Genomic DNA, 144,179 nt, shown 5'->3' with positions numbered 1-144,179 from the left:
GCCATCACCTGCAAATAAGAGGCACACAGAAGAAAGCACTAGTGGACCACATTAAAGGAAGCTCCATCAGCTACAAGGAGATCTCGATTTTTAAGGATTTCACCTCACCCTCAGCTACTGTCACCAACATCGCTGTCTCCCAACAACTCTGCGACAACCTATCCAACTTCTTCCACAGCAAAATCGTAAACATATAACATAACATGTGTATTTGTAAAGCGCACGTTCACCCGTAGGTATCTTGGCACTGAAAAACAGATGTTTCTTGTTACCCAGCTCAATGGTGCTCATCTTATCAACCTCAGGTGGATGAAAGGCTGAGTGGACCCGCCAGGATTTGAACCTGTGACCATGAGGTCGAACACAGGCCCCTGCATACCAACCCAACCCCAGAGGACTCATTGCTAACCTACCCACAACCAACCAAGACGGCCATCTGACCGAAAGGACATCACTCACCAGAAACAACACAGAGGCAATCATGTGGACAGTCCACTCAGTGTCCCCAGCGGACCCACGCCTGCATCCCATCTACAACCTGAGAACATCATCTTTCAGCACAACCCTAACCAACATCATCATCAACACCTCCATCATATCTGCCACTTTCCTGAATAAATGGAAACTTGCAGAAATCAACGGCCTCCTCAAGAAGCCCAAAGCCAACCTGGCTTAACTGAGCAATGTCTGACCCATCTTCTTGCTTCCCTATCCAGCCAAAGTGATTGAGAGGGCCATCAAAAAGCATTTCACAACCCACCTCGAACTTCACCATCTTTTACACAACACTGAATCGGGATTCAGAAAGAGCCACAGCACCAAAAAAGCACTCATTGAGGCCAGTGATGACATTTGAATCATCCTGGGCCGAGGAGAAACAGAAACCATAATACTGCTAGACCTCTCTGCGGCCTTCAACACTGTCTCCCATAACACCCTCATCAGAAGATTCCACGAGATAGTCATAGAGGGATCCGCTCTCAAATAGATCTGTTCCTTCCTCATGGGAAGAACCCAAATGCACAGGCGGCCACTCTTCACATCAGAGACCAAGAAAGTTAAAATAAGGAGTACCACAGGGATCGACTTTCCGTCCCACCCTCCTCAACATATACATGAGACCGCTTGGCAACATCATCCGATCACAAGACATCAGGCCATCTCCTACGCCAATGACACCCAACTCATTCTCTCCCTGATGGACCAAACAACCACTGCCAGAACCAACTTCACCAACTGCATGACCACAGTGGCAGAGTGGATACGAACCAACTGCCTGAAGCTGAACTCCGACAACATGGAAGTACCGGTCTTCGGCAACAAGACCTCCCCATGGGACTCTAACTGGTGACAGTCGGAGCTAGGACAAACACCCACAGACCATGCAAGAAATCTAGGGATCGTCCTAGATGACAAGCTCAACATGATGTCTCATCTGAATGCAGTGTGCACTAGGGGTGGGCGGAAGTCGCGTAATGGACTCGCTAGGAATGCGCATGCGCAGGCTTCCGCACATGCGCAGTTTCAAAGAAGAAGGCGCGATAGACAGGGAGAGATGTCCCCGCGGTAAGGTAAGTGGTTTAAAGTTTATTTCAGGCTTTAATATTTTTAATATTGCGGGCGAGAGGTGGGCGGGCGGAAGGCGGGTGGCGGGCCGGCAGCAAACTTCCGTTCCGCCCCCGAGTGTGCGGAAATTTGCCCAGTTTTTCCGCCTTCTTTGCGGAAGGCGGAAAGGCAAATTTCCGCACATTCCGTGGGCGGAACGGAAATGTCCGCCCACCCCTAGTGTGCACCTCCTGCTTCCACATTTTAAGCATGTTGCAAAAAATCTTCAAATGGTTGCCTCGGAACCCCAGATGGACCATCATGCAAGAACTCATCGCCAACAGGCTGGACTACGGCTACACTCTCTACTCCTAAATCTCCAAACAACACCTAAACAGACTACAGACCATCCGGAATTTGAATTTTTAAGAACTTATTAAGCGCTCGTATACAATACAGTTTCATGGCGCTAGAGGAGCTACCTGGGCGGAAGAAAGGGGGAGGCCTTATAGGCCGAAAGCCTGTTGGAATAAGAGGGTCTTGAGAGCTCGGCGGAACTCCATATAGGAGGGAGAGGTTCTAATATGGAGAGGGAGGGAGTTCCATAAAGTAGGCGCAAGGACCGAGAATTTCTGGCCTCCTGATCTTGATTTCTTGAAGCGAGGGGTGAGTAGTAACGATTTTGTGGAAGAGCGAAGGTCTCTGGACGGGGAGTAGTTGGTGACGGCGGAGTTAATAAATGCATGGGCTGTGCCCATTCGAGCCTGAAAGGTGAGGCATCCAAGTTTGAATAGGGCCCTTTGTTTAATAGGGAGCCAGTGAAGGGAGAGGAGAAGGGGTGATGAGTGGTGGAATTTGGGCAGACCATGGACCAGGCGAGCAGCCTGGTTCTGTACTAGCTGAAGGCGTTGGAGAGCGTAGGCGGGAGCACCGTTATAGATGATGTTCCCATAATCAATTTTGGACAGAACCATGGCCATAACAATTAATTTGAGTGCAGAAAAAGAGAAAAACTGTGAAACTTTCCTAATAGTGCGGAGGGTAAAAAAACAGGAAGATACTACCGAGCTAATGTGAGAGTGCAAGGTCAACTGATGGTTAAGAATAATACCCAGGGTTTTAACGGATTGGGAGGGGGTGGGAGGAAGACCAAGGGAAGGGGGCCAGAAAGAGGGTGACCATGGGTTGCCGCTGCCTCCGGTCAGAATCAGCTCAGTTTTATCCGGGTTGAGTTTCAGGTGGTTCGCATTCATCCAATCCCGGATAAAAAGCATGACCGACCGGAAGGCAGTGACACCAGAAGAGGGAGAGGCAAAATTAAAAATAAATTTCCGCACATTCCGTGGGCGGAACGGAAATGTCCGCCCACCCCTAGTGTGCACCTCCTGCTTCCACATCTTAAGCATGTCGCAAAAAAATCTTCAAATGGTTGCCTCAGAACCCAAGATGGACCATCATGCAAGAACTCATCGCCAGCAGGCTGGACTATGGCTACACTCTGTACGCACTTATCTCCAAACAACACCTAAACAGACTACAGACCATCCGGAAGTCCTCTGCCAGACTCATACTTGACCTCTCACGCTGCAACCACATCACACCTCAGGAAGCTTTACTGGCTCCCCATTCACAAGCACAGTCAATTCAAACATCTCATGCATGCATACAAAGGCCTACACAACACAGGGCCAGAATACTTGAACAGCCGCATACACTTTCATCAATCCACCAGAGACATATGCTCTGCCTCACTCTCATTCGCAGACGTTCCCCACATCTGCAAAAACAAAACTGGCGGTCACTCATTCTCCTACATCACACCCGAGACATGGAAAGACCTCCCTTAAAACATCAGAGCCTCCTCTCAGATTTGAGTTCAGCAAGAAGCAGAAGACAGCGCTCTTCACATAAAAACCTTGGGGACCAAAAACCTACACACCTGCCCAAGCGCCTGGATACCCTCTCAGGTGATTGGCGCGGTATACAAATCAAGATAACATAACATAATGTAACAAGAAACCCAAGGAAACCTATATGGGAGCAAATAGCAAATTGAGTGGCATGCAAGGGTAGGTTGTAATTTACAGCGACAAGTGAAAAGCCAGTGTAAACACGAGACGTTGCCAGGCACTAACCAAAGGGAATTGCACTCTTTAATACTGTCACTACCCCTGGTTTTCTGGAGATGACACAACAAAGCATAAGCACTTGACTACAGTGATAGCGATGCGAGGAGTCACCAGCTCCTCAAGAAGTTAGTGCTAGTGGAGTATACTCGAGCTCAGGAGTCAAAAAACACACAGCAGTGCAATGACTTAGGGGCCGATTCACAGAACTAATTTAAGACAAAATCCTAAACTTACTACTTTTGGTATTTACAGAACTTAGGATTTTGTCTTAAGTTTGCGTTAAGAAAGACTTAAGACAGACTTAGGTTAGGATTTTGTCTTAAGTCTGTCTTAAGACAGACTTAAGACAGACTTAAGTTAGGATTTTGTCTTAAGTTTGTCTTAAGACAGACTTAAGTCAGAAAGTCTGTCTTAAGACAGATTTAAGACAGACTTAAGTTAGGATGTTGTCTTAAGTCTGTCTTAAGACAAACTTAAGACAAAATCCTAACTTCTGTGAATACCAAAAGTAGTAAGTTTAGGATTTTGTCTTTAGTTAGTTCTGTGAATCAGGCCCTTATTGTCCAACCAAGTGCTTTCATTTCAGGAAGAGAAGTAATGCACACTAAAACTAATTCATACGCAACACAGGCAAGATGCAATTTAATGTCATTGGTGCTGAGACTGGGTAACATCTAGCCTCTACTCCCCCTTGCCTCCCCTTCTGTTTGAGGCAGTTCCACCAGTGGTCAAAGTATTAGTGTGATTGTGCTGGGGTGCTGTTCACCCCCTCTAGGTCCCTGGTTGACTTTTTTTGGGTTACCCTTGTTGTTCACAAAATAAGTTCACCCCCTCTATGGCAAAATGTGCTCAGTTTTTCAAAGTTCACATGTACAGGTCTCACCAGCTGAGGCTTAGTTGCTCAGTCAGTGGGGGATTCAGTGCAATTAAGGAACTGCCAGTCTTTGTCTCCTTGTATCTTCTGGGAGAGTGAGTGAACTGGAAGCAACAGCAGCCCCCAGTGACTGGAGGTACCTCCATGCAAGCACCTTCCCTGTGGGAACCCAATCAACAAGAGTAACTTTGGCGAGGTTGCTCTTTGCGTCTCCGATGGCTGTAGCTGACGACTTCGCAGACAGGAATGGCGGTCCCCGCAGAAGTCTGGATCACACACGTAACAGGAGGGTAGGTGATACTCGCAGCCCTGCTCATCAAAATCTGTTGTTGGATTCATAGTTCATTTTGAAGATTGTGATGTATTCTATTCTGTTTGTCTATGTTCTCCTATTCTTGGTTTAACCTTGTTTAAAAAATCCTAGAACTGTAATATCTCCCTTCAGAGAGGCAAGAGTAGAAGGAGATATAGTTGTATCGTCAACTTTCGGACGAGAACGCCCATTGGCTGTGCCATGACAGTGTCAATGTCCTGGACGGTATGAAGTGATAGATAGTCAAAAACCTGCAGAAGAACAAAGGTCATCTTGTGTGTCTTGGATTGGCACTCTTCCTGGAACTTATCTATCCAGATCCGTCCAGACTGGTATAGTACAAGTGAATACTTCCTTGGTGGCTAGAAGTTCTCTATCGTACATTGCGTTATTCTTTTCTGTAATGTTGAGAGCTCTGAAATAGAACACCACTGAATGTGAGGCTTCAAGTTTGGGGTGATATGGCCCAAATGGTAAAGGCAAAAGCACCCCTCGTTACGATTAAAGGTAAAGTGAAATCAGGTTGACAAAGGATTGAGGCCAAAGGAAACATGCCCATTAGAATCCTGAAGGCAGTTTCTTGATCTAACTCCAACTGGAGACTTCATTTTCTTGTGTATTTTGTGAAGAAAACTTGTGTAGATGAAAAGGCATGAATAAAGTATTAGTAAAAGGGGGCAAAACCAAGGAACCTCTCAACGTTCTTGATTGTAGAAGGGTGTCAGTGACAACAGAGACATTACTGGGATCTCAAATTATTCCTTGTGGCAAAATCTTGAACCCTTAAAAGATGACAGAGCATACTTCACATACACATTTCTCAGCCCAAGTGTCTTCTGAGACAATAGAACTAAGAACTGAGAGGAAGGGGATCAGGGAGAGAGAAACATTGGACTGCATTTATGAAATGGAATGACTTGGGGACCCAATAGCATTGGGGTATCAATCCTGAGAGAGACACACACCACTGCAAGGAGGGATGAACACACCGGCAAGTATAACAAATGTAATTCAATTAGTAATTACAGCAGGGTCTCAGTAAAACCTCCATGAATCACTCATAACTCACCTGCCTCCCAGTAGTTGTATGGTCAGACCAGTCCAAGGAAGTCCAGAACCCATCCAGGAAAAGCAGGAAAAAGAACAAGCGAGTATTGACCATTAAAGAAACCAGAGGGAACCCAAAAATAAAAAGTGAGCAGAGTGCAAAGCCTAGAAGTGAACTTCAATGAAAAGCCAGCGCTAAGATGGAATGTTGCCTAGGACTGACCTAAGACTACTGCACTCTTGTTATACTTGAGATTCAAAAGTGAAAGTTATGCTGTTCCTCAGTGACGAAGTGTATGATTTGGTATAAGTGTCAGGGAGGCCAGAATCAACTCAGCCCCAGTGGGGGTTTGAGAGTTAGGAATCCATGTATTGGATTTTAATGCCCTCACACACCCTTTCAGGTGTCATGCTTCATCATCTGGGCTTGCTCCTCGTTGGGTCGGCGGTGCAATACCCAACGGGCTCCCTATAGTAGGGGCACTTTATCGGAGATCTTTTTCCAATAGCCCTATGGTGAAGTGGGGGTGAGGGGCCAGTACTGTGTAGATGTGAAATTTTCCGGAAGTGATTTAAAATAGGGTTCAGAGTACTGAGAAAGACTAACTTTATTCTGGGTTTCTCCTACCCTAAGTAAAACCAAGCAACAAGGCTCTCACCCAAGTGTAATGTCTTGGGTTGGAGTGTCCTTATTGGTGAGTGAAACTCTTGGTATACTGTTACTGCCCTTGACAACTCGGGCCAACAAATTGAAGATATAAGATCAGGTAATAGGGTGCAAGTGTGCTCGTTGTCTACGGCCTTCCAGACACCAAGCCCCAGTATGCTACATTGGCCAAGAACGATTGCTACTTGTGAAATCTTCTCACCCCTTGTTCTGTCTGACGTTATCACTTGGTAGCATGTGAAACCCTTGCGCGAGTTTGATGTCACTGCGGGAGCCATTTACAGTTTACTAGGGGAATAACACACTTCTGGAATTTTTTTCATGAAGATGGCCACTTGAAGTATACCATAGCAGTAAAAGAAGGCCTTGTATGCTAGAAACCATCTCAGATGCAATCCAACAACAGTCTCAGAAGTTGTCTCTAGTCATACATTTAGTCCAAGCATTAGTGGAGCTTTACCATGAAAGCAATTCCACTAAACCTAGCTTTTTGGCCGATGCCCGGTGGAGCTACTTGATAGGTAAAGAGGAGATGGGCTGTGGACTACCCCTTCGGCCATCACCTACCCAGCCGGACTTTGGGCAGACCTTACTTTGTCTCTCCGTCGTATTCTCCCTCCTACTCCTTTACTCCACCCACTTTCTCCTTTACGATTCATTTATCCCTCCTCTTTGCTCTGTAATTGTTTTCCCATCGAGACCTAGCTATTTGGCTGATGCCCGGTGGAGCTACCTGATAGCTAGAGAGGTCATGGGCTGTGGACTTCCCCCCTCAGCCGTTACCTACCCAGCCGGACTTTGGGCAGACTCTCCTTCGTCTCTCCATCTTATTCTCACTCCTACCCCTTTACCCCACCCCCTTACCCTTCTAAGCTCTTTAAATATTTTTCTAGTAACTGATGTAACTTGTTAACATATAATTTTGTGGAACCTTATTTAAAGCGCTCTGATACCTCCGGGTCTAGCCAGCGTTATATAAAACTCAAATAAATAAATACAAATAAATAAACTGTATGGTGATGCCCTACATCCCTCTCTCCAAGGTTCATAAAGGGGCTTGTGCTTGCTTGAGCAAAGAGTAGGCTTTCATATTATTTTGTTTCAAATTCTGTTTATTAATTTTTATGATTGAACAGAAATGCATCACATAAGCAACAAGTGCCATAAAAAAGGGGCCAAGACTTACAGATATCACATGTGAGTTACAGCTTGGTCACGAGTTCTGTGGCAGGGAAACATTTTGATAATGACATTTGCGATGTGTTGCAGCTTGCATTGGTCATGTTGCTATCATTTCACCCTCCAGGGTGAGGAACTTATAAAGGAAACTTACAATATCTAACATAAAATATTCAACAAAACTTTGATGGAAAGTTGCAAAGAATAGTAGGGTGGACATGAGGGTTGATCATCTAGGGCCAGATGTAGGTAGCCCTTTACCGGTCGGAAACGGCCGAAAATACCGACTTTCGGCCGTTTCCGACCGGTAAAGGGCTATGGAGATGTAGGGGCTAAAAAAAGTACATTTTCGGTAATTTTACCGAATCGGTAAAATTACAGAATCGGTAAATTTACCGATTCTGTACATTTTACCGATTTGGTAAATTTACCATTTGGTAAAAATACCGAAAATGTATTTTGTGATGTAGGTAGCACTTCTAACAGTGCTACAGGGCCTTTCGAATTCGGTATTTACCATGCAATACAATTGCATGGTAAATTATGAATTCTTGTGTACATGCACATCTGTGCATGTACACCTGTGCCATGTGGCACACAGACATGCCCTAAGGGCATGTCTGTGTGCCACATGGCGCAAAAGCCAGTTACAGGGGTGCAACAGGGTGTCAAAGTGACACCCTGTCCCCCTTAGCAATTCGGTATTTTTATCGATTCGGTAAATACCGAATCGGTATTTGCTATTGAATCCTATGGGCTTCAAGGCCCATAGGATTCAATAGCAAATACCGATTCGGTATTTACCGAATCGGTAAATACCGAATCTTACCGATTCGGTAAAAATTACCGAATTTTTACCTACATCTCATTTACAGATTCATAAATACCGAATCGGTAAAATTCGGTATTTATGAATCGGTAAATGAGATTTACCTACATCTGGCCCCTAGGTCCCTGATGAGGGAACATCTAAGCAACCTTCAATCAGCTATAAGTCTGTGGCCTTATATATGGAACAGGTTAAGGGCCCTTAGCCTTGAGGAGCATGCCGTCAGCAGAAGCCCTTCCGATAGATAACTCACCAGCGGGGACCATATGTAGTCGAAACCTTTCCTGGTATCATCTAATATGTCTGCCATGCGTTTGAGTGCTAGCGCCTTCCATAACCTCGTATGCCATGGAGTCAGCGATGGTGCTTCTTGTTTTTTCCATGCGGCAGCCACTGCCAATTTAGCTGCACCTAAGCAGAGCCACATAACTGATTGATCACTCTGCGTCTGGCGTTTCAGAGTTGGGTCTCCTGCCCCCAGAAAAGTATGTTCCAGGGTTTGAGGAATTGGGTAGCCTAATATGAGCTTAATTTGGGACAGGATCTCCTTCCAAAAGGGTTGAATGAAACGGCAATTCCACCAAATATGCCGGAAGTCGCCTAGTAAGCCACAACCCCGCCTACATCTATCTGGGTATTGGGGAAGATCCTGTGTAGTTTCTGGGGGTATAAGTACCAATCGTACATCATTTTATAATGTTCCTCCCATACATCGAGCGGTTGAATTTGGTTATGTCGTTATACAGCGCTCTCCTTAGTATTGCCAAAGTTCATGCAAATCTTTTCTCTTATTACAACCATTTTTAATCCATCACGTCGAAGAAATGAAGTCCAACAATTTTCCGCAATTAAGTTGCTCAAGAATTGCCCATCCGGGCCTATTGACTGGCATTAAAGGCTACATTCCATAGCCTTTAAGTTGGGCATGATTTTGATGTTGATTAGGACGGTATACAAATGTGGTGGGGGAGGTGTAACAAGTAGCTGTGATTTTTTCTGCTTATCATCTGTTTCTTATAACAAAATGCATGGGTCTGATGATCATTTTAAAATTATTTTTAGATACCCCTGAGGAAGGTTTATACTAAAACCGAAATGCATTGGGTGACATCAAATTGTAAAGAATGGAATGGAGTTTATTTACATGCCAGTGAATAGGGCCGGATGGGCAATTCTTGAGCAATCTAAATGCGGAAAATTGTTGGACTTCATTTCTTCGACGTGATGGATTAAAAATGGTTGTAATAAGAGAATAAAATTTGGATGAACTTTGTCAATACTAAGGAGTACGAGTGATTATATATCTCAAATGTGCACATAGCTGTGCAACTCTTCTGTGGCACGGGACACGCGTGCCACAATGCAGTGCTGTTATATTAAACTTTTGCGCAAAGGAACGGAGCGCAGAAAGAGTGCATACACGGTAAACTGGATTAAAACGGAAGAACACTTAATCAAGGCAAACTAGAGGGTGTGCTTCAGACTTTTTCAGATTGGTTATACAGACGCTCCCATTGTTTGTCCCCTAGCGGGGTACCCACCTGTGCATCATAATATTTTGATCACAACCCACTCTGACTTCATAGTGGAGATGGAGGTATCTCTAGGAGCAGTATAAAAAGATAGGGCCCGATTCACAGAACTAACTTAAGACAAAATCCTAAACTTACTACTTTTGGTATTCACAGAAGTTAGGATTTTGTCTTAAGACAGACTTAAGACAGACTTAAGTTAGGATTCTGTCTTAAGTCTGTCTTAAGTCTGTCTTAAGTCTATCTTAAGACAAAATCCTAACTTCTGTGAATACCAAAAGTAGTAAATTTAGGAATTTGTCTTAAGTTAGTTCTGTGAATCGGGCCCATAGAGAGTAACCCTTATAACAAGGAAACTGGGTAATTGACAACAATTAAACAGAGTTATTCCCTTTGTGAAATGATTCTTAACCTATGGTATCTCGCAAAATATTCACTCCAAATCACTCCATGCTCACTTAATCCAAGACTGCTGGAACAAAGTCACATACAAATGCTAGATGTATCACCCAAGTTCAGAAAGTAGAACTACAAAAGCACTATATTGTAATAATCATTAATAATTAACCTTGACAATGTTGTTCACGATTCGATTCTGTTTTATTAAAACCATTTATCAGTCATCTCCTATAGTGTTAAAAACAACGCGTTCTTGATTCATATCATATAGACAAATTACATGGTATTACAAACATATATTATCTGAATCAATATCATTTTAAAAAATTCATTGAACAATAAAACCTCTAGGTTTGTTTACCAAAACATTTTTTTTATAAACATTTGATGCAAAACCCAGAAATGTGTCTAGGGAGATGCATCACTTTGTAAACCCCTGCGCCATATTATACCTGCGCCAGGTATAATGTATGCAGGGGGGGCGTTCCGACGCAAGTAAGCCTCGTAGAAGTGACGCAGTGAAATCTAAGAGATTTCACTGCGTCACTTCTAGGACGCAAATGCGTCAACATCTTACGCCTGCCTCATGACAGGCGTAAGACTGACGCAGGCACATTTGAAATGGGACTTGCCCATGTGAATTGACCCATTGCTGGAGTTGCGTCACTTTCGTAACACACTCCAGCAATGCGTCATTTTTGCGCCTACAGATAGGTCAGAAATACTGACATATCTGTAACTCCTTGCGACATGATGCGTCATACGGTCAATATGATGCATCCAGCATGTCACAAGGAGGGGGCAATGAAAAGTGACGCATCGCTGTTTTCACGCACCGATGTGTCACTTTTCATAACTGAGCAAGGAGGGGGCAATGAAGAGTGACGCATCGCTGTTTTCACGCACCGATACGTCACTTTTCATAAATGAGGCCGTGAGTTTTGCTATGTGCTTGGCGCTAAAAGCTTGGATGATACGGGCAGATGGATGGAGTGATGCTTTCTTTATTCATGTGATTGGTGTCTCATCGTCGCTAGTATCTAGAGATATTTGCACTTTTTTTTTATAAAGCGCAAACTCAACCCAAAGGTACTGGTGTGCTTTGCTGTAGCACCAGTTACACTACACAAGGATTCTTTCATTTTTTTGTAGGCACGGGGATATTGTTATTTGCCTACAATTATAGTATGTTGAGCTGATGCCGAGACTGGAACCTGGTTCCCCAACTCCAAAGTCATCGGCTCTGGCAGTTACGGCGGGTTTTGCTGCTAGTTCCAGTTTGACTGCAGAACCAAGGTATTAATTGCGTTTATGGGAAGGCTCGCAATCACAAGTCATATTGCAAGTCTTAGCGAATTTTCCTGTCTTTATAATCTAACTTTGCCTTCAGTCTCATTTCTCTCCATGCCACTGGAGTCAAGCTATCCTGGCTGATGAGGGCTGAAAGCCCGAAACTGGTCCTGGGGTGATTGTTTCCAGTCCAGGGAGGACCTGGCCTGGCAGTTCGGGCTGGACTGTTCCCATTGGGTGCAGGGTCAAGACTGATTTGCATATAGCAGGGTCTCAACTGGAATGGCATGGTGAGCAAAAAAACGAAGGATTTAGGCCCAGATCTCTGTACTGGGGTGAATGTATGACCTTGTTCTGCATTCTGTCCATCAATAGTTCTTTTTGCATTTGTCACCCCGAGTGGGCTGGGTATGCTCAGACGTGAGTCCCATGCTCTCCACACCACTGGAGTCAAGCTATCCTGGCTGATGAGGGCTGAAAACCTGAAACCGGTCCTTGGATGCTTGTTTCCGGTCCAGGGAAGGCATAGCTTGGCAGTTCAGGCTGGACTGTTCCCATTGGGCTCAGGGTCAAGACTGATTTGCATATGGCTGGGTCCAAACTGGAAAGGCATGGTGAGCAAAAAAACGATGGATTTAGGCCCAGATCTCTGTACTGGGGTGAATGTATGACATTGTTCTGCATTCTGTCCATCAATTGTTCTTTTTTCATTTCTCTATAGGGTCACAGTACTGCTCAGTGGATTGAAATATTCTTGCAATTTACCAGCCGCAGCCGCGGTGGGGTGGGTGGAGGGGAGGATTTTGACAGATGACGACGAGGGAAAATGAATTATTTACCTGCACGGGCCGCTCCTGTAATCTACAGCAGGCTGTACATTACTCCAGATATTTTATTTCTTTAATATAATCATGAGCAGGGTGAGACATTACTTCCCACTAGGTAATGTAAGAGTAGGATATAGCATCCCAGCTGTACATAGTCAGGTTAGTGTAAGGACCAGGAGTTTGGTTGTAGCCCATATTTTCTGTAGTTCTGCCTGAGACTGACAAACAAAGAGTGCGGCTAATTAACCCTGGGCATTTCTCGCAAGAAATGCGCATGCGCGGGCGCCCGCACATGCGCATTTGGTTTGGAAGAAGTCGGCGCAAAGAAGAAGATGGAGCCCAGGTGTGGTATATAAATAAATAATACCGGATCTAGGTTTTACTGGACATAGCAATAACAGATAGCTCAATAAATAAGAGTCAAGATTCGAGGTAGTAGGAGTTTGCAGGTTTAATACAGCATAAAGGACGGGAACAGGACAACCTGCACGGGAACAGGATGGCAGCGCTGCCGGGGGCAGGATCAGAATCGGCGTAACATTTAATAACAGTGCACAAATATATATACTAAAACAGTTACATTACAATGAATTACAGTAGGCGGAGCAGTGGGTGTGGTCAATAGCAGTCGCGAAAGATAAGGGTGAAAATGGGTGTAACAGGGGCGTATACATAGACATGTGATGTAAACGTAACAGAATATGTCATAAATGGGGCGGAAACATGGAGGGGGCTACCTAAGGAGCCGGGACCTCTAACCTAATGGTGCGCGCAAACTGACAATGACGTGTTACTAGGAGAAGCTGGGGGCTATGAACTCTGTGCTAGGAGCAGAGACTGAAGTCTGGAGAGTCAGGGCGACATGTACCTAAACAGTATCTAGTATCTGATGTTTAGAGAACAAGTTGATAGAATCCAAAAGTTATCGGGGTAAAGGCTAACAGACTCTAAGACTGGAGCATGCATTATTCTACATGTAGTGCGTGATGAAGAATATTAAATGACCATTAAATGCAGTATTTCTCTTACATGGAGACGTAAAGGCTAGACAATGACGGAAACTATTGATGCGATTCAGTAGCTTAGGAATGCAGAGAAGGAGGGCTGGACTGATAACTAGAATCATAACATACTCTTGGCAGACTCAGAGGCAGAGCCAGGCTGAGCCGGGCACTGCGAGGCAGGAAGTAAGTGAAGGGTCGAGGATACAGGTGGGGGCTGTATCGCTCCTCAGCGAGGACTCAGAAGACAGGAGCTGAATCTGGTGTCCGGGCCCTTTTGAGGCCTAGAAACGGGGACTTTACAATAAAATAACGTGCACACTGAGAAACGTGGCAACGTAACTTTACATAGGCCTGATACTCGTAGCTTTCACGAGAACTGGAAACTGGCATACTAGTGATGGACACAACTGTAATTGCGTCTTTAATCAAACATGGGGAATACATATGCATATTTAATCATGCACACATAACATAAGATGGAGGACACGTAGGGACACAGAACATGGCAAAATTTACTTTTCCACATTCCCTCCTTGTCACTACGTTTCCATCAGGAAACATCAATATTCATGATACCATCTATCATTTCATACAGTATCATTTGCTCGTCTCGAATTTTCTTGGAACTGGATTTAGGACGGGACTTGGGACTAGGAACACAAGATGTAGCACAAATGCCGCAAATCGCAGGGCCACATTGTAAACAGAGGCAGCAACTGAATATGATCGCTACTGCAATACCCAGAAATGACAATACTTTCCATCCCCAGGCGGAAATTATATTCCAGAACCAACCGGACCATGTCCAGGTGCCTGGATCTTGGTGTAACATATGGGCAATTTTATGGAGTCTGGTAATAGCTGAATAAACAGACGGTGCGTTATTAGGAATGAAAATGCAGCAACTAGATCCGATGACTCTACATGCCCCGCCCCTATCGGCCAGTATGACGTCAAGGACGAGACGATTCTGGAGCACGACAATTCTCATAAAGGATTGCTCTTCGGTTAAGTTACCTAGAGCAGAAGTAGTCTCAATCACTATGGCCTACATGTACGGAACCATTATTTCGGACACATAATTCACCTTTGACTGGTAGTACTGACATAGCAGGTAAGTCTGGAGTAGAATCAGACTGAACATTCAGGACCATAAAATTCGAAGAATAATTACCCAAATTATAAACTTCATTTTCTAGATCTAACCCTGTTCTGTGGGGAAGACCTTGCTTGTCTGGGAAACATGTACTGTTCAGGAAAGACATATCTGTTGAGGATGACGTTAACGTGGACCATGCTCCACACGAACCATTATGTGAAAATGGATAAGGAAAGAGTGGCAGAACTCCCTTCAGTGTCTGGAAAGGGGGGAGTCGACCACACACCCAACAATTTGTGGCATTGCTGGTCTGGTGTGAATAATGTAACATGCGGATAAAGGAGTTATTACGCATAGCAAGACGATATGAGAGTTCATGAGGAGGCAGATCACTAAACGTGTGCTCTACTGTAACATTAGCAGACTTATTTACATGAGAAACTGGAAAATACAAATAAAATGCATAACTGGTGCAGGAAATCATAATGCTGAAATATAGCAGAAAACATAAAATAATAGTGCAACTTCTAGAGTTCTCACTAACTCTCTCTCTGTGGGGGTCTATTATATACATGTCAGAAACCGGTCTAACCGTTTCACCTAGGGGAGGACTTAGACAATCAAACTGGCTGACTTATTTTACTAGACCTTAGTTTAAGCTTATACTCCTGTTGCGGAGTTTTCTCTAACAGGGAAGGGTTCGTAGCAATGTCTTTTGCGGGACAGTCCTTAAGAATAGTACTTTGGCAGTCTTTAAGATCCTCGGAAATGTTCTTTGAAACAGGCTTTAGTCCAAAAAATCTTTTCACATGTGACAGGTGGACCCAGCCCTTCCTGCCTTCCAGCTTGACGGCAGTACGGGTGGCCAGGAGGACCTGTCGGGGTTCCTTCCAGCGAGGCTCCAGCGGACTTGAACGATCAAAATTCCGGACAAGAACCATGGATCCGGGAACGATTTCATGCGGTGCCACCTCGGTATTGTCTGGAAATGCGGCAGCAACCTGTGAACGACAAGAGTTGAGGGCAGACATCAAGGAAGCTAGGTAATCTGTCAGCATATTACTTGAAACATCGGTAATACTTCGAGGTCTAGGTGTACCCCACATGTTAGGGGGGCGGCCGAATACGACCTCATAAGGGGACAGACCTGATCTGGAATGTGCGACCATGCGCATATAAAACAAGGCAACTGGCAGAGCTACTAGCCAGTCCACACCTTTCTCTTTACATACTTTTGCAATTCGGATTTTCAGGGTCTGATTATGTCTCTCTACGAGACCGGCTGCTTCTGGATGGCGTACACAATGGAACTTCCACTGGTACCCTAACAACAGGGAAATATGTTTCATAAGCTCGGATGAGAATGGCTGGCCGTTATCAGAATATACGACCCTAGGGAGTCCATAACGGGGGAAGAATTCACGAACCAACTGCTTGGCAGTGGTCGCGGCTGTGTAATCTGGGACTGGATATGCTTCTGTCCACCTGGACAAAGCGCATACAACTACAAGGACATACTTGAAACCTCGACATCGCTCCATCTGAATATAATCCATCTGGAGGACTTCAAAAGGGTGGTCAGGAGGCTGGAATCCACCTTGTTCCACCGGAACACTTTTACCTGGATTAAACTGACAACATATCATACAGGTACGGACTTTCTGCTTGGCTGCAGCTCGTAAATGCTTGTTGAACCAAATGTTCTGGATACTATCTAACATAGCTTTTTCTCCTAAATGTGCTGGACTATGTGCGGTATTGATAATGACTTGAACCATAGAATCGGGGAGAAACCATGTGGCTTTACCCTTAGTTACCCATCCCTGATCTGTCTGGACCCCTCCTTGTTCGGACCATTTCTTGATTTCCTCGGGAGTAGCATGTAACTGGATATCTATGACATCTTGAGTGGGGTCCTTAACTGTCATACAGGTAGTCAGATCTGGAGTGTATGTCGGTGTCTTATTAACTGGAATGTCTGGTGTCTGTGCTGTAAGCTTGGCTGTGCGATCTGCTAGATCATTACCTTGGGAAATAGTGTCAGTAACTTTCGTATGTGCTTTGCATTTCATGATAGCAATGGATGTCGGTAAGTGTATGGCATCTAACAGAGCTTGAATAAGGAGACCATGCTGAATCTTGGTTCCATGAGAAGTCATGAAACCTCTCTCCTGCCAGAGCACTCCGAAGTCGTGTACGACTCCGAATGCATAACGTGAATCTGTGTAAACATTAACTTTCAGGTTTTTAGCGTGTATGCAGGCTTGAGTCAGAGCAACTAGCTCTGCTGCTTGAGCAGACAAGGTGTCAATACGGTGTGTTTCAATAACTTCAGTGTCAGTAGTCACTGCATACGCGGCTACTAGTTCTCCTGTACTTGTTCTCATACATGAACCATCCACATAAAGTGTCAGGTCGGGATCTGGTAATGGAATATCTGTCAAGTCTTGTCTTGGCTTAGTCATAGTGTTAACTACTTCCACACAGTCGTGTGTGGCAGGATTTGAATTAACTGACGGTAACAGTGTTGCAGGATTTAGAACGTTGCAGCGTCTGATTTCTATGTGTGGCTGGAACAGTGTCAATTCATAACCTGTTAAACGTGCAATTGTCAAGTGCTGAGTCTGTGTTCGGTTTAAAAGAACTTCCACGGAGTGTGGGACTTGTACTGTCAAGGAATGTCCTAATACTATGGAATCACTTTGTCTGATAGCTAGTGCTGTGGCTGCAACTGACTTGAGGCACGCAGGCAGAGCCTGGGCTACAGGATCTAATGTGCTCGAAAAATAAGCACAGGGCTTGTATTGTCCTGCTTGATCTTGTGTGAGAACAGATAATGCTGTACCTTCGCGTTCAGTGACAAAAAGTGTAAAAGGCTTACTGTAGTTCGGTGTAGCTAGAACTGGAGCTTGGCATAGAGCTTTCTTTAATTCATTGAAACTAAGTGTATGTTCAGATGTCCAAGGGAGGACAGTCGATACGGCTGCCTCCTGTGTCGTTAACTGTATCAGTGGTTTAGCTAGAAATGCATACTGAGGAATCCATTGTCTGCAGTAAGAAGTGAGGCCGATAAAAGCACGTACCTCCTTCTGGGTCTTGGGCTGAGGAAGACTCGCTATTAACTGGATACGGTCGGGTGTCAACTGCCTACCCCTCTTGGACAGTAAGTGGCCTAAATAGATCACTTGCTGAACACAGAATTGAAGCTTAGAAGGGGACACCTTGTGCCCCATCTCGGCAAGGAAATACAAGACTGTAAGGGATGCTCGCTCGCAAGCACGTTCAGAACGGGCTGTGATCAGTAGATCATCGACATACTGGAGCAGGGCAGTGTCAGTTGGCATGTGAATATTGTCTAGTTGTCTCTTAAGTGCTTGACTGTAAATACTAGGACTTTCTGTGAAACCTTGAGGAGCTCGTGTGAACATATAGCTCCTTCCATTTAAACAAAATCCAAAAAGGAACTGGCTGTCTGGATGAATGGGGACACTAAAAAATGCGTTCTTGAGGTCTATGACTGAAAAAAATGAGGCTTCAGAATCAATGGCTGTCAATAGGGAAGAGATATCTGGGACAACTGGGTACTGGGGAATAATACATTTGTTAAGCTCTCGGAGGTCAATCACTAATCGATATACTGGGGGTGCATTTGGATCAGTACGTTTCATGACTGGAATGATCGGAGAATTACATACATTGGAGTCAGTTTCTACAACTACTCCTTGAGCGATGAGCTCGTCAATAATTTTGGATAAGGCTGCTACAGCCTCAGGTGGCAATCTGTACTGTCTGATTCGTGGTAACACTACACCTGGCTTGAGAGTCACACGATGGGGTGTGATTTGCATGAAGCCAACATCAGTTGGACCTTGTGCCCATAGATGCTGCGGAACATTAGACAATCTCGGATCAAAATCTCGTAACACGTAGTGACCCTTGAAGTCACGTAGGAACAATCGTATTCCCTCTGGGGAACAGCAAATAACTGCACCTAATTCTTTCAGTGTTTTAATACCCAACAAATTTTCTGGACATGACTTCGTAAGTAACAGATCAGTAGTGCGGGACAATGGACCTACTTCTAGAGTAACTGGCTTAGATATCTCGTTTACAATAGGCTTTCCTGAAAATCCAAGGGAAACATTTCTAGAGCCTGAGAGCGGAGCCCCTGGAACTTCGGCGTGACTGATGGTGGTCCTACTTGCCCCTGTATCAATCAAAAACTTTCTGTCTTTCCCTAATACTTGACTGTGAACATAGGGACCCTCTTGATCTACAGGTATCTCGATGAGAGGCAAGCCTACCTCCCTCTCTAGGCTGTTTCATGAATATGGCTGATATTCTGGATACTCGGACTGTGCATACTGGTACATCTGCTGTGTAACATGCTGTGTTGCAGCAATAGGCTGCGGTGCTGGAACTGTCTGTTGTGCATTCTGTGGCTGAGAAGTCTGTGAAACTTGTTCTTGTCTAGGCGGACGTGGTCTTTCTTTAGTCTTACCGGTAGCTATGTTGTGTTTCAGAACTGCACACTCGTTTATAAAATGACCTGGCTGTTTACAATAATTGCAGGTCCCTTTAACGGGAACTGCAGGATGACTGACTTGATTCGTACCCCTCTTCTGACTGTCTTGAGGAATAGATTGTGCAACCAGTACTTTCATTTTCGTGTCTTTCATACGTTTGCTTTCATGATCTTGTTCTTCTCTGATTCTATTCTGGTGGTATTGAAGCATCTGTAACATCTGGGACGGGGTATTAGCTTGCCAGGTACTTTCGACTTTCAAAACTCGATTCTTAACTTGTGGACTTGAATTCTCGACTAATTTAGTAACAAAAAGATGAGGGTATGACTCGCTACTTGTCTTGAGGCCACTGTTGATACTAAAGCATTTCTCGAATCTAGAATAAAAATCACTAGTGTCTTCGTCTTGTTTCTGTTTACAGGCTGAGATTGCATCCCAGTCTTCCTTTTTAGTGGCTAATAATCTTGGCAAAACTTGTATTAACAGTTCTGGTAATTCTTTACATTTTTCTCCTAGACCGGTACCTGGTACTCGTATCTTATCTTCGGCTTCTAGAACTGCCCAATCGATCTTTTTCTCTCCCACCTCCCAATCTTTTTCCTTGAGTTTTTCGTATACCCCTGCGGGCAACAGGACTTTTAACATTTTAATTATATCTGGATACGTGTATTCTCCCATACGGAGCATGTCTTTTAATTCTCGGTGGAACCCTGCTGGATCTTTGTCATGACAGGGAATTAATTTCTTCATCTCTAAGAGTTCCATCTTTGTAATCGGGGTGTAAACAAACACTCGTTGCATTTCACCATCTGTTGTCCTAACTGGGTGTACTTCTCGTAACGGATTCTGTCTGTCTATGTAAAACGGTTTACTTTCTGGAGGTGAGACATGAACAAAATGCGGGTTCAAAAACGTTCTATATTTGTGGCGCTGTTCTAGAATGACACTAATTAAATCGGTACCTAAACCTTTCCATCTATACTGGAGTAACTCGTTCAGGACATCGTGTAACGGAGCTGGATCAGAATGTTGACCCTCATACAGAGTAATGAGGTGCTGGATCATATACATACCCACCAGTCGTTGCTCGGCTGGGGGCAATTTCAGAAACATTTGTGCCACTATTTCGTCTGGAAAAGTGGTAGAATCAGTAATCCATCGGACTGCTGATCGGGCTAGTTCTTGTTCATGCATAGTACTTAACTCACTGTAACCGATTCGTGATTTCAGAATGTGATCGGTAGCTTGAAATACTTGTTCCAGAGAACCTTGTTCTGGTGCTGGATGATGTAAAACTGACTTGTGTTCTAGGCGCAAATGGCGATCTGGAAATCTAGATTTTCCTACATACGCTATTCTAGTGGGATTCTCGTCGTCTACCTCTTCAGTAGAGTCATTTTCTTTCTCGCTTACTTGTGCTGCTTTACGTTGTTCGTGTAACTTTAGTATTTCTTTACGAATTTTCTTGTACATACTCTCTATACTACTGATAGTCTTGTGTTTACCCTCGGCTATATTATCACTCCACCTTGTCAGGATTTTCATTTCGGCCGGATCTTTAGTTGGGTAATCTTGTTCTCTTATTAGACAATTAATCAGAAACTTTAATATCATGAGCTGGATCTCAGCTTTCCTTTGAGACATGGCTTCGCCAATACTTTCTGGATCATCCCCTGTACGGATGAAACGATATATTCGGTCTAGATCTCCTTTCATATCTGGTAGGGTGTCCAAATACCCGGTCACCCGTCTTACACGGATGGAATATATTACTGTACTATCATCACCTGCAACTGGATCATAGCGGCATTCAGTGAGAGCTCGTCGGATGTCTGCAACGGATTTATATTTGGGCGTACGCTGTAACGCACATTCATGTAACTCGGCCAACGTTCTACGTTGGTGCGGTGGTGGGGTACCAGGAGGACCTCCTCCTGCGGCCCCTAAACTGGAATCGTCGACTGATACTCTTCGTGCTGGCAGAGTGGGAAATTGTAATGTTGACTGGACCGGGGGTACCGTAGCGGGTACTCCGGTGACTGGAGGAGCAGGATTTACATTATTTACAGGAGCTGGCGGAACAGGATTTGCATATTCTGGGACTGTGTCGTCCAAATAGGACGAGATGAAAATATCAGCTGCGGTCGGTTTGTGACGTAGCTTGGTCGGAACTAGTGGTGGCGGAAAATTACTGGATGCCTCCGGGGTCGCTTCTGGCAAGCCCTCGGCAAGAAGAGGATACATACCCTTGATGAGGGCATTCCTCTGTCTGTCTGACTGTTCTGTTTTAACTCGTTCACCTATCTCGATTAGTTCCCTTTCTTGGGCTCGTTCCAAAGATTCTCTACTTAGTTCTGACTTTCTGATTTCTTTTTCGGTTCTTTTATGAGATTCTTTACGCCATAACTCGATGGCATCTTTCTGTGACTGTCTGGCTTTCTTTTTCCATAATGCTTCTTCTACTCTCATGATGCACTCGGCATCCCACGTACCTGATACGGGCCATCTATACTTTTCTTCTAACTCTTTGGTATACTCTACCCATAAATCTAGATATAATATGGCACTTATGCCATGCTTTTGATACATAAAATGACCTGGACTGTCCCTAGGCGGGACAGGAACTGCTGCTTCTAGCAGACCTTTTCTGGTTTTTAACTGACGTAGTTTAGAAAATAAGGGCATGACTGAACTGTAACCTAGACACAATACGCAATTACAATACACAATGAACACGATAATTACTCCACATTCATACCACGACATTACAATACATGAAAAATATTTAAAATAACAGTTCGAACAGAATACTACCTGGAATACTGAAAACAGAATACATGAATTTTCTCGAGAACAGAACTGACTAGAACAGAAACTAGATGCACTGCTGAAACAGTACGAAACTTACCGGTCTCATAAAGAGACACGTCAGGACCCGCATCCACCGAAGTGGACACTTCGTTTTGGGTCTGTGTACCACCAACCCACGGACCAGAGTCAATTAGATTGACCCTGTCTAGATACTACCCCAGCAATGGTACTCACCGGGCAGCAAGAACGGAAGGCCTCGGACTGGACTGGACTGCTTCGACGCCGGACGGACGAACTTCGGACTTCTGTTACGGGTGGGCCTCCGGATACCTCGGACCTTGGACTCTCGGCTTGGGCTCTGGTCGGGACTCGCCGCGTTCCTCCACCGCCTCGTCTGGATGCTGGACCGCCACCTCCGTCTCCTCCGTGGGCCTGAGGGATACTTGAAGCAGAAATATCTGCACGTGCACGGTATGGTTCCGTCACGGCTGCAGAGGGTCAGGGGGCCGGCGTGGCTTCACCGGCGCGTGGGGAAAGGGCAAGTCCCTATTCGGGCGCCATTATGTGGTATATAAATAAATAATACCGGATCTAGGTTTTACTGGACATAGCAATAACAGATAGCTCAATAAATAAGAGTCAAGATTCGAGGTAGTAGGAGTTTGCAGGTTTAATACAGCATAAAGGACGGGAACAGGACAACCTGCACGGGAACAGGATGGCAGCGCTGCCGGGGGCAGGATCAGAATCGGCGTAACATTTAATAACAGTGCACAAATATATATACTAAAACAGTTACATTACAATGAATTACAGTAGGCGGAGCAGTGGGTGTGGTCAATAGCAGTCGCGAAAGATAAGGGTGAAAATGGGTGTAACAGGGGCGTATACATAGACATGTGATGTAAACGTAACAGAATATGTCATAAATGGGGCGGAAACATGGAGGGGGCTACCTAAGGAGCCGGGACCTCTAACCTAATGGTGCGCGCAAACTGAGAATGACGTGTTACTAGGAGAAGCTGGGGGCTATGAACTCTGTGCTAGGAGCAGAGACTGAAGTCTGGAGAGTCAGGGCGACATGTACCTAAACAGTATCTAGTATCTGATGTTTAGAGAACAAGTTGATAGAATCCAAAAGTTATCGGGGTAAAGGCTAACAGACTCTAAGACTGGAGCATGCATTATTCTACATGTAGTGCGTGATGAAGAATATTAAATGACCATTAAATGCAGTATTTCTCTTACATGGAGACGTAAAGGCTAGACAATGACGGAAACTATTGATGCGATTCAGTAGCTTAGGAATGCAGAGAAGGAGGGCTGGACTGATAACTAGAATCATAACATACTCTTGGCAGACTCAGAGGCAGAGCCAGGCTGAGCCGGGCACTGCGAGGCAGGAAGTAAGTGAAGGGTCGAGGATACAGGTGGGGGCTGTATCGCTCCTCAGCGAGGACTCAGAAGACAGGAGCTGAATCTGGTGTCCGGGCCCTTTTGAGGCCTAGAAACGGGGACTTTACAATAAAATAACGTGCACACTGAGAAACGTGGCAACGTAACTTTACATAGGCCTGATACTCGTAGCTTTCACGAGAACTGGAAACTGGCATACTAGTGATGGACACAACTGTAATTGCGTCTTTAATCAAACATGGGGATACATATGCATATTTAATAAGGCACACATAACATAAGATGGAGGACACGTAGGGACACAGAACATGGCAAAATTTACTTTTCCACACAGGGACGCCGCATAAAAGGTAAGTGCTGTTCTTTACTTTTTAAACTATTTAAAATCCAAATTAGGGGTGTAGAAGAGGGCGGGAGGGAGGCAGGCGGCGGGCAACTTCGCTCCGTCCCCGGGTGTGTGTAGTGTTGCCTACTACGCCTACTTCGCTAATTGCGTAGTAGGCAACACTACGTGCACTCCGTGGGCGGAGCGAAGCACTCAGCCCAGGGTTACCGCTAATAAATTCAGCACTTTGTTTCATTTCTGCTTACGGTTTACTTATAATGACTATTGTAATCCAGGGTCTGCCCTGATAATGTTTGGACAGAGCTAGGCATGTCCAGTGCTTAATTTGTAAAACAAAAATAAAGTGCCAGGGCTCTTGTTAGGAGGCCACGGCAGCTTATACCACTCATTACCCCTGCCACGCTGCCAATGATGTCAGAGTGAGGAACGCAAAAGCAACCGCAAGATCAAAACGAAAGTCTAAGGGGCATATTATCAAGGGAAATATCACCGCTTTAGCTGCACTTTTTGCCGCCAAAGTGGCAATATTCTTATCGCCATATTAGCAAGGCGGCGCTAACATGCATTAGCGCATGTTAGCAGCCGAGTTTCTAACGCAACGCATCTTAGTGATATACACCGCTAATGAGATGCAAAGTAGGCGTGCCATCCTGAAACAACATGAGAAAGGTCGGTAACACAACATCGCGGTATTTACAACCTGGCCTGCAACCGCGTAGCGATGAAAAAAGTCCTGCTAACCGCGGTTTTCGCCGGATTTTAACACCTCAAAAAAAATCTGACTTAGCCATCTCGTCAATGGGAGGTGGATTGTCAGGTTAAGTCCACCATGGCGTATTATCAAGGATTTCCCTATCGCTGAGGTTTTATCGCTGGATTTCCAGCGATATTCACGCATTTCGCCGCTATCGCTGGATTTTTTATCGCCTTGGAGATAAGCTTTGATAATAACTCGCTAACTCGCCAATGGAATCCAGCGATAGCCGGCGATATGTAAAACAGCGCTGAGCGCGCTTTGCGATATTTATCGCAATTTATTGACAATATGCCCCTAAAATACGTCCAAACTTCACAAAGATCCCTCTTTCTCAAAGGCTTCTCGCGAGCCCAGAGTTTATCAGTTTTGTGGTGAACTGATCACCAGCTCCCCCACCTTGCTCATGTCTCTCACCAGGGAACAGGTGGAAAGTCATGTCACTGATGTCCTGAGAAATTTGGTGAAAGGACGCATTTTCGTTTGGCGAGAGAAATGTATTACTTTTGAAAACAGCAGGCTGGGATGTGCTAGTGTCCTGCATGAATGCAAACAATAAAAGTACTGAAATCGGTATGTGAAATTTAAAATACACATGCATCCATGTGTATTCTTTACAAAACAGTGTGGCATAAGGCAATTATGTTTGCAGTGCCGCATTAAATATGACCTGGATATCTACATACAGTAAAGTGTAAAAGAGACTCTGTTTTATTGGTGTCTCTTTTTGATGTTTCCTTCTGTATCATTTCCCAAAAAAGTTGTGCTATTTTATCCAGATGTATTCACTTTTTTAGTATTTGTTCCCGAAGAACAAAATGAAACTGAAGCTGGTGCTTTTTTAGGTCGAGCCTGGGCAGGGCATGCGCTGCTCTGCGAGGCATGTTGTATTCAGGTAGGAACTTGAAGCTCTGCCCATATTTTTCATTGGCTTGTGTCATTGTCCACTGTAAACTGTGGCTGTTCATTGGTCAACAGGCTTAGTAGTCCCTCTTTGGTATCGCCTTGTCTCATTTTGTAACCTCCCATGGCGACACACCCTGTTACATGTGTTGTTACTCGGTAGGCTTTAATTACAGCCTCCGAGCACTATTTTCTCAATTTGCTGTGTCCTGCCTGCTGTTGCAGGGAGGACATGCGTTCCAACGCTTTTTAAAATTTTTTATAGCACGGACACCAAATGCATTTGCAAAGCAATAGGTCTGCATTTGCGAGAGTTTAAGTTAATTGCAATGTAAATGACAATGCTTTTTATTTATCTTGTTTAAAAACAACACATAAATAAAAGGCATTGTCATTTACAATGCCAATACCTCAAACTCTCGAAAATGCGAGACCTATTGCATTGCAAATGCTTGTTCTTCCAGGTGCTACAATAAAGCTTCCGTGCCGGACTCCAGCTCACCTGTCCAGTTGATGCACCCCTTAGTTGTAGAGGCAGTAGTGAAATGGACTGGTGATGGGAAGACATGCAATAGAGCTTGACAAGGGGAAATCTAGTTAGAGTGTTCCTTCTGCTGCACCACCATCTGTAATCTGACACCATGGTTCAAAGCACATTGCAACCAGCCAGGGAAAACCTTCCTTACCTTGGCATCACTCAAAGCTACAAAGATAAAACAAGACAACACATTTTGGACCCTGATCACCTTCAGGTTAAGGACCCTGCTCCAATGGGAGAAGTCCAGTTCAATCTGCCAGGCCAGGTCTTCCCTGAATCAGAACACGAGCGCCCCAAGACCGAGGCATAGTTTGGTCCCAGTGGCACAGTGTGCACTGTACTCACTTCAGGGCATGCCCACCCTACTTAGGGTGTCACACTAAAGTATACAAAGAAGTGATGGATGGAAGCGTAAATTATTCGTAGGGCCTGTTAATTAAACGGTTTGCAAAATAACAGTGGACTAGTTTGCGGCTTCGAGTAATTTCCGGTAGACGAGACTATTTCGAGCATTCCATCCATCACTTTTTTGTATACTTCAGTGTGACCCACCTGGACCGCAAATGCCACAGCCAGCCCACGACAAAGGGTATAGAAGCCCAAGCATTGAAAGGCAAGGAAAATAGGTCTGCTGTGGAACGCCCCAGAGAAAGGTATCACAGAGGCGTATCGCAGAAAAAGAAGCACATCTTTCCCCCTTTTTGACGCAGTCCCCCATGCATGGCTTGCCAGATGCTCCAGAAGAGCAGGGTGGAGAGAACCGGTGGAGCACCAGAGCACCCTTCCGGGATCTGGGAGCACCTGGTTGAATTTACACCATGTACTGTGTTCGATAAATATTTGGGGTATGCAACCAGGGGATTAGATAAAGGCCTGGGCGGTAAATTCCGTTCCGCTCGCGGAATTTGCGGAGTTTGGGTAATTTTGCATTCCGTGGAGAACGCAAAATTTCCCCTAATTCTGCATTCAGCGACTTCACGAAATTTTTTGCTTGTTCGCGTTCTCAAAATGCGTGTTCACGAGATATTTCTCCGTGAGCACGCAAACAGCGATTGAGAACAGGAAAAAAGCATAGCGACCAGGCAATTCTGCGTGTTTGCGAAATTTCTGCGTGTTCACGGAGATTTTTTAACACAATTACGCAAATTCCGCCCACCCCTATCTACAAGGAAACAAAAGAAAACCTAAGGGAAAATAAAGGAACACCGCTCAAAAGAAAAAGCAGCCACAGCAAAGCGGCAATATTCAGAAGGTGGCTGAGGAAACAGTCAGAATGAATGCCCTTCAACTCTCTGATGCTGTGGGGAAACCCTGGTAAACCCTAGCTCTACCTATAAAAACCCTGGAAGTCCAGCTCTGTGCAGTGATGGAGAGATTGAGCCTTCTGTGTTGAATGAATCCACGAAGGGGCGTAACAAACACTCCTGCAGCCCCTGCGGTGTGGGGGAGACCCCGGTCTTCTCTCCAGGAAGCAAGCCACCTAGGCTTGTCTTTGCAGTGTGTGTCTCTCTAAAGCAGTTGCAGTGTGCAGCCTACTTTGAGCTGGCACAGCATTGAAAAGAAACAAAATAACTAGTTTGTTTCTTTTCGGTCCAACCCACGACCCCTGAGAGAGAGCGTCCTCCACAGAGCGCTGCACGTTTTAGAGGGAAGAGGCAGCACCAGAGCTGGACTTTCCGTAACGGGCATTGGGCGTTCCCCCGGTGGGCCAGAAGGGTGGGGATAGGTTTTGGACCGGTGGGAGACGTTTTTGTTACTGGAGGCGGTTTTGCAGCAGTGCAGCAAAATCGGCCCCCTGTAACAAAATCACAGCAGCAGTGTTATCGCCAGCCTCCCCTCACCCTCACCGGTCGGACGTAATTGCCAGGGCTGGTTTGCGATCTCAGGGGCATATTAGCAAGTGGTAATTGTCGCTGACTGCTGTTAGCGTGAGGAAATCTATCGCGGCTATCGCTGGCGATAATATCCATGTTAGCGCTTAATGCCATGGAGATAAAAATCCCAACGATTCTTGCTAAAAATACCAGAAACCGCCGGGACTCATTCTCTACCGGTCCGCGAGCAGCTCTCTAACTTACGCATTAGAGACGCTGGGAACCGCGTGATATCAGGCCACATCAATCAACCCCCAAAGCCGGGCCACACTAGTTAAACGAGTGGAAGGGCGCATATTATGAAACATAGAAGCCGGGAACCACATGTAGCCGGTTCATGAAAACTATCATTAAAAGAGGCGCTTAACTTTCACTTTTAAACGGCAAAAAAACGGACGGTTCTCAGAATTCCTATACTGGAGCATTCATCAATTCTCCCACCACCCTTGGACCTTAGACTGTGTACCTGCTCCGATACTGGCTCAAATTCTGGTATCACGTGTGGGTATTTATAGAAATATGATGGTACAGTCCTTAGGAAGACACAGTTGTGTCGAAACGCGTAGACAGGAAACCATCTTTTTATTGTTATATATATATGTACCTGATGTATGCTTAGACCCATGCATATGCTATAATGCTGGAATATTTTATCATGTATCGATACTAATGTACTTAAAATCTTTTTACCATTTAATCATGTTTTATAATAGAAATTAAAATACACCAAATGTGCAAAAACGTTTTTTGATTATATATTTTTTCCAAACCAAAATGTGTTCAATGTTAATGTTCATGTGCTAGTGTTCCACTAAGGATTTGCCTGGGTATTTTACTCACACAAAAAAAAATCTCTCTAAAGCAGTTGCAGTGTGCAGCCTACTTTGAGCTGGCACAGCATTGAAAAGAAACAAAATAACTAGTTTGTTTCTTTTCGGTCCAACCCACGACCCCTGAGAGAGAGCGTCCTCCACAGAGCGCTGCACGTTTTAGAGGGAAGAGGCAGCACCAGAGCTGGACTTTCCGTAACGGGCATTGGGCGTTCCCCCGGTGGGCCAGAAGGGTGGGGATAGGTTTTGGACCGGTGGGAGACGTTTTTGTTACTGGAGGCGGTTTTGCAGCAGTGCAGCAAAATCGGCCCCCCGTAACAAAATCACAGCAGCAGTGTTATCGCCAGCCTCCCCTCACCCTCACCGGTCGGACGTAATTGCCAGGGCTGGTTTGCGATCTCAGGGGCATATTAGCAAGTGGTAATTGTCGCTGACTGCTGTTAGCGTGAGGAAATCTATCGCGGCTATCGCTGGCGATAATATCCATGTTAGCGCTTAATGCCATGGAGATAAAAATCCCAACAATAGCGGGGATTATCGCAGTTTTCAATGGAATATTGCTGGTTTTCCAGCGATATTCCATTGAAAATGGCAATAATGTTGTTGATAGGGCCTGTGGTTTTAGCCACATAATCCACCCCAATTACAGGTATGCTTAAGTCAGGAATTCGTACAAAAAAGATTGCCAACCTCACATTTCTTTCACTCCTCACAATTGAGGAAAACAAACCAAAATTACTATATAGTTTGTTCGGTATATCCACTTCATACCTTTCTATTTTTTATTTCATTATTTTTAGTTATTTCTTGTTTGAAAAAAACACAACACATTAACACATTTGACACTTTCTACATAAATTAACTATACAAATACATCAAAATTCCACAATACATGTATATACACTACACATTTCGCAGCGGCTTTTATCCACAATAAATTTGTTTTCACAAGATGTTCTCCGATTAAATTTATACCCAAAGGACAAAGTAAACACAAAAGCATTTATCATTCAATATACAGCAACTTAATGCTTTTCTGTTTTAAATGCCGACGCGTTTCAAACCCAATTCCGTCACTTTTTGGGTTCTCATCAGGGCTCTGTCTCTTTTATTTATCTGTATTCCAGCATTTCGCCGGTCCACAGTTGTACTTTTTGCTCGCTACTTCGTCTGTGCCTTTATCTCCTCGGATCTTTATCCACGTGTTGGCACCCTTATCAGTTATCTGTCTTTCTTGCTGCCTGTTCGGTAGCTGCTCTCAATTAAGCGTGTTCATGCGCGGGGTGCTGCACGTCTCAAGGTGAAGTAGTTGACCGTATTCTGCCTGCTTTATTTCATACGCGGTCCAGCGCTGAGTGCTTTGCGTGTCTACAGTATACTCATTCGGCTTCCTCACTTTGGGGTCATCGTATCTAGCAGTTTCCTGTCCCTCCTGTGTGCCGGTCATCAATACACCAATCTTTTTGACCATTGACCCCAGGACCTAACTCCTTATTGTAAGTAAGTCAGGAATTTAGCAGTCATTAAATTACCGAGTTAAGCCCCTGTTAGCGATATAAATCGCAACACTAATGCTGACGGGGCCTCGTTGTTAATATCGCGAAGCCCCGTTAGCGATAGATTTCCCTGAAGTATTCCCAGACATGCCTACCACACGCCTACCTTGCATCTCATTAGCGGTGCGAGGCGATAAAAAATCTGGTCGCTAAGCGTTGAAAACCAATGCTAAGTGGCCTTGTTGATACGGAGATATAATTATCGCCGCTTAGCGTCCGAAAAAGGACGCTAAAGCGGCGATAATATATTTATCGCTGCCTTGTTAATATGCCCCCCAGTCCAGCCCAGAACTTACTGTGGTAGAGGTAGGGTTGCCACATTTCCCAGAGAAAAATGCCAGCCTGCTTGTCACATTTTAAGTCCCTGCAAAGGCCTACACATGAATGTTAAGTAAAACCTTATATGAAATAATCGGTATTCATTTTAACATTGCCTATATGTATTTGTTTACTTAAGGCATCAGTCAGAAGTCATCAGGACTGCTGTAGAACACATTCTAAATTGTTATCTTCTTACACCAGCTGTTTAAAGTATGAACTGATAAGGGGAAAAACATAAGGCCAGGACAGTAAATGCGAGTCATTGCAGGTGATTTCAAAGTGTTGCCATTAAAGGATCTGATGGAAAACCAGAGTTCTTATTTCCCTCGGGCATGCTTTGAATAATTTTGAATAATGTGCCAAGCAAAATTTAGAAGCAATATGCAATACATATAGTTTAAAACTAATTGACAAATATATACCAATAAAAGCACAGCATTGAAAAACAAAAATCACCAGCTGTACTGAAATATTAATAAGTGCCTCATGAATTTATTTGTTTTAAACCAAAGTAAAGCTCTGCGTTTCATAAAACAATGTAGTGAATTCAATATTTAAACAACCACAGTAAGTTGCTAAAGCACAGATCTCAACCTCTCTTTTGTCTGACATATCTTGGTTTTTTTGGCTCTTATTTAGCTTTTTCCATTATAGACAGGACTACAAGTACCAGAATGCAATGCATTAGCTTCTCATAGCTGAAATAGTAAAAAGCGAGGTCTCTGGGTAAGGTCTAATTGATCATTTCTTGTCCACATATGACGCATGGAAGCCTTTTCCTGCATGGTTTCCACAAAGCCCGCTTGTTTTTTAATACTGGCAGCTTCCGTAGCAAGAATGTACAGCAGCATTGGTTATTTTAGTTTCCAAAATAAAATCATGTCCTCGTGTATAGCCAGGCAGTCAGTAATGTCAAGGCAGTGTCTAAGGGACTGCGAGGAAGGGACCACGCGCATGATTTTATTGGGCAGGTGATGACAGTGGCAGGCCATTTTTATTTATTTATCAAGTTTTATATAGCGCTAGCTAGATCCATGGGTATCAGAGCGCTTTACATACACAAAGGAAAAGAAAAGATTGCACATCATCGCAGGACATGAGGATGCATGAAGATAAAAGCAAAGACATAATACATTGTAGGGGAATTAATGCTGGAAGGGGAGTCATGATATTATAAGAGATCCAAATTAACTCAATTTGCATTTCAAGGTAACATTCCTGATACAATTGGGGTAAGTTACCTGCAAAGACTTCTTGAACGTGCATCTGGCAAACCTACTCCCCTATTTAGGTGTCAGTGAGGGCAACATTCACTAAGTCCCTAAAGTTACATTTTGTTAATAAAAATAATAAAACTATAAACACAGCTCGGTTTTTAGTGGGTGTGTATGTAGAGCCTGCTCATCCCACGAGGATAACTTTTTTCTCTTTAACTCTAAGCGTATCATGGAAACTCCTGCTGATGTCACGTGGATGCAGGCCGCACTGGCGACTGCGAGGGATTCGTATTGTAAGGGGGGGGTCCCTCACCATTCCTTACAAGAGGCCGGCTAAGGTTTTGTTGCACCACGGAAGCCAAGTCCTGCCTACCTTGTTATGTTATGTTATTTTATGTTATTTTTTTCTTATAAAGCGCTAACAATCATCCTGAGTAGGATATCACGGCGCTGCAGTAGCTATAATGAGTGGTGGGTTGTCATGGGTAATATCATTTTAGTCTGTTTTAGGGAAAAGGAATGTTTTCAGTTGTTTCCTAAACGATAGGTGGCAGTCCATAAGTCTGAGAGCCACTGGCAATTCGTTCCATTTGGTTGCAGCTATGTGGGAGAAAGCCCGCTCTCCCATCCTGGCTCTCTTCACTCGAGGAGTTCTTGCTCTTTTTTTTTTTTTTTTAAATATATTTTTATTGCAGAGTCAGGAATAAACACAACCAACATACCAACCCATACACCAGCGGGTCCCATCATACAGCACAATAGCAATGCAATACACAGCCGATTAGCCCACATCCCGGAGGCTGGGCGGCGTGTCCATGAGTCAGTTCGCTGGAGGTACCTCGGTGCATGCCCTATGCGGGACACGGGTCAAGTGTAGCACTTCGTATCTGCTTTTATCCCAAAACAACCAACCATCTCCCCCCCATCCAATCCCAGGTCACTTCAATGTCATATCACGAAATCAGCACGACTACTTCCCTGAGCCATCCGGTTCCGGGAGGTCGCCGCTAGCCGGCAAACCACCCCCTCCCACAACTCCTACTCTAAACCCCCCCCCCATTGCTGCTAACGCGGGTATCACCAATCCCCCCCTGCTCTAGGTTGACAACTATCAGGAAGTTGTAACAAACAAGTGGTCACACGGAATCCCAGTTCATAACTGATCAGTTTCGTCGCCTTCAGTTAGGTGGTCCCTCAATGCCTGCACCACCATCTCCCATGACCGTGCTAGGTCCAAGCTCTTTTCATTACCCGTTCTAGTCGCCTGGCGCATTCGTGACACACTCTCACAGCCCGACCACTTCACCAATTCGTTCCTCCACCTCCGTGCAGACGGCCCCTCTTTAGACTTCCAATGCCAAGTGAGTTCTCGCTGCGCCAGTATCAGTCCCAACCCAATGAATTTACTCGTCACCTTGGTCTTTTTGGTGTGCGGGAACCAAAGAAGCAGGCACGCGGCCATATCAAAGTCCACCTCCCGATCTGTGACAGCATTCAAGAGGTCTCCCACCTCGGACCAGTAGTCCCCCAACCTCGGGCAACCCCACAGCATGTGGTCAAGATCTGCCTCGGGCTCCAAACATCTCGGGCACATGGCGTCAAGCACTTGGAAGTGCCGATGTAACCTCTCCGGGGTCAAATATGCCCTATGGAGCACAAAATAATGCACCTGTTGGAATCTCGCATTCCTTGTCTCTTTCCAGGCCCTGAGTAGCACCTGACCCCAAACAGAGTCCGGAATTGGCCTACCGATGCTGGCCTCCCAGCGCGACTTCAACTCGACCAACGGAGCCAGACCCTCGTTCAGCATCCTATTGTGGAGGCAGGTCACCGCCTTGACGGTGCCCGCAGCCATCACCACATATTGGCACACCACCGACACCTCCGGTTCAGCCAATCCGCCCCCCCAGTGCTTCCGCAGAGCCGCGACCACCGCCGCATGCAGCAAGAAGGAACCACTCGGCAGGCCGAACTGCTCCTGCAAGGTCTGAAACGGGGCCAGCGTCCCATCCACATAAAGGTCACCTACCATCTGCAAGCCCAGGTCCTCCCACTCCAACAATTGGGACCAATCACCCCCGTGCGGTAAGGCAGTGAGCATTCCCAACGGAATCTCCGGGGCGTACGGCCGGCGCTTCCCAGCCCTCTTCATATATCTGTTCCAACACAATCTGAGTGTCCATTCCTCCATCGTGACTTCCCTACTGGCCAGTCTCTGTTGCATCACGATAGACGATAAGACATGCCTCTGAACGCCGACCCCCCGGCCATCCTCGGGCCCCCTGAATTCTCTGGCCACGTTCTGCGTCAGGACCTGTAGCTGCGCTGCCAGATAGTATAACTCGTAGTCGGGGACGGCCATCCCTCCCTCACACTTGGGTCTCAGCAGGGTGGTCAGTGCCACCCGTCTGCGACCGTGGCCCCAGAGAAAACCAGTCACCAACGTCCTCAGCTCCCGAAAGATACTCTGCGGGATCCACACCGGCAACGTTCTAAAATAATAGAGAAGTCTCGGGAGTGCCACCATTTTCAACAGTGCCACTCGGCCCAGTACAGACAGCGGGAGGGAGGCCCAGAAGTCCATACTGCCTCTCAACGCCCTAATGCAGCGCCCCACATTCCCCTCAAGGAGGTCCGCCGTGTCATGGTAGATGCGCACCCCTAAGTACAGAAAACAAGATGGTTCCCACACCACCGGCCTCGTGAGCTGTGGGCAGAGCGTGGCCTTCCGCAACGGAAACACACAAGTCTTAGTCCAGTTCACCCTGAGGCCTGAAAGCCTCCCAAACCTGCCCAGCATATCTACCGCGCCTTCCAGAGCCCTTCCAGCGTCCGCCAGGTACAGTAACAAGTCGTCAGCGTACAACGATATATAATGCGAGTCAAGTCCCTGCGCAATCCCGTCGAAAACAACTCCCATTCTTGCCTGTGCCGCTAAGGGTTCCATCGCTAGAGCAAAGAGCAGAGGGGATAGCGAGCAGCCCTGCCTCGTGCCCCTACAGACTGGATAAACCGAGGAGACCAGTGTCCCTAGCCGCACCCGCGCCTTAGCCGATGAATAGAGCACTCTTGTCCAGCCTCGGAACCCCTCCCCAACCCCGAACTTCAACAGCACACCATCTAAAAAATCCCATTCCAAACTATCAAACGCCTTTTCAATATCAACCGCCAGCACCACCGGGCCCGGATCCGCCAAGGCAGCACTATCAATGACCCCAATCAGCCGACGGATATTCATCGAGGTACTCCTGGAGGGGATGAATCCCGCCTGATCTCTATGCACCAAAGAGGTCATCAGTGGCAGGAGCCGGGTGGCCAGGATTCGGCTCAAAATCTTATAATCCACAGTCAACATAGACAACGGACGAAAAGAAGCGACATCTAAAGCATCCCTGCCCGGTTTCAGCAGGGGCACAACCAGCGCCTCCGTCATAGAGTCAGGCAATCGCCCCAGTTGATTCACCTCCGCATACACAGCCTGCAGTCTGGGCGCCAGCACTTCCATAAATTTGGCGTAGAACTCAATCGGCAGCCCATCCACCCCAGGGGTTCTATTCCGCGCCATATGGCTAATCGCCCCTCTAATTTCGGCCAGGGTGACAGGACCCCCCATATCCCGGGCCTCCTCCTCATCCAATACCGGCAAAGGAATCTGATCTAAATAATCGCTAATGTCCGTGGTTTCCGCTTCGAGGTGGCTGGTATATAGGCCTGTGTAGTAGGATTGAAAGCGCTCCAGGACCGCGGACTGCGAGCAAACCACCATCCCATCCTCCTTTCGTACACTCAGCACCGGACAACCCCTAGGGTTCGGATCAGCCAGCTTCGCAAGGAGCGTGCCCACTTTATCACGTTCCTCATGCACTTTCACCGCATACAACTTATAGTCATAGCACCGCAGTCTCTCCGTCTCAGTCGCCACCGCTTCCTTAGCACGCAACAGGCTGTCCTGCAGCTCCGGCTTCTCTGGACGCTGCTGTTCCACCCCTCTCAGCACTGTCTCCGCTTTCGCGAGGTCAGACAGCACGGTTCCTCTCACAGTCAGAAACCGGCCCATGCAAATCCCCCTCACCACCACTTTCATCGCGTCCCATTCATTCGCTCTGGTCGCCGTCGACCCAGCATTGATCGCGAAATAGTCGTCCATGCTTTGTCGGACCGTGTCGCAGAACGCTGGGTCCTCCAGCGTCTCCGGGCGGAGTCGCCATGTGGGGACCGCCGATCTCGCCAACTGCCATTGCACCGAAATCAGCAGCGGGTTATGGTCCGAGATGGTTCTAGACAAGTACTCAGTGTGCCGCACCACCTTCGCCAGAGATTCGCAACACAGCACCGAATCCAAACGAACATGCAGATCATGCAGCGCCGAGAAATAGGAGTAATCCCGAGTTTCGGGGTGCTGCGCCCTCCAGACATCCAGCAAGCCCCACCTCTCCTGCCAGTCCCGCCTATGGGTCGCAAGTCTGCGCACTGGGGAGTCCACCAAAGGCGGGTGTGACCTGTCCAACCGCACATCCGTAATGGAGTTAAAATCCCCCGCCAGGAGGATAGGGCCTGCCAAGTAGCACGCCAGTGAGCGCGACAAGCTCTCAAAGAAGTGGGCCTGCTCAGCGTTGGGGGCATAGATGTTACACAGCACCACTTCCCTTCCATACAGCTGTCCCTCCACCACTACATAACGACCCTCCGGATCTATCTTCTGACTCATTACTTGGAATGGCGTGCCTGCTCTGACCCATATCAACACCCCCCTGGCAAATGCTGAGTAAGTCGTGCCAAACACCTGACCCCGCCACCTCCTCTGCAATGCCCCACATTCCTGCTGTTTCAAGTGAGTTTCTTGAAGCATTGCTATCTGAACGCCCCGCCTCACCAAGTAGGCATGCACCTTGTGGCGCTTGACCATAGTACGAATACCCCGGACATTCCATGTGATACATTTCAAATTAGGTAACGTCCCCATAGAGCATCAATCCCAACAGTGGCGCACGCCAATAAATGTGACCCGCATCGCAGCAATTATACAACCCCCTCAAAACATCCCCTGCAACTCCCACCCTCCCCCTCCCCAGGACAGGGCCTAGTAACCCAGCTTCAGCCCCGTTCCAAACCTCAAACACCCCACACATCACACTAATCTGTGGTCGACACCACAGAAGACCTTAAGGGTCTGATGGGGACTATGGAGCCCCGAACCAGGACGACAGAGCAACCACCCCGCGCCCATAGCCCCGTGCTGCCAATGCAGCCCCATACCTGGCAGTCCAGTAGAAGTCAGGAGCGTCCAGGCCATACCAAAGTCCAGCAGCCACAAGCCTCACCCATTAAAGATACCATCAGACGTTTGTGGAGTAACCTCAGGCCCCTGTGCTCCCCCCACCTCCGAGTCCTCATCGCCAGTCTTCAATCCTTCACTCTCCGAAGCCGAACCCCTGGAGGCGTCCTCCTGCTGTGATCCCGTTATGCTCGCTGTGGCCTCCAACGCACTCCGTCTATCGGCCAGCATTTGCGCCTCTCGCTCGGCCCGTTGACGTCGATTCCGGAAGCGGATGCGCTGCGACTTCCTGACCCTGACCGGTTGTTCCCGATCTCTGGCCGGCCTGTGCGCCCGATCCGTCCCTGCTCGATACAGTTCCAGCCAGGACCAAGCTGCATCGGGTGTTTGGAAAAATTGAGTCCTGCCGTCAACGATGATCCGCAGCTTGGCTGGAAAAAGCAAGGAGTATTGAATCCCCTCCTCTCTCAGCTCCTTTTTCACCGACAGAAAAGAAGCCCTGTTCCGCTGCACCTCCTGCGTATAGTCCGGAAATATTGTCACCTTGCTGTTGTCCACTTGGAAGGGCCCACGATCTCTCGCCTTTTGGATCAGCAGATCCCGATCCTTGTAGTGCAGCAGTCTGGCCACCACCGGTCGGGGCGGTCGGCCCTCCAGGGGAGGCTTCGCGGGCACCCTATGCGCTCTTTCCAGGGAGAAGAAGGGGGACAGACCCTCAGGCGCCACCACTGTGCGGAACCAGTCCTCCAAATAGGCCACTGCATCATCCTTCTCAATTTTCTCCGGAAGCCCCACCACCCTCACGTTGTTCCGGCGGTTGCGACCTTCCGCGTCCTCCACCCTACGCTCCAAAGTCGCCAGTCGCTGGACAACGTCATCAAGTTTATGCTCCGCCGTGACCACCGCTGGTTTCAGCTCCTGGAGCAGTTGTTCATTGGATTTCACCCGGTCCGAGAGCTTGGCGTGGTCCGCCCTCAGCAGGCCGAGCCCGGATGCCACCTGCGCAATATCCTGGTGCAGCTCCTCCTTCGTAGCAGTTATCGCGGCTAAGATTGCATCAAGGCGGAGGTTGAGCCTCTGTTCTTGCGGCGAGGACTCCGTCGGGAAGCCGCCAGTCACGTCCTCCGGCCTCCGGCTTCCCTGTCCAGATGGCTCGGCGTCGCCATTTCCCTGCGCGGCCATCTTGTATGCAGATATTCAGCCACTCGAGCAACCCCTTCGGACAAAGGCGAGGCCCACCAGAAACGCCCAGCGGAGCACCCCAACCAGTGCGGCTCACCAATCCTCAGGACAAGCGGGAGCTCGCGGCGTCAACTGCACCCCATGCACAATCCTCCGACCAGATCCAGTCCGGAAGTACGCTCCTCGGCGCCCCACAGTCACTCAGAAGTCACCCGCAAGGCCCACCAGGGCTAGGGGGGGCAAAGTCCACTGAAGGGGCGGCCAGGGAATCAGGCGAGGCCCTGGGCAACACTGGCCCCCGCGAGACACCACGCGCTGTGGGACTCAGCACCACGCCGCCAGCCCGGCGCGTCCTCGCTGTCCAGCAGGCGGGACCCCCGCCACCGATCGGGCCGACAGCCACCTCCTAGTCTGCCGGACCCCAGGATGTTGAGGCGCCTTGGGCGGCCGCCCCCCCCAGTGCCCCACCAGCTCACTGCTCACCCCTGGTCAGCCAGGGGGTGGGCGGCCTCCCAGTCCAGCAGTGCCTCTGCCGGCACAGCGCAAATGCAGGCTCCGCTCCTCTGCTGTCCGAGGATCGGGTGGGGGAGGGGCGCCACACACGCCGCACACGCCGGTAAATCTCCACCGGCCTCCTCCGCGGCGCGGGGTCCGCTCCGACGGGCCCCCGCTCTGCTCGCTGCCGCACAAGTGCCCCGCAGGAGCCCACAGCCGCTCCGGTGCCCCACACCGCTCCGCTCCCGGAGCTCTCAGGCAGCCGGCGCCGCCATCTTGGCTTTGTTCACTCGCCAGGTCGCGCCGAGCACCAGGTCCGCCCGTGTCCACCGGCCAGGGTCCCGACGGAGTCAAACGCTCCTCAACTGGTCACCAGCCCCCCGGACCACGATTCCAGCCACCAGGCAGCTCGGGGCGACGGTCAGCAGGAGAAAAGACGGGGCATGGCGCGGAGCAACTCGCTCACGCAGCCATCCCGGTCGGCGCTGAAACCACGCCCCCCTCGAGGAGTTCTTGCTCTTGCCGTGAATTGAGAGCGGAGATTTCTAGTTGGTGCATAGAACTGAATCCTATTTCTAAGGATAAGTGGGCCTGTGTTGTGCAGTGCTCTGTGTGTTATACACATCATTTTGAAAGTTGCTCTCTGCCTCATTGGCAGCCAATGGAGCTCTCGTAGGCAGCTCTTGGCTGCCTACCTTGTCTGAATCTGCACCACTACTCCCAGGCTCGCGTGTCTCCTTTCTCCTCTGACACTTATTCTGAAGACCTGGGAAAAGTGCCGAGTGCATAGTTGGATTTGCATACTCATACTTTACAAGTGGAAGTCCCTTTATGCCTTGCATGTTCCTGACACCCCCTCCGTTTCTACCCACTGCACCTGCTGCACTAATGCTATCAATCAATCAAGGGGCTTAAAGCACACTACTCACCCATGAGGGTCTAAAGGTGTTGGGGGAGGGGGTTACAGCTCCGACTCAGCCGAAAAGCCATGTCTTGAGGTTCTTCCTGAAGGTGTGCAGAGTAGGGGCGCGTCTGATGTTGACTGGTAGTTCGTTCCAGGCTGTGGCTGCGATGTAGGAGAAGGCTCTTCCACCCGCTCTGGTTCTGCGGACGTGGGGGGTGTCGGCTAGCTACAACATCTGCAATGCTAGCTACACCTCTGATTATTACCTGACATTGAAAGGTCAGCAGGTGTGTACAGGTAGGCCTTCAGCTCCCTTTATCCAGGGAAGGCAGCAACAACTGCTCTAAAGCCAAACATCCTCATTCCAGAGGTTTGCAGGGCTGCCACCTGGAGATCAGTTCATACCTTGGACCGTCAATAATTCACAGGCATTGACTGCTCACCAGACCAGACTAGACTCTGTGATCAGACCTCAGCTGGTTATCATTTCTATCACTTGTGCATTGTGTAGCGCACCGCTACCATTAGTGTAATGTCACAGTGATCTTCGATTGTTCAGTTGTGCAAGATGTTGGCTTAATAAAAGCAATGAAGAGCTCAGCTGGAGTACCATTCCATTTAGAAAAAAACAAACAACGGCACAGCGAGTCCTGGAGATACCAGGAACATAATTAGCTTTTGGAAGAGGTCAGAACCTAGAATGGCCGGCAGGAATGTGGAGAACTGATCACAACCGCTTGTCGGGTGACCTTGATTAGCAACATCCTCAGCGTGCCACACAGATTGTTCGGTGGAAAACATTGATTTTGAGTCCCCCCTCAGATTTCCTAGTTCCCTACCTGTGCAGGATAGTTTGAACATTTTCCATGTGATTGGGATATTTGGAAATTACTCTAAAATTTTCAGTATCGCTTAGAGACGGGAGAGAATGGTCCCTAGCAGAAGAAACACATATGCAGCACAGCAGGAGGGATGAGAAATTACAAGAGGACCTACTTGCCTGGCGAGCCATGTGTCTTTCGGGATTGGCAATGAGAGGACAGTCTTCCCAAAGAGATTCTGAAGGGACCAGTGGCGAGTTATCTTCGCCGCAGGGATCGGGATCTGATGAGGAGGCTGGGAGAGGCCCTAAGGTCTAGTTGGTACATTGTATTGTGCAGAGCCTGGTTATTGACTCACGACGATACCTATTATTTGTATGTTATTCTGCTATGCCTCATAGGGGGGAACAGCGTTTACAACGCAACTTTTACAACGAAGTACCTTTACGACGCAACCATTACAACGCAACTTTTACAACGACTTGCGCTGGGGGGCGCTCTAGGATAGGGAATAGTTTTAATTTACTATCCAACACCTTCCCTACTATCCACCGGGACTGGAGTTGGAATAGTAAATTAAACTATTCACTATCCAGCGCCCCCCGACGCAAGTCGTTGTAACGACTTGTGTTGTAAAACTTGCGTCGTAAAGGCATGCGTTGTAAAAGCATGCGTTGTAACGACGTACATCCCTCATAGGTTTACGTTTATTTGGGTGAAGCCTATATCCAATCAAAAATGCCATAATGAGACTGTCGATTTGTATACATGTCCTGTTCTGATGCCAATTGGGGGGATTGTTTAACTGTTACATAACAAGCCTGAAAAATAAAGTTTAACTTTTTTTTTTCCAGTATCTGCCTGAACCGCCTGGCAGATCGAAAGGGTGCTGGAGCATTAGAAAGGATGGAGGAAGGACTGTCGCCTAGGAGGTCGGACCAAGTTTCAGTAAAGGACTTAGACGATGGGTACCCACAAATATTTCCCAGGGGCTGCAAAGTACTGTCTGTGGCATGCCCGAGGGCCACACCGATGCCAGCAATGCGAGGGTCGGGTTGATGAAAGGTGGGCGTAGGGGGACGTGAAGCTGATGCATGGTGTGGACAACAAACCGAACCTTCACGTGACTTCTGTCGTCCACCAACGCTCTGTTCTCATGCACCAAGAATTAAAGTCAAAGCATTAACTTCTAATGTAAAACCTGAGAGGGAAAGAGATACTCATCTGGTGGCTGAATTTCAAAATGTGAAACCAGAAAACCTGGCCTACGGCCTGACTTCCCCACTTGATGAAATTGGTGCACAGACATAATATCGACTCCAAAATATCGTCTGGACAGAATATCGAGTTTTAAATATCGTTTGGAGAAAATATCGACTAGACAGAATATCGACAGCCAAAATATCGTTTTTAAGGTAAGTGAAGTAATATCGACTGTAAATAATATAGACAGTGAAAATATCCAAGTATATAATCTAGATAGTAAAAAATATAGTTTTTTAAATAATATTTAATTATTTATAGTGTGTTTATGTTATAATATGTGTGAAAAGTGTCAATTTATTTTACAATTATTTTTAATTATTTTTTTAATTATTGTGTAATTTAATTCTGTAGCGGGTTGTGGGTTTATAGGGGAATAGGGTGGGAAGTAATTTAATTATAATTAATTAAATATGTAAATTTATTAATTGGTAGTAATAATTAATTAATTGGTAATTAAATAATATATGTTAATTATTTAAAATTTAATTGGTAATTAATTTTATTTCATTGATTAATTGCTAATTATGTCAATTAAAATAATGTATTTTCTCTAGCGGGTTGTGGGTTTATAGGGGAATAGGGTGGGAAGTAATTTAATTATAATTAATTAAATATGTTAATTTAATAATTGGTAGTAATATTTAATTAATTGTTAATTAAAAAATATTTGTTAATTAATTAAAATGTAATTGGTAATTAATTTTATTTAATTGATTAATTGGTAATTATGTTAAATGAAAGGGGTATTTTTAGGGTTCAGGGTCAGTTTTTAGTTTTTGGGTAAAGGGGTATTTTTAGGGTTCAGGGTCAGTTTTCAGTTTTTGGGTAAAGGGATATTTTTAGGGTTCAGGGTCAGTTTTCAGTTTTTGGGTAAAGGGGTATTTTTAGGGTTCAGGGTCAGTTTTCAGTTTTTGGGTAAAGGGGTATTTTTAGGGTTCAGGGTCAGTTTTCAGTTTTTGGGTAAAGGGGTATTTTTAGGGTTCAGGGTCAGTTTTCAGTTTTTGGGTAAAGGGGTATTTTTAGGGTTCAGGGTCAATTTTTAGTTTTTGGGTAAAGGGGTATTTTTAGGGTTCAGGGTCAGTTTTCAGTTTTTGGGTAAAGGGGTATTTTTAGGGTTCAGGGTCAGTTTTCAGTTTTTGGGTAAAGGGGTATTTTTAGGGTTCAGGGTCAGTTTTCAGTTTTTGGGTAAAGGGGTATTTTTAGGGTTCAGGGTCAGTTTTCAGTTTTTGGGTAAAGGGGTATTTTTAGGGTTCAGGGTCAGTTTTTAGTTTTTGGGTAAAGGGGTATTTTTAAGGTTCAGGGTCAGTTTTTAGTTTTTGGGTAAAGGGGTAGTTTTAGGGTTCAGGGTCAGTTTTTAGTTTTTGGGTAAAGGGGTATTTTTAGGGTTCAGGGTCAGTTTTGGGTTTTTGGGGTACATATACAATATTGCCTATTATTTAATTAAATTTTGTTACTATATATATATGTTTTAAGAAATATGATTAAAAAAATATATTTTTTTTACTTTCATTAAATATTTAATTATTAAAAGTTATTTTAAGTATTGTTAATTATATTTTAGTAATTAAATTTTTATATTAATGTAATTAAACATTGTTTTTAGTAAAGTCGATATTTTTTACAACGATATTTTTGTAAACGATATTTTGTAGTCGATATTTTTGTACTTACCTGTTTGTACATACAAACTCGATATTTTTGTAGTAGATATTTTCTCCTCGATATTTTGGGTACTCGATATTGTGGTAGTCGATATTCTTTCAGTTATCCGATGAAATTGTGTGATGCCAGCCAATTAGTTAATTTCACTTTGCCTTCTATTTCTTCATTACCACGAGAGCCCCTTAAAATATATGGGTTCGGTATTTGTACTGTGCAAAACCTTCTCTTGTGTTTTATATAGTAAACTATAATGTTGTTCTAATTATATAACAGCCAAGGCTACACTCGAGGTGCGCCTGCCTAATGCCTTCCCTCTTGCTTCACTAATGGCATTGTTTCATGATCATGTTTGAAAACTATCTCTGCTAATAAATGCCTCTCAATGTAGTGATAACATCTTATCTACTAAGGTAAAACACTCATGCATGTTAATAAAAGCCACTTTTTTTGAGGTTTGCAGAGAGTTTATTATGTTTTTACGTGTTTAGTTAAAGATGTCTTTAAAACTAAAGGTGTTCCAAAAGATAAGTTTTCTAGGACACCTTCTGTTCTTCTATTCCATTACTTTAGTTAATGTGTAAATGGAGTATGCCAGTTTGTTTCACAGCTTTCTGAATGTTCCTGCTCTGTCAAGTGAACAGCAACCCAGTGCTGCTGTTCACCAGGGGTACAAAAGGGGGTGGTGATGGACGGAGCATCTGAACCAATCAAACACTCACACCCAGTCACAAGATCTGGGTTTAATCCATCACCGTTCTTTAGCCCACTCTGCCACCCCAGTTCAGACATGGCTATATGCAAATCAGTCTGACCCTGTGCCTCATGGGAACAGTCCAGCCCGAACTGCCAAGCCATGCCTTCCCTGGACCGGAAACAAGCTGTTCATCAGGGGGCCACAATTAACGGTCTGGAGGGCAGCATGGGCCCCCCCTGGGCCGTACTTTTAGTATCCCTGACTTAGACCATCGAGATTGCTGGTACCGACTGACTGGGCTAAGCGTTGACCCCTGCACAGGGGGCAAACGCCAAGTCCAGGTCATTTGCCCACTATGGGCCACATGCATCAAACTGTGCATTAGCGATTTCTAAATTGCTATTTTTAAGAAATTGCAATTTAGGATTTGCAAATTCATGTAGGAATCGCCCAAAAATGTGTGATTCCTACACATTCCTTATTTGCTACTGACAAATTGTGATTTTCAAATAAGGAATTGCTTCCCATTCATTCCTATGGGCTTAAAGGCTCATAGGAATAAATGGGAATTGAATGCGCAATTTGTGAGTACCAAATAGGTACTCTCAAAGAGCGCATGCAATTTCAAAGGTGCAAGAGTGCCAAAAGGACACCCTGATGTACTCCTGAAATTGCAATTTCAACACATGTTGCACACAAACATGACCCACGGTCATTTATGTGTGCAACATAGAACTTTGAAAAATGCACTTTTGTGCACTTTTCATAGTTCTCATTAATTACCATCAACTTTGAATTGATGGTAATTTACGTTTCTTAATTGGGAAATCGCTAATTCTTTTTTGTTGTTGCATTGCAATTGCATTTAGGAAATCGCAATTTGCAATTCCCTATATGCAATTGCAATTTAAGTAATCGCAATTTTAACGATCAGATGAGTTTATTTATACAGTGCTTGTAGCCATATTTTCGGCCTTGATAACCGGCAGCACATTTGTTAAACAGTCTCTCAGCAAAAGAAAACCCACGTTTGTTAAACAGTCTCTCAGTAAAAGAAAACCCTAGGGCTTTCTTTTGCTGAGAGACTTTAACAAACGTGCTGCCGGTTAAAAAGTCAAAAATTTGGCTACAAGCTGTATAAATAAACTCATCTGATCCTGGGAACCATGAAATTCTGTTGCAATCACTGAAAATGTCTTTTGTACTTAAATGAGCCCTGAAGAAGTCTCAATGTGATACGAAACGTGTCGGCTATGATTTTTTAGATTTTAATGAAAAGTTAATAAAGAACGGCCTTTGCACAAAAAAGAACAATTGGACTTTGGGTCTCACTTTGTGTGCTCACTGCTTGGAACATTGTTGTATGATTATATTGGAAAGTGCTGAACATTTATGATTCAATGTGTTTATAGGAATTTATTCCTTGGTGAGGAGTATAGAGGGAAGCGCTCCTTGGTTTTTGCACTGACACGCCCTACTCATAATACTATATTTGACAGGTGCGGTTTTCGACAGCCCCTACCCTCAGCGTGTCTAAATTCCCCCAGTAACTTCAATAGGCTTAGTTTCCCCACCGCAGCTTGACCACCCAGCGCTGGGAAGCCTTCAGGCAGCCATGCGCTTTACAAGATAACTAACTAACTAATCTCTTCGGAAGCCTGACAGGCTTAGCTGCCTTCCAGAATCTTGTAATATAAAAACAAACAGTACATACACCCATATAAAGAAAAATATATCCATATAGAAACTGGGCCTTTAGGTCAGTACCCTTCTATCTTTAGTCTGCCCGAATGTCATTACACTCTGCTTGCATCCATGTCAGCGTATTGCGTGGGGGACGGTTCAGTCCTCATCAGTCATTGGCTCTCGCGCCCTGTGAACTACACTATTTTCTGATCACATGTGCACATCCACCTGAAAATGAGTGCACTGACATGCATCCCTCTTTAAATTCTATATCCCCTACCTTACCTCCGCAACACTTAAATTCATAAAACTAAGCGGTCCTGAAGAAGGTGGTTCAAATCAGCTCACCACCGAAACGTGCATTGGCTTGGTTGCTTCCAGCAGGCTGCATAACCATGGACATTTAAGAAGATTTAATCACCATGAGTCTTGATTTGCAAGCCAGTTCGCAGCTGGAAATTGATGATTGTCTTGTGATGACTGTATGAGTTTGTGTGGTATGCTTTGAAGGTATGTGAGGTTAGTACGAATGTGACTTTGGTAAGGAGATATTTATGCATTGCTTGGTAATTTTTGACAATATTTGTCATATTATTTATCTTTGATGTGTAAATTGGTTATAGGCATCTTCATGTTTTTTGAAATTTTGTATACACATATTGTAAATGAAAAATGATTGTTTCTCTACTTATGAAATGGTTTTACAAGAATAAATGAAAAAGAGATAAAAGAAACAAAATAACAACATTTTTCTAAGAAGTAAGTAAAGTATATATTCTCTGTTAGACCAATTGTTGTATCTTACATTATTGAGGGATAGCCCAATAGAGTCAGTGTTGGCCAAAGTGAATTAGTGGGTGGTCTAGTGGGAGGTCATATATTTGCAGTGCACTGGCTGGTTGGCCAGTCCTTTCGCTTTCAATTTCCGCATTTTATGGTTCTGATTTCATTCCCTCGCTTGTTCGCTTTTTATTTTAATTTTTCTTAAGAGGCTATGACAGCTTTTCAGGCAGTGCTAACGGGCCACTTACTTGTCACTCATTTCATCTGCAGTGTGCTGCATCCCCCATGGCCACTTCCTCTTAACCAGCGACCATTAAGGGATGCTGGTGTCTATAGTATACAATTTATTAACCGTTCCAAGATGCAACAGTAGGCTATGTTCAACATCGCTGCAAGACCGACACCCACTGTCATGTTTAGTTTCATTGTAGCAAGCATATTCCTGCCGTGTTTAGACAGCAGCATGTTTCTTTTTATTAATTATATTCTTTTAATATGTCTTGCATATGTTGTTGAGTTTGGGCCCGATTCACAGAACTAACTTAGGACAAAATCCTAAACTTACTACTTTTGGTATTCACAGAAGTTAGGATTTTGTTTTAAGTTTGTCTTAAGACAGACTTAGGACAGACTTAAGTTAGGATTTTGTCTTAAATCTGTCTTAAGACAAATTTAAGATAAAATCCTAACTTCTGTGAATACCATAAGTAGTAAGTTTAGGATTTTGTCTTAAGATAGTTCTGTGAATCGGTCCCTTTGTGTTTTTTTGAGGTTGTGTCAGAGGGTGAATGCACAAATGAGTCCGTGGGTGGGTGAAAATATGAGTGACGCGGTTTATATATGATGACGTATTGAGCGGCTAAACCCATCAATGACTTGAAAGGTATTTTTATTGATAAGCAAGACCTGTTTGGCATTGCCAGTGCTTGTTTGGCATTCGTCCAGTAAAGGATGTGTTTATTACCTGTCGTTTCTGGAAATGTTAACTATTTTTCCAGTAGAAATGAGACAATTTTGTCTCAGATTTGCATATATCTGTCAGAAGTGTTGAGCTGATTTGGTTGGCCCCAGCCCTACCGGCCTTTCAGAGCCGGACACGAGACACAGCGCCTTCACGCTTCGCGGCACAGACTTAAGTATCTCCGACTCGGACGCCTCTAAGAGAACATAGTAAATAGCGGCGGATTATTACTGGTGAGTTAATGCCCGCAGTCTTTCTGCTGCTTTCGGGACGCTGCTGTGGTTGTTTTATTGTACAGTATGCGGCATTAAAACACCAATTAAACGTAATGTGTTCACCCTCCCAATAAAAAGGCCCTCAGACTCGTTGTAGCCGTGAAACCTTCCGGCTGTAGGCGTTTGCCTGTCCCAGCGCTTTCAGACTGGCTTACAAGGACTCGCTCGACTGATTAAAATGACTTTTCGCCAGGCAGCCTTCACTTCTGAGTAAGGGAAATTTAATAGGACCGTTCAAACACTTTCTTTTCTTAATTGAGGATTTCAGACAGCCATCAGCGGGTACCTGAGACGCGGCTTTGTGTCAGCAGTGCTTGTAATGGAAACGTAAACGTGCAGGTACTCTGGGGCAGATTTACAAGAAACTGACAAATCTGTATAGATGCGTCAGTTTCCCTGCGCCTGCATGAAAAAAACTTTGGGCCTCATTTATGAAAAGTGACGCATCGCTGCGTGAAAACAGCGATGCGTCACTTTTCACTGCGCCCTCCTTGCGACACCAATGATGCGTTATATTTACAGTATGACGCATTATGGCGCAAGGAGTTACAGATACGTCAGTATTTCTAACGTATCTGTATGGTGCAAAAGTGACGCATTGCTGGAGTGTGTCACAAATGTGATGCAACTCCAGCAATGTGTCCTTTCACATGGGGCAAGTCCCATGTGAAAGGGCCTGTGTTAGTCTTATGCCTGCTGTGAGGCAGGCGTAAGATTTTGACGCATTTGTGTCCTAGAAGTGGCGCAGTGAAATCTTATAGATTTCACTGAGTCACTTCTACGACCCTTTCTTGTGTCAGAACGCCCCCTGCATACATCATACCGGGCGCAGGTATAATGTGGCGCAGGGGTTTACAAAGTGACGCATCTACCTAGATGCGTCACTTTGTAAATAGGGTGCAACGAGGCACATTTTTTACGCTGTTGGTGCGTCACAAAAAGTGATGCACCGGCGGCGTAAAAGAGATGTACAGCCACATAAATGAGGCCCCTTGTACCACCATAGATGCGTTGTATTTACAATATGGCACACCATGGCGCAAGGATTGACAGATGCGGATGAAGTTCTGACGCATCTGTTGGCGGAAAAGTCACGCATTGCTGGAGTCGTGTCGCAAGCACGACGCAACTCCAGCAATGCATGTTGCGGCCTGTTCCCAATACATTGCTTCAGTCCTTACGCCTGCTTGAAGCAGGCGTAAGGTTTCGACTCAGTAGCGTCATAAAAGTGACGCAGTGAAATCTTGTAGATTTAATTGTGTCAGTTCTATGAGGCTTTCCTGTGTGGGAACGCCCACCCTGCATACATTATACCTGACGCACCCATAATGTAACGCAGGGCTCCCTAGATGCATTATGTTGTAAATTTGCTGCATTTTTTACACCACCGTTGATTCACTTTTGTGATGCAACGGCAGAGCAAAAGTGTCGTAAGGGGCTTGTAAATCTGCCCCTCTGTGTCCGAGGGCACCTGCCCATTTAAAGAGCTCTTAATCTCACAGGGGGAGAAAGGTTCGAGAAGATGGGAATCAGAGCTTGAAACATCACCATGGGAGGAGTTATCTGGGGCCCTCCCCCAGCGCAGCGGGGGAGGGACCCAGCGGGGTCCTTTCACTGCTGGCTGCGGACCCTTGGAATCATCAGCTTCTTCCAATTAGATCACAGAATAAGCAAGCATTCATAGGGGTCTCCGGTGAATGATGTCACAATAAATTAGGAAGTGACTCCTAGGGATTTGTGACATAATAACAGCTATTCTGGTAAGTGCTCTCTAGAACCATGGACATAGTATCATCATCAATAAGTGTTTCAAAGTTATGAAATAATACTCAAATATCCACTTTAAATATGCTTTGGCCTCACATGTCAACTTGTCATTGTATGAGTAGCAAGAAGGAATATGCTGGGGTCCTCTGCAGACCCGACAGAAGCCTCAAACTACAGGCCTATTTCATTACTGCCCTTCTTTTCTAAAGCTCTTGAAAAGTATGTTAATTTCCAACTGACAGAATACGTGAAGGCCAATCATATACTCCGTGATAGTCAGTCTGGTTTCAGACCCCGTCTGAGCACTGAAACTGCCCTATTGAAAGTCTCTGAAACCATAAAAGATAGATAGAGCGGGCAGTGCTGTCCTAATATTATTGGATCTGTCCGCGGCTTTCGATACCGTGCCCCACGACGGGCTCCTACAAAGCCTGTCTGACTGTGGCATCGGGGGCATGGTACTTAAGTGGTTCACCTCTTTTCTGAACATTCGCCGCCAGGAAATCGAGGGGCATATTATCAAGTAAGGGCGTTACATTATCGCCGCTTTTATCGGCAGGAAACTGCCGATAAAGCGGCGATAATGGGCTTGATAATATGCTCTATGAATTCCAATCGAAGCCCATGTTAGATGTCAAGACATCTAACATGGGCTTCGATTGAAATTCATAGAGCATTTTATCAAGCCCATTATCGCCGCTTTATCGGCAGTTTCCTGCCGATAAAAGCGGCGATAATGTAACGCCCTTACTTGATAATATGCCCCCTGGTCTCCCTCCTTCGCGGCTCCCATCCCGCCTATGAAGGTGGGGGTCCCAGAGTGGTCCATCCTGAGCCCATCCTTATTTAACATTTATATGGCTCCTCTTGCACTTCTAGCTCAGTCCCATGGGGCCAAGATAGTATCATCTGCAGATGATACTCAATTATTGTTTATGTGTGATAAAGGCTTTGGTTTTAAAGGCGAGGAAATCAATTCCTGTCTCACAGAGGTCTTCTCTTGGTTACGGCTTAATCAACTAAAGTGCAACCCAGAAAAATCAGAAATCGTCTTTTTCGGTTGCCCGCCTTGTGAATCATGGCACCAATGGTGGCCTCGGGACATGTCCCCTCCTATTGCTCCTGTCAGCACTGTGAAGAACTTAGAGGTCACGTTAGATACTACCCTAACAATGAAAGCCCAAATCCAGACCGTGGTGGGCTCATGCTTCGGCATGTTGAAAATGCTAAAAAACGTCCTTCCTTTGCTACCAGTCGAGTACCCCAAGGCAGTCGTTCAAGCCCTGATTTCATCCAGGCTGGATTATGTTAATATCTTGTACCTGGGCCTCCCTGAATATTTATTGAATCACCTGAAGGTGGCTCAAAATGCAGCAGCTAGAGCCATCCTATGGTAGGTCCCAGAGCACCTATGACTATCCACCTGAACGCCCTACACTGGCTTCCGGTACGTAAAAGGATCCAATTCAAAACGCTGGTCCTAGCTTTCCATGCCTTTCATGGCACAGGGGCAGTGTATCTTAGGAGAAGGATCCAACCTTACGTTCCATAACGGGCCCTGATGTCCTCTGGCCAGTCACTAATGCACATATCCAAGTTTGTCCGCTCCCGTATAGGCGGTTGTTCGTTTCAAGTGCTGTCCGCCTGCTCATGGAACCGACTGCTTCCTCATCTTAGGCAAGTGCAGGACCTGTTGACTTTCAGGAAACAGCTTAAAACCTGGCCTTTCCAACTGTAATTCTTCCGGCGGCCTTGGCCTATTTGTAAGTTTTGTTTCTGTTTTTCAGTGGGCCCATTGTAAGCGCCGGGACACTCTGTGGAGTAGCCGTGCGCTTTACAAGTACCTATTTTCATTTCATTTCATAAGTTTACTCTTCCTTCAGAGGGGCTTTCTATTCTTGTAGTCAATATCTGTTTGGTATCACAGTCCCCCTGCTTTTTGGGTTTGTGAGGTGACCTTCTTCCCTTGTGTTGTGATCAAATTAATCCAAGTTAATCTTCTTTGAAAGCTTTTTTACTTTGAAGTATACGGTAAGCAGGCCCACATGCAAACAACAGTAGAACATGACCAGCCTCCAGGAGTCTGTGTCCTAGCAACCCGCTTGAACATACTGATACGTCATCCAAATGTTTAATCAACACTCTAAACATTACGTGTTACATTAGGTAAGCACTGATAGGACTGTGACTATGTGCAGTCGTTTACATGAACGTATGATTGTTAGAATGCGTGTTACATTTATAACTGTATGAATATTGTATGAATGAATGTGTGAATGCAATGTGTTTTTTAATGCCTTGTGTGAACCTTATACAACATCTCACTTTCCTTAAATCAACAAAAAAGATATTTACACTAATACATTATAAAGTCAGAATATTTTTTAGGTACAGTACTCTTCCTACCAGCACTTTACAATCTTTCAATGGTATAGGATCTATATTTGACATCCTGTAAAGTTGGTGAACTAAAATCTTGTGCTATACCATGACCATCACCTTCCTGTGATACATCATCTTGTAAAACATTTTCACTTTCTTTATCATTATTGCCTGTGTCATTATATACCTCATCGTCCCATTCTTTTGAAAAAGTTTTATATGGCAAAGCAAAGTACAATTGACCCTCATTATTAGTTAACGTCAAACATTTATCTTTCCAGAATTTTTCCTGTCCAGGTTTTAACAAAATATCTGCGCTCTTTCTCCACTATCCTTTGTTTGTAAGTAATACAGCTCTATTTGAAAACTTCATTATTATTACAACGGATGAAGAGTACACTAATTGGCCTTTTGTACATTTCCTGTTTTTTTTAACAATCACCTTCTTTGAATATTTAATTTTTAACATTATTGACAGAATCATGATAAGTTTTTCTTTGTTTCTCCACAATTCTTTGTTTCACATGTAAATCTTTATTATTAATTTCTGCAAATTCATTTGTAACATTCTATTTTTTCCAAATTCATGTATAAGAACAGTGTTCACCTTTCTCCCACACAATGAGTGAAAAGGGGAAAACCAGTTACAGTGTTTGATAAATAAATAAATGTATTGTTGTAACTATTCACCTTCTCATGTAAAAAATCAAATACCGACAAATGACAAACAATAGCCGCTTGTATTCCTTCATTAAGAAATCTATTGGCCCTTTCAACTTGACCATTAGAAGAAGGACTATTGAGAGGTGTTTTTTTCATGTTTGATACTATGTATTTTAACTGACAGCAGTTGTGTGCCCTTGTCTGATACTAAACTATTGGGGAACCCTTCAATGTCATTTTAAAAAAAAATCAATAACTACATCTGTTGTTGTATTCAAAATAAATTCACAGTAGATCCACTTAGTATAGTATCAGTGAGAACATTCAAATAAAGGTTTGTCTGCCTCTAATACATTGAATGGACCACAAAAATCTATGGTCACTTTAGACTAAGATCCATTTGGTATGTCTACAAAATGCATTTCAGTTTTTTACTCTTCCAGTGTTTGTCAGATTTTACACACTGTGCACAATTGTCAATAGAAATATCCACATCAGAATCTATTCCCAGCCACCAATAATAATTGTGAACTACCTTCATCATGGCATTGATCCCAGGATGACTCTTATGTGCTAAAACCAATAGTTTTCTCCATAATTGTTTTGGTGGAACAAACAAATGATGTCTCAATAATAATTCAGCTTCAATTGTTAATTCAATGGCTACTTGAAAAAGTAACTCTTAAATGCTGTGTCTAAATTTCTGATTTGCGGCCCACCTTCAATTACATACTTTGGGCCTCATTTATGAGGCCGTGTGTCACTTTTCCGCCACCGGTGCGTCACTTTTTGTGACGCACCAGCAGCGTAAAAAATGTGCCTTGTTGCACCATGTTTACAAAGTGACACATCTAGGTAGATGCGTCACTTTGTAAACCCATGCACTATATTATACCTACACCAGGTATAATGTATGCAGGAGGGGCATTCTGACGCAAGAAAGTGTCATAGAATTGACGCAGTGAAATCTATAAGATTTCACTGCGCCACTTCTAGGACACAAATGCGCCAATTTACACAGCAGGCGTAAGACTGACGCAGGCCCTTTCACATGGGGCTTGCCCCATGTGAAAGGACACATTGCTGGAGTTGCGTCACTTTTGTGACACACTCCAGCAATGCGTCACTTTTGTGCCATACAGATACGTCAGAAATACTGACGTATCTGTAACTCCTTGCGCCATGATGCGTCATAATGTAAATATAACGCATCATTGGTGTCGCAAGGAGGGCGCAGTGAAAAGTGACGCATCGCTGTTTTCTCGCAGCGATGCGTCACTTTTCATAAATGAGGCCCCTCATCTCATGTTGAATGGTCACATAATTTTTAATGCTTCTAACCATTGTTTTTCAAGAATTACTCCTTTGCTATGTTTAACAGTATCAACTGCTGCAACCATACCATCTAAAATCTCCCAAACACTCTTCATCAACCTTTTCATCTAATGGTAATCTGGACTAGCAGTCCGCTCACTTGTTAAAGCCTCCATCTATATGTCTTACTTTGAAAATATATTCTTGTAATTTAGCAATTAATTTCACTAGGCATGATGATGCTTTAGAGTTACCTGACCACAACCATCCTTCTTGTACAATAGGAGTTTGTGATCTGTAACAAGCTCAAATTCTATTCCCCATAAGTATGTTTTTCATTTTTTCACTGCCTTTACGCATGCCAAGGTTTCTCTCTCAGTTGTACTATGAAAACATTCAGCATTTTGTAATTTTCTAGAGATGAAAGCTACCGTATGTTCCTTACCAAACTTAACCTTGGCATTTTGTTATCTCTTTAAAAGCACTCTCTTGTTCAGTTTCCCAGACAAATGTTTTTTTTTTTCTTACTACTTCTCTTAAAGGTTCAATAATAACTGCATAATCCAACATGAAACGTGAATAATATTCACTAAGTCCTAAGATTGACCTTAGTGTGTCCTTATTATGAGGATTAGGTGCTTACCTAATGGCCTTAACGAAGTCATATTTTGGTCTCATGCCATCAAAAGATAAATTGTGCCCAAGATACTCTATTTTTGTTTGTAAAAAATTGCGTTTAGATCTATAAACAGTTATGCCTCTTGCATGTAATGTTGATAATAGCTTGTTGAGAATTTCACTGTGCTCCTGGATACTCTTTGCGTGCATCAAAATATTGGGTTGAAATTTCTGAACTCCTTGTAAGTTATTGAACAAAAAATCCATCAATTTTTGGAAAATGCTTGCAGCAAAAGCTACCCCAAAGAGTATTCGTACATATCTGAATACGCTAATAAGTGTTACGAATGACTCAATAGATAATCGTACCTGATGATATGCTGACTTTAGATAAATTATCGAAAATTATTTGGAACCACTAGAAGCTGCTAACATTTCCAGAATTTTTGGTAATGGATGGCAGTTCACAATAATATTTTTGTCACCCCATCTCAAGCCCCCACAAAGTCTAATTCCACCAGACTTTTTCTTAGTGATAACAACAGACGATACCCATTTGGAAGAGTCCGTGGCTTCTATAATACCCTCTCAGCATAGTTTCTCCAATAGAATGTCTCAACTCTTCCTTAACAGAAAGTGGTATGGGTCTAACTTTATGTAGCTGCATAACAGACTCTTTGACTCAGCTTGGTCTAGGAGAGCACTGGTCAGACAGCACCAGTACAGTGCAACTATCTAGGGATGCAATTAAGGAAGACTTTGTGGGTCATAAGTAGAATTGTGAAGAAAATGTATAAAAACCAAGGCCAACCTAACTAGTTACTTCCTTGATTTTAAGCCCCAAGTGGAGATTAAAACCTTCCTAGATTACATCTCTTCACCAGCTACCAGACAATTGTATCTTAAATTTCGTTAAGGAACATTTACTGAACTTCTAACATGAAAGTAGCTCTGTTATAGAGCAGTGAAAACCACGAGTTTCTATAGCGTTTGTTCCCTTTGGACCCACCCGTCTATGACACAATCTTTGTCTCTGATAAGCACTCTACATAAGATCCCTCCTTGCCTTGGGTCGAGGGACACTCTTATTGCCCAGTGTCTGACCTGGATGATTTTGGCCTGACACCCAACATAATGTAGACCAGATAAATCTTTCTTGTTCTCCCCTGGACATAGCAACCTTTTGTTAAACAATAAATGTTTGGCAGGCATTAGCACTTTACATAAATACAAATATTTTATTTACTTATATATTTGACTAACTAAGTATACTTACAACAAAGACACCAAGAGGCAAGAAGCCAACACACATAAAAATAAATGACAAAGATTAAACATAGATATAATACATAAATAAAATGTGTGAAGGAGCTCTTCTATCTAGTCACTCTATCTGACTCCATCTAAGCAATTCATTCCAGTTGTGAGGAGTACTCTTAGTAATAATTGATAGCAGGACAAATGTCGACATTTAGGTCTCAAGTCGTCCAAAGTGCATAAGATCATCCTCAGGTTTGAATGGCATTCCTAAGTCTAAAAAGAAATACAAACTCAGACACGGTTAGTTTTGCCCATCAGAAATGGTCATTGTAAATTAGTACAGCAGGCATCCAGACTCAGAGGATTTTTTCTATTCCATTCATGTCTGGTCTGTGCAGCCCGGCGACCGCCTACTGAATCTGGCATCATTACATAACCATAAATTCAGCTTCACATTTATTGAAGGTTTGCCAAGTACATTCAGAAGGCAGCTCCCTAAATAATCTTCCATACGTCCGACGCGTTTCATGCAAGGCATTTCATCAGGGACTTCTGGTGAGTGATCTGCACTGCGGCAAACTAGTTTTTAAACACCTTTGATTCATTCACTCCCGTGGCATTCTGGAGCTTGTAGTGTTTATTTCTTACCACAGTGGGTCGTGAGCCGCATGCAGTCCATATTCAATGTGAAGCTGAATTTACCTGTTGTTGGACCCCTCCATAGCGGGCGCTTTTTTGATGTTGATGTTTAGCGGCCACGCCTGGGCCACGGAGAGAGTCCCGCTGCAAGAGCAGACCAGCTGTTACACCATCGGGTGTGGCGGTATTGGAACAGGAGCGGTATTGAAGGTTGCGAGGTGCCATTGCAGAGAGGAGACTGTATGCCTTAACCCACGGGGGTAACAATTTGAATATGGACTGCATGCAGCTTACAACCCACTGTGGAAAGAAATAAACACTACAAGCTCCAGAATGCCACGGGAGTGGCGACGCCCATGGAGGCGGGAACTTGAATGAATCAAAGGTGTTTAAAAACGAGTTTGCCGCAGTGCAGATCACTCACCAGAAGTCCCTGATGAAATGCCTTGCATGAAACGCGTCAGACGTATGGAAGATTATTTAGGCAGCTGCCTTCTGAATGTACTTGGCAAACCTTCAATAAATGTGAAGCTGAATTTACCTGTTGTTGGACCCCTCCATAGCGGGCGCTTTTTTAATAGATATATATATATATATATATATATATATGTATATATATATATATATATATATATATATATATATATATATATATATATATATATATAGATAGATAGATAGATAGATAGATAGATATAGATATATATATATACATACACACACAGTTCTACAGCCATATAGTTAGTACTTTTGCTCACACCTTAATTTTCAGTATTTGTGAGTGACATTGGTCTACATGAGGAGTGTTCCTTGTGCGATTTGCCAGTTTTCTTCTTTTAGGGTTATCACCACTTGCGTTATGTCTTTTTGTGGCAATCCTTCCTTCTTCCTCTCCACCTAGTGTAGCACCAATAAGTGGTCTGTGATTTAACTATAGATACATTTAAATAGCTCCACTTGTATTTCTTTTGGACCTGGTGCCTTGCCCGCCATTTTGGCAAGGCAGCTGCAGTTTGTTCGGTGTCCAATTCCCAGTTCATTTCGGTGCTTTGTACCAGGCTCAATGAGGTTGTCGATACGTTTCTTATAACATTCTGTTGTGCACCCTGGATTTGCTAGTCACAATTTGTTTGCTTTCTGTTACCACCTTTCCACCCCTTTTATAATCCTTTGTATTATTTTGGGTTGTCTTCCATTTTGTAGAAAGCAAAACCAAAGGGGATGATGGACGGAGTGTTGAACATTGCAAGCACTCACCCGCAGTCAACTGATCTGGGTTTAATCCATCATCGTTCTGTAGCTCACTCTACCACCCCAGTTCAGACATGGCCATATGCAAATCAGTCTGGCCCTGTGCTTCATGGGAACAGCCCAGCCTTCCCTGGACCAGAAACAAGCATCCTAGGACCGGTTTCGGTTCATAACCCTCATCAGCCAGGCTGTCTTGAAACCAGTCTGCATCAGCTTTTCAAACCTACACCGCGTGCAGAGGGCCATAACGTGCCAGCAGAAGTTCTAGCCCCTCATGCAATCCACAAGCTTACTTTTAACACTGTTCGCAAATTTTTTAAAAATTGCAAACAACCTCCTTCAACACAAAAACAAATTAACTAAATGCTCGCTCACACAACACATGTATTAAAAAAACAAGTTCTAAATATTTATATTTAACTGTGCAACGGGGATGTATGACGTTACAACGCATACTTTTACCACGCATACCTTTACAACGCGGTATTTGCAACGAATACCGTTACAACGCATAGCGCTTAGAGGTGCTGGATAGTGGTAAGTATAATTTTCTATTCCAACTCCAGTCCCCGTGGACACTAGGAAAGGTGTTGGATAGAAAATTAAACTTATTACTTACCCTAGAGCGCCCCCCAGCGCAATGCGTTGTAATGGTATGCGTGGTAATACCTGCGTTATAAAGGTAGTGCGTTGTAAAAAATTTGTTGTAAACGTTGCATACCGTGCAACGGCCATAAATCTATAAAACCGCAAATTCTAGGCAGAAAAGGTCCTGGGATCTGAAGAAAACATGCAGGAAAAAGTACTAAAATACAGAGACCTGCCTGTTAGGCCCCATTCAGGACTTGGACATTGTAATTGCACAGTGGAAGAACATGTACCCTGGAAATGGCAACTCCCATCCCAGTGTTTCCATGCCCCCTGCCCCAGGCCACTTATAATTGGGCCTTTTATACCTATTTAAAGGTATATTTTTAAAAATAGCCAATTAAAATCCCTTAGACGGACAATAGACAACAGCTTCAATTTTCACATTTCTTCTTCTTTAAACTGAAATAATGAAAGAAAGTCAGAAAATAGAGGCTTGGGCTTGAGAGAGAGAGAGAGAGAGAGAGAGAGAGATGGCAGTGTGTTTAAACTGCAGTCTGACCCTGCATTCATCTTGTTCTTAAGCCAGACGGTCGATAAGAGACTGGCCTTTCTCCTCCATGCTTTGCTCATTAGCGCTGATAAGTTGTCAGGATACAGCAAGGTGTCTGAGGTTTGAGAATGGCGACGAGAACACCTCTGCGGTGGACTCCTTCAAGGCTGTGGCGGACAATCCAGGGGTGCCGAAAGTCACGCAAACATTTATAGAGCGCGGCAAATCACCCGTGGGGGGTCTCGAGGCGCTGGAGAAGTTGGCTGCTGCGTGGTGGTATGATCACTCGAACAACCAGGCCTTGTGTTCCTTCCTGAATTGCTGGAGCGACGGCAGTTGCGGCTCGCAGTGGGAGTGCTGCGGGGCAGTGGGGCGGGGGAGGGGTGGGGTGGTAGTAGAGTCTGACATACGATGTCCACGAGTAAAGCAAGTAAATAAATAAATAAAACTATGTACCTTGCGCTCGCTGCATCGCCAACTCGGCGAGGGAGAGGGAAGTAGCAAGTTGTCCTTGTTCAAGTGTGGGACTTCCAGGCAGGGCCGGACTGGGAACAGAAACCGGCCCTGGGAAACTGCTCAGCTGACCCCCCCCTGGGGTGATGGGGAGTGCAGCCAAGCAGTTTGCGAGGGCCGGTTTTGGCTGATTTTGTTTCAGGAGGCTGATATTCCCAGGCCCCCGGTAACAAAAACGGCCTCCCAGGGGCCCAAAAGCGGGCCCCACCCTAGCGGCATACCGGGGAAATGGCCTGTGCCCGCTATGGCCAGTCCGGCCCTGCTTCCAGGTCATGGCAGGTAGCAGCAGGATTTAAACAATTTGACGGATTTAGGAAGCTGCCTGGCAACTCTCCATGTTGTATTGACTTACACTTTTCGCTAGTTCATTATCCGCCTTCTGTTCCCCACCTGTGGTTTTTTTCCCTCACGGTTCCCCACTATTCTGACCTCTTCGCTTGGTATGCTGACCGGACACTGTGGATCCTGTTTTCCCCTCTCGCTATTTTTTCCCTTTTCTCTGCCCTGCTCAGAAGAGCACTGATTCGTTTCATAGGTTTTGGACTTACCGGCTTTGCTTTTGCTTGACTTAAATTCACTGTGGCCTGCCTTTCCGCAGCCGTTGAGTATACATTCTTACTTTGTGCTTATTGTGAGTATTGTGTGCTTTTCATCAGTACTATAATACTGCATGCATCTGATTAGTGTGTAGTTCTATTACCAGGGAGTAGCTGTGCAATCTGTGCTGCAACCAGAGACGTAGCACCTGAGAGCCGTGCTGAAGATGTCCTGGGTATGTCGCGTCCATTGCTCTCTCTCTTAAATCCATTCAGCTCCCTCCATTGCTTGGCTTTGTCCCGTGCGTCATCCTAGGTACAGACGGAGCGAACTGATTGGATAACAGTCACAAAGCCTGACCTAAATAACAATAAACACTGAACTAGAACACTTAAAAAAAATGTAACAAAAAAAAAAAATATATATATATATATATATATATATATATATATATATATATTTGTTCACCAACTTGAATTATACTCGCACTCCACCAGGATGATTTTCTAAAGAAGGTTTATTTTAACCAACGCGTTTCAATCTTGCGATCTTGCTCACGGTTACAAACATTTGTCCCTTGTTAATTTTTACATTTATACCAGATAGTCATGCTTGCATTATTAGGATGCATTATGGTACTGGTAGTTTTGATATAAGCACATTTCCTTTACCAGACTAATCATACTAGCATTGTTATGATGCATTATGGTTCTGGAAGTTACATTGTACAATTGTTTCATTTGTTTCACAATTACGGCAAAGAATATATATGTATGTTTTTTTGTTATTTTGTGCATAAAAAACTGGTTTGGATCACTATATGTACAAGTATAAATCCTTACATGAAAACATTGCATTTATTCTGCATATAGGTCTGTACTCTCTCAGTGAGAAACATTTAATTAACACTTGCAATATTTAATATAATTGCAAGTTATGAAATGAGATTAGTATTCATATACTCAAAGTTTTCAAGAAATTCAATGTGCTATCACGTTAGTACGTACTGCGCAATGTTCGTATTATTTAGGGACTAGTGCCCTTATTTTAAAGATATTTATACTTTTTCCATATTAGACCTCTATATATCTTATTCTCAACCAGAGTGTCTTTTCAAATGTTCAAGCTCATCAAAGGTGCACATAAAGTTCCTCATCGCCATTTAATCCTCCAGGGATTTTCGTTTTAAATCGAATGATCAATCTTGACTCTAATCTACGTAGGGTCATCAGTCTGTTTCCACCTCTTTCTTTTATGGGTACAGTTGCTAAGCCGCAATATGTAATGTCCTTCCATGTCTTTTTCTCATTTGCATGGGTTAACATGTGCTTGGCCATAGCATACCTCAAGTCCTTATTTTCGGGAGATTTCCTTAGACAACTAATGAACATTGAATGGATGGATGGTTACCGGCTGGCAACCATAGATGTTGTATCTCTTTACACCTCTATTGATCACGAACTGGGGCTGACTGCAATAAAGTATTTCTTGAAACAAAAACCTTTAGATCAATTGAAACATTGTGACATGCTTATGGAAATGGTGCAGATGTGCCTTACTAATAATGTCTTCCTTTTTAACAAGGTATACTACACCCAAATATGTGGAACAGCGATGGGAGTTTCCTTCTCTCCAAGCTACGCCAACCTAGTCATTGGATGGTGGGAAAAACTGATAGCTTGGAGAGAAGGAAACGACCAGTTCACAGCCAGAGTTATTCTCTGGCTGCGATTTATTGACGATCTATTCCTAATATGGAATGGACCGAATGATGAATTTCTGAAATATATGCAAATCCTAAACAACAATGAAATAGGATTGAGATTCACCTACAGTATAAGTTCAAGTGAAGTGGTATTTTTGGACACAAAGGTTTATGTTCTTAATGGTCAGCTTGAGACTACTGTCCACAGAAAAACTACAGCAACTAATAGCATGTTACATGGACAAAGTTTCCATCCTGAGGCTCTGAAAAAGAATATTCCGTACGGGGAATTTATCAGGATGAAGAGGAACTGTTCCAATCAAATAGAAATGAACAAGAAATTCAAAGAAACAGCAAATAGATTCAGCAACAGGGACGTAGATTAGAGTCAAGATTGATCATTCGATTTAAAACGAAAATCCCTGGAGGATTAAATGGCGATGAGGAACTTTATGTGCACCTTTGATGAGCTTGAAAATTTGAAAAGACACTCTGGTTGAGAATAAGATATATAGAGGTCTAATATGGAAAAAGTATAAATATCTTTAAAATAAGGGCACTAGTCCCTAAATAATACGAACATTGCGCAGTACGTACTAACGTGATAGCACATTGAATTTCTTGAAAACTTTGAGTATATGAATACTAATCTCGTTTCATAACTTGCAATTATATTAAATATTGCAAGTGTTAATTAAATGTTTCTCACTGAGAGAGTACAGACCTATATGCAGAATAAATGCAATGTTTTCATGTAAGGATTTATACTTGTACATATAGTGATCCAAACCAGTTTTTTATGCACAAAATAACAAAAAAACATACATATATATTCTTTGCCGTAATTGTGAAACAAATGAAACAATTGTACAATGTAACTTCCAGAACCATAATGCATCATAACAATGCTAGTATGATTAGTCTGGTAAAGGAAATGTGCGTATATCAAAACTACCAGTACCATAATGCATCCTAATAATGCAAGCATGACTATCTGGTATAAATGTAAAAATTAACAAGGGACAAATGTTTGTAACCGTGAGCAAGATCGCAAGATTGAAACGCGTTGGTTAAAATAAACCTGCTTTAGAAAATCATCCTGGTGGAGTGCGAGTATAATTCAAGTTGGTGAACAATTAATTACAGGGAATGCCCGTCCCTGACACTCGCACCTGTTGTGAAAAGCGTGCCCTCTGTAACGGGTTTACTTTGGTGGCAATATATATATATATATATATATATATATATATATATATATATATATATATATATATATATATATACACACACACACAAAGCTTTTCGGTAAGTCCAATTTACAAATAAACTGAACAGTTTTGGAGCCCAATCATTTGCTGAATTTGTAAATTTGTATTTCTTTTCTTTTAAGAAAAAAATCTAATGTACTTGTGAAAAGCCACAAATTACGACACTGACCAGGAACAATCTTTCACCAAACCTTTTTAAATGGAATATAGGAAGTAAAACTGTTCACTGTACACAGAAAGGTTGTATCACTGATGTAAATGCTCTTTGTTTAATTTTTGCCAGTTTCCAGTGGTTCCCATCGTGAAGTCTTCCTTCCTTCCCTTCATTTTCACTGCATCACAATCAAGGCGTGGCATTGTTCGGCGGGTCCACTCTGCCATGATCTTTTCATGGAGGTTTTGGAGAATCTTCAGTCTGGTCTTGTCCCCATCATCTTCACTGACTTTGAAGATTGCAGGCTATGGTCTTCTACTTCCTGGAGGGTTTTTGTGCCTCTGGCTTTTCCTCCAGTTACATCGCTTCCTAGGGACGTCTATCTGTCACATGTAAGGCTTATTGTAGAAAGGGATTGTGGCTTGAAGGAGGAATCATCATTGAACAATACAAGAACCGGAATTGGGGCGAACGCAAACGTTCAGTCCTTGTCCCGAAGAAGTTCAACGTCTCTACTCTCCTTTCCTTACTCTCCAGGTTCTTTACCAGTTCCAGTTCCACCAGTTGTGTCAGGACAACCTCTGTCCGGTTCACAGCGAGCAACTACAATGCATATTGAACATCGCTGGAGTCCAAGTGGAAAGTGTAGATCTGTCCGAAGCAGATGTTCTGATTCATGGCATCCAAGACATTCAGGGTGGAAGTCTAGAACTCCAAGTTGATCTTCTTGTTCAGCTGGAATGATTTCTTCTTCCACTTCCTCCATCAGAGGCTAATAGTCAACTTTTATGTATTCCCCTCCTCCTTCCTGGTATCACCAGTAGATGACATCATGAAGTTCAATGAGGTTCTAGTACGAGAAGCAGAAAAACGGAATATCCTGATGGCTGCACCACAGCCAGCAACATCAGTGATATTCAAGACCTTACATCCTCAGGTCACATCTAGACCTTCTCTTGCTATGGTGCCTAGTCTCCTTTAGCTGGTGATATAGTAATTTTTCAAATCTGCCTCAACTAGATCTGGTCCTATAAGACTTTTAAAGAAGTTCAAACCTCTAGACAAGGACACTCTTTTTCCCAGAGCAGGCCCACAGCCAGACTCATTCATTATGTGAGTGGACAGAAAGTATCACAGAACGGCCCCATCATCCACTGTCCCACCGGAAAAGGAAAGCGAGCGCTTATACTTATTCTGTTGAAAGGTGTGTGGAACTTCAGTTAATGCTTTGCAAGGTCCCTTTGGGATTCTATTTGGTGCTTTTCTTGGAAATTTGCATTGGGAGGATAGTCAAGAATTTGAAGAAACCCTGAATGATGGTATGCTGATTTCCAACCATTAATCAACATTATGGCTGACTACTCAGACCTGGATGCACATGGCTATTCTTGTGGCCTAGTATTTGGGCAAAATCGTTGGCTTTATTTGATGGGCTTGAAAGCTGAAGCATAACGACGTATCATGAGCCTTACGTATTTGACGGGATCGCATGCAGAGGATGAGATACACAGCATAAAGTCAAAGATGGAGTCACTGAATGTGGTGGGTCTTGAGAAAAAATATAAGAATTATCTCTAAATCCTTTGCCAGGCATTTCTGTCGACAGAGTTTTCAGACCCCTCAGTGGCCATAGCAACAACGTCAGCAGCAAAGATGGCCTTAATAGAGAACAAAAGTCTCCCAAAGAGATAGATGTCCACCAACCTCTAGCAACAGGAAAACCTCCAATTAAGAAGTGACACCTCAGTTTCCCCGACTCCAGTAGTCACTCCATTGTGGAGAAGCACTACTGCAATCTCACAAGCTGCCGAAAAAATGGCTACTAAGTACGATTCCAATCTCTACCTTCCAAAATTCCAAGAAAAGATCCACTCCATTCCAGTTGGGCCTACTGCAAAAAGATATTAACACACTATTTGGGAAACAAGATCTGGAAGAGGTTCCTCATCAACAAGTATTGAAGGGAATTTATTTCTGTTACTTTGTTTGAAAAATAGTCCAAAAAGAGTTCAGACCCATTCTTGATCCCACAAAAGCCAACAAATGGATAAAGAATGAAAAGTTCAAAATAGTGATATTACATCAGATTGTTCCACAATTACATCAGGGATACTGGATGCGTGCCATCGATTTTTAGGATGCCGCTTTACACATCCAGGTTGCAGGGAAACATCAAAAATTCTTAAGGTTCCTGGTAAGCAGCAAGCATTTTCCTTTGGAGTCTTACCTTTCGGTCTGAAGTCAGCGGCAGGAACGTTCTCCAAGTGTATGGCAGTTCTAGCCACAAAATATCTTCGGCCTCTCGATGATTGGTTGATCAAAGCTCCAAATCCGTACAAAGCTCAGCACCACTATTAGTTGACTCTTACGGTCATCTGTCATCAGGCTTGCAAGTGTGCCACATCGAAGCAACCCCAGTTCCATCAATTCACTACCTTCGACTTAGTGTTGGACACTTAGGCTACAAGACCATATCCTTCCGAGGGGAGAGACTTTTGTCAAACTGGCTGAAGAGTCACAATCTCCGAAGGACCCAGATTTCTACAGCAAGCCAGACTCCCTCTCTGCTGAGTTAAATCAATCAATCAATCAGAACATTTGTAAAGCACACTACTAACCCTAGAGGGTCTCAAGGCGCTGGGGGGAGGGGGGTGCAGCTACTGCACCCCCCCCGGAAATGGATTCCTGCGTCATCCAAATTACCCATACCAGATCCCACATGAAACCTCTTCAACAATATAAAGAGGATCTATGCTTCAAGTTTACAGGCAACTGAGAATACAGATTCACTCTATCCCTGTCTACAATCCAATCGTTCAATAAAGAATTGCGACAGATAATAATCCATAATAATCCACATTTGTAAAGCGCACAATCACCCGTTAGGGTCTCTAGGCGCTGGGGGCCGTCGGGAAGATTAAGCGAGCTATTGCCCAGAGTCACATGGTGCTGGGCTAACCTGCCGCCGGAGCCGGGGATCGAACCGTGGTCCCCAGATTCCGAAGTCAGTCGCCCTGGCCGCGACGCCACACCTCTTCCACAGACACCTCTCTTATGTTATGGGACGCTCTCCTTCACTAGGTTGAGGCCAGATCCTGCTTTGATCGTTGCACTGAGTGGTCCAGCTTCTCAATTCATACAGTCTATCACAAGACTGTATGAACATTTTGAAAGAATCTAAGTATTGCTCACCAGAACATTGCATGTCTGTAAATGATAGAGAAGCTGCATCTGGTGGTTTCAGGATAGCTCTGATCACTCCAAACGTCAAAAAGAAAAGGGTACTCCCTTACCTTTTGTGAGCGAGATCGGGGTTGCATTTCTCTTTAATTAATCTTGTAACTCTTACTGCCTATAGAAAATGTTCTTCACAAACCTCATTCTTCAAAGTGCCTGTGATGAAAAAAAGGCTCAAAGTCACACACACACACACATAATTATTCAGCGGTGGTCGCCAGTGGGTGGTTATAGTTAAGATCGTGTTTCCATAGCATTTAAAGTATGGATCCACATTTTCATACAATTATTTAAAAAAAAAGATATACACAAAGATACATACACAGAAACACACGCATACACAATCCCATGTACACACAGTTAAAACACCCACACAAAAGTCCCTGCAACACAGAACTCCACACACAGACAGATGACAACCCCCCACCCACACAACACCCACACACAGCCAATCCACACAGGCAGGGTGGCATCCTCCATCACAATTGCATAGATATAGTCACATACACAGAAGTCCATGGAAGGCCACAAATTCATTCATTCACACACACACACACATGTACACGCACATATGCACTTACACCATCCAACACACACATACACCCACACACATATAGCCCATTACATACATGATGCCCCCACAAACACTGAGTCACAGCTACTCTCACAATCTTGTACACACACACAGACACACAGCCTAACACAGACACATGCCACATGCCACATGCAACATGCCACACACACATACACAATACCCTCACAAACGTAGACTAACTTCCAACCCCACACACACAACTACACCCCACACACAGAGTGAATTCCCCATCTGTATAAATACGGTCTCTCACACACAAGTACATGCAAGCTCACAAACTCACTTAAACACAAACACATGTACAGATACACACACACTTACACCATACAACACATAAAGCCACACAACACCCACCACACATAACTCCGACTACACAAACAATGCTTCCATCTACACAGATTCAACGCCATCCTCACAATCCCACACACACAATCACACATACACACAGCTCCAAACAGTCACACACACAGTCATTTGACACACAGCCACACACATTCACCTTACACACTTAGACTAATTTCAACCTCTTACACAAACAACCACTCCCACACACAGAGTGACAGTAACATTACAGTTGCATAGATACAGTCACACAGACACACCATCACATGATCCCACATATTCCTTCACTTACACACACATGTACAGAATTGAGCAAACATACATGCTCATCTACACACTTTCAGTTATACACACAACACAGATGCATATAGTAACATACCCAACCACACAATCACCTATCCACCCACTCACATACACACCCTCACAACTCCAACAGACACCCTATACACTCTATAACTCTATGCACTCAGATACACTGACACATGGACACAACCCAACACATACACCCACCTACACAACTTCACAGAAGTACCACCCACACACTGAGACTTACACTGAGTCTTACAACACTGTAACACACACAACCACACAATCTCATATATACATAGTCACACAAACCCCCACATAAGCTTATATCTTGAGATACATATAACCCTTCCGGCATGACAGAATCAATCCCAAATAAACATTCACACAAACAGACACAAGTGCACATACACAGAGATAGTGATACAACCCTATACACAGTATCATGTAACCGGATACTAGCTTACAGACATGCTCACACTGTGTAGATTAACCTTCAGATCCACACTGATACACACACTCACTTAGACACACAGCCACTCAACCACACACACTCACAGAATAGCACACACAAGTTAACACATACACATATACATCTACACACAGAGCCCTACACTGACATACTGATACTCCCATCCACACAGACATATACCACAGTGAGAGACACATTGAGATATAGGGGTGGGCGGAAGTCGCGTAAGGGACTTTCGCGGTAAGGCACGGAGATTGAACCAATCTCCGTGCCTCTCCGCATACTTCCGTTACGCGATGCCTGCACGCCCGCCTCCCGCCCGCCTCCGGCCCACCTCATTAAATTATATTTAAAAGCCTAAAATTAAACTTAAATAAAACTTTCCTTATTGCGGCCGCATCCTTGCCCATCGCGGTTTCATCTGGAAAATGTGCATGCGCAGGAGTCTGCGCATGCGCATTCCTCACCACCACCTCATTAGCACAAACTTCAACTCCTACTCTCTTTCACTCATAGAGGCACTGTTTTACACAGTTCTTGAGACACAGTTTAGAAACAAAATGTTCTTTTGTAAATTTAACTGGATCTGCAGATCCACTGCAAGCCAATATTCATTTGGATTCATGTTAAAGCACCAATACTTGGCCTCACAGTGGATCTGCGGACCTGCTCAATACATAAAAAAAAGTTTGAAATTTAAAAACACAGTTATTTGTTGACTGGGTGGCTCTGAAAAGAGCATTTGTGTTTATAGTGTGTTATGCACACTTTTAGGTAGAACAGTATACAATTCTTGATGTTGTTAAGAGAGATTCGGTTCCCTTTTGCTGTGAAATGGACTCCGTCCTTTCGGAATGCACCGGGCATATTGAAGCAGATATTATTTTTGTAATTGCAACCCATGTAATGATCATGGAGAAATGCTGAAATTGTTTCATGACACGTTTCCTAGATTTCTTAATCTTTGGACAAAACTCAGATGACCACTGCCACTTCTGCCTTTGCCAAATCAAATGTTGGAATATATAAAGGCAGTGTGTGGACCAGTGTGACCTTCATTTGAATATCCAGTCCTACCCCTGTCTTATGCCTAGATCATTACCACCACAGTGCAGAATAGCGAGTTCTCCAAAATTGTTGCTCAAGTATATATATATATATATAAAAAAATATATATAAAATATATATATATATACAAGTATAGGCAACAATTGATGCCACTTCATACCCTTCTGGCCAATCCAAGTGATGTGCACTGAAGGAAATCCTAGATCTTTGTCAGTGCCACAATTTTTTGCATGCTCCTTGGCCCAAAACACAAACCTGTGTCCCACAATCCACACTCTTACTTTGAAGCTGGCCTGGGGGTTCTGGGTACAGGAAGTGTCAGTAGCAGAATGAGAAATTTCAATATAGAGCAAGGACAATGATGACAAATAGGGAAAAAATAGCAAAGATTGTGGTTGGCTGAAGGTTTTTTGTAGTACAGTAAGCTAGATAGTGAATAACTGCCATCTGAATTGATAACTCTGATTAGGAGATTGCAAACAGTGTGTGTTCTACATACTCTCAGAGGTTTACATTTTCTCAGTGTGAAAGGTGACATTCAATGAAATTTTTTTTCAGAGTTACAGAGCAGCCGACACTTTATAACCTTTTCACCTGAAGCTGGCATGTCTAAGGATTTTCAAATTGGTTGCCATAGTAACTGGGCTTCTGGAATTGTGTTTGGGAGAAGAGGGTAATGGAGAGTGCCCAGATTGAAATCATTGGAAAAAACAACTAAGTGAGTTGACCTAATATGTTTATGATTTTTAAAGAGAAAACAAGAGAATACGTATAGAAAAGAATGCCACATATATACGTTTACTTTTGTGTTGTACAGTTTCAAAGGGTGTCTGCGGATCAGTGTGTAATTTGAGACTATGTTTTTTGGTGCTCAGCACTGGCACTTAATCATCAACACCGGTGCTTTTCATGAGCAACAGTTAAGCACACTTTAATTTACTGGGAGATTAAGTGATTTGCCCAGATGTTGAGCCAATGCCTAGACTCGAACCTGGTTCCCCAGATTTGAAGTCTTCATCTCTGGACATTGTACCACATCCTCTCCCCACTTTCATGGTTCATAATAGTTGGTTCTGTTTTAGGCTAAGCTAACAGGAGAAATTAGCGGCTGCAAGCTGCCTCCTGACAAGAGGCCCAGCACATATTTGTTCACAAATTAACCGCTGCCGAGGATCCATCGCAAATTTACATGGGGCGGGGGCTGCACTGAGCACTGCAGTGGATCCATGAATCTAATAAACAAGCTTCACAATGTGATGCTTGCTTATGGCAACTTTGCGGTGGATCAGCGATCCAGTACAACATGTACAGAGAGGTTAACTTAGGTTCAACCAATAGTAAGGACTCCCAGTAAAAGTTTTAAACAATGCTGCTTTCTAACGGAGTGATGGATTTTAGGTTAGAAAAAGTTATATTCTTAAACTTTCTCTCTCTAGGTTATCTCTGGCTGGTGACAAGGTGCAAGAGATAAACTCTTTTACTATTGCATTCCGAGAAGGGTAAAAACTAACAGTAGAATGTGGTGCAAGTTCCCTTCATTCATTGAACTACACTGAACCAACAGATTATTTGGACGGTATTTATAATCAGTATATGTGTCTAACTGTTTTTGTTGATGTCTGTGTTAATTTGGTACTGTGTATAATAATTTGAATATGGACAGCGACATTTCATGTACTACAGATTTATAGGAGAAAACTGCAGATTACTAGTCTTTAGTCTTTGAAACTTTATTCGGTATTGAAAAAAAATACCATAAAAGTGCATACAACAGTTCATACATTTAAAATACAATTCATAATCCCCACAATTATACAATTTATACAAATATCAGCACTGTCAGCACTATCCCCTCGAAACCCTCAACCTTACCACAATCCCAATAAAATTCATTTATACAAGGCAGAGTGTGGGAAATCATTGGGCCTTCGTAGGAAAAGAAAAACGATGCCAACTTAACACATTTAGACTTTGACTGTTTTAAAATACCTATTAAATTTTCAATTTCAAAGTCTATATTCTAATATTGTTTGTTTTGGCGATACGATGTGCCATGAGTTGTTCTGGGGTAGAAATCAGCTAGACTCCAAATGGATATGGGCCCATCTCTTAGCTGTGGGTGTTGGGATTGAAGGTATGAGACAACGTGCTTGTTCCTAAATTTGACAAGTACCAGATCGCCCGCAATGTGTTTTTCGAGAGGTCCTAACCAGCCCGCCCGTCTGACACTAAGTATGGTACCCTCAATGTTTGATGGGAGAGGTCTATTGTTAGATAGCCAAAAGACTACCTTGTTTCTTAAGTCCTCATTGTGTTCGTATTTTCCCCTTGGGACTTCTGGTACAGCCGAGAGGACGCACACAATGGGCGCGGCCTCTGGCGGCAAATGTAAATGATTGTTTTTTTGTGACAAATTATCACATTTTGCCGTTATTCCCGTTTGAGGTATCATTTCTTTACTTGGGACTTTTCTAGGCTGAGGACTCCGTGAGGTTGTTGCTGGCTTGGAATGATTTATATTTTTACTATGTAGAGTTGCCGATAGGTTGTGGGTTGGTTTACTTTGTATGGTGATATTATGGTGTTCTGGGGATGCTGGACGCAGTAGATGAACAGGCTCTGCCTTAGTTCTTAAGAGTAGGGAATTAGCCTTTATTGCTTCCTCAACCCCTGAAAGCCTATCCCCTAGACTGGTCATTTTGTCGATTAACGGCAAAATTAATGTCTTTATCATACTTTCCAGTGAGGCCAGTAAGGAGACATTGGAGCATACTTTAGGTGTTACAATGCTAGGAGTGTTAGGGAGTGGGGTGTTTATAATTAGAGTGTGTTGCTCGGCCTGCTTCCCTGTTTGTGTAACCCCATCTCCCTTCCTGTTAGTAGAGGAAACCTGGTTAGCGGCAGCAAGATGTGGGTTTACTGTTTGACCTGTTGCGTGTAGTGTGCCCTGTGAAATGTGGGTAAGTTGAGGTGAGCCGCTGGTCCTAGGGCTAGGCATTACTATCGGGGAAATGGGAGCTCTAGATTGAAGATCCACAGGGGCATATATAGTTCCACACATGATATTTAGTTCCTCCAGTAATGAGATAGCTTGAGTTGGCTCAGTAAACTGTGGGGGCAAAGACGCACTTGGGGAACTAACCATAACTGGTGACTGCTCTATTCTCTCTAATTCGCGGACAATAGGGAGAACAGAGCTCTTGACATAATAATCCATTAATCCCCTGTGTGACTTGATTTGATAGGAGGATTCTCCGGGGCCCCCCTTACTGTTCATCTTTTGATGCTGGGCACTTGGGCAGTACCTCCTCCCCAATAAAAAGTACCACAATCCTGTTACTCTGACACTTGGGGGATATATATATAGTAGTAATCAAAAGGCCGTCTATACCTTCTGTCCTTTCCCCCTCTTATCTTCAAGCAGTTCCAAGGGGGGTGCCCCGACCCGGCCTCCTCTGGCCTACGATGGCCTTAGATGGTCCCGCCCTTTTCCCGGGCTTCTCCCGGCGCCGACCCGCGCGCGATCCCGCGACGCGGGGGGTAGGCGTTCTTTATTGCGCCTCCTGGCGCGGGTCAGAGCGGCTTCCTGCCGCTATGGACGCTGGGGATTGTAGTTTCCCTGTGGCGATCTCGGCCGCCGTTTTTGCTGGGCTCTCCGACCAGCCCCCACTCTCCCAGGCAGACAGGTAGGGCTCCGGGCTCCCACAGATGTGACCCCCGCTCCACCGGGGGTAGGCGTTCTTTATTGCGCCTCCTGGCGCGGGTCAGAGCGGCTTCCTGCCGCTATGGACGCTGGGGATTGTAGTTTCCCTGTGGCGATCTCGGCCGCCGTTTTTGCTGGGCTCTCCGACCAGCCCCCACTCTCCCAGGCAGACAGGTAGGGCTCCGAGCTCCCACAGAGCAGATTACTAAATAAATGTATTTTTAGTGTGTGTGCAATCTGCTATTTCTTGTAGGGCAAATGCCTGAAAAATTGGAGGGAGGAAGGAGTAAAAACTTTTAATGAAATGTAGAGGCGGTTTGGCTGTTTGCCAGGTAATTCAATGGGAGTTGCACTATGATATGTTCAAAAAGTAGGTGTTAGCAGGTGCAAGCCTTTGAAATATATAGATTTCTGCCTGAACAGAGCTGGCTGTGTACTGTCCAGTGTCAGGGCATTGACACCATGTGGTGGAAGGTGAAACCTTTTGCACACACATTTTTCTGTTTAAAAAAGCTCAGCATCAAAGGGCCAATCCCCATGAGCACACTTCTTCTCAAAGCAGGCCCTGGCAAAGCTCACAGGTAACTGACTGCTTCCCTGCTACTCATATTAGGAAATACAAGCTTCAAACCTCTGTAATATGCAAGTTTCTCTCTGCACAGAGCTGGCTGTGTCCTGTGAAGTCTAAACCTATAATGTCAACAAACGTTCTTGTATAGCGCGCAACTCACCGTGAGGTCTCATGGCGCCAGCAGCGAACGAAAGCGGTAGGTCAGACAGCAATCCGAGACTAGTAGGCTACTGAGGGAAAAAGCCAGGGTTTGAGTTTCTTACGGAAACATTTGTGATCAGTTGTGGAAGAAATGTGTTCGGGTAATTTATTCCATAACAAGGGGTCAAGATAAGAGAAAGCGCGACCTCCATTGCGTGCGGTTCGAATACGGGGCTGAATAAGATATGATTTGGAGCATGACCTTAATGTTCTACAAGGTAAGTACCATTTAAGTTTGTTTTTCAGGTAGTTTGGGCCTGCACCATGCATTGTCTTGTGAACAAGACTTAAGATTTTAAATTGGCATCTTTGTCGAATCTGAAGCCACTGGAGGCTTTGAAGATTCGGGGCAGATGGAGCTCTCTGGGGGAGATTAAGGACCAGCCTTGCAGCAGTATTCTGAAGAATCTGAAGTTTAGTAAGCAGATCTTCTTTTAAAGCAGTAAGCAAGGCATTTCCGTAATCTAAACGGCTGATAACAAGACCCTGCACCAACGGTTTCCTTGCTTCCATGGGTAGCCTTTTGAAATTTTTTTGAAGATTACGCAAGATCCCATAACAGACCCCAAAAACCTGATTGACATGGGGTTTCAAGGACAGAGAATTGTCAATGGTAATCCCCAGGTTACGTACAGATGACTTGGGAGGAGGGCACATGCCTAGTTCCAATAGCCACCAATCCGGCGACCAAAATTCCTCAGCACTTCCAAACAAGATCATTTCAGATTTACTACTATTTAATTGTAACTTGTTTGTACTCATCCATTTGTTGATTTGAACCATACAGCTCTTAAAGCGAGCTTGGGTACCTACGTGGTCAGAGTCACAGGTGACCAACAGTTGGATATCGTCAGCATAGGACACGGTCTGAAAGGTGTGAAAGGTTGTAGGTGTACGCACTTTCACACACACAAACGTCTCACTTTAGAGAATGCTCGGAATTAAAAATGCCAATTCCTAAGTGAGTACATCAACTAATACCAGACACCAGTATAATGTGTACTCTATAACTAGAAACATTCTATGTTGAAGTACCCCAGCTTCTATAATATATAGGTGTATCCATTATCAACGCTGAGTATGAATACTGCAGTCCCAGATCATACATTTGATGTACTCCTATGTCAAGTTAGTTGTACACACACTTACCTCTGTAAAGAAAGCTCTGCATCAAAACACAGGTCCTTGAGTACAAAAATGACCCACTACCAGGCCCATCCACTTCTGCATAGAACTTTCCCCCTAAGGAAAGATCCTATAATGGTACTCTAAGCCACGTGTTTACAATCCTGTTTCTGTTAGTAAGAGTATGTATATAGAGCTGAGTCCCCTAGTAAACACATCACCTAATATTGTGCCTAGTAATTTAAACAAAATTGAGAATAAACATGATATAAAGATGGATGTTTTGAATAAAATAACATAGTTAAAATTAATTACAGTTTTTTTGTTAATGTGTTACTTTTGAAAACATATATATTTTTTAAACATTTGTTTTTCTATTGTTTCGTACTTCTTCTGTAGGTGTTTTACATCTTTCACAGTGCCTACCAAGCAGCAAAAGAAGAAGACAAACCATGGCTACTACAGGAAAGGAAGTGATTGTACATCAGACAACAGAAAAAACACAATATCGGTAAGAGTACACAAAGATTTCTTAGAAAAATAATTATTAAAAACAAATTTCCAAATAAAAATGTTGGGAAGAAAGAATGGCGTGCTACTATAAAATTAGGTGTACAACAAGAATGTACAGTGGAGAGTATTGTACGCAAGCAATGTGACTACTCTAATACAAGGAAGAAGTTTGAGGTGCTCTAACAAACATTTTTCCACACAAGAGTCATAAATAACATTCTTAAATCAATGAAGCCAGAGAAGAGAAGAGGAACTAGAATTTGTCAAAATAGAGTTTGTTGATAATATAGTAGATAAGGCATTTGCACTTACAAATAAGCGGTTCATTCTATCATGAATCGAATGGGGAGTTTTATTGGATTCGTTTCTTGTATAAAAAAGGTAGAGCTCACTATGGCCAACTTTTGCAGCATTTTTGATGGGAAGTGGAATAATCCCTCAAGTACTGAGGCTTACTTTAATGAAGAAAGAAAGCTATTTTTAACACAATAACTTTTTGTTTGCTGTTGATATAGATGGTCAGTCTTATGAGGTAAAACAGGGTACAGCCACAGCAAAGGAAAAATTGATTCCTAGAAGTACAGATGAAGTAATCAAGGGTGACATTTTACAGTGATGTCCCCTAGCTCCAGTGTATGAGTGGCAGTGCCGGAGTTTCTGTAATGTAGGCAATAATCAATTGACAAGCGTAGAGTATTCCTGGCAAAGTTTCATAGAGGAACTTTAAAACAGAAAATCAGAATTTTGCAAACTCTTGATCCCTGTAAAGGAAAATTTCAAAACTAAAAGGCATTCATTGGTTTGCCTAGCCAAAGAAATATGTGACAGTACTTTCCATAATTTTTGTATGATGTCTGTCCCTCACTCATACATGTTCAATCTAGTTAAAAGGTTGCATTATGTAAAAAGCCAAGCTCTTCATTTAAAAGCTTTGAATATAGCTCTTTCACATGGTACTGTAGCTGAAATTCAAATATTCAAATATCTTACGTTGGTTTGGAAACTCAGACAGAAGTACATGAAGTAGTGCTGCCACCTACCCTAGAAAGTGACAGTACTGGAATTACATTAGAGCAGTCCAGGAAGGAAATACAACAGTTTAATTACACATCTGCTGAGATTCCAAACAAAATATGTGTTTTTTTGCCAATGTACACACTACAAAGCACAAACAAGAACCGTCAGTTTTGTTATCTGCTGTTGGACATATTATGAAAACAGGAGCACACTTATCAAAATATGAGTGCAAGAGAGTTTGTTGAAAAAGTTAATGGGAAAGATGAGAATCTTGAGTGTAACCTTATGAATCTCATGGCATGCCGACCTGGTACTAATGAGTACTGGTTTTCCCGGCATGGTGAACTGAGGTGCATGTTTCAAAACTTGAGTGCACCTACCTGGTTTGTAACTCTTAGCTGTGCAGAGTGTACAGGGGATGATTTGCATGAGTTTCTTAGAGAAGCTAACTTTTTTTTAAATTTTATTTATTTATTTCGTCCAGTTGACATATTGGTATACAGTGGCATTACAAATAGTTACATCGTATGGTACAAAAACAGGTATGTGATCTGTGCACCTTACTTCAGGTAGTTCCCAGTGGACATATAGGATCTTACTTTGGAGTAATGATTACCAGTAATGTACATTAGGCTTCTTTGTGCTATAGACGTCCCATCACACCTAGTTACGCTTAACCTGCACCTACAGACACACATCCGTGCAGCATATACATTGTACATTTTGTACCCCCCTTGGAGGCGCACCGCCCGACCAGCCCCTTCCAACCAACACCATTTGTCATATCTTTGCGTCAGTCCCCAGTTCCAATGCTTACAAGGTATTGCTTTAGCGGTTCCCAGAAATCTTTAGGTCTCAACGCTTGCGGCAACTCCTCAGCATAGGCATCCATTGTTTCTCTACAATAGGACCAGCCAGTCCTTGAGTCTTGGAGGACGCTTGCTACCACATCTGATAGCTGCCCTTCGTTTCGCTAGCAACAGGGACACCGCAAGAAATGTCCTTCTCTTTGCTGGCTTAGATTTATGCATCCCCAACAGGCATACCCTGGGAACATTCGGCACCTGTTTGGTTAGCATCTGTGAGAGCGCAGTCATTATCTCTTGCCAGTACCTGTTTACCTGCGGGCATGCCCATGCTATATGTAAAAAGTCGGCATGGTCAGCGTCGCATCTGTAACATTTGTTGGGTGGTCTGAGCCCATATCTGTGTAATTGGATCGGAGAGTAGTAAAATTGGTGCAGAAATTTTAAATGAATAATTCGCAAATTGCAGTTTGATGTTAGGATTTGCAATTGCGTGCAACTGTAGTCCCAATCTTGTACCTCAATAGTTTCACCCAGAAGTGCCTACCATCTGACTAATGCTGTGTTGCCCGCTTCCTTTTGTTCTGATTGCGAGGCCGTGTAGAGACGTGTGATTAGCTTCCGTCTGGTCGGAGCTTGTAATAATGATTGTAATGCTAGGAGTGTCGGTGGCTCCTCCGGATAGGAGGTGTACATGTCCTTTATCGCCATTTGTATTCGCATATGAGCAAATATTTTCATTGGGGTATTGTGTACGCTCAGCGTCGGATCAGTTAGTTGTATAAACCTGCCTTGGGGGAAAATGTCTTTCATTGTGTGCAACTGCATGTCCCCTAATAGCGATGACATTCGTTTCTCTTGCGTCACTGACAATTTCGGGTGATTTACTATAGGGAGTGCTTGGGCATAAATAGGTAGTTTGCCTGCTCTGTTCGCTAGTGTGTGCCATGCTTTGGAAGTACAGAGCACTGGTTGAATCGTGTCTGCGGGTATATGAGATGTGGGGTCTGATACAAAAGCCATCAATGGAGTTGGGTGAACACTATCCGTTTCCACCGCTACGTGTGGGATGTACGCATGGTGTGTCTTCCAGTAATGTGTGTGCTGCGCCTGTGCGCAATAAAAATACAATTGCCTGTCAGGTGCACCAAACCCACCTTGATGATACGGTTTCATCAGCACTTTCCAGCTTACTCTAGCTTGTTTTCCCGCCCACGTGAGTCTCTGTAACATAGTTCGTAGTGTGGAGAAGAATGCCTGTGTCAGCCAGATTGGGATGTTAATAAATAGATACAGAAATCTAGGGAGCACTATCATCTTTTGCAGCGCAATCCTATCTGCCAGTGACAGAGGCAGCTTAGCCGAACGTGTAATCTGTTCATCCAGTTTAGTTATCGCCTTACCATAATTTTCTTTCAATACTTGGTCTGGATCCCTATGTATCCAGATACCCAGGTACTTGACCGGGTCGGTGCGCCATTCCAGAGGGTAGTTCAACGTTGGTTGTGTGGTGCACGGCGTTAGAGGAATTAACACCGATTTATCCCAATTTATACGCAGACCTGCGTATCGCTCAAAGCGAATATATTCCCTAATCATGCCGTCCAGGTATTTATTTGGGTCACGCATAAACAGTACCATGTTGTCTGCGTACAGAGATATATTAAGGGGACGCAGTTCCAGCTGTAGTGCGGCTTCGGAGTGGTGTTGGCGAATCTTGCAGGCGAGAGGCTCTAGTATAGGTGTGAATAGTATGGGGGAGAGCGGGCACCCGTCTCATCCCTCTACCTACGCTTATAGGGTCTGACGGCTGTCCATTAATTCTAATCCTAGCAGTCGGGCCTGCATACAGAATGGCTATCCATCGTAGAAAGCTCTCCGGGAAGCCCATTCTACGCAGCACTACAAACATGTATTCCCATTCTACTGAATCAAATGCCTTTGCGGCATCTAGCAGGGCGGCCGCCGCCGGCATCTCCGGATCCAAGTGGTGATACAAGGCAAAAATGGTTCTTAAGTTTTGGGTAGTGGATCTGTTTGGTACAAATCCTGCCTGGTCAGGCAGAATCAGTTTTTCTTGCAATAGCTGTATTCTAGTGGCTATCACCTTAGCCAAGATTTTCACGTCTATATTCATAAGGGATAGGGGCCGGTAGGAATCACAGTTCGTCGGGTCTTTGTCAGGTTTAGGAAGCCCGATTAACGGTGCCTCTCTAAGTGAAGCTAGGAGTGTGCCCGTCTCATAGGCCTCTTCGTACATTGCAGCGAGGTGTGGCTGCAAGAAGTCTTGGTATGTTTTATAGAACTCGCCTGGGAGTCCGTCTACTCCGGGGGCCTTGTCGTTTGGCAACGACTTAATTGCATCACTGAGTTCGTCTTTAGTAATGTGATGGCTTAGGAATTTCCTATGAGTTTCCGATAGCCAGGCCAGTGTTACATCCTGCAAGTAGCCATCAATCTCTGCCGCAGGAGGGCATGTCTGAGTGTCGTAGAGTCGTGAGTAATATTGCACGAAGCGGGCCAGAATGGCAGGTGTGTCGTACTGTGGGTTACCTAGATCGTCTCTAAATTGTGTTATGTATGAAGTCGTGTATGACAGTCTGATCTTACTAGACAAAGCCCGCCCTGGTCGGCCGCCCTCACCATAGTTTCAGGCCGTGTACCTCCTCGATTTGTATTTTATCTCGTCCTTCGCAAATGTAGAGTAGTCATCCATCTTTCCACTTATTCTACCTAATAGAGTAGGATCACCAGTCCGTGTATGTTCCGCCTCTAGAATTCCGATGTCTTTTTCTATAACAGTCAATTGTCGTTGTATGTCTTTTGGAATCCCAGCGTGTTTACTTATGCAGTGCCCTCTGATTACCAGCACTTGACACTGATCCTGCGTTCAAGTTGAAATAGTCTGCCTTGCGGAGCTCTGTGTGAAATACCTGATCCAGCAGGGTACTCCCTTGTAACCGCCATGTGAATTGTTTAGGGATGTGGGTGGGGATTTCTAGCTTAATACATACCGGGGAGTGATCAGATAATGTTTTGGGTAAATGGCTGACCGATGCCGTCCAAGTGCAGGCATCCGCTGTGAGTAGCCAGTAGTCCATTCTTGACCACGTATTATGCGTGGTTGACGTACATGTGCCCTCCCTGCCGCCACTGTGTCTCATTCTCCATACATCCGACATGCCCCACAATTCCATACCCTCTCTTAGAACTTTAGCTGCTCATCTACCACACCGTTCATTACCCGTGGATCTGTCAAGGGTTGGATCCAAGCAGGTGTTAAAATCCCCTCCCCATAATATAGGTGCACTGGGAAAATCTCTAAGTTTTGTCCATATGTCTGTGTAGAAGTCAGGGTTGTCCACATTAGGTCCATACGAAGTCGCTACCGTCAGTATTGTGCCCCCAAAGTTCACCTGTATTATAACGTATCTGCCCTGGTCATCGCGTAGTTCACGTATGAGGTGAAAGGGGACATTGCGTCGAACCAGCAGTATCACCCCCCTGGCATATGTAGAATAAGAGGATGCAATTCGTTATGACGCCCATCGTGCGCCTATACGCATGTCTGTGTTGGGTGTTAGGTGGGTTTCTTGTATACACGCTACGTCTATCCCATGCCTATCCAAGTATGCAAATACCTTACGCACTTTCTGTGGGTTATGAAGCCCTCGTACATTCCATGTCAAAAGGTTTAGTTTCCTAGTCGAGCGGTCAGCCATATTCCTCTGTTTCTGTGTCCACCAGGAATCCCCCCAGTCCATAGCGCATCCAATACAACATGAACTTTGTACCAATCATCACTGTCGTCAACCAGACCTTTTCTGAATACCCCGAACTAAGTCCCCCCCTCCCACTCCGTTAAAGACGGAGACAGTCCCAAACATAGCTTCCCCATTCTCCCTCCGCTCACCCCTCCCCCACAAGTATGCAAAATAGTCCCAACAAACATATAAAGAAAAAACATACGTGGTGCACACCAGGGGGCAGGAGCTGCCAGCCCATTTCCTGTGGGCTTATACCACATAGGCTTATGCCCTACTAATCGCAACATGTTTAGAAACTATAAACTCATGCCTTGTATTGCTAAGTACATATGCAGGACTACCACCTCCCTAGGTAAATGATAACATCAATTAGTATGAAATAATATTACAGCCTTTTGCTCTTTGGCATAATAACATTTGTATATTCTGTCCACAGCAATAATGTCACTTATCTGTAGGCGATCTGCAGCTGTCAAGCCCTTCCGCACAGAGCTCTGCTTCCATCCCCCGTCTCAGGAAGCTGCTGTGGCGCCAATATTGCTCAGTCCAAAGAGCTTGCAGGTAGCAGACCAGTCCACTTGTCACCGCAGTGTCCAAAGTCTTGCCACCTTTTGTCCATGTTCTTCTGGTTTGCCGCACCTTCATCCATCCATATGTTCAGTGTAGGATCTCAAGATAGACACAGGGTTGACTATGTCCCATCCGTCACTCAGCTGTATTCGATGCCGCTTCTTGGCCCTCCTGGTCATTTCTCGGGGATTTCCGTCTCGGGCCTCGATTGTGTCTTTGTTGAATAAATTTCATCACGTCCTTAGGCTCACTGAAGACTTTAGACTTCCCATCCTCCGTAATCCTGAGTCGTGCAGGGTACAGCATGGCGAATGGCACGTTTAATTCTCTCAATTTCTGTTTCGATGTGAGGAATTTCTCCGGGCCTCTTGGACCGCCACTGTAAAGTCCGGCTATATGGATACATCCATGCCTTGATGAGATCACTTCCCCACCACGCGTGCTTTCCGGAGAGCAGCATCCCCATCTCTATAATTGAGTATGCGGGCTATAATCGGTCTTGGACGCGTACCTGTCAGGGGTTTTGGTGCAAGAGACCTGTGCGCTCTTTCTACTATAAAAACTTCTGAGAATGTGTCCCTCCCAAGCAGCGTGATTAGCAGCTCTTCGACATACTTCTCCATGGGTCCCGTGTTTGTCGTCTCCGAAATACCCATTATGCGTAGATTGTTTCTCCGGGACCTCGCTTCCAAATCTTGTGACTACACCGCAAGGTCAGCCATCTGCTTATCCATTCGTACCTGTTTAGAATCCATCTGGACATGCGCATCCTATGTCTCGGATATGCAACGCTCCGCCATATCTAGCCTCTCCGTGTGTCTGTCCAGGCGCTCCGACATCCGATTGACTCTATACGTGAGAGAGTCTATCTTCCCATCAATATTCGTCAACGCCGCCTGGATTGTAGCAAACATCGCTTGTACATCTCCAGTTGGAACTCCACCATTTGCGCCTGAATGCCCTTGCACTGGTTGTTGTTCATCAGTGTTCTGTTCTGTAGGTTTTTTAGCAGGATCGAAGTTAATTTTGGGTTGGTTTCTATCCGGCTTGCCCATTGTTATCCAAGGTCAGGGCAAGGTTGCAGTTTTACAATGAAAAAAAGCACGGATTAACGTTGGTCCCCTTGTCAAGCTATAGGTGCGATGGTGACTCTCTGTCGCCACCAGTACTCCTCAGCCCAGTCACAGTATGGTACTAGGATGTCCCTCCAGGCTCTGTGCTTGCTCCCTTCAGTAATGGCGGTGACAGAGAGCCTCGTGCGTGTCGTGTCTACAATATTGAGCCCGTCCGGTTCCTCACGCATGAGTTGGTTGTCGCAGTCCCCTACGCCCCACGTGTACCCCAGATGAGCAGCTGCTCTTCACCACAGGGATGTCGGGTATACAGGCCTGGCAGGGGTGACCAGCCGCGAGTGCTCAGCAGGTATTGTGCTTGCGGGTCTCTCCGCCCTTAAGCTGAGCTCCCGTGTCCCCGCCCAGCCCCGCCAGTCCGTGCACGACTTTCTTGCATGTAGGGGGGGAGGGTGGGCAAGAGTGTGGGCCCACCGAGTCGCACCGCAAGGTGGGGGGCTGTATGTTCTTACCGTCCCCAGTGTGGGCCGCTATACAGGGTGCACTTGTCTGGTCGGGTGTCAGGGCCACCTGACCTCCTACCCCGTCTCAGCAGCTCCCAGTCATCCTCGCGTGTCCCCAGCAAGTAGGCGTCGGGGGCTTCGACCATCGCTCGGCCACAGATGCGGTGTCGGTGCCTACACGGGGGGGGGGGGGTGGGTCCTCTAGCGGCTCCCCCTCCTCTGCAATCTGCCAGGTTCCGGCCGGGGTCTGACTCACTTCCACTCCGGAACTCCGGTCAAGGGGATCCCGGGCGTGCGTGCTTTACATCGTGGTCTTAGTGCTCACCACAGGTCCCGGGCTTCACGTTCAGTTTCCGCCCGCCAGGCCGCACACGGGTCGAGCCAGTTGCCCTCACTCCGAGCGTATCAAGGCACAATTCGCTCAAGCATGGGTACCGGATATCAGGGCCGGACTGGCTACCGGGCAGTTGTGTGTGCTGCCGAGTAGGGGGATGATTTCTCCGTGGTATGGGCGTATTTCGTTGATGGGGACCTGCGTGCGCTTTGAAAAAAAAAAGCAAAACGAATTTCGTTTTGCACACACAGGTCCCCATCAACGAAAGCATCCCCCTGCTCGGCAGCACACACAACTGCCCGGTAGCCAGTCCGGCCCTGCCGGATATGCTGCGGCAGTAGTCCTCGTTCCGTTGTCAGAGATTTTCGTTTCAATTGCGGGATTTTTAAGTATTATTTCGGGCTTGCTGCGAGGAGCTCTTCTAGTGTACCGCCATCTCGCAGCGTGGCAAGCTCAGCCCCCAGAGAAGCTAACTTTAACACTCCAGGCATTAACTCTAAAACACCAGGGGCCAGATGTAGGTAATTTTTATTTACCGACCTCTTAAATACCGAGTCATACCGACTCGGTATTTAAGAGGTCGGTAAATAAAAATACCGAGATGTAGGTAATTGCAGATGTGCAATTACCGAATCGGAAACAGTCGGTAATTTCCGATGTGGTAAATACCGACCAGTTAATGCCCATGCATTCCTATTGGCTTTGAAGCCCATAGGATTGATTGGGCATATACCGGTCGGTATTTACCACATCGGAAAATACCGACTGTCACAAGGGTGCAGGGGGTGTCACTTTGACACCCTCTAGCACCCCCAAAAGAGGCTCGGGTGCCATGTGGCCGGCATACCTGCCCTAAGGGCAGGTCTGCCTGTCATATGGCATAGGTGTGCATGCACACATGTGCATGCACACCAGAAACGGTATTTTACCATCAAGTAGTATTTGATGGTAAAATACCGATGTTGTACTGCTTGTGGGACTCAGAAGAGTCCCACCTACATACCAATTTTCCGGAATCAGTAATGATACCGACTCGGTATTTTACATACTCGGTAAATTTACCTATCGGTAAATTTACCGAGTCTGTAAATTACAGGGACCTACATGTCAAAATGCTTTTACCGGGTGGTAACGGCCGAATTCGGCCGTTACCACCCGGTAAAAGCCTACCTACATCTGGCCCCAGGTGAATTAAGCTCAGTGGACCCTGCTAATGTATGAAGGTACTTCATTCATAGATTTCAAGCCATACTTCTCTTTCTCTGCAATAAAAGAAATCCTCCTCTCGGTGAGGTGACTGACTACTTTTGGAGGAAAGAAAACCACGCTAGGGGTGCCCCAGACATTCATATGTTGCTCTGGGTTGAAGGTGCAACAAACTTTGGAGATTATACTTATGAGTCAGTACTATCGTTCATTGAGCAGTATAAAACATGTGAGATTCCACTTGAGAGTCTAAACAAAACTCCTAAGAAGCAAGTGTTGAGTTTTCAGTTCCACAGATGTGAGTAGTCCTGTCGGCGGAAATACAGAAGCAAAGGGTAAATACTACACGAAATGTCTCTTTGGTTTCCCGCAGCCTGTTACCTCTAAACGTAGAGTAAACAGTTTTATGCCTGCAGTCAGACACAAAGGGCCCGATGTAGGTAAATCCCATTTACCGATTTTGAAATACCGAATCCTACCGAATCGGTATTCAAAAATCGGTAAATGGGATGTAGGTCCCAACATCTGGATTCGTTACCGAATCCTTAACAATTCTTTAATTACCGATTCGGTAAATACCGAATCGGTAATGCCCATTCATTCCTATGGGCTTTGAAGCCCATAGGAATGATTAGGCATTACCGATTCGGTATTTACCGAATCCGTAATTAAAGAATTCACAAGGGTGCAGGGGGTGTCACTTTGACACCCTCTAGCACCCCCAAAACGGGCATGTGTGCAATGTGGCACACAGACATGCCCTAAGGGCACGTCTGTCTGTCACATGGCACATGTGTACATGCACAGATGTGCATGTACACAGGAATCGGTTTTTTTACCATGGATTTGTATTCCATGGTAAAATACCGATTCTGTAGGCCATGTGCTGATGGAACATTTGCTACCTACATTGCATTTTCGGTAGTTCTACCGAATCGTCATCATTACCGAATCGGTAAATATTACCGATTGGGTAACTTTACCGATTCGGAAATGATAACGATTCGGTAAAATTACCGAAAATGTGCCCCTACATCTCGATAGCCCTTTACCGATCGGAAACGGCCGAAAATCGGTATTTTCGGCCGATTCCGATCGGTAAAGGGCTACCTACATCGGGCCCAAAGTCTCCAGCAAATCTCCTTAAAACACATGCAACATAAAGAGAAGGGAGCTTTCAAAACTCATCAATGACTAACACCATGTCATTTTATCTATGTGGACTGCAAATATGGACATTCGGTTTGTGGCAGATAATTCCACTGCTGTTTCACGCTATGTTACCTCTTACAGTACAAAGTCTGAAAAGAGAGAAATGAAAGAAGCTTGGGAAGTCATTTCTACAGAAAAGTCTTTAACAAAGAAGTTGAATTCCTTTAAAAATGCTGTGTCACAGAGAGGGTAGTTCTTATGAGGCATGTGACTGATTAAGTTCTTCTAGTTTACATAGAAAATAAATTCTTGGCTTTACACCTACATACATGCTAGGTACAGTAAGGTAGGGGCAGCATCTTGGGAGCATGCTTCATTACTGTCATGTATATATGCCTGCATACATTCACTCTTTTAGCACCATGGTAGAATTCTACCTTTCATTTTACTCTGCTGGTGCTTGTAATCTTTTACATTTGCTTCTCTCTAATGATTAAAAAACAAAACATGAGAAGGGTCTAAGGGGAATAATTTAAAGACCAGCTAGCATCCTATCCCCCAGTCTAGCTATCAAAAAACACAACCGGGATGCAAAGGGTCTAAACGTGACAACTACAATCAACCAATACTCTCAAGTGTAAAGAAAGATAGATTGTGTAAGGAGAGAAACAGGAGAGAAACAGGAAAAAGTGATACCCATCAAACCACCCATTGGCGGATTCTCATCATCTGGGTTTAGTTAGGAAACTGGTATCTGTTGGGTACCTCATTGCTGATATGTAGAGGAAACTTCATAACAGATCCACCAGTGATGGAAAGCCAGCAAACAGTCTAGACAGGATGGATGAGGGTAATGTTGCAGTGCTCAGAAAAAGTGAAAAAAGTGAAAAGATTAAGATTACCTAGTATGATGCCAAGTAAACGACTTTATTGGATGTGGTCATCATACTGGCAAGATTAAAAGCAGGGTGGAGATAGTGTATGTAGCAAATATCACTATCAGATGTAGAGATAAGTCGGTCAACATGTTTCAGCCTCTCAAGGCTTTCGTCAGAACCTTTTATGAACACACTGCTGCAACTGGGAAAATATGTAAATGACCTACCAAGTGAACCTGGAGTTTTGTTGGTGGTCTCTCCTCGTGAAAGTGAACTCTCCTGAAATAAAACACAGTCATACAATTATAGATGTACTTTCATGAATGTAATAAGTGCAAGAAACCATCAATGGAGTATCCACATTGTTAAGTTTTCAGTTGGATAACTCACCCACACTCGTTGTGGAAGTTGCCTCGCCTCGCCTGGCACTCGCTCAGGTCAAAGAGAGGCTCCGCTCTGTGAAAATGAGAAGGAAATAACAATATTTTATTTGATTTAATTTATTTGTTCTGCTTATATTGATAAACTTCAAGCAGAACACTCTAACTGGCAAAAATAAACACAAAAGTAGGGGAACGCTGGAGCCAGCATATGATGACAAACAGTCGATTATGAAGAAAGTTGAAATGTCACTTCACTCTTTCTTTAACAAAATCTCTAACAAAGGGCTTCTATAATTTCCTTTTCAAAATAGATCAAGTTTTGTGTCTGTCTAAAATACTACAGTAGGTGACACAGCAATAGTTCGATAAAAAGGCATCACCAGAAGCTAGATGTGACCTCAAAGGAAAGCCGCCATCAAACTATACACAAAAACGTGTCTAAACACCATAGAAACCCAGACACCCACCTGTCCGTCGGTGCCTCCTGCATCCATCTGAGCCGAGGGGAAGGTAGGAGGCAAACCGATGCGTCATGTTAAAAAGGTACATAACGGACCAGGAAGGGAACTGTGGTCTCTGTGTCCTGATTGGTTAAGACACATGAAACCAAGGAAAACAATCCATGAGCTATGGCCTCTCTATCCTGATTGGTTGAGAAAAGTGAGACCGGAAAGAGACATCCTAGCGAGCAAAGCCAGAGGCATTCGCCATGCTATTTCGTCTCGAAATGTCCTTCCTTTAAAGAATGGACCGGATGTAGGGAGCCTTGTCCAGATCCACAAACAGAATAAAGCAAACCTCCAATGAGGAAAAAAGTTAAGTTAACATGGAAGATGCGTCTCTGGCTGAAAGCTATAAGAGTGCTTCCGGCTATTCTGTAGTGTGGTAGTGCGGACCAGAAGGGTAACATCCCTTTCTTTCACGCGATTGGTTGCTAGCACACCGGAAACGAACAACGGGGCCCAACCGCTATACCCGCGGTCATGAAAAAAGTTATGAAAAAAAGGGTGCGTCTCTGGCTGAAAGCAATAGGAGTGCTTCCGGCTATTCTGTAGTGCGGTAGTGCGGACCAGAAAGGGAACATCCCTTGCTTTCACGCAATTGGTTGTTAACACACCGGAAACGGAAATAGAAGGGCCCAACAGGTATGCCCGCAATATGTAGTGTCAGGAATGCCTCATTGTCGGATAATTTAGGAGGCATTGCCGATTACTTGTCTAGCTTGACGTTTGTCATTGGTTTTCAAAAAAAGGTGCGGTATGTGATTTGTAATGGTACAAAGAATCGGAATTTCTAATTCAGATGTCATCACCATGTTTGTAGAAACTTATAACTAGTGATACTGATGCTGTACAAAGCTAAAATGCCAAAAATAATGGCTACCATAATACCGGCACCTTATTGTCGATCTAATCTAGGAGAAGGCTATATAGGTGAAAAGGTATATACTCTGTCCTTATGAGGACTGCCCACGGTAATAAAAGACATTACAAGAAACTATAAGAAACTATTGTCAGCTCACAGACCAGAAAATAATGGCACAATATTGAGACCGCAGACTAGATCTCATAATAGTCTCACCAAAAGTGTCTTTAAGAAACTTATTCCGGAAGACTAATGGTAGATATCAAAGGATCAAAGTTGGACCCAGGGGATGTCGTCATTCAATCCCGTGGTGTCACACTTAAGCTTGAAAATCCATTTTTGTTCTCTGATGAACAAGTATTTTGAGATGTCGCTGACATGTGAGGGAATAAACGGCTGTTCTAAAATTAGCCATTCCATGTCGTCAGCCGAGTGTTTCATTGTCATGAAGTGGCTAGTGAGACGTGTGGCCTGTTTATTTCGCCTGATTGTACTTTTGTGTTCCTGAATTCTTAGTTTCACTTTCCTTGTCGTCATTCCAACATACCATAGTGAACAGGGACATCTGATCAAGTATATGACCCCTTCACTATTGCAATTTGTGTGTTTTTTGAGCACCCAAGGACGTGTTGTACCAATATCCACTGTGAGAGTTTTCTTGGTTTGTGGACACACCGAACAGGTGCCACAGGGATAATGTCCTTGGACTGGAGATGAATTCCAGAGTGTAGTGGTGGAATTATGAGCTGTAGATCGCGGTCTGGTGTGTACTAGCTCATCTCTTAAGTTAGAGCTCCTCTTAAAAGAGAACAACGGTGGTGGAAGAACGTCTTTGTCTGCAGTCCCAAGAATGCGCCAATTTCTCCGTATGATTTTTTGCACCTGCGTGGATACTGTGCTAAAAGTAGTCACAAATATTAGGCGCTCCATTGGTGGTTTTGCCACCGGTGGAGCTAGCAAAACTGCTCATGGATTGTTGGAGGCCCTCTTGCACGATCTTCTGACTAGTTTGCTTGGATACAGGCGTCGTTTTAGTTTGGAACACAGATCTTCCGCCTGTACTTTAAAATCTGATTTATCTGAACAATTCCTTTGGACTCTTAGAAATTGTCCGAAAGGCAGGTTCTCTCTCAGAGACCGCGGATGGTAGCTGTCAAATCTCAGGAGAGAATTCCTGGACATGGGCTTACGGTAGAGTTTGCTGGCTAGGTGGCCATCCTGAGGGTAAATTAGTAGGTCTAAGAACGGGAGTTCCTTCTTGCTGTATTCTACTGTGAACCTCAGGAATTGGTTCTGGATGTTCAACCAACCCTGAAATGCAAGTATAGAGGTCACATCTCCTCTCCAAACCACTAATACGTCATCAATATATCTTTTCCACAACACCGTTTGGTGGTAATAGGGGTTGTTGTGGTTGAGGACGTACTGTGTCTCGAAGAGATGGACATAAAGATTTGCCAAACTAGGGGCAAAAATGCTCCCCATTGACGTCCCTGATGTCTGAAGATACAGGGAATCTTCAAACTGAAAAAAGTTTTCAGTCATGGCAAGTCTTGCTAGTTCCATAATGAACGGAATAGGTGTAATACTGTCATGAGTATTTTCTTCCAGTAGACCCCTCACAGCCTGTAGGGTCTCTTCCTGCGGGATGCAGGTGTACAGAGATTCAACGTCGAAACTCACAAGAATGTCAGTCTCGACGTTGAACTCTACATCTGGCAGGAGACGAAGAACATCTTTAGTGTCTTGAAGATAAGTAGGCATTGTCTACACAAGAGGTCTGAGAAAGAAGTCCACAAAAGATGAGAGGGGTTCAAGGAGAGACCCGATTCCTGAAATTATAGGTCGTCCGGGGGGTGGCCTGGCTGGTTTATGAATTTTGGGCAGAGCATAAAAATACGGAGTCGCTGGATGTGGAGTGATCAAAAATTGTGCCTCATGCCCGGTGATCCAGCCTTCAGCACTCGCTTCTTCTACCAGATTCTTGATTACAGTAGTAAGTCTGCTGGTAGGATTAACGCTGAGTTGGGTATAGGAATTGGTATCCCCTAGTTGTCGCAAGCATTCCGCTCGGTAAGTAGTGGTGTCAAGAATAACTATTGCACCACCCTTGTCTGCGGGTTTGATCATGATATCTTTGTCCTTAGACAAGGTATCTAGTGCCATTTTTTCAGCTTTGGACAGATTCTGAAATGTCCCATTGTCTGACAAATTCAGGGAACTGATTTCATGAATTACTGCTTCTTCAAATGCCCCTACCTTAGGAGGTACTTGTTGTAACAGGGGCATGAAAGTGGACTTCTTTTTGAGACCAGTGTTGGTAATGGTCTCGGTCTGGTCTCGCTCTTTCTCAGAAAAGAAGAAGTGGAGACGAACTTTACGGAAGAATTTTTCTATCTCTCCGCGTAGTTGAAAAGCATCTCCACTATAAGTTGGCACAAACCCAAGTCCTTTGTTAAGGACTTGATGTTCCATAGGGTTGAGGGTGCGAGTGCTCAAATTAACTACCAGGTCCTCATTACTACATGGAGTGATAGTTACTGGCCTCGTTTGATGCTGCGAGTGTTTGGGGGATGTGGTAAATAAATAAATAATACCCTATTTTTGACTAGGCATATATCATAACAGATAGCTCAATAAATAAGAGTCAAGATTCGAGGTAGTAGGAGTTTCTGCAGGTTTATTACAGCATAAGGACAGGATCAGGACAACCTGCATAGGAACAGAATGGCAGGGCTAGAGTGGCCCGGCAGCTGCCGGGGCTGGGTCTGGGATGAGCGCGCTAACTTTTAATAACAATACACGGGCATATATACATAACGCAAACACATAGCATTACATTGCAGTAGGCGTAGCAGTGGGTGGAGCAGAAGGCGTGACGCGTAGCAGTCGCGAAAGATAACAGTAAAAGTAGGTGTAACTGGGCGTATACATAGACATGTGGTGCAAACGTAACAGAATATGTCATGAATGGGGCGGAAACCATGGAGGGGCTACCTGGGGAGCCGGGACCTCTAATCTGGTGGTGCGCGTAAACTGGCAATGACGTGTTACGAGGAGAAGCTGGGGGCTATGTACTCTGTGCTAGGAGCAGAGACTAAAGTCTGGAGGGTCGGAGCGACATGTACCTAAACCCTATCTAGTATCTGATGTTTAGGGAACATGTTGATATAAACTAGAAGTCATGAGGGGAAAAGCTAACTTGACTTTAAGACTGGACCATGCATTATTCTACATGTAGTGCGTGATGAAGAATATTAAATGACCAGTAAATACAGTATTTCTCTAACATGGAGACGTGAAGGCTAGACAATGACGGAAACTATTGATGCAGTTCAGTAGCTTAGGAATGCAGAGAAGGAGGACTGAACTGATAACTGGAACTATAACATACTTTTGGCAGACTCAGAGGCAGAGCCAGGCTGCACCGGGCACTGCGAGGCAGGAAGTAAGTGAAAGGTCGAGGATACAGGTGGGGGCTGTATCGCTCCTCAACGAGGCTTCAGGAGACAGGAGCTGAATCTAGTGTCCGGGCCCTGTTGAGGCCTGGAAACGGGGACTTTATAATGAAATAACGTGCACACTGAGAAACGTGGCAACATTACTTTACATAGGCCTGATATTCGTAGTATTCACGAGGACTGGAAACTGGCATACTAGAGGTGGACACAACTGTAATTGCGTCATTAATCGGACATGGGGAATAACATATGCATATTGGTCATGCACACATAACATATGATGGATGAGGCGTGGTGACACAGAACATGGCAAAATTTACTTTTCCACATTCCCTCCTTGTCACTACGCTTCCATCAGGAAACATCAATATTCATGATACCATCTATCACTTCATATAGTATCATTTGCTCGTCTCGAATTGTCTTGGAACGGGATTTAGAACGGGGCTTGGGACTAGGAATACAAGAGGTAGCACAAATGCCGCAAATCGCAGGGCCACATTGTATACAGAGGCAGCAGCTAAATATGATCGCTACTGCGATACCTAGAAAGGACAGGACTTTCCATCCCCATGCGGAAATTATATTCCAGAACCAACCGGACCATGTCCAGGTGCCTGGATCTTGGTGTAACAGATGGGCAATTTTATGAAGTCTGGTTATAGCTGAATAAACAGACGGCGCGTTATTAGGAATGAAAATGCAGCAACTAGATCCGAGAACTCTACAGGCCCCGCCCCTATCGGCCAGTATGACGTCAAGGACGAGACGATTCTGTAAAACGACAATTCTCATAAAGGATTGCTCTTCGGTTAAGTTACTTAGAGCGGAGGCAGTCTCATCTACTACTGCTTCAAGGGTTCTTGTTAACCTACGGATTAGCTTACTGTTTACAACTGTACCTAAATAAGGGAACACACCTTTATCTATATCAATGAATTGCTCTGCAGCGGTTTCAGTATAATCGACAATCGGGAGGTTTCTCTTGTGTCTAGTATGTACTAGATGTGTGTTTCTATGATAGTCAGGTGGGGCTAGAAAAACTGGTGGCAGTAGGAAGGCAATGTAACAGGTTCCCTCCCAATCGAGGGGCAGACGAACATATGCGGTCTGACCACAAACAAAATAAGAATGACGTGAAGCTTTAAAAATAGATTTCCCACTGTCACTATACTTGACAATAGTAGTACAATCACTATGTCCTACGTGTACAGAACCATGACTACGGACACATAATTCGCCTTTGACTGGTAGTACTGAAATAGCAGGTGAGTCTGGAGTAGTATCAGACTGAACATTCAGGACCATGAAATTCGACGAATAATTACCTAAATTATACACTTCATTTTCTAGATCTAAACCTGTTCTGTGGGGGAAACCTTGCTTGTCTGGGAAACATGTACTGTTAAGAAAAGACATATCTGTTGAGGATGACGTTAACGTGGACCATGCTCCACACGAACCATTATGTGAGAATGGATAAGGAAAGAGTGGCAGAACTCCCTTCGGGGTCTGGAAAGGGGGGAGTCGACCACACACCCAACAATTAGTGGCATTGCTGGTCTGGTGTGAATAATGTAACATACGGATAAATGAATTGTTACGCATAGCGAGGCGGTAAGCATATTCGTGAGGAGGCAGATCACTAAAAGTGTGCTCTACTGTAACATTAGCAGACTTATTTACATGAGAAACTGAAAAATACAGGAAAAATGCATAGCTGATGCAAGAAATCATAATGCTGATGAATAATATGAAGCTTAGAAAAATGATACATTGAATTGAGCTTTGACTGACTCTCTCACTATGGGGGTCTATTTTATACATGTCAGAAACAGCCTAACCGTTTCACCTAGGGGAGGACTTATACAATCAAACTGACTGACTTATTTTACTAGACCGGAGCTTTAACTTATACTCCTGCTGCGGAGTTTTCTCTAACAGGGAAGGGGTTGTGTCAATGTCTTTTGCGGGACAGTCCTTAGGAACAATATTTCGGTAGTCCTTAAAATCCTGGGAATCCTTGGAAATGTTTTTAGAAACGGGTTTTAATCCATTGAAAAGTTTTACATGAGAAAGATGTATCCATCCTTTTCGGCCTTCCAACTTCACGGCTGTACGGGTGGTGAGGAGGACCTGACGGGGCTCCTTCCAACGAGGTTCCAGCGGACTTGATCTGTCAAAGTTTCGGATCATCACCAACGATCCTGGAACGATTTCATGCGGTGCCACCTCGGTATTGTCTGGAAATGCGGCGGCAACCTGTGAACGACATGAGTTGAGGGCAGACATCAAGGAAGCTAGGTAATCTGTCAGCATATTACATGAAACATCAGTAATACTTCGGGGTCTAGGAGTACCCCACATATTAGGGGGGCGGCCGAATACGACCTCATACGGGGACAGACCTGATCTGGAATGTGCGACCATGCGCATATAAAACAAAGCGACTGGCAGAGCTACTAGCCAGTCCACACCCTTTTCTTTACAAACTTTGGCGATACGGATTTTCAGAGTTTGATTATGTCTCTCGACTAGACCGGCTGCTTCAGGATGGCGTACACAATGAAACTTCCACTGGTACCCTAACAACAGGGAAACGTGCTTCATGAGTTCAGATGAGAATGGCTGACCGTTATCAGAATATACGACTCTAGGGAGTCCATATCTAGGGAAGAATTCACGAACCAACTGCTTGGCAGTGGTCGCGGCTGTGTAATCTGGGACTGGATATGCTTCTGTCCACCTGGACAAAGCGCATACAACTACAAGGACATACTTGAAACCTCGACATCGCTCCATCTGAATATAATCCATCTGGAGGACTTCAAAAGGGTGGTCAGGAGGCTGGAAACCACCTTGTTCCACCGGGACACTTTTACCTGGATTAAACTGACAACATATCATACAGGTACGGACTTTCTGCTTGGCTGCAGCTCGTAAATGCTTGTTGAACCAAATGTTCTGGATACTGTCTAACATAGCTTTTTCTCCTAAATGTGCTGGACTATGTGCGGTATTAATAATGACTTGAACCATAGAGTCGGGGAGAAACCATGTGGCTCTACCCTTCGTTAACCATCCTTGATCTGTCTGGACCCCTCCTTGTTCGGACCATTTCTTGATTTCATCGGGAGTAGCATGTAACTGGATATCTATGACATCTTGAGTAGGGTCCTTAACTGTCATACATGTAGTCGGATCTGGAGTGTGTGTCAGGTTAACTGGAATGTCTGGAGTCTGTGCTGTAAGCTTGGCTGTGCGATCTGCTAGATCATTACCTTGAGAAATAATGTCAGTAACTTTCGTATGTGCTTTGCACTTCATGATAGCAATGGATGTCGGTAAATGTATGGCATCTAACAGAGCTTGAATAAGGAAACCATGCTGAATCTTGGTTCCATGAGAAGTCATGAAACCTCTCTCTTGCCAGAGCACTCCGAAGTCGTGTACAACTCCGAATGCGTAACGTGAATCTGTGTAAACATTAGCTTTCAGGTTCTTGGCGTGTATGCAGGCTTGTGTCAGAGCAACTAGCTCTGCTGCTTGAGCGGACAGGGTGTCAATACGGTGTGTTTCAATAACTTCAGTGTCAGTAGTCACTGCATATGCGGCGACTAGTTCTCCTGTGCTAGTTCTCATACATGAACCATCCACATAAAGTGTCAGGTCAGGATCTAGTAGCGGAATATCTGTCAGGTCTTGTCTTGGCTTTGTCGTAATGTTAACTACTTCCACGCAGTCATGTGTGTCAGGATTTGAATTAACTGATGGTAACAGTGTAGCAGGATTCAGGATGTTGCAGCGTCTAATTTCTATGTGTGGCTGGAACAGTGTCAATTCATAACCTGTTAAACGTGCAATTGTCAAGTGCTGAGTTTGTGTTCGGTTTAAAAGAACTTCCACGGAATGTGGAACTTGTACTGTCAGGGAGTGTCCTAAAACTATGGAATCACTTTGTCTGATAGCTAGTGCTGTGGCTGCAACTGACTTGAGGCACGCAGGCAACGCCTGGGCGACTGGATCTAATGTGCTCGAAAAATAAGCACAGGGCTTGTATTGACCTGCTTGATCTTGTGTGAGAACAGATAATGCTGTACCTTCACGTTCTGTGACGAAAAGTGTAAAAGGCTTACTGTAGTTCGGTGTAGCTAGAACTGGAGCTTGGCATAAAGCTGTCTTTAACTCATTGAAACTAAGTGTATGGTCAGATGTCCAAGGGAGGACAGTCGATACGGCTGCCTCCTGTGTCGTTAACTGTATCAGTGGCTTGGCTAGAAATGCATACTGGGGAATCCATTGTCTGCAATAAGAAGTAAGGCCGATAAAGGCACGCACCTCCTTCTGGGTTCTGGGCTGGGGAAGACTCGCTATCAACTGGATACGGTCGGGTGTCAACTGCCTACCCCTCTTGGACAGCAAGTGTCCTAAGTAGACCACTTGCTGGACACAGAATTGAAGCTTCGAAGGGGACACCTTGTGCCCCATCTCGGCTAGGAAATACAGAACTGTCAGTGATGCCCGCTCGCAATCACGTTCAGAACGGGCTGTGATCAGTAGATCATCGACATACTGGAGCAGGGCAGTGTCAGTTGGCATGTGAATATTGTCTAGTTGTCTCTTGAGTGCTTGACTGTAAATACTAGGGCTTTCTGTGAAACCTTGAGGAGCGCGTGTGAACATATAGCTCCTTCCATTTAAACAAAATCCGAAAAGAAACTGGCTGTCTGGATGAATGGGAACACTAAAAAATGCATTCTTGAGGTCTATGACAGTGAAGAACGTGGCTTCGGGATCAATAGCAGTTAACAGGGAAGAGATGTCTGGGACAACTGGGTACTGCGGAATAATACATTTGTTAAGTTCTCGTAAATCAATCACTAATCGATATACTGGGGGTGCATTTGGATCAGTGCGTTTCATGACTGGAATGATCGGAGAATTACATACATTGGAGTCAGTTTCTACAACTACTCCTTGAGCGATGAGCTCGTCTATAATTTTGGATAAGGCTGCTACAGCCTCGGGTGGCAATCTATACTGCCTGATTCGTGGTAACACTACACCTGGTTTGAGAGTCACACGATAGGGTGTGATTTGCATGTAACCTACATCAGTTGGACCTTGCGCCCATAAATGCTGCGGAACATTAGACAGTCTGGAATCAAAATCTCGTAATACATAGTGACCCTTAAAGTCACGTAGGAACAGTCGTATTCCCTCTGGGGAACAGCATATGACTGCACCCAACTCTTTCAGTGTCTTAATGCCTAATAGATTTTCTGGACATGACTTAGTAAGTAACAGATCAGTAGTGCGGGACAATGGACCTACTTCTAGAGTGACTGGCTTAGATATCTCGTTAACGATAGGTTTTCCTGAAAATCCAAGGGAAACATTTCTTGAGCCTGAGAGCGGAGCCCCTGGAACTTCGGCATGACTAATTGTGGTCCTACTTGCCCCTGTATCAATCAGAAACTTTCTGTCTTTCCCTAATACTTGACTGTGAACATAGGGACCTTCTTGATCTACAGGTATCTCGATGAGAGGCAAGCCTACCTCCCTCTCTAGGCTGTTTCATGAATATGGCTGGTACTCTGGATACTCAGACTGTGCATACTGGTACATCTGTGATGTGACATGCTGTGTTGCAGCGATAGGCTGCGGTGCTGTAACTGTCTGTTGTGCATTCCGTGGCTGAGGAGTCTGTGAAACTTGTTCTTGTCTAGGCGGACGTGGTCTTTCTTTAGTCTTACCAGTAGCTATGTTGTGTTTCAGAACTGCACACTCATTTATAAAATGACCTGGCTGTTTACAATAATTGCAGTTCCCTTTAACGGGAGCTGCAGGATGACTGGCTTGATTCGGACCCCTCTTCTGGCTGTCTTGAGGAACAGATTGTGCAACTAGCACTTTCATTTTCGTGTCTTTCATACGTTTTCTCTCGTGTTCTTGCTCTTCCCTGATTCTATTTTGGTGGTACTGAAGCATCTGGAGCATCTGGGACGGAGTATTAGCTTGCCAGGTGCTTTCGACTTTCAAAACTCGGTTTTTAATTTGTGGACTTGAATTCTCGACTAATTTAGTAACGAAAAGGTGAGGGTATGACTCACTACTTGTCTTGAGGCCACTGTTAATACTGAAACATTTTTCAAACCTAGAATAAAAATCACTAATATCTTCATCTTGTTTCTGTTTACAGGCTGAGATTGCATCCCAGTCTTCTTTTCTCGTTGTCAATAATCTGGGTAAAACTTGAATTAATAATTCTGGTAATTCTTTACATTTATCTCCAAGACCGGTACCTGGTACTCGTGCCTTGTCTTCAGCTTCTAGAGCTGTCCAATCGATCTTTTTCTCTCCCACCTCCCATTCTTTTTCCTTTAGCTTTTCATACACCCCTGCGGGTAGCAGAACTTTTAACATTTTAATGATATCTGGGTATGTGTATTCTCCCATACGGAGCATGTCTTTTAATTCTCGATGGAACCCTGCTGGATCTTTGTCATGACAGGGAATTAATTTCTTCATTTCAAGGAGTTCCATCTTTGTGATTGGAGTGTATACAAACACTCGTTGCATTTCGCCACCCGTTCCTCTAACTGGGTGGACTTCTCGTAACGGATTCTGTCTGTCTATGTAGAATGGTTTACTTTCTGGGGGTGAGACATGAACAAAATGCGGGTTCAAGAACGTTCTATATTTGTGACGCTGTTCTAAAATGACACTAATTAAATCGGTACCTAGACCTCTCCATTTGTACTGGAGTAACTCATTCAGGACATCATGTAACGGACCTGGATCAGAGTGCTGACCCTCATACAGAGTAATGAGGTGCTGGATCATATACATACCCACCAGTCGCTGCTCGGCTGGGGGCAATTTCAGAAACATTTGTGCCACTATTTCGTCTGGAAAAGTGGTAGAATCAGTAATCCATCGGACTGCTGATCGAACTAGTTCTTGTTCATGCATAGTACTTAATTCACTGTAACCGATTCGTGATCTCAGAATATGATCGGTAGCTTGAAATACTTGTTCTAGGGAACCTTGTTCTGGTACTGAATGATGGGAAATAGACTTGGGTTCTAGACGTAAATGGCGATCTGGAAATCTAGATTTTCCTACATACGCTATTCTAGCAGAATTCTCGTCGTCTTCCTCTTCAGGATCGGAGATACTTTCTTTCTCGCTTACTTGTGCTGCTTTACGCTGTTCGTGTATCTTTATTATTTCTTTACGGATTTTCTTGTACATACTTTCCATGGCACCGACGGTCTTGTGCTTACCCTCGGCTATATTATCACTCCACCTTGTCAGGATTCTCATTTCGGCAGAATCTTTAGACGGGTAATCTTGTTCTCTTATTAGACAATTAATCAGAAACTTTAATATCATGAGCTGGATCTCGGCTTTCCTTTGAGACATGGCATCACTAATGCTTTCTGGATCATCCCCTGTACGGATGAAACGATATATTCTGTCTAGATCTTCTTTCATATTCGGTAAGGTGACTAGATACTCGGCCACCTTTCTTACGCGGAACGAATATAAAACCATATTATCCTCGCCTGGGACTGGATCATAGACACATTCGGCAAGGGATTTTCTTATTTCTGCTACCGTCTGATGTCTAGGCGTACGCTGTGACGCTTGTGCATGTAATTCGGCTAACGTTAAACGCTTGTGTGGCGGCGGGGTTTGAGGAGGACCTCCTCCTGCGGCCCCTAAACTAGAATCATCGACGGACATTCTTCGTGGCGGAGCGGGAAGTTGAAATGCTGGCTGGACCGGGGGTACCGTAGCAGGTACTCCGGTGTCTGGAAGAGCGGGAAGTGCCTGATTTACAGGGACTGGCGGAGCGCGAACAGGATTTGCATATTCTGGGACTGTGTCGTCCAAATAGGACGAAATAAAAATATCAGCTGCGGTCTGTTTGTGACGTAGCTTGGTCGGAACTAATGGTGGCGGGAAATTACTGGATGCCTCTGGGGTTGCTTTTGGCGAGCCCTCGGCAAGAAGAGGATACATACCCTTAATAAGGGCATGCCTCTGTCTGTCTGACTGTTCGGCTTTGACTTGTTCACCTATCTCGATTAATTCTCTTTCTTGGGCTCGTTCTTGGGATTCTCTACTTAACTCTGACTTTCTGACTTCCTTTTCGGTTCTTCTATGCGCTTCTTTACGCCATAACTCGATGGCATCTTTCTGTGACTGTCTGGCTTTCTTTTTCCATAATGCTTCTTCTACTCGCATGATACATTCGGCATCCCATGTACCCGATACAGGCCATCTATACTTTTCTTCTAACTGTTTGGTATACTCTACCCATAAATCTAGATACAATATGGCACTTATGCCATGTTTCTGATACATAAAATGACCTGGACTGTCCCTCGGCGGAACAGGAACTGCTTCTTCTAATAAACCCTTTCTAGTTTTTAACTGACGTAACTTGGAAAAGAGCGGCATTGTAAACTTGAATCGGAACACAATACAATACACAAAGAACAATAACAATTGGGAAAACAATTCAGGCATACCACGACATTGAAAATACATTAAACAATATCATAACATAACAGTTCGAACAGAATATTACCTGGAATACTGAGAACAGAAATACAAGAATTTTCTCGAGAACGGAACAGACTAGAGTTACTGGATGCACTGCTGTAACAGTACGGAACATACCGGTCCCATAAAGGGACGCATCAAGACCCGTATCCACCTAGGTGAACACTTCGTTTGTGAGTCTGGGTACCACCAACCCACGGACCAGGAGTCAATTTAGATTGGTCCTGTCTAGATACTACCCCAGCAATGGTACTCACCGGGCAGCACGGAACGGAAAGCCTCGGACTGGACTGGACTGATGGCGACGAACTTCGGACTTCGGACTTCAGTTACGGGTGGGCCTCCGGATACCTCGGACCTTGGACTCTCGGCTTGGGCTCTGGTCGGGACTCGCCGCGTTCCTCCACCGTCTCGTTTGGATGCTGGACCGCCTCCTCCGTCTCCTCCGTGGGCCTGAGGGATACTTGAAGCAGAAATATCTGCACTTGGCCAGTATGATTCCGTCACGACTGCAGAGGGTCAGGGGGTCGGCGTGGCTTCACCGACGCGTGGGGAAAGGGCAAGTCCCTGTTCGGGCGCCATTATGTGGTAAATAAATAAATAATACCCTATTTTTGACTAGGCATATATCATAACAGATAGCTCAATAAATAAGAGTCAAGATTCGAGGTAGTAGGAGTTTCTGCAGGTTTATTACAGCATAAGGACAGGATCAGGACAACCTGCATAGGAACAGAATGGCAGGGCTAGAGTGGCCCGGCAGCTGCCGGGGCTGGGTCTGGGATGAGCGCGCTAACTTTTAATAACAATACACGGGCATATATACATAACGCAAACACATAGCATTACATTGCAGTAGGCGTAGCAGTGGGTGGAGCAGAAGGTGTGACGCGTAGCAGTCGCGAAAGATAACAGTAAAAGTAGGTGTAACTGGGCGTTTACATAGACATGTGGTGCAAACGTAACAGAATATGTCATGAATGGGGCGGAAACCATGGAGGGGCTACCTGGGGAGCCGGGACCTCTAATCTGGTGGTGCGCGTAAACTGGCAATGACGTGTTACGAGGAGAAGCTGGGGGCTATGTACTCTGTGCTAGGAGCAGAGACTAAAGTCTGGAGGGTCGGAGCGACATGTACCTAAACCCTATCTAGTATCTGATGTTTAGGGAACATGTTGATATAAACTAGAAGTCATGAGGGGAAAAGCTAACTTGACTTTAAGACTGGACCATGCATTATTCTACATGTAGTGCGTGATGAAGAATATTAAATGACCAGTAAATACAGTATTTCTCTAACATGGAGACGTGAAGGCTAGACAATGACGGAAACTATTGATGCAGTTCAGTAGCTTAGGAATGCAGAGAAGGAGGACTGAACTGATAACTGGAACTATAACATACTTTTGGCAGACTCAGAGGCAGAGCCAGGCTGCACCGGGCACTGCGAGGCAGGAAGTAAGTGAAAGGTCGAGGATACAGGTGGGGGCTGTATCGCTCCTCAACGAGGCTTCAGGAGACAGGAGCTGAATCTAGTGTCCGGGCCCTGTTGAGGCCTGGAAACGGGGACTTTATAATGAAATAACGTGCACACTGAGAAACGTGGCAACATTACTTTACATAGGCCTGATATTCGTAGTATTCACGAGGACTGGAAACTGGCATACTAGAGGTGGACACAACTGTAATTGCGTCATTAATCGGACATGGGGAATAACATATGCATATTGGTCATGCACACATAACATATGATGGATGAGGCGTGGTGACACAGAACATGGCAAAATTTACTTTTCCACAGGGATCTTGTTCGTCTTGCCACTGTACCTGGATTGGTGGTTTGCCTCTCCGTCTGCCCCTGCTCCGACCCCGGCCCTGTCCTAAAAAAACCTGGTCGTCATATAATTGGGGCTGTGGAGGGTACTGAGGCATAGGATGTGGGAATTGTGGATATCCCCAGGGTGGTGGGGTCCACCATGGGCCTGGTGGATAAAAATTCCCTTGACCTGCTCGCCTACGGTTAAATCGGTTGTTTTGACCTCTCCCTCTCCATTGTGGTTTCCCACTGGAACCAGTGTCCAAATCACTGGAGTCTGGGTCAGAGGAAGATGTAGAATAGCTTGACCCGTAGTTCTTCCCTTTCTTCGTGAATTCTGGAGCGATGTAGTTGTCACTTGTATAGGGATAGATTTTTTCATGGGAAAACTTAGCCAAATCTTTTTTGAATTTTTCGATTTTCGCCAAGAAGGTGGGATCCCTATATTCTTTGTTTTTTTATTAGCCTCATCTAGTTGTTTCTGAAACTGTTTAGTGGTAAGTGTTGTTTTAATTTGACCTTCTAACAGTTGTATCTCGATGAGTATTGCATCTGCCACCCTTTTCGCAGTAGTAATTATGAGAATAAGCCAGTCGAGGGGAACATCGCCACGCGATCAATGACCAATCTTTGAGGAAGGCTTTATCCGTCAGGAATAGTCTTGGAGCATTAGTTACCATTAAGCCAGTAGGGGCGCATTTTCCATGTAAATATTCGGCCATGATTTGTCCGTGTATGATGGTACGGGTATGGCTCTTCTTCAGATTGACAATGGCATCCCAATCTTTTGGAGTACTCGGTCCTACAGTTGCTATGGAGGTCAGCATACTTGGATTGTCATTTAAAATGGAGTTTAAAGTTTCATCATCAAAGGCTAGGCCCGCGAAGTCCGCCATCTCAGTGTACACCTACCAATATCAGAGGAAAAATTTATATATATAATGGTCAAGCTAATTCAGCTAGCCTATGTAAACAGACCCGCAGCCGTGGCTGCACTGACAGATCAAAAAACAAAACATGAGAAGGGTCTAAGGGGAATAATTTAAAGACCAGCTAGCATCCTATCCCCCAGTCTAGCTATCAAAAAACACAACCGGGATGCAAAGGGTCTAAACGTGACAACTACAATCAACCAATACTCTCAAGTGTAAAGAAAGATAGATTGTGTAAGGAGAGAAACAGGAGAGAAACAGGAAAAAGTGATACCCATCAAACCACCCATTGGCGGAGTCTCATCATCTGGGTTTAGTTAGGAAACTGGTATCTGTTGGGTACCTCATTGCTGATATGTAGAGGAAACTTCATAACAGATCCACCAGTGATGGAAAGCCAGCAAACAGTCTAGACAGGATGGATGAGGGTAATGTTGCAGTGCTCAGAAAAAGTGAAAAAAGTGAAAAGATTAAGATTACCTAGTATGATGCCAAGTAAACGACTTTATTGGATGTGGTCATCATACTGGCAAGATTAAAAGCAGAGTGGAGATAGTGTATGTAGCAAATATCACTATCAGATGTAGAGATAAGTCGGTCAACATGTTTCAGCCTCTCAAGGCTTTCGTCAGGACCTTTTATGAACACACTACTGCAACTGTGAAAATATATAAATGACCTACCAAGTGAACCTGGAGTTTTGTTGGTGGTCTCACCTCGTGAAAGTGAACTCTCCTGAAATAAAACACAGTCATACAATTACAGATGTACTTTCATGAATGTAATAAGTGCAAGAAACCATCAATGGAGTATCCACATTGTTAAGTTTGCAGTTGGATAACTCACCCACACTCGTTGTGGAAGTTGCCTCACCTCGCCTGGCACTCGCTCAGGTCAAAGAGAGGCCCCGCTCTGTGAAAATGAGAGGGAAATAACAATATTTTATTTGATTTAATTTATTTGTTCTGCTTATATTGATAAACTTCAAGCAGAACACTCTAACTGGCAAAAATAAACACAAAAGTAAGGGAACGCTGGAGCCAGCATATGATGACAAACAGTCGATTATGAAGAAAGTTGAAATGTCACTTCACTCTTTCTTTAACAAAATCTCTAACAAAGGGCTTCTATAATTTCCTTTTCAAAATAGATCAAGTTTTGTGTCTGTCTATAATAAAATACTACAGTAGGTGACACAGCAATAGTTCGATAAAAAGGCATCACCAGAAGCTAGATGTGACCTCAAAGGAAAGCCACAATAAACCAAAGGAGAGAGTGAGGGAATTTGTTCACAAAGGTGAACGGAGAGTACTCCTGATCCCCTAGGTATCAATAATAAACAAAACAAGAGAGGAGTACCATCAGAAGTAGCTTAGATAAAGCGGTCTGAATGGAATGAATGAGAAAAAGAAGAGAGTCCTTCCTTTTTAAGAAACCCCTCACTCACCGACCTAGTCGGTGACATGCTTCATCATCGGGGTCCACCCTGACAGCCGAGTGCCTTCAGGGTGTGCTGCGACACCTGGACTACAGTGGAGCGGGTATTTTGTGTGTGAAGTAAAAAAATGTTAAAAATTGTCCTGGTATACTTGTGTAGAAAGTTTTATTATCAAGAACTGGACAATATTAAAAATATGTGTGTGGATACGTTTAGGTATTATGACCGTGTGTATCTCTTATGTGTGAGGTCTACATGTTTCAACCCGTTTGGTGGAAAAGTGCCGGGTTTTCGTCAGGACCAAGAAGGAAAATGGGTGGTCAGGACACACTAACGCCCTGCCGGTCCCTATTTCCCTGTGCACAACTGACAAAATTGGTCAGAGTGAAAAGGCTCATAAACAACAATGGTTGAGCTAAAAAGCAAAAAGACCTGTAGGAGAAGAAATGTAAAAGGTCATGAGTATGATTAATACAAGCCTGTTACGAGGTGCCAAACTGGTTCTCACGTGTCTTCTGCTGTGTCGTACATTCCATTCAAGGTTATTTGTGATCGGTAGTGATTGGCTATCACTAAAGCTGGCACACTCTACCATTGGTGATGTGCTCGGTGATCACTAAATACTCAATATAGGCATTCAGTCAAATTTAGCACTGAATCGTGCGTGGAAACAAAAACTCACAGAGCCATTAGCGTGAGAGAACAACGCAGTGAATTCTACGTGCTTCACCTATGACTCAGACTTGCACACTCCGGTGATGTAGGTGCGCTAAGTGGTTAGGTGGTTAAATGGTACATTATCATTCAAAGTGGGTAGCACTCAGCATTTCCGAATGCTTGACACGCCTGCTCACGTATAGGTTTGGAGTGAGCACTGATCGACGTGGTGAATTTTGCCCCAACAAACATACACTCACACTCAGCAGTCACACGGATAACTCACACATACGGGCGCACAAGGGGGAAGTAAGGCTTACTCCTATTTAGGATCTTTTTGGCATCACGGGGTGGGGAAAGGGAAGAAGAAAGCAAACCCAGGTACACTGGGAGGAGGAGGAACCAGTGAGCGGGCAGACCAGGAGCAAAGCAGGACCAAGCAACACGAGGACCTAGTCACCAACCTATCCTCCAGAACACTTTCGGAAACAGAAATGTGTGTACTTAATAAAGGCTTGGGTTTTGTCCCGACCGCACGCCTGGATAAGTTTCAATTGCATTGTGAATTAGCTAGCTTCTTCAGAAAGCTGAGACTGAAAGCCTTTTTTGAGAAACAGGAACCTAATATGGCAAGCGACAACCAGAATGAGAGTGGATTGAAAAAGAAGTCTACCTTTACACCTCCAACCCATGCAGTTCCTGTAGAAGTGATTACTTTTGAACAAGCTGTCTACAATGATGTAGAAAAAATGACCAACGACTCACAGTTCCAAAACCTAAGCCGAACTGAATGCAATGCCCTACGAGATCAGTGCTCAGTATTTAGTGATCACCGAGCACATCACCAATGGTAGAGTGTGCCAGCTTTAGTGATAGCCAATCACTACCGATCACAAATAACCTTGAATGGAATGTACGACACAGCAGAAGACACGTGAGAACCAGTTTGGCACCTCGTAACAGGCTTGTATTAATCATACTCATGACCTTTTACATTTCTTCTCCTACAGGTCTTTTTGCTTTTTAGCTCAACCATTGTTGTTTATGAGCCTTTTCACTCTGACCAATTTTGTCAGTTGTGCACAGGGAAATAGGGACCGGCAGGGCGTTAGTGTGTCCTGACCACCCATTTTCCTTCTTGGTCCTGACGAAAACCCGGCACTTTTCCACCAAACGGGTTGAAACATGTAGACCTCACACATAAGAGATACACACGGTCATAATACCTAAACGTATCCACACACATATTTTTAATATTGTCCAGTTCTTGATAATAAAACTTTCTACACAAGTATACCAGGACAATTTTTAACATTTTTTTACTTCACACACAAAATACCCGCTCCACTGTAGTCCAGGTGTCGCAGCACACCCTGATGGCACTCGGCTGTCAGGGTGGACCCCGATGATGAAGCATGTCACCGACTAGGTCGGTGAGTGAGGGGTTTCTTAAAAAGGAAGGACTCTCTTCTTTTTCTCATTCATTCCATTCAGACCGCTTTATCTAAGCTACTTCTGATGGTACTCCTCTCTTGTTTTTTTTTTTTTTTTCTCAAAGGAAAGCCGCCATCAAACTATACACAAAAACGTGTCTAAACACCATAGAAACCCAGACACCCACCTGTCCGTCGGTGCCTCCTGCATCCATCTGAGCCGAGGGGAAGGTAGGAGGCAAACCGATGCGTCATGTTAAAAAGGTACATAACGGACCAGGAAGGGAACTGTGGTCTCTGTGTCCTGATTGGTTAAGACACATGAAACCAAGGAAAACAATCCATGAGCTATGGCCTCTCTATCCTGATTGGTTGAGAAAAGTGAGACCGGAAAGAGACATCCTAGCGAGCAAAGCCAGAGGCATTCGCCATGCTATTTCGTCTCGAAATGTCCTTCCTTTAAAGAATGGACCGGATGTAGGGAGCCTTGTCCAGATCCACAAACAGAATAAAGCAAACCTCCAATGAGGAAAAAAGTTAAGTTAACATGGAAGATGCGTCTCCGGCTGAAAGCTATAAGAGTGCTTCCGGCTATTCTGTAGTGTGGTAGTGCGGACCAGAAGGGTAACATCCCTTTCTTTCACGCGATTGGTTGCTAGCACACCGTAAACGAACAACGGGGCCCAACCGCTATACCCGCGGTCATGAAAAAAGTTATGAAAAAAAGGGTGCGTCTCTGGCTGAAAGCAATAGGAGTGCTTCCGGCTATTCTGTAGTGCGGTAGTGCGGACCAGAAAGGGAACATCCCTTGCTTTCACGCAATTGGTTGTTAACACACCGGAAACGGAAATAGAAGGGCCCAACAGCTATGCCCGCAATATGTAGTGTCAGGAATGCCTCATTGTCGGATAATTTAGGAGGCATTGCCGATTACTTGTCTAGCTTGACGTTTGTCATTGGTTTTCAAAAAAAGGTGCGGTATGTGATTTGTAATGGTACAAAGAATCGGAATTTCTTATTCAGATGTCATCACCATGTTTGTAGAAACTTATAACTAGTGATACTGATGCTGTACAAAGCTAAAATGCCAAAAATAATGGCTACCATAATACCGGCACCTTATTGTCGATATAATCTAGGAGAAGGGTATATAGGTGAAAAGGTATATACTCTGTCCTTATGAGGACTGCCCACTGTAATAAAAGACATTACAAGAAACTATAAGAAACTATTGTCAGCTCACAGACCAGAAAATAATGGCACAATATTGAGACCGCAGACTAGATCTCATAATAGTCTCACCAAAAGTGTCTTTAACCGCATGCGTGCGGGCGGAATTCCGCCCGTACGCTGAGATTTACTCATTCGCATGTTACGTGACGAGCTGGGCTCGTCATCAGCGTAGCAGGAGGCTACCTCATGACGAGCCCAGTTCGTCATCAGCGTCGAAGGGGTTAAGAAACTAATTCCGGAAGACTAATGGCAGATATCAAAGGATCAAAGTTAGACCCAGGGGATGTCGTCATTCAATCCCGTGGTGTCACACTTAAGCTTAAAAATCCATTTTTGTTCTCTGATGAACAAGTATTTTGAGATGTCGCTGACATGTGAGGGAATAAACGGCTGTTCTAAAATTAGCCATTCCATGTCGTCAGCCGAGTTTTTCATTGTCATGAAGTGGCTAGTGAGACGTGTGGCCTGTTTATTTCGCCTGATTGTACTTTTGTGTTCCTGAATTCTTAGTTTCACTTTCCTTGTCGTCATTCCAACATAGCATAGTGAACAGGGACATCTGATCAAGTATATGACCCCTTCACTATTGCAATTTGTGTGTTTTTTGAGCACCCAAGGACGTGTTGTACCAATATCCACTGTGAGAGTTTTCTTGGTTTGTGGACACACCAAACAGGTGCCACAGGGATAATGTCCTTGGACTGGAGATGAATTCCAGAGTGTAGTGGTGGAATTATGAGCTGTGGATCGCGGTCTGGTGTGTACTAGCTCATCTCTTAAGTTAGAGCTCCTCTTAAAAGAGAACAACGGTGGTGGAAGAACGTCTTTGTCTGCAGTCCCAAGAATGCGCCAATTTCTCCGTATGATTTTTTGCACCTGCGTGGATACTGTGCTAAAAGTAGTCACAAATGTTAGGCGCTCCATTGGTGGTTTTGCCACCGGTGGAGCTAGCAAAACTGCTCGTGGATTGTTGGAGGCCCTCTTGCACGATCTTCTGACTAGTTTGCTTGGATACAGGCGTCGTTTTAGTTTGGAACACAGATCTTCCGCCTGTACTTTAAAATCTGATTTATCTGAACAATTCCTTTTGGACTCTTAGAAATTGTCCGAAAGGCAGGTTCTCTCTCAGAGACCGCGGATGGTAACTGTCAAATCTCAGGAGAGAATTCCTGGGCATGGGCTTACGGTAGAGTTTGCTGGCTAGGTGGCCATCCTGAGGGTAAATTAGTAGGTCTAAGAACGGGAGTTCCTTCTTGCTGTATTCTACTGTGAACCTCAGGAATTGGTTCTGGATGTTCAACCAACCCTGAAATGCAAGTATAGAGGTCACATCTCCTCTCCAAACCACTAATACGTCATCAATATATCTTTTCCACAACACCGTTTGGTGGTAATACGGGTTGTTGTGGTTGAGGACGTACTGTGTCTCGAAGAGATGGACATAAAGATTTGCCAAACTAGGGGCAAAAATGCTCCCCATTGACGTCCCTGATGTCTGAAGATACAGGGAATCTTCAAACTGAAAAAAGTTTTCAGTCATGGCAAGTCTTGCTAGTTCCATAATGAACGGAATAGGTGTAATACTGTCATGAGTATTTTCTTCCAGTAACTTTTTTCATGACCGCGGGTATAGGGGTTGGGCCCCGTTGTTCGTTTCAGGTGTGCTAGCAACCAATCGCGTGAAAGAAAGGGATGTTACCCTTCTGGCCTGCACTACCACACTACAGAATAGCCGGAAGCACTCTTATAGCTTTCAGCCAGAGACGCATCTTCCGTGTTAACTTAACTTTTTTCCTCATTGGAGGTTTGCTTTATTCTGTTTGTGGATCTGGACAAGGCTCCCTACATCCGGTCCATTCTTTAAAGGAAGGACATTTCGAGATGAAATAGCATGGCAAATGCCTCTGGCTTTGCTCGCTAGGATGTCTCTTTCTGGTCTCACTTTTCTCAACCAATCAGGATAGAGAGACCATAGCTCATGGATTGTTTTCCTTGGTTTCATGTGTCTTAAACAATCAGGACACAGAGACCACAGTTCCCTTTCTGGTCCGTTATGTACCTTTTTAACATGACGCATCGGTTTGCCTCCTACCTTCCCCTCGGCTCAGATGGATGCAGGAGGCACCGACGGACAGGTGGGCGTCTGGGTTTCTATGGTGTTTAGACACGTTTTTGTGTATAGTTTGATGGCCGCTTTCCTTTGAGGTCACAATCTAGCTTCTGGTGATGCCTTTTTTTATCAAACTATTGCTGTGTCACCTACTGTAGTATTTTATTATAGACAGACACAAAACTTGATCTATTTTGAAAAGGAAATCATAAAAGCCCTTTGTTAGAGATTTTGTTAAAGAAAGAGTGAAGTGACATTTCAACTTTCTTCATAATCGACTGTTTGTCATCATATGCTGGCTCCAGCGTTCCCCTACTTTTGTGTTTATTTTTGCCAGTTAGAGTGTTCTGCTTGAAGTTTATCAATATAAGCAGAACAATTAAATTAAATCAAATAAAATATTGTTATTTCCCTCTCATTTTCACAGAGCGGAGCCTCTCTTTGACCTGAGTGAGTGCCAGGCGAGGCAACTTCCACAACGAGTGTGGGTGAGTTATCCAACTGAAAACTTAACAATGTGGATACTCCATTGATGGTTTCTTGCACTTATTACATTCATGAAAGTACATCTATAATTGTATGACTGTGTTTTATTTCATGAGAGTTCACTTTCACGAGGTGAGACCACCAACAAAACTTCAGGTTCACTTGGTAGGTCATTTATATATTTTCACAGTTGCAGTAGTGTGTTCATAAAAGGTCCTGACGAAAGCCTTGAGAGGCTGAAACATGTTTACCGACTTATCTCTACATCTGATAGTGATATTTGCTACATACACTATCTCCACTCGGCTTTTAATCTTGCCAGTATGATGACCACATCCAATAAAGTAGTTTACTTGGCATCATACTAGGTAATCTTAATCTTTTCACTTTTTTTCACTTTTTCTGAGCACTGCAACATTACCCTCATCCATCCTGTCTAGACTTTTTGCTGGCTTTCCATCACTGGTGGATCTGTTATGAAGTTTCCTCTACATATCAGCAATGAGGTACCCAACAGATACCAGTTTCCTAACTAAACCCAGATGATGAGACTCCGCCAATGGGTGGTTTGATGGGTATCACTTTTTCCTGTTTCTCTCCTGTTTCTCTCCTTACACAATCTATCTTTCTTTACACTTGAGAGTATTGGTTGATTGTAGTTGTCACGTTTAGACCGTTTGCATCCCGGTTGTGTTTTCTCTCTAATGATTGCCGCAGCCTACATGTTTTATACTAGAATGACGCTGGTTCAATAAATGCTTATTGAAAACTTCTCCATCGTTTATTCTGCGTATCTCTCTGAGTCTAAGTGAGGATGATAGACTGAGTGAAAGGTCTGTACTATTTCCACGATCCCTGCAGGGTCAAGGGTTGTCATGTTCGATGGTTGCCAGAAACGATCCTCTCTTTGGTCAAATTAGGGGGCTTATGGTGGCACTGTGAGCTAGCTGGTCTAAAGTCTAACATATCCTTTGGGGGTGTCTGGAATCAGTCTGGACACCAATCCCTCAGTTTATGTTGTCTAAACGCACAAATCCCATGCACTTTTAGGAACTACACAATAATACTTTCAGTCTACAGGGCCAATGGGGGGTACTGCAGTCAGAAAGCTGACGGTCGATTTGGCAGAGAGGGTACTCTATCCTGTTTGTGATGGAGTACCCTATCGGTCAAACTCTACCTCTGGCCCTAAAGGTTTCTCCACCCGTAATCCAATGGAATGAGCAATCTAAGCTGGGGTTAGAGATTGCATGTTCATCTGGTGATTTACATATTTACTACTTGTTTTTCTGTCCTGATTTACATGTCTTTTCCCTGTAGGGATAGTGCAAATGTTTCCAGTGCAGGAAAAATTGCTTTTAATTCTCTCCAGTTTGGGCTGGTTCACTTGAAGACCATTTTTCCATTTCCCATATGTCTGAGTTCACTAGAGTGTTGACTGATTCTCATTACACCAATTTGGTAGTAGAAGAAGTTTTACTTGTTTGAAGTCCAACATTGTCCTCTTTTTCCTTGAAGGTTTTCTTGAAACAATTGAGTGCATTCATGTGCCTTTTTCCTTTTCAGATACATGTATGATTGCCTTTTTCAAAAGAAGCGCCTTGATTGCTGTTTTCAGAGCTTCTCTTTAAGATTGATCTTTCGGCAGAGGAGTTTAACAAAAACTTGTCGTTACAGAAGAATATTGCTATCCCTTTGAAAGAATGTGGAAACCCCATTAGTCTTGAATGTGTGTTTTCCAGTTGTCGCCAAACAGAAGCAATTGACTCGCGACTCGAATGAAGGTTCCCTCAACATAGTCAGGCTTTTGATGGTTGCGGAGGAACAGCTGGAGCAACGATTCAGCATTTTTCTGAGTGAGAGGTTGGCGAGCGACGACCATGAAGCATGTGGTTACTGGTCACTTAGGAATGGATAAGATCTTCAAAAGGTTGTCACACCTGTCTTGTTCTGCTGCTTCTTATAATAACCCAAATATGGACCAAAAAGGATGGGACCAAAAAATGGTAAATGGAAAATAAAAGATCATCGTGCAGCATCCATCGTCCTGTGTCTCATACAGATGTGCTTTCTGTCTGTTTTATTGACCCCAGAAGAAGCAACCGTTGTGCTTAATCCATCAAATGTGATATTGTATAAAAATTTAACCAGTTTTCCATTGCTCTTAAGAAGACAAAGCAGTCAACTCCCCTTTGGACTCTATCATAAAGGGGTGTGAAAATCTTATAAAATCTTATAATAATGCTTACAAAACATATACAGCGTAGGTTGTAATTAAGGCTCCCTGTTTTCCGTTTTTACAGATCTTTACAGATAAATAAAGACAGAAAACCATTTATTTTCTTGTCTGTAATTATTTTAAATTTGGATAAAAACGGAACTTGGGTGCTTTTTGAGTGATTCTAAATACACTTTGCTATGACTGCCAGAATAACTGTGTGGATTGAGAGGTAAGGTAGTTAAAAAAAAGGAATTTTAGTAAAAAGGCTTAAACTGCAGTAGATAAGCACAATGCTGATACTAAAAAGTGCATATTTTTATATAAGTGCATTGATTTATCTTCTGCCGGTGTTCATATTACTAAAACCTGGCAGGCATTCAAGCATGACTGCGGGGCATATGTATCAACCGTGTTTTAGTCGCAATTGCTGCAATTTGCAAAAAAGCAGCATTTGCGACTAAAAATTAGCAAAATGCGATCTGTACGTAAAATCGCATCGCAAAATTAAGGAATCGCAAATTGCGATTCCTTAAATACTATGTATGAAGCACCCAAGTTGTGCGATTTCTCTTTAAGAAATCTCGAATTAACACCAACTTCAAGTTGGTGGTAATTTGCGATTTCTTTCACAAATTCACTTTTTGGCATTTGTAAAGGTGCCATGCGGCGCACAACATGCCCTTAGAGCATGTATGTGCACCATATGCGCACACATGTTCATTTCAGGGATGCATCAGGGTGTCCTTATGACACCCTTGTACCCTCGAAATTATTCTCTATTTGCGATTCTCAAATTGCGAATCGCAAATTGAGAATGACTTCCCCATCATTCCTATGGGCCTCCTGGCCCATAGAAATGAATGGGAAGGTATTCCTTAATTGCGATTTCGCAATTTGCTAATCGCAATTAAGGAATATTAGGAATTGGCAAAAGAATTGCGAATTTTTAAATACATCCATTTTGCAATTCTCAAGTAGCGATTATCAAAACATCGCTATTTGAGAATCGCAAACATGGATGTTGATACATCTGAACCTTGCATATTTATTGGTTAAATAAATGTGGAAATATACCAGTTTCAGCTATATTTTTTTTTATAAAACCCATAGTGAATATGGATAAATACAGATAAAGTTGACAAAAAATAAATATGGATAAATAAAGACGGAAATGTCTAAAAGATAAATACCATGACACCGGGAGCCATAGTTGTAATAGGAAAAGTAAAATTGATGGCTACATTAGCCCGTTGTAGAGTTCCTTCCACCTTCTTATCCACTGGATCATCCATTAAACATTTCCCAGTGGCCAATAACGAAGGCGCACATGCCAGCAATTAATTGACTTTACCAACGTGGGAAGTAGTGTGTGAAAGGGGTGGTACAGGGTAATCCTCAATTAGGAATCTGGAAACTCCCATCTGGTCGACTTCCTTCCATTCTTTGATGATTATGTATTTGACTGCTTTGTGAAGAGGTAGAGCATACAACATGCTTGGACCAAAACATTTTTTTAAAGAGTCACCCAGATCATCCAGTTAGTAGGAAAATCAATTTTTTTCTGATATGGTTAATAATGTGACAATTTAGCCCCCTTACCAGTGTCCCTCTCTCCAGTTCAATCTCTTCATCATCATTAGAGTCCACTCTGGGTAATTTGTAGAGGCAGGAACTACTGCCACGTACACCAACCCTTGCAAATCACAGTGGTGGCTGCCGTGGAACAGGGGCGGTAGGGAGGGAAGGTATGAAAAAAATAAAAAATAAATGTACCTTCTTCTTCACCGAAGCACATCTCTCCTCCATTTTCTTCTCTGCTGCACCAGAAGCATCCAGGCTTCCGGACTTTCCCAGCCAATAGCAAGGCTGCATGAGCAGTGTTGTGGTTGGTCACTTTCCCAGCCAATCACAAGGCTGCGTGAGCAGTGTTGTGATTGGTCTGAGCGGCCTGTTTGTCCGCTCAGGCAGTACCTGGGAGGCTGGGCATGTTCTCTACTGGGCTGTGCAACACAGCTCAGTAGAGAGCATGCCATGCGCGTATGACTGTTTGGCCCGACCCATGCACAGTTAGGGTGAGATTGCAAACCACTCCTGCTCCCTCTGACGGCGGGGAGCCCAGCCCCGCCCCGCCCAACCTGGCTGGAGTCGCAGAGAAAATAAAATGATAATAACTTCTTGTTATTATCATTTTATGTTTATTTTCCACTGCTTCAACGAGCAGTGGCGGGACGCTCCTCCGCCTTAGCGGACGAGCCGCTACTGGAAAATCATCAGGAGAAAAGGAAATGATCTCCCATTTACCAGATTAAATGGAGACCTATTTTGCATCCTTTCTTCTTTGCATACATTCCCTTCTTTTCAGTGTGCCAGAAACAGCATTGTTATGTTATGTTTATAACAGTTATATAGCGTCCAATTATCATCAGCCTTGTAGCGCTTATCTGAGGGTTAGGATACCATATCGCACCAGATATTATTAAAAAGATACAGTCAGTCAGAATCTGCCAAATGCTAATTCAAAAAGAAAAGTTCAATCACTTCCGTAATGGAAGGAGAGCGGTTTCTCTCCGCAAACCTCCGTTGACCTATTCTAGATCTGACGTATCAGAAAAGAAAAAGCCCGACCGCCCAAAGTAGTTTTGTTAAAGCGTGGACAGGTCACCAAGATCACCGCAGAGGATTGAAGGTGGTGTCCGGGTCAGGGGCGGCTCTAGGCTCATGGCGGCCCTGGGCAGGGAGCATAGGTAGCGGGCCCTGGAAGAGGGGGTCCGTGCGGGGCAGAGCTCCCCGGAGCTCAGGAACGGGGTCAGGGTGTTTGGAAGTTGTACAGAGCCGTAGGCCGCCAAATCCCTGCCACTGGGGCCATACTGCAAATATGTATCCATCCTCAGAGGATTATCATATTAAGGATATATATTGGAGTGGCGGCCCCTGGGGTTTGGTGGCCCTGTGCAGGTGCACAGCTTGCACATGCCTAAGGCCGGCCCTGTCCAGGTAGATAGAGCCTCAGACGATCCTCAATATAAGCTGGTATCGTGCCGTACAACGTCTTGTGTGCAATGCACAAGCTCTTCAACCTGGCCCTCTGTTTGACAGGCAGCCAGTGCAATTGTTGCATCCGTGGCATAGCATACGCCCGTCTTGGTGATTTGAACAGTAATCTTGCAGCATCATTCATGACTATTTGAAGCTTACCCAGCAGCTTATGGAGGATTCCGATGTACAAGGCATTGCCATAGTCCACCCGTGACACAATCAGTGCAACCACCACTGTTCACGTCAGTGTAAAAGAAAGAATAGGAACCCATTTCCAGAGCTGCCCAAGGAGACCCACCAGGGACTGGCCATAGCGGGCACCGGGCAATCCCCCGGTGGGCCGCACGGGTGGGGGCCAGTTTTGGGCTCCTGGAAAATCGGCCCTGTACCAAAATCGGCCGAAAACTGGCCCCCTGTAAACTGCTCGGCGGCACCTCCAACCCCCCCCCATCCCGAATGTGGGGGCAGGGGGGTTCAAGCACTTTGCCAGGTGCGGTTGTGGTTCCCAGTCCGGCCCTGAGACCCACGCAGCTCCAAACCACTCTCGCCACCTGCCTGCATTCAGGGACAGGACCTAACTCCCGGGGCCGAAAACCATCCATCCAAGGATTTCCCTTAGGGCTGATTGCCAAGACCTTGGTCTCGTCTGGTTTCACTTTTAGAGAGTTAGCTGTCATCCAATTCAGTGAACATAAGATATTCTGCGTGTTCAACTGCACCTGCTAGAACTTTCAATTCATAGGACCAGCTGGGTGTCATCTGCATAGATAAACAGTTGGCAATTCAACTGTGCTAATGCCGCATTCAGAGGATATAGATAAATATTAAATAATAGTGGGGACAGTGCAGATCCCTGAGGGACCCCACAAGAAAGGTCCCCTTCTCTGGAAACATCTGCACCCTCTGGGTCTGGTCATTCAAGAATGAAGAGATCCACCGAAGTGAAGACCCTGTGATCTGCACGCCAGCAACCGGTCCATAAGCGTGTGATGGTCCACTGTATCGAACGCTGCCGTAAGGATTCGATGTGAATAGACCTGCTAGACTGGCACTTAAATACACTGTTCTCCAAATAGAAATCTCGCTAGTTACGAAGTTTTCTCTCTATTAAATGACCACAGGTCTCCCTGCCAGTTTCTTAAGCTCATCGTTGCGGCGTGAATTTCGCCGCAGTGCTGAGCATTCCAATCGCGGGCGTGGTCATGACGGCTCCCAGTCGTCATCAGCACACGCCCACCGTTACTCATGGGGAAACAACCTTTACAACGCAACTTTTACAACGCACTACCATTACAACGAAACTTTTACAACGCAAAAACTTTTACAACGCATACCATTACAACGCATGTTTTTACAACGCAAGTACTTTTACAACGCATGCCATTACAACGTAAGTATTGGTAAGTATATAATTATATTTAATATTTTATATGTTTGGGTTTTTTTTACGTTTTCAGTTTTTGGGTAAAGGGGTATTTTTAGGGTTCAGGGTCAGTTTTCAGTTTTTGGGTAAAGGGGTATTTTTAGGGTTCAGGGTCAGTTTTCAGTTTTTGGGTAAAGGGGTATTTTTAGGGTTCAGGGTCAGTTTTCAGTTTTTGGGTAAAGGGGTATTTTTAGGGTTCAGGGTCAGTTTTCAGTTTTTGGGTAAAGGGGTATTTTTAGGGTTTAGGGTCAGTTTTCAGTTTTTGGGTAAAGAGGTATTTTTAGGGTTCAGGGTCAGTTTTCAGTTTTTGGGTACAGGGGTATTTTTAGGGTTCAGGGTCAGTTTTCAGTTTTTGGGTACATTTTTAGGGTTCAGGGACAGTTTTGGGGTTTTGGGGTACAGGGGTATTTTTAGGGTTCAGGGACAGTTTTGGGTTTTTGGGGTACAGGGGTATTTTTAGGGTTCTGGGTTAATTTGGGTTTTTTGGGGTACAGGGGTACAGGGTAAAAAAATATTAAATTAATTAAATTAAATTAAATTAAATTATATTATATTAATTACAATTAATTTAAAAAAAAAGATATTATATACTTACCAATACTTACGTTGTAATGGCATGCGTTGTAAAAGTACTTGCGTTGTAAAAACATGCGTTGTAATGGTATGCGTTGTAAACGTTTTTGCGTTGTAAAAAATTCGTTGTAACGGTATGCGTTGTAAAAGTATGCGTTGTAACGTCATACATCCTTACTCATGACGGCAGAAAGACGTCATAAGCATGGAAGAGGTTAAAGATGCATTCCCGACAAAAGGTATATCACCGAGGACGTGGAGAGGCTGGCTTAGCCCAGGGTCCCTGGGGCATATATACAATATTTTGGCTTAGGGCAGTACCGCGAGCCTTCTAGCTGCACTGCCCTACGTGAAAATAAAAGGGCAGGAATGCACCTTATCTACATGATACGGCGCATTACTGTCCTTTTGCCGGAGCTCAAACATCAGCCAAGTGCCAACGCGGACCCCATTGCACCATGGTGCAAGGCTTTCTGTGTTGTTGCCATGGTTGTTTTTGTGGAAGGGACACTTTCCTACGCAAACACAATCAAAGGAGGCATTTTCATCATTCTATGTGTGCTGCAGAATGCAACACATGTGAAAAGAGTTTAAAAAATGAGAAATTTAAAGTAACTGTTTTTTTTTATCCTTTTAGCACAAAAGCCCTATAGACCTGTGCGGGGACTTTCTTTTCTTGCTCGCCCTCCTCCTTCCTTTTTAAAAGACATACTGATTCTATAGAGATGTCTTGAGTGCTTTAAATCTCAATAATGGTATTTTACATTACTGTTTATCACAGGAGGAACTTTTATTGCATTTCCAATGCTTTTGTAATATTCTTTTCACTCTTCATTTCCCTCTCTTTCTGTTAGTCCATGCATGCAGATATTGGACAGCCCTCCCCTGCGGAATAAACCTCATCAAAGAGAGAGTGAGGGAAATTTAAATACAAAAAGAGTCGCTCCGCTGCCTGGCAACCGCCCCCGCGGCGATGAAAGTCAGACATTAGGCCTGGCTAGGGAGACTATTTCACTGCAGATCATTACCGACATGGCCTCCCATGCTGAACCTATCACCCACAAAGCTTTGCTTTCAGGTGTGTTAGATCAGTGGAAGCAAAACACTAATACAACACTCAGAATGCATTAGGATGCCACACAAAAGTGGAAATGATGTCCGTAATGTGCTGCAGAAAGAGGACCACCCCAGCAGTGGCGGCTGACGACCACCCTAGCAGTGGCGGCTATTGACTATCGAAAGTGGTTGAGCTGCCAGGGGTGGGGTTAGGGAATAAAATAAAAATAAAAAGACTTACCAGCCGCTCCGCTCCCGCCGACACTGCAAGCTGCCAAGTTGTTCCTCTGGTCCGGCCCAGAAGTGGATTGGCCTCAAAGCACAGGCTGCCCACCCAATCCAGACGCTTCTCTCATGATATACCTAGCATGAGAGCAGCGCCAGGATTGGTCTGAGCGACCTCGTCTACCGCTCAGACAGTGCCTGGGAGCCTATGGCTTTTCTCCACTATGTGCAACACAGCTGGGTTGGAGAAACATGAGTGTACTTGTCTGTTTGGCTGGCCTAAGAAGGGCCGGCCAAACTGACATGCGCACTTATAAGTGCACACTACTCCTCCTCCCTGCAATGCACGGTCCCTCCTCGCCCTTTATTTATTTCTTGGACTTCATTGTGGCTCAGACAGTGAAAATTAAAATGATAATAACATTGTGTTATTATCGTTTTATTTATCATTTTCTGGCTCTGGGCAGTGGGGTGACGCTCCTCCGCCATTACTGAGGAGCCGCCCCTGCACCCTACCCTTGACACTCTGGCAGCCTTGCAGAAATAACTTCTTTCCTTGGTTCGTGCTGACCCAGCAGTCCAGGACTTGGGAACAATCTTCTTGCTCCAGCAGGCAGTGGCGTAGAAAGGGGGAGCGGTGGGTACGGGCCGCCCCGCGTGTGTCATCACTGAGGGGGGGGGAGGGTGACAAAATGGCACTGAGGGGGTGGGTGACAAAATGGCAAAAATATGTGTAACTATCTTTTTTTTCCTTATTTTAATAATTTCAATGTGGGCGGGGTGACAAGAAATTGTCCGCACCGGGTACCAGGAGTCCTTGCTACGTCACTGCCAACAGGTCTCCTCCTGCCTCCCATTCTTCTACTTTTTGTCCTGCATACTGCTCTCGGCAGTGTCAGTGTCTTGTCTGGACCTGGCTGCCATGGCTGTCCTCCAGATTCCATTCCCCTTCCACTTCCAGTTCATGTCTGCTTTCACTTCCGGGTCCATTCAATCCAGATTTCTCCCAAGTTGTGCTCAGTGTGTCACTCGCCTTTGTTGTCTGTGCCAAGGCTTGATTAGTAGGCAAAGGAGGAATGTGAGCCTGGTACTCCTAATGCTAATGACGTGGGAGGTTCACATCCACACCATCACTTAGAAGCTGCCATTAAAATGTACACAAAATCCCATACATTTTAATCTCATCAATTTTGTTTATTTCACGCTGCAACCAATGGTGACACAAAGCGATAAGGTTTTTTTTGCGTCATATACAGCTCCATGTACACACAAAACAATAGTCACACTGTAGCCTTGACAACGTGGCTTTCTCAAACTAAGTTCGCACCAGAGCATCCCTGTTTTTGTTTATCAGTGATTCATTTTCATGACCCCAAAATGCCTCCGGATGAATGCTAGCAGTGTACAAAATAATACAATCGAAATACAATGCAGCTGAAAGGTTGGTGACGACAGAGAGATTGTGACCGAGACACCACCTTCATGTGGGCTTACACAAAGATGAAATGGAAAGAGGGAGAAGGGATTTTCAAGTTTTCCACATCATACCACTCCCAGACTAGTGGCCTGGTGGAGCGCTCCAATAAGATGATGAGAAGCATCACTGGTACATCAGAGCTCTGCTTGAGGAAAAAGGGGGCGCCCTCCCCCCTCTTTTATTTGAAGGAGCTGAGAGCACACTTGCATCGACAAACGAGATCCTCAAAAGGGTTCAAATCCCTGGGCCTCATTTATGAGGCCATGCGTCACTTTTACGCCGCCGGTGCGTCACTTTTTGTGACGCACCAGTGGTGTAAAAAATGCGCCTTGTTGAGTCATATTTACAAAGTGACGCATCTAGGCAGATGCGTCACTTTGTGAACCCCTGCGCCACATTATACCTGCACCAGGTATAATGTATGCAAGGGGTGCGTTTTGACGTAAGAAAGGGCCGTAGAAGTGACGCAGTGAAATCTATGAGATTTCACTGCATCACTTTTAGGATGCCGTTGCGTCAAAATCTTGCGCCTGCCTCACAGCAGGCGTAAGACTGACGCAGGCCCTTTCACATGGGGCTTGCCCCATGTGAAAGGACACATTGCTTGAGTTGCGTCACTTTTGTGACACACTCCAGCACGGCGTCACTTTTGCGCTTACAGATACGTCAGAAATACTGACGTATCTGTAACTCCTTGCGACATGATGCGTCATACATTAAATATGACGCATCAGGAATGTCGCAAGGAGTGCGCACTGAGAAGTGACGCATCGCTGCTTTCACGCAGCGATGCGTCATTTCTCATAAATGAGGCCCCCTGTGTTTCACTATCTTTATCAACCTTTATCTTATTGTTACTTTTGACATCATTTTTAATTTAATAATACTTTTATAATTGACGATTAATGAGGGTGTGGCCAAGATCATGTCAAAGTAGGAGTACGTCTCCTCCACTCCGCGTCCGGCCAACTGTACCGGTGTTCCCGCTAATCCCGCTTGGCACCTGGAAACTCGCCCCAATGGGCACAGCAGTGGCGGAGTGAGACCCACTAAACAGAAGCAACCAAGGGGGTGACTCTCTGAAAACTGAACACCCGCCTGTACCGCGACCAGTCAGGCCGCTCCTGTATGCTCGCGCCCTTAACGGAGACTCACATAGAATCGCATAGAGTGGCGTGGAGCAGAATGGCATAAGGTAGAGTGGAATGGAGTGGCATAGAGTGGTTTTGCATAGAGTAGAGTAGCATAGAATGGAGAGGAATAGAGTGGCCTAATGTAGAGCAGCATAAAGTGAGTTGCCTGAAGTGGCATGGAGTTGAGTGTAGTAGACTAGAGTGGCATAGAGTGGGGTGGAGTAGAGTGGTGTAAAGTGGCATATTGCACAGTGAAGTGGCATAGCGTATACTGGTGTAGAGTGGCGTGGAGTGGCATAGAGTGGCGTAGAGTAAACTGAAGTAGAGTGGTCTGGAGTGACGCAATTTGGAATTGAATGGTGATGGCGGTAAGTAGAGTGCCGTAAAGTGGACTGGGGAGAATACCATAGAGTGGCATTGTGTGGAGTGGAGTGGAGTGCAATGGTCCATTGTACGGTATAAATGGAGTGGCATGGAGCGGTTTGGCATAGAGTGGAGTAAAGTGGAGTAGAGTGGCGTGGCGTGGAGTGGCATAGAGTGGAGTAAAGTGGAGTAGAGTGGAGTGAAATGGATAGAGTGGTGTGGCATAGAGTGGAGTGGCATAGAGTGGAGTGGCATAGAGTGGAGTGGCATAGAGTGGAGTAAAGTGGAGTAGAGTGGAGTGAAATGGATAGAGTGGTGTGACATAGAGTGGAGTGGCATAAAGTGGAGTAAAGTGGAGAAGAGGGAATTGGCATAGAGTGGAGTAAAGTGGAGTAGAGTGGTGTGGCATAGAGTGGAGTGGCATAGAGTGGAGTAAAGTGGAGTAGAGTGGTGTGGCATCGAGTGGAGTGGCATAGAGTGGAGTACAGTGGAGTAGAGTGGTGTGGCATAGAGTGGAGTGGCATAGAGTGGAGTAAAGTGGAGTAGAGTGGTGTGGCATAGAGTGGAGTGGCATAGAGTGAAGTAAAGTGGAGTAGAGTGGAGTGAAATTGATAGAGTGGTGTGACATAGAGTGGAGTGGCATAGAGTGGAGTAAAGTGGAGTAGAGTGGTGTGGCATAGAGTGGAGTGGCATAGAGTGGAGTACAGTGGAGTAGAGTGGTGTGGCATAGAGTGGAGTGGCATAGAGTGGAGTACAGTGGAGTAGAGTGGTGTGGCATAGAGTGGAGTGGCATAGAGTGGAGTAAAGTGGAGTAGAGTGGTGTGGCATAGAGTGGAGTGGCATAGAGTGGAGTACAGTGGAGTAGAGTGGTGTGGCATAGAGTGGAGTGGCATAGAGTGGAGTAAAGTGGAGTAGAGTGGTGTGGCATAGAGTGGAGTGGCATAGAGTGGAGTAAAGTGGAGTGGAGTGGTGTGGCATAGAGTGGAGTGGCATAGAGTGAAGTAAAGTGGAGTAGAGTGGTGTGGCATAGAGTGGAGTGGCATAGAGTGGAGAACAGTGGAGTAGAGTGGTGTGGCATAGAGTGGAGTGGCATAGAGTGGAGTAAAGTGGAGTAGAGTGGTGTGGCATAGAGTGGAGTGGCATAGAGTGGAGTACAGTGGAGTAGAGTGGTGTGGCATAGAGTGGAGTGGCATAGAGTGGAGTACAGTGGAGTAGAGTGGTGTGGCATAGAGTGGAGTGGCATAGAGTGGAGTAAAGTGGAGTAGAGTGGTGTGGCATAGAGTGGAGTGGCATAGAGTGGAGTAAAGTGGAGTAGAGTGGAGTGGCATAGAGTGGAGTAAAGTGGAGTAGAGTGGTGTGGCATAGAGTGGAGTGGCATAGAGTGGAGTAAAGTGGAGTAGAATGGAGTGAAATGGATAGAGTGGTGTGACATAGAGTGGAGTGGCATAGAGTGGAGTAAAGTGGAGTAGAGTGGTGTGGCATAGAGTGGAGTGGCATAGAGTGGAGTAAAGTGGAGTAGAGTGGTGTGGCATAGAGTGGAGTGGCATAGAGTGGAGTAAAGTGGAGTAGAGTGGTGTGGCATAGAGTGGAGTGGCATAGAGTGGAGTACAGTGGAGTAGAATGGTGTGGCATAGAGTGGAGTGGCATAGAGTGGAGTAAAGTGGAGTAGAGTGGTGTGGCATAGAGTGGAGTGGCATAGAGTGGAGTACAGTGGAGTAGAATGGTGTGGCATAGAGTGGAGTGGCATAGAGTGGAGTAAAGTGGAGTAGAGTGGTGTGGCATAGAGTGGAGTGGCATAGAGTGGAGTACAGTGGAGTAGAGTGGTGTGGCATAGAGTGGAGTGAAATCGATAGAGTGGTGTGACATAGAGTGGAGTGGCATAGAGTGGAGTAAAGTGGAGAAGAGGGAATTGGCATAGAGTGGAGTAAAGTGGAGTACAGTGGTGTGGCATGGAGTGGAGTGGCATAGAGTGGAGTAGAGTGGAGTGGCATAGAATACAGTGGTGTAGAGTGGGGTGATTTTGAGTAGACTTTCATAGGGTAGAATGGAGTGGCTTAAAGTGGAGTGGCATTGGGTGAAGTAGAGTGGGGTGGTGTAAAATGGCCTGGAGTGGCATAGAGTGGAGTAGTATAGTGTGGAGTGACGTAGAATAGTACAGTTGTAGCTGTAAGTAACTAAAGCGTTGATGGAGAAGGCAGATAGGGTGAAAGCAACATAAATAGGAAGCTGTAAGCCAGTAGGAAGCACACTGCTTATCCAGTAATAATACTGCAATGTTTCTAAATATAATTTGTTAAAAAAAAGACAAGGAAAAGCACATGTACTTGGCCCATGCTCCGGGGAGGAGTTGACACAAGAAAGGAAGGAAAGCCTACTGGGGCTCGGTAAGCGAAAGATTGCAATTGAGAGTGACAACGAAAACAACTAAGGGTATGCTGTGGGTGGGCCGTAAGCCCACTGATTAGTAAACAATCCATCTCGCAGGACAGCGCATGCACTGTGTAGGTGAGACCTAAAAAATAAGTGCACAGATTGCATTCAGGAACAAATACTTCCCTTCCAGGCTCAGTGGCAACTCGCTTGTCATTCAGTGCTTGCACGAGGCCCTTGGAAGTGAATGCTGGAGAGAAATACAGGGAACACTTCTGAGGTAAGTATAATTTTAGACAGAATTGCATGTCATCGCAAAGAACTGTAGCAGGAAATAGTCAGAATCTATTCCTTATATCACAGCGCCCATCAGTGTATAGGGTAACTTGAATTAAAATTCACCAATACTCTTGTCCACCCGTGTTACCCGTATACTACAACCACAATCATGTTTGCATTTTCTATTATAAATCTGCAAATTAAAATTCACATTATATGAAATGAAATGAAAAATTGCACTTGTATAGCGCATAAACTACCCGGAGGCCTCGCAGCGCTTTTGACTGATTAATGTAACGAGCTCAGGGTGAATCAACACGCTTTTCCGAACAGATGGGTTTTCAAAGCCTTTCTAAGGACATCCGGTTATTATTCTCTCGGAGAGATATAGGGAGAGAATTCCAAAGCTTCGCAGCAGTGTGGGAGAAGGAGCGACCGCCCCATCGGGCTTTGTTAATTTTAGTTGTGGTTGCTAGATGCAGTGAGCTGGAGCGCACAATTTATGTCGTTTGTGTGCCCAACAGCATGGCCTGTTGTATCCACAGCAGACACTGCAGTTTCAGAAGCAGTTGTTACAATCGGTGCTTTAATACCTGTTATAGCTGTACTCCTGACTAGGCCTGGGCGGTAAATTCTGTTCCGCTAGCAGAATTTGCAGAATTTGGGTAATTTTGCGTTCCGTGGAGCACGCTTAACTGCCAAAAATTCCGCGCTTTGCAGAATATTTTGCTTGTTTGCGCTTTCAAAACCCGTGTTCGCAAGATATTTGCCTTGAGCACGCAAACAGCGTTTGCGAACAGGAAAAAAGTATCGCGGACGGGCGTAACAAGCAATTCCGAGTCTTTGCAGAACACTGCATGCTCGCAGAGATTTTTTACCATTTTGCCGAGCTTTGTGTAGCGCAACTACGCAAATTCTGCCCACCCCTACTCCTGACAACATATGAAGAAGCGACGGGCTCACAAGAGTAGCAGGTAAGGGCACCTTTAAATGCATCCTATGTAGCGTAGTAAATCCACGCGCTGCAGCCTCCGCAGAGGTTAAGAATAGATATTTTATCAGATGCTGAGAGCAAAAAAACTGGGAGCACATTAGAAAGATGGATCTCCTCTGAGTATTTTTCTAAGTCCACTACACAAGGATCTTTGGAGAATGTTACCGGGTTCTTAATTAAAAGTAATTACCAGTGATTGTAATCAGAAGCACAAGTTAAAAATCCATTTGTGTGATATCTGTGTATCCCAGACCAAGGTATAATGACTGTTAATGACAGATGAAATTAAATGCTGCACAATGAAGCATGACTGAGGCTGGGAGTCAAATCTCGCCCTGCACATCACCTGGAGGTTCTGGCTGCTTGTTCCAGTTGGGGCTGGAATCCTTTTCCATCTGGTCATCATTAGATATGATTTGTTCAATCCATATATGTACTTTGATTTTAGATTTTTCATTTAATGTGCAGAAGCCAGCCTCGCTGGGTGAAGATTTCTATTTAGGGGACATCTGACCCATGTATGGTGATAAAAAGCCATGGGCTGAATGGTGGGGATGTTGGAAAAAAAAAATCGAATATTTAGTGGCGAACATTTGTGTCCTAAACTATATTCATGTGCAGTATCTCAATACATTTACAACCTGAGTAGCTATTCGTATTCTTGGGGTTGGATATTTGATGTAGTCTGACTATGCCCAGAATACAGGGCCATGTGTATCAAGCAAATTAGCATTCGCGAATGCTAATTTGGTAATTGGAATGAATGAAACATTTTCGCAGCAAAATGAGGAATCGCTAAATTTGCCATTCCTTATTTTGCGATTGCACTTAAGGAATCGCAAATTTTGCGATTCCTTAAATGCATTGTATCAAAGAAAAATTAATGCAAAAATGCCCATAAGGATTCGCAGATTACCACCAACTTCTAGTTGGTGGTAAGTTTCGAATTCTTTTCAAAAAGCAATTTATTTATAATTCAAAGGTGGCATATGACGCTCATACATGCCCTTAGGGCATGTTTGTGCGCCATATGCCCACACATGTCATTTTCACGGGTGCAGCAGGGTGTTCTTGTGACACCCCTGCACCCTTGAAAATATTTGCAATTTGTGATTAGCAATCGCAAATATCCCCTTCATCATAGAAATGAATGGGAAAATTGCGATTAGCAATTTGCTAATCGCAATTTAGGAATGTGTAGGAATCGCTAAAAATAAGCGATTTCCTACATACATACTGTTTTGCGATTTCTAAATAGCGATTCCTTAAAATTCGCTATTTAGAAATCGCAAATGGTTAGGATGATACATATGGCCCACAGACCCTTGTTCTAACCTCCATTTCCAGTCATTGCCTAGAACAATGATGGTGTTTAAGGCTCATACATATTTCTCTATAAAGGCTTCCACATGCCTTACCAGTGTGAAACTCTTCTTTTTTAATACTGATCAGCCACAAACGCGCCATACACCTGGAATACCTGGATACGCGTAAGACAGGTGCCCTGTATGGGTAACATGGCGGGTACGTTTCACTGCAAAGTCGTTGCTAGGTGGAATGCAACAGATTGCTTCGATGCATCGTAGAGTGAAATTTGGCACTACAAGGCAAATAGCTTCAGTGCAGTCAATCGTGAAATCTGGGACTGCGTGGCAGATTGCTTCAATGAAGCCTAGTGTGAAATCTGGCACTGCGTAGCAGATTGCTTCAATGAAGCCTAGTGTGAAATCTGGGACTGCGTGGCAGATTGCTTCAATGAAGCCTAGTGTGAAATCTGAGACTGCATGGCAGATTGCTTCAATGAAGCCTAGTGTGAAATCTGAGACTGCGTGGCAGATTGCTTCAATGAAGCCTAGTGTGAAATCTGAGACTGCGTGGCAGATTGCTTCAATGAAGCCTAGTGTGAAATCTGGGACTACATGGCAGATTGCTTCAATGAAGCCTAGTGTGAAATCTGAGACTGCGTGGCAGATTGCTTCAATGAAGCCTAGTGTGAAATCTGGGACTGCGTGGCAGATTGCTTCAATGAAGCCTAGTGTGAAATCTGAGACTGCGTGGCAGATTGCTTCAATGAAGCCTAGTGTGAAATCTGGGACTGCGTGGCAGATTGCTTCAATGAAGCCTAGTGTGAAATCTGGGACTGCATGGCAGATTGCTTCAATGACGCCTAGTGTGAAATCTGGGACTGCATGGCAGATTGCTTCAAAGAAGCCTAGTGTGAAATCTGAGACTGCGTGGCAGATTGCTTCAATGAACCCTCGTGTGAAATCTGGGACAGCGTGGCAGATTGCTTCAATGAAGCCTACTATGAAATCTGGGACTGCGTGGCAGATTGTTTCAATGAAGCCTAGTGTGAAATCTGGGACTGCATGGCAGATTGCTTCGATGAAGCCTAGTGTGAAATCTGGGACTGCGTGGCAGATTGCTTCAATGACGCCTAGTGTGAAATCTGGGACTGCATGGCAGATTGCTTCAAAGAAGCCTAGTGTGAAATCTGAGACTGCGTGGCAGATTGCTTCAATGAACCCTCGTGTGAAATCTGGGACAGCGTGGCAGATTGCTTCAATGAAGCCTACTATGAAATCTGGGACTGCGTGGCAGATTGTTTCAATGAAGCCTAGTGTGAAATCTGGGACTGCGTGGCAGATTGCTTCAATGAAGCCTAGTGTGAAATCTGAGACTGCATGGCAGATTGCTTCAATGAAGCCTAGTGTGAAATCTGAGACTGCGTGGCAGATTGCTTCAATGAAGCCTAGTGTGAAATCTGAGACTGCGTGGCAGATTGCTTCAATGAAGCCTAGTGTGAAATCTGGGACTACATGGCAGATTGCTTCAATGAAGCCTAGTGTGAAATCTGAGACTGCGTGGCAGATTGCTTCAATGAAGCCTAGTGTGAAATCTGGGACTGCGTGGCAGATTGCTTCAATGAAGCCTAGTGTGAAATCTGAGACTGCGTGGCAGATTGCTTCAATGAAGCCTACTATGAAATCTGGGACTGCGTAGCAGATTGCTTCAATGAAGCCTAGTGTGAAATCTGGGACTGCGTGGCAGATTGCTTCAATGAAGCCTAGTGTGAAATCTGAGACTGCATGGCAGATTGCTTCAATGAAGCCTAGTGTGAAATCTGAGACTGCGTGGCAGATTGCTTCAATGAAGCCTAGTGTGAAATCTGAGACTGCGTGGCAGATTGCTTCAATGAAGCCTAGTGTGAAATCTGGGACTACATGGCAGATTGCTTCAATGAAGCCTAGTGTGAAATCTGAGACTGCGTGGCAGATTGCTTCAATGAAGCCTAGTGTGAAATCTGGGACTGCGTGGCAGATTGCTTCAATGAAGCCTAGTGTGAAATCTGAGACTGCGTGGCAGATTGCTTCAATGAAGCCTAGTGTGAAATCTGGGACTGCGTGGCAGATTGCTTCAATGAAGCCTAGTGTGAAATCTGGGACTGCATGGCAGATTGCTTCAATGACGCCTAGTGTGAAATCTGGGACTGCATGGCAGATTGCTTCAAAGAAGCCTAGTGTGAAATCTGAGACTGCGTGGCAGATTGCTTCAATGAACCCTCGTGTGAAATCTGGGACAGCGTGGCAGATTGCTTCAATGAAGCCTACTATGAAATCTGGGACTGCGTGGCAGATTGTTTCAATGAAGCCTAGTGTGAAATCTGGGACTGCATGGCAGATTGCTTCGATGAAGCCTAGTGTGAAATCTGGGACTGCGTGGCAGATTGCTTCAATGACGCCTAGTGTGAAATCTGGGACTGCATGGCAGATTGCTTCAAAGAAGCCTAGTGTGAAATCTGAGACTGCGTGGCAGATTGCTTCAATGAACCCTCGTGTGAAATCTGGGACAGCGTGGCAGATTGCTTCAATGAAGCCTACTATGAAATCTGGGACTGCGTGGCAGATTGTTTCAATGAAGCCTAGTGTGAAATCTGGGACTGCATGGCAGATTGCTTCGATGAAGCCTAGTGTGAATTCTGGGACTGCGTGGCAGATTGCTTCAATGCAGCCTAGCGTGAAATCTGGGACTGCATGGCAGATTGCTTTATTGCAGTCTAACATAAAATCTGGGGCTGTGTGGCAAATTGCTTCAAAGCAGATTTATTTGCTTCAGCATAGGGTGAAATCTGGCAGCGCCTGCTATGCAGCAACTCCTGTAATTCTGAGTAGATGCCAGTTTAATGACATCATAATTGCGTGGGTAGATGCAATTTGTACTTTGAATTTTCATTCTGTAAAATGTTGATTCAAAATACGAATGAAAACCTATTTTTCAGAAGTGAGCATTTGGATTTCTGAATCAAGGCCAACGCGTCAGTGTATTATCAAGCTGCTTTTCATTTGCCAGTCTGTTTACAGAATAATGGTTCCCATTTAAAGGCTTTTATGTCTTCTCCGACAATAAAAAGGTAAGTTGTTGGCACGAACATTTCATGCTGTCAGTAACGATTGGAGCAGTGAGTCACTCTTCAAAGTCAAGGAAAGGCTGGGAGACCTCAAGAGTCAATGAAAGAATGGGAGACCTCAAGAGTCAAGGAAAGTATGGGAGACCTCAAGAGTCAAAGAAAGGCTGGGAGACCTCAAGAGTCAAGGAAAGGCTGAGACCTCGAGAGTCAATGAAAGGCCGGGAGACCTCAAGAGTCAAGGAAAGTATGGGAGAACTCCAGAGTCAATGAAAGGATGGGAGACCTCAAGAGTCCAGGAAAGGCTGGGAGACCTCAAGAGTCCAGGAAAGGCTGAGAGACTTCAAGAGTCAATGAAAGGCTGGGAGACCTCAAGAGTCAAGGAAAGTATGGGAGACCTCAGGAGTCAAAGAAAGGCTGGGAGACCTCAAGAGTCAAGGAAAGGCTGAGACCTCGAGAGTCAATGAAAGGCCGGGAGACCTCAAGAGTCAAGGAAAGTATGGGAGAACTCCAGAGTCAATGAAAGGAGGGGAGACCTCAAGAGTCCAGGAAAGGCTGGGAGACCTCAAGAGTCCAGGAAAGGTTGGGAGACCTCAAGAGTCAATGAAAGGATGGGAGACCTCAAGAGTCAATGAAAGGCTGGGAGACCTCAAGACTCAAGGAAAGGCTGGGAGACCTCAAGAGTCAATGAACGCTGGGAGACCTCAAGAGTCAATGAAAGGATGGGAGACCTCAAGAGTCAATGAAAGGATGGGAGACCTCAAGAGTCAAGGAAAGGATGGGAGACCTCAAGAGTCAAGGAAAGGAAGGGAGACCTCAAGAGTCAATGAAAGGATGGGAGACCCCAAGAGTCAGGGAAAGGCTGGGAGACCTCCAGAGTCAAAGAAAGGCTGGTAGACCTCAAGAGTGAATGAAAGGATGGGAGACCTCAAGAGTCAAGAAAAGGATGGGAGACCTCAAGAGTCAATGTGAGGATGGTAGACCTCAAGAGTCAAGAAAAGGATGGGAGACCTTAAGAGTCAAGGAAAGGATGAAAGACCTCAAGGGTCAATGAAAGGCTGAGAGACCTCAAGAGTCAGGGAAAGGCTGGGAGAACTCAAGAGTCAATGAAAGGATGGGAGACCTCAAGAGTCCAGGAAAGGATGAAAGACCTCAAGAGTCAATGAAAGGATGGGAGACCTCAAGAGTCAATGAAAGGATGGGAGACCTCAAGAGTCAAGGAAAGGCTGAGAGACCTCAAGAGTCAATGTGAGGATGGTAGACCTCAAGAGTCAAGAAAAGGATGGAAGACCTCAAGAGTCAAGGAAAGGATGAAAGACCTCAAGAGTCAATGAAAGGCTGGGAGACCTCAAGAGTCCAGGAAAGGCTGAGAGACCTCAAGAGTCAATGAAAGGCTGGGAGACCTCAAGAGTGAATGAAAGGATGGGAGACCTCAAGAGTCAAGAAAAGGATGGGAGACCTCAAGAGTCAAGGAAAGGATGAAAGACCTCAAGGGTCAATGAAAGGCTGGGAGACCTCAAGAGTCAAGGAAAGGCTGAGAGACCTCAAGAGTCAATGAAAGGCTGGGAGACCTCAAGAGTCAAGGAAAGGCTGGGAGACCTCAAGAGTCAAGGAAAGGATGGGAGACCTCAAGAGTCAAGGAAAGGCTGGGAGACCTCAAGAGTCAATGAAAGGCTGAGAGACCTCAAGAGTCAATGAAAGGCTGGGAGACCTCAAGAGTCAAGAAAAGGATGGGAGACCTCAAGAGTCAAGGAAAGGCTGGGAGACCTCAAGAGTCAATGAAAGGCTGAGAGACCTCAAGAGACAATGAAAGGCTGGGAGACCTCAAGAGTAAGGGAAAGGCTGGGAGAACTCAAGAGTCAATGAAAGGATGGGAGACCTCAAGAGTCCAGGAAAGGATGAAAGACCTCAAGAGTCAATGAAAGGATGGGAGACCTCAAGAGTCAATGAAAGGATGGGAGACCTCAAGAGTCAAGGAAAGGCTGAGAGACCTCAAGAGTCAATGTGAGGATGGTAGACCTCAAGAGTCAAGAAAAGGATGGGAGACCTCAAGAGTCAAGGAAAGGATGAAAGACCTCAAGAGTCAATGAAAGGCTGGGAGACCTCAAGAGTCCAGGAAAGGCTGAGAGACCTCAAGAGTCAATGAAAGGCTGGGAGACCTCAAGAGTCAGGGAAAGGCTGGGAGAACTCAAGAGTCAATGAAAGGATGGGAGACCTCAAGAGTCCAGGAAAGGATGAAAGACCTCAAGAGTCAATGAAAGGCTGGGAGACCTCAAGAGTCCAGGAAAGGCTGAGAGACCTCAAGAGTCAATGAAAGGATGGGAGACCTCAAGAGTCCAGGAAAGGATGAAAGACCTCAAGAGTCAATGAAAGGCTGGGAGACCTCAAGAGTCCAGGAAAGGCTGAGAGACCTCAAGAGTCAATGAAAGGATGGGAGACCTCAAGAGTAAATGAAAGGATGGGAGACCTCAAGCGTCAATGAAAGGCTGGGAGACCTCAAGAGTCAATGAAAGGATGGGAGACCCCAAGAGCCTATGAAAGGCTGGGAAACCTCAAGAGTCCAGGAAAGGATGGAAGACCTCAAGAGTCAGAAAAAGGATGGGAGACCTCAAGAGTCAAGGAAAGGATGGTAGACCTCAGGAGTCAAGGAAAAAGGATGGGAGACCTCAAGAGTCCAGGAAAGGCTGGGAGACCTCTAGAGTCAATGAAAGGATGGGAGACCTCAAGAGTCAAGGAAAGGATGGTAGACCTCAAGAGTCCAGGAAAGGCTGGGAGACCTCAAGAGTCAATAAAAGGATGGGAGACCTCAAGAGTCAATGAAAGGATGGGAGACCTCAAGAGTCAATGAAAGGATGGGAGACCTCAAGAGTCAATGAAAGGATGGGAGACCTCAAGAGTCAAGAGAAGGCTGGGAGACCTCAAGAGTCAATGAAAGGATGGGAGACCTCAAGAGTCAATGAAAGGATGGGAGACCTCAAGAGTCAAGGAAAGGCTGAGAGACCTCAAGAGTCAATGTGAGGATGGTAGACCTCAAGAGTCAAGAAAAGGATGGGAGACCTCAAGAGTCAAGGAAAGGAGGAAAGACCTCAAGAGTCAATGAAAGGCTGGGAGACCTCAAGAGTCCAGGAAAGGCTGAGAGACCTCAAGAGTCAATGAAAGGCTGGGAGACCTCAAGAGTGAATGAAAGGATGGGAGACCTCAAGAGTCAAGAAAAGGATGGGAACCTCAAGAGTCAATGTGAGGATGGTAGAACTCAAGAGTCAAGAAAAGGATGGGAGACCTCAAGAGTCAAGGAAAGGATGAAAGACCTCAAGGGTCAATGAAAGGCTGGGAGACCTCAAGAGTCAAGGAAAGGCTGAGAGACCTCAAGAGTCAATGAAAGGCTGGGAGACCTCAAGAGTGAATGAAAGGATGGGAGACCTCAAGAGTCAAGAAAAGGATGGGAGACCTCAAGAGTCAATGTGAGGATGGTAGAACTCAAGAGTCAAGAAAAGGATGGGAGACCTCAAGAGTCAAGGAAAGGATGAAAGACCTCAAGAGTCAATGAAAGGCTGGGAGACCTCAAGAGTCCAGGAAAGGCTGAGAGACCTCAAGAGTCAATGAAAGGCTGGGAGACCTCAAGAGTCAGGGAAAGGCTGGGAGAACTCAAGAGTCAATGAAAGGATGGGAGACCTCAAGAGTCCAGGAAAGGATGAAAGACCTCAAGAGTCAATGAAAGGCTGGGAGACCTCAAGAGTCCAGGAAAGGCTGAGAGACCTCAAGAGTCAATGAAAGGATGGGAGACCTCAAGAGTCCAGGAAAGGATGAAAGACCTCAAGAGTCAATGAAAGGCTGGGAGACCTCAAGAGTCCAGGAAAGGCTGAGAGACCTCAAGAGTCAATGAAAGGATGGGAGACCTCAAGAGTAAATGAAAGGATGGGAGACCTCAAGCGTCAATGAAAGGCTGGGAGACCTCAAGAGTCAATGAAAGGATGGGAGACCCCAAGAGCCTATGAAAGGCTGGGAAACCTCAAGAGTCCAGGAAAGGATGGAAGACCTCAAGAGTCAGAAAAAGGATGGGAGACCTCAAGAGTCAAGGAAAGGATGGTAGACCTCAGGAGTCAAGGAAAAAGGATGGGAGACCTCAAGAGTCCAGGAAAGGCTGGGAGACCTCTAGAGTCAATGAAAGGATGGGAGACCTCAAGAGTCAAGGAAAGGATGGTAGACCTCAAGAGTCCAGGAAAGGCTGGGAGACCTCAAGAGTCAATAAAAGGATGGGAGACCTCAAGAGTCAATGAAAGGATGGGAGACCTCAAGAGTCAATGAAAGGATGGGAGACCTCAAGAGTCAATGAAAGGATGGGAGACCTCAAGAGTCAAGAGAAGGCTGGGAGACCTCAAGAGTCAATGAAAGGATGGGAGACCTCAAGAGTCAATGAAAGGATGGGAGACCTCAAGAGTCAAGGAAAGGCTGAGAGACCTCAAGAGTCAATGTGAGGATGGTAGACCTCAAGAGTCAAGAAAAGGATGGGAGACCTCAAGAGTCAAGGAAAGGAGGAAAGACCTCAAGAGTCAATGAAAGGCTGGGAGACCTCAAGAGTCCAGGAAAGGCTGAGAGACCTCAAGAGTCAATGAAAGGCTGGGAGACCTCAAGAGTGAATGAAAGGATGGGAGACCTCAAGAGTCAAGAAAAGGATGGGAGACCTCAAGAGTCAATGTGAGGATGGTAGAACTCAAGAGTCAAGAAAAGGATGGGAGACCTCAAGAGTCAAGGAAAGGATGAAAGACCTCAAGGGTCAATGAAAGGCTGGGAGACCTCAAGAGTCAAGGAAAGGCTGAGAGACCTCAAGAGTCAATGTGAGGATGGTAGACCTCAAGAGTCAAGAAAAGGATGGGAGACCTCAAGAGTCAAGGAAAGGCTGGGAGACCTCAAGAGTCAATGAAAGGCTGAGAGACCTCAAGAGTCAATGAAAGGCTGGGAGACCTCAAGAGTCAGGGAAAGGATGGGAGACCTCAAGAGTCAAAGAAAGGATGGGAGACCTCAAGAGTCAAGGAAAGGCTGAGAGACCTCAAGAGTCAATGTGAGGATGGTAGACCTCAAGAGTCAAGAAAAGGATGGGAGACCTCAAGAGTCAAGGAAAGGATGAAAGACCTCAAGAGTCAATGAAAGGCTGGGAGACCTCAAGAGTCCAGGAAAGGCTGAGAGACCTCAAGAGTCAATGAAAGGCTGGGAGACCTCAAGAGTCAGGGAAAGGCTGGGAGAACTCAAGAGTCAATGAAAGGATGAAAGACCTCAAGAGTCAATGAAAGGCTGGGAGACCTCAAGAGTCCAGGAAAGGCTGAGAGACCTCAAGAGTCAATGAAAGGATGGGAGACCTCAAGAGTCCAGGAAAGGATGAAAGACCTCAAGAGTCAATGAAAGGCTGGGAGACCTCAAGAGTCCAGGAAAGGCTGAGAGACCTCAAGAGTCAATGAAAGGATGGGAGACCTCAAGAGTAAATGAAAGGATGGGAGACCTCAAGCGTCAATGAAAGGCTGGGAGACCTCAAGAGTCAATGTGAGGATGGTAGACCTCAAGAGTCAAGAAAAGGATGGGAGACCTCAAGAGTCAAGGAAAGGAGGAAAGACCTCAAGAGTCAATGAAAGGCTGGGAGACCTCAAGAGTCCAGGAAAGGCTGAGAGACCTCAAGAGTCAATGAAAGGCTGGGAGACCTCAAGAGTGAATGAAAGGATGGGAGACCTCAAGAGTCAAGAAAAGGATGGGAGACCTCAAGAGTCAATGTGAGGATGGTAGAACTCAAGAGTCAAGAAAAGGATGGGAGACCTCAAGAGTCAAGGAAAGGATGAAAGACCTCAAGGGTCAATGAAAGGCTGGGAGACCTCAAGAGTCAAGGAAAGGCTGAGAGACCTCAAGAGTCAATGTGAGGATGGTAGACCTCAAGAGTCAAGAAAAGGATGGGAGACCTCAAGAGTCAAGGAAAGGCTGGGAGACCTCAAGAGTCAATGAAAGGCTGAGAGACCTCAAGAGTCAATGAAAGGCTGGGAGACCTCAAGAGTCAGGGAAAGGATGGGAGACCTCAAGAGTCAAAGAAAGGATGGGAGACCTCAAGAGTCAAGGAAAGGCTGAGAGACCTCAAGAGTCAATGTGAGGATGGTAGACCTCAAGAGTCAAGAAAAGGATGGGAGACCTCAAGAGTCAAGGAAAGGATGAAAGACCTCAAGAGTCAATGAAAGGCTGGGAGACCTCAAGAGTCCAGGAAAGGCTGAGAGACCTCAAGAGTCAATGAAAGGCTGGGAGACCTCAAGAGTCAGGGAAAGGCTGGGAGAACTCAAGAGTCAATGAAAGGATGAAAGACCTCAAGAGTCAATGAAAGGCTGGGAGACCTCAAGAGTCCAGGAAAGGCTGAGAGACCTCAAGAGTCAATGAAAGGATGGGAGACCTCAAGAGTCCAGGAAAGGATGAAAGACCTCAAGAGTCAATGAAAGGCTGGGAGACCTCAAGAGTCCAGGAAAGGCTGAGAGACCTCAAGAGTCAATGAAAGGATGGGAGACCTCAAGAGTAAATGAAAGGATGGGAGACCTCAAGCGTCAATGAAAGGCTGGGAGACCCCAAGAGTCAATGAAAGGCTGGGAAACCTCAAGAGTCCAGGAAAGGATGGAAGACCTCAAGAGTCAGAAAAAGGATGGGAGACCTCAAGAGTCAAGGAAAGGATGGTAGACCTCAGGAGTCAAGGAAAAAGGATGGGAGACCTCAAGAGTCCAGGAAAGGCTGGGAGACCTCTAGAGTCAATGAAAGGATGGGAGACCTCAAGAGTCAAGGAAAGGATGGTAGACCTCAAGAGTCCAGGAAAGGCTGGGAGACCTCAAGAGTCAATGAAAGGATGGGAGACCTCAAGAGTCAATGAAAGGATGGGAGACCTCAAGAGTCAATGAAAGGATGGGAGACCTCAAGAGTCAATGAAAGGATGGGAGACCTCAAGAGTCAATGAAAGGATGGGAGACCTCAAGAGTCAAGAGAAGGCTGGGAGACCTCAAGAGTCAATGAAAGGATGGGAGACCTCAAGAGTCAATGAAAGGATGGGAGACCTCAAGAGTCAAGGAAAGGCTGAGAGGCCTCAAGAGTCAAGGAAAGGCTGAGAGACCTCAAGAGTCAAGGAAAGGCTGGGAGACCTCAAGAGTCAAGGAAAGGCTGGAAGACCTCAAGAGTCCAGGAAAGGCTGGAAAACCTCAAGAGTCAAGGAAAGGCTGGGAGACCTCAAGAGTCAAGGAAAGGCTGGGAGACCTCAAGAGTCAATGAAAGGATGGGAGACCTCAAGAGTCAAGAAAAGGATGGGAGACCTCAAGAGTCAAGAAAAGGATGGGAGACCTCAAGAGTCAAGGAAAGGCTGGGAGACCTCAAGAGTCAAGGAAAGGCTGAGAGACCTCAAGAGTCAAGGAAAGGATGGGAGACCCCAAGAGTCAAGGAAAGGCTGGAAGACCTCAAGAGTCCAGGAAAGGCTGGAAAACCTCAAGAGTCAAGGAAAGGCTGGGAGACCTCAAGAGTCAAGGAAAGGCTGGGAGACCTCAAGAGTCAATGAAAGGATGGGAGACCTCAAGAGTCAAGAAAAGGATGGGAGACCTCAAGAGTCAATGTGAGGATGGTAGACCTCAAGAGTCAAGAAAAGGATGGGAGACCTCAAGAGTCAAGGAAAGGATGAAAGACCTCAAGAGTCAATGAAAGGCTGGGAGACCTCAAGAGTCCAGGAAAGGCTGAGAGACCTCAAGAGTCAATGAAAGGCTGGGAGACCTCAAGAGTGAATGAAAGGATGGGAGACCTCAAGAGTCAAGAAAAGGATGGGAGACCTCAAGAGTCAATGTGAGGATGGTAGACCTCAAGAGTCAAGAAAAGGATGGGAGACCTCAAGAGTCAAGGAAAGGATGAAAGACCTCAAGGGTCAATGAAAGGCTGGGAGACCTCAAGAGTCAAGGAAAGGCTGAGAGACCTCAAGAGTCAATGTGAGGATGGTAGACCTCAAGAGTCAAGAAAAGGATGGGAGACCTCAAGAGTCAAGGAAAGGCTGGGAGACCTCAAGAGTCAATGAAAGGCTGAGAGACCTCAAGAGTCAATGAAAGGCTGGGAGACCTCAAGAGTCAGGGAAAGGCTGGGAGAACTCAAGAGTCAATGAAAGGATGGGAGACCTCAAGAGTCCAGGAAAGGATGAAAGACCTCAAGAGTCAATGAAAGGATGGGAGACCTCAAGAGTTAATGAAAGGATGGGAGACCTCAAGAGTCAAGGAAAGGCTGAGAGACCTCAAGAGTCAATGTGAGGATGGTAGACCTCAAGAGTCAAGAAAAGGATGGGAGACCTCAAGAGTCAAGGAAAGGATGAAAGACCTCAAGAGTCAATGAAAGGCTGGGAGACCTCAAGAGTCCAGGAAAGGCTGAGAGACCTCAAGAGTCAATGAAAGGCTGGGAGACCTCAAGAGTCAGGGAAAGGCTGGGAGAACTCAAGAGTCAATGAAAGGATGGGAGACCTCAAGAGTCCAGGAAAGGATGAAAGACCTCAAGAGTCAATGAAAGGCTGGGAGACCTCAAGAGTCCAGGAAAGGCTGAGAGACCTCAAGAGTCAATGAAAGGATGGGAGACCTCAAGAGTCAATGAAAGGCTGGGAGACCTCAAGAGTCCAGGAAAGGCTGAGAGACCTCAAGAGTCAATGAAAGGATGGGAGACCTCAAGAGTAAATGAAAGGATGGGAGACCTCAAGCGTCAATGAAAGGCTAGGAGACCTCAAGAGTCAATGAAAGGATGGGAGACCTCAAGAGTCAATGAAAGGATGGGAGACCTCAAGAGTCAATGAAAGGATGGGAGACCTCAAGAGTCAATGAAAGGATGGGAGACCTCAAGAGTCCAGGAAAGGATGAAAGACCTCAAGAGTCAATGAAAGGATGGGAGACCTCAAGAGTCAATGAAAGGATGGGAGACCTCAAGAGTCAAGGAAAGGCTGAGAGACCTCAAGAGTCAATGTGAGGATGGTAGACCTCAAGAGTCAAGAAAAGGATGGGAGACCTCAAGAGTCAAGGAAAGGCTGGGAGACCTCAAGAGTCAATGAAAGGCTGAGAGACCTCAAGAGTCAATGAAAGGCTGGGAGACCTCAAGAGTCAGGGAAAGGCTGGGAGAACTCAAGAGTCAATGAAAGGATGGGAGACCTCAAGAGTCCAGGAAAGGATGAAAGACCTCAAGAGTGAATGAAAGGATGGGAGACCTCAAGAGTCAATGAAAGGATGGGAGACCTCAAGAGTCAAGGAAAGGCTGAGAGACCTCAAGAGTCAATGTGAGGATGGTAGACCTCAAGAGTCAAGAAAAGGATGGGAGACCTCAAGAGTCAAGGAAAGGATGAAAGACCTCAAGAGTCAATGAAAGGCTGGGAGACCTCAAGAGTCCAGGAAAGGCTGAGAGACCTCAAGAGTCAATGAAAGGCTAGGAGACCTCAAGAGTGAATGAAAGGATGGGAGACCTCAAGAGTCAAGAAAAGGATGGGAGACCTCAAGAGTCAATGTGAGGATGGTAGACCTCAAGAGTCAAGAAAAGGATGGGAGACCTCAAGAGTCAAGGAAAGGATGAACGACCTCAAGGGTCAATGAAAGGCTGGGAGACCTCAAGAGTCAAGGAAAGGCTGAGAGACCTCAAGAGTCAATGTGAGGATGGTAGACCTCAAGAGTCAAGAAAAGGATGGGAGACCTCAAGAGTCAAGGAAAGGCTGGGAGACCTCAAGAGTCAATGAAAGGCTGAGAGACCTCAAGAGTCAATGAAAGGCTGGGAGACCTCAAGAGTCAGGGAAAGGCTGGGAGAACTCAAGAGTCAATGAAAGGATGGGAGACCTCAAGAGTCCAGGAAAGGATGAAAGACCTCAAGAGTCAATGAAAGGATGGGAGACCTCAAGAGTCAATGAAAGGATGGGAGACCTCAAGAGTCAAGGAAAGGCTGAGAGACCTCAAGAGTCAATGTGAGGATGGTAGACCTCAAGAGTCAAGAAAAGGATGGAAGACCTCAAGAGTCAAGGAAAGGATGAAAGACCTCAAGAGTCAATGAAAGGCTGGGAGACCTCAAGAGTCCAGGAAAGGCTGAGAGACCTCAAGAGTCAATGAAAGGATGGGAGACCTCAAGAGTCCAGGAAAGGATGAAAGACCTCAAGAGTCAATGAAAGGCTGGGAGACCTCAAGAGTCCAGGAAAGGCTGAGAGACCTCAAGAGTCAATGAAAGGATGGGAGACCTCAAGAGTAAATGAAAGGATGGGAGACCTCAAGCGTCAATGAAAGGCTGGGAGACCTCAAGAGTCAATGAAAGGATGGGAGACCCCAAGAGTCAATGAAAGGCTGGGAAACCTCAAGAGTCCAGGAAAGGATGGAAGACCTCAAGAGTCAGAAAAAGGATGGGAGACCTCAAGAGTCAAGGAAAGGATGGTAGACCTCAGGAGTCAAGGAAAAAGGATGGGAGACCTCAAGAGTCCAGGAAAGGCTGGGAGACCTCTAGAGTCAATGAAAGGATGGGAGACCTCAAGAGTCAAGGAAAGGATGGTAGACCTCAAGAGTCCAGGAAAGGCTGGGAGACCTCAAGAGTCAATGACAGGATGGGAGACCTCAAGAGTCAATGAAAGGATGGGAGACCTCAAGAGTCAAGAGAAGGCTAGGAGACCTCAAGAGTCAATGAAAGGATGGGAGACCTCAAGAGTCAATGAAAGGATGGGAGACCTCAAGAGTCAAGGAAAGGCTGAGAGACCTCAAGAGTCAATGTGAGGATGGTAGACCTCAAGAGTCAAGAAAAGGATGGGAGACCTCTAGAGTCAATGAAAGGATGGGAGACCTCAAGAGTCAAGGAAAGGATGGTAGACCTCAAGAGTCCAGGAAAGGCTGGGAGACCTCAAGAGTCAATGAAAGGATGGGAGACCTCAAGAGTCAATGAAAGGATGGGAGACCTCAAGAGTCAATGAAAGGATGGGAGACCTCAAGAGTCAATGAAAGGATGGGAGACCTCAAGAGTCAATGAAAGGATGGGAGACCTCAAGAGTCAAGGAAAGGCTGAGAGACCTCAAGAGTCAATGTGAGGATGGTAGACCTCAAGAGTCAAGAAAAGGATGGGAGACCTCAAGAGTCAAGGAAAGGATGAAAGACCTCAAGAGTCAATGAAAGGCTGGGAGACCTCAAGAGTCCAGGAAAGGCTGAGAGACCTCAAGAGTCAATGAAAGGCTGGGAGACCTCAAGAGTGAATGAAAGGATGGGAGACCTCAAGAGTCAAGAAAAGGATGGGAGACCTCAAGAGTCAATGTGAGGATGGTAGACCTCAAGAGTCAAGAAAAGGATGGGAGACCTCAAGAGTCAAGGAAAGGATGAAAGACCTCAAGGGTCAATGAAAGGCTGGGAGACCTCAAGAGTCAAGGAAAGGCTGAGAGACCTCAAGAGTCAATGTGAGGATGGTAGACCTCAAGAGTCAAGAAAAGGATGGGAGACCTCAAGAGTCAAGGAAAGGCTGGGAGACCTCAAGAGTCAATGAAAGGCTGAGAGACCTCAAGAGTCAATGAAAGGCTGGGAGACCTCAAGAGTCAGGGAAAGGATGGGAGACCTCAAGAGTCAATGAAAGGATGGGAGACCTCAAGAGTCAAGGAAAGGCTGAGAGACCTCAAGAGTCAATGTGAGGATGGTAGACCTCAAGAGTCAAGAAAAGGATGGGAGACCTCAAGAGTCAAGGAAAGGATGAAAGACCTCAAGAGTTAATGAAAGGCTGGGAGACCTCAAGAGTCCAGGAAAGGCTGAGAGACCTCAAGAGTCAATGAAAGGCTGGGAGACCTCAAGAGTCAGGGAAAGGCTGGGAGAACTCAAGAGTCAATGAAAGGATGGGAGACCTCAAGAGTCCAGGAAAGGATGAAAGACCTCAAGAGTCAATGAAAGGCTGGGAGACCTCAAGAGTCCAGGAAAGGCTGAGAGACCTCAAGAGTCAATGAAAGGATGGGAGACCTCAAGAGTAAATGAAAGGATGGGAGACCTCAAGCGTCAATGAAAGGCTGGGAGACCTCAAGAGTCAATGAAAGGATGGGAGACCCCAAGAGTCAATGAAAGGCTGGGAAACCTCAAGAGTCCAGGAAAGGATGGGAGACCTCAAGAGTCCAGGAAAGGCTGGGAGACCTCAAGAGTCAAGGAAAGGATGGTAGACCTCAGGAGTCAAGGAAAAAGGATGGGAGACCTCAAGAGTCCAGGAAAGGCTGGGAGACCTCTAGAGTCAATGAAAGGATGGGAGACCTCAAGAGTCAAGGAAAGGATGGTAGACCTCAAGAGTCCAGGAAAGGCTGGGAGACCTCAAGAGTCAATGAAAGGATGGGAGACCTCAAGAGTCAATGAAAGGATGGGAGACCTCAAGAGTCAAGGAAAGGATGGGAAACCTCAAGAGTCAATGAAAGGATGGGAGACCTCAAGAGTCAAGAGAAGGCTGGGAGACCTCAAGAGTTAATGAAAGGATGGGAGACCTCAAGAGTCAATGAAAGGATAGGAGACCTCAAGAGTCAAGGAAAGGCTGAGAGGCCTCAAGAGTCAAGGAAAGGCTGAGAGACCTCAAGAGTCAAGGAAAGGATGGGAGACCCCAAGAGTCAAGGAAAGGCTGGAAGACCTCAAGAGTCCAGGAAAGGCTGGAAGACCTCAAGAGTCAAGAAAAGGATGGTAGACCTCAAGAGTCAAGAAAAGGATGGGAGACCTCAAGAGTCAAGGAAAGGATGAAAGACCTCAAGAGTCAATGAAAGGCTGGGAGACCTCAAGAGTCCAGGAAAGGCTGAGAGACCTCAAGAGTCAATGAAAGGCTGGTAGGCCTCAAGAGTGAATGAAAGGATGGGAGACCTCAAGAGTCAAGAAAAGGATGGGAGACCTCAAGAGTCAATGTGAGGATGGTAGACCTCAAGAGTCAAGAAAAGGATGGGAGACCTCAAGAGTCAAGGAAAGGATGAAAGACCTCAAGGGTCAATGAAAGGCTGGGAGACCTCAAGAGTCAAGGAAAGGCTGGGAGACCTCTAGAGTCAATGAAAGGATGGGAGACCTCAAGAGTCAAGGAAAGGATGGTAGACCTCAAGAGTCCAGGAAAGGCTGGGAGACCTCAAGAGTCAATGAAAGGATGGGAGACCTCAAGAGTCAATGAAAGGATGGGAGACCTCAAGAGTCAATGAAAGGATGGGAAACCTCAAGAGTCAATGAACGGATGGGAGACCTCAAGAGTCAAGAGAAGGCTGGGAGACCTCAAGAGTTAATGAAAGGATGGGAGACCTCAAGAGTCAATGAAAGGATGGGAGACCTCAAGAGTCAAGGAAAGGCTGAGAGGCCTCAAGAGTCAAGGAAAGGCTGAGAGACCTCAAGAGTCAAGGAAAGGATGGGAGACCCCAAGAGTCAAGGAAAGGCTGGAAGACCTCAAGAGTCCAGGAAAGGCTGGAAGACCTCAAGAGTCAAGGAAAGGCTGGGAGACCTCAAGAGTCAAGGAAAGGCTGGGAGACCTCAAGAGTCAATGAAAGGATGGGAGACCTCAAGAGTCAAGAAAAGGATGGAAGACCTCAAGAGTCAATGTGAGGATGGTAGACCTCAAGAGTCAAGAAAAGGATGGGAGACCTCAAGAGTCAAGGAAAGGATGAAAGACCTCAAGAGTCAATGAAAGGCTGGGAGACCTCAAGAGTCCAGGAAAGGCTGAGAGACCTCAAGAGTCAATGAAAGGCTGGTAGACCTCAAGAGTCAAGAGAAGGCTAGGAGACCTCAAGAGTCAATGAAAGGATGGGAGACCTCAAGAGTCAATGAAAGGATGGGAGACCTCAAGAGTCAAGGAAAGGCTGAGAGACCTCAAGAGTCAATGTGAGGATGGTAGACCTCAAGAGTCAAGAAAAGGATGGGAGACCTCTAGAGTCAATGAAAGGATGGGAGACCTCAAGAGTCAAGGAAAGGATGGTAGACCTCAAGAGTCCAGGAAAGGCTGGGAGACCTCAAGAGTCAATGAAAGGATGGGAGACCTCAAGAGTCAATGAAAGGATGGGAGACCTCAAGAGTCAATGAAAGGATGGGAGACCTCAAGAGTCAATGAAAGGATGGGAGACCTCAAGAGTCAATGAAAGGATGGGAGACCTCAAGAGTCAAGGAAAGGCTGAGAGACCTCAAGAGTCAATGTGAGGATGGTAGACCTCAAGAGTCAAGAAAAGGATGGGAGACCTCAAGAGTCAAGGAAAGGATGAAAGACCTCAAGAGTCAATGAAAGGCTGGGAGACCTCAAGAGTCCAGGAAAGG

This window comes from Lissotriton helveticus, chromosome 10, assembly GCF_964261635.1.
Source record: "Lissotriton helveticus chromosome 10, aLisHel1.1, whole genome shotgun sequence".
NCBI classification, from domain to species: domain Eukaryota; kingdom Metazoa; phylum Chordata; class Amphibia; order Caudata; family Salamandridae; genus Lissotriton; species Lissotriton helveticus.
This window is presented reverse-complemented; position numbering follows the sequence as displayed.